General features: G+C 43.9%; 1 protein-coding gene across 1 annotated transcript; it reads left to right on the plus strand.

The window, feature by feature from the left end:
* Positions 1-36,548: 36,548 nt before the first annotated feature.
* GABRG1 (gamma-aminobutyric acid type A receptor subunit gamma1) lies at positions 36,549-106,054 on the plus strand. The gene is made up of 10 exons (XM_056855092.1): positions 36,549-36,612; positions 47,546-47,654; positions 51,550-51,698; positions 61,464-61,531; positions 81,972-82,192; positions 86,141-86,223; positions 92,006-92,143; positions 92,462-92,614; positions 96,173-96,384; positions 105,739-106,054. The coding sequence occupies exons 1-10, from the start codon at positions 36,549-36,551 to the stop codon at positions 106,036-106,038; spliced, it is 1,497 nt and encodes a 498-aa protein (XP_056711070.1). The 3' UTR covers positions 106,039-106,054.
* Positions 106,055-144,179: the final 38,125 nt, after the last annotated feature.

Below are 144,179 nucleotides of genomic sequence, written 5' to 3' on the forward strand. Positions count from 1 at the left end.
GCCAAGTCCCTCTTCGCCACCGGCGGGAGGTTTTTGGGGTGGAGCCTGAGGAGGGTGGGGTTTGGGGAGGGGAGGGACTTCAATGCCATAGAGTGCAATTGCCAAAGCGGACATTTTCTCCAGGTAAACTGATCTCTATTGACTGGAGATCAATTGTAATGGCATTGAGGTTTCGCTACCTGGAGGTTGGCAACCCTATTCATTTATACCTCATCTTTCTTCTAAATGAGGACCCAGGGCAACTTACATTGCATTCCTCTCCTCTGTTTTAAGGTCAACAAGCTTATTGCAGGGGGAAAGCCACTCGGGCAAGCAAAAATTGAAGTCCCAGAGCCAAGCAACAATACGAGAGTGAGGTGTGAGACCTACCCCAAAATGATACAACCTCTGCAAAGCAATATTGGGGGAGGGGGATTCTAACTCAAAAGTTGTTAACAGGATACATTTAACAATTAGGATACAATAATGGCGAAAGAGGATGCAGTGACTCTTCATTGAGCAGAATGGAAAAGAAGCCAGCTCTCAATTGTAAATTAAGGATTATTGCATATGCTTAAAACTCTTCCAAAGGAATCAGTAGGATTTATAAGTGCTTAATTTTGGCTACATTGCTTCCAGTGTTTGTGGTTCTGCCTTCTGTGCATCGTTTGCACAAGATGGTAGCTGTAATATTTTGCATGTATTTATTTATAAAATATTTTGCCCACCTTTCTACCAAGAAAACTGCTCTGAATAATGTAAAACATTACAAGTAATAAGTATATACAATTTGACAGAACCAAAATCAATCTTCCTTATACTGAATCAGAACACAACACATAGTTAAATTGTGGAACTCCCTGCCCCAGAATGTGGTGGTGGCCATCAACTTGGAAGGCTTTAAGAGGGGAGTGGACATGTTCATGGAGGAGAGGGCTATCCATGGCTACTAGTAAAAATGAATACTAGTCATAATGCATACCTATTTTCTACAGTATCAGGGGAGCATGCCTATTATATTAGGTGTGGTGGATCACAGGCAGGATGCTGCTGCAGTCGTCTGGTTTGTGGGCTTCCTAGAGGCACCTGGTTGGCCACGGTGTGAATAGACTGCGGGGCTTGATGGAACTTGGTATGATCCAGCATGGCCTTTCTTATGTTCTTATATCTACATTGTCTACTCTGCCTGGCACCAGCTCTGAAACAGAGGAGTCTTTCATATTATCTACTAACTGAAGATGCTGGGGATTAAACCTGGGACCTTCTGCATAGAAAGCATGTGCTCTAGCACCAGTTAAATGGTTGAAGCATCAACACAAGTCCATAAAACACAGTAAGACAGTGCTGTGGAGATTGAAAAGGTTGGAAAAGCAAATAAGGTTGACTTGACTTTTTGAACCAAATTATCTAATAGTTGCTGTTCTTGGGGAAAGGATTCTCAAATTACAGCACCGCTGTGGATCTGTTCCTCACAATCCTAGGGCCAGCTCATTCAAGATGGTTGCCTCCATTGAATCAACATTGTGGAAAAATATTATAAGCTCTCAATGGAGTCTCCACGTCATTAGAGAACCTCCAGTGATGGTTGCAGCTATCAGTTCTGTCAGATGCTAAAACCACTACCATGAGAGCTCCTTAACATTGCCAGTTCCCACCTACTCATTTATTTATCTACCATCAGACCCTTGCCTCACCTAGTCACATCAGTTGTAGTAAGACAAGAAATTACAAAAATACAACAACTCCTTTATTCTAGCTCACCCACAGGGTAAAGGGTCCAGAGCCAGAGCTAATAGAAGTCTGGAAGGGGGCTACTGTGGATGGCTGTCACAGGTATTAGAACTGATAGCTACCACAGTCAACCAAAGGCTTTCACCATGTAGCACTCCCATGAAAGCCATTAGCTAAGACTATAGAAATGTTAGGGAGCTTTAAGGACTTAACAACATTTTAAAAACTGAAATAGAGTTCACGGGAACAAGGCATAGAATTTAAAATGATGGTGAGTTCAAAAACTGGGTCATATGTTAACGTAACTGGAGATTTACTGAAAACCTTGGGAGTTTATCATAGTTTTTAAAATGCTAAGCATAAACCCTAGCTGGAGTAACATAGGCAAGAGGCTCTGCCTTGCCCAATTTCTGGCTATCAGATAATTAATCATGGCCTTTCAGTGATCGATCACTGTGCATTTAGCCACATAAAGAAACCTGTCATGTTGGCATTTCTCAAAGAAAGGTTACCTTGCCTCAGATTGATCTAATTTACACTATGTGCAGCTACCTGCCAAAGCCACATGTCACAGACCATAGACTATACCCAAACACACACCTTTCCCACCCATTGAAAGAAAATAATTGTTTGATTTTTTTTTTATAGCTAGCAGCCTGTCCTATAACTGGGACCAGAATCTGCCCCCAAATATATTCTTCTGCTGGCTTCACCTTTGGTAGTTGCTACAGAAGCCTCCTGTTGCTGCTGGCATGCCATGCAACTCTGTCTCTCTGCTTGCTTTTGAGTTTAAAAAAGCTCCATTTTCATTCTGCCTCTTGGCTGGTGCGATTTAAATAGTGCTTGAATGCTTGGAGTGAATGGCTAACTTCTACTACTGGGTGTTGTCACTGGATGTTTGATATTATTTTGTCTGTTTGAGATTGCTAATTCTTCAGGTTAGAAATGTCTCCCCTCTATAAGCTTTGTTTCTGGTATTACTATATATTGTTCCTCATTATTCTTTCCATGCTTCTAGAGGTGCTTTGTTACTGAATCACTATTCCAACCAGACAGAAACATGGTAGGGGTTCCAAGAAGCCAATGTGGATGAACAGAGAACTCTATGATGAGCTAAGGACGAAAAAGGAAATGTTCAAGAAATGGAGGTTAGGACGTACCTCTAAATAGAGAGTATCTGAGGGTTGCTAGGCACTGTAGGTCAGCCATCAGAGGCCAAAGCTTGGAGCGAGCTGAGGCTGCCACAGGGGCTTGCTACGACAATAAAAGCTTCTTCAGATATGTGAGGACCAAATACAAGGTAAAAGAGGCAATAGGCCCTCTGTTGGGTGAAAGTGGAGAAACTCTGACAGCACAGAGAGAAAGCAGAAAGGCTCAATGCCTATTTTGCCTCAGTTTTTTCCCTGAAGAAGAGAACAGGCTCATCTGGAGATGGTAGGAGGCAAGGCATGGCATCCAGGCTGCTGGTTGACATGGACAGAGAGGTTGTTGAGAGGCACCTTGCTGCACTGGATGTGTACAAATCCCCTGGGCCAGGTGGTATGCACCTAAGAGTGCTCAAACATCTTTCTAGAGAGCTTGCAGAGCTCTTATCCATCATCTTCAAGACCTCTTGGAGGACAGGAGATGTGCCACAAGACTGGAGGAGCAGAGATGACTACCGTCTCACCTCTGTCCCCACGAAAGATATTGGACCAGATTTTAAAGTGGTCAATCTATGAGCATCTAAAGGACAACTTGTTGATTTGGGGAAGCCTGCATGGATTTGTCCCTTACAGGTCCTGCAAGATCAACCTTGTTTCCTTCTTTGATTGAGTGACAAATTTACTGGATCGTAGGAAAGCTGTCAACGTAGTTTACCTCAATTTCAGTAAAGATTTTGACAAGAGTTCTGATTAAGCTATATAATGACAAAAGGGTGGTTTTAATCTACAAGCAGTGGTTGTGAATACAGGTGGCAGTTATTGGGATGAATAGCAACAGGCTATAAACATGTGACCTCCTGCAAAGGTATGTAGATTTCAGGTGTAAGTGAAATGAAACCTAACTATGTGTCACTGATATATTCATCCCTTTTTACCTATGCCTTTTCTAGTCTCCAGTTTCTATGACCAGAGACCAAGGCTGCAATTCTAAGGATGCTTTCCTTACAGTGCATTCCTAAGGAGAATTACTCCAGTCTAGGAGTGGTTAAGAGCAGTGCACGGTACTCTGGGTTTGATTCCCCCCTCCTCCACGTAAGCGGCAGAAGCTAATCTGGTGAACCGGGTTGGTTTCCCCACTCCTACACACACGAAGCCGGCTGGGTGACCTTGGGCTAGTCACAGCTCTCTTAAAGCTCTCTCAGCCTCACCTACCTCACAGGGTGTCTCTTGTGGGGAGGGGAAGAGAAGAGGATTGTAAGCCAGTATGATTTCTCCTTAAGTGGTAGAGAAAGTCAGCATATAAAAACCAACTCTTCTTCTTCACCCAATAATTCTAGGAAAAGTTGAAGGCAGCAGGAAAAGAGGAAGACCCAACAAGAGATGGATTGATTCTATAAAGGACGCCATGGCCCTCAGTTTGCAAGACCTGAGCAAGGCTGTTAAAGATAGGATGTTTTGGAGGGCATTGATTCATATGGTCGCCATGAGTCGGAAGCAACTTGACAGCACTTAACACGCACACACACTCATTTCAATAGGCTTAGACAGGAGTAACTCTCCTTAGGAATGCACTGTTAGAGTAAGCCCCACTGAAAAGACCTGAGCAAGGTTTTGAGTAGACCTGCTTAGGAAAGGTCCGGGTCACCCAGCTTTCCTGAGGCACAGCATTCCTCTGTTTTGTCATTGAGAGTTTTGTGGGAAAGAGGGGCCCATGGCTCAGTGGTAGAGCATCTGCTCGACATGCAGAAGGTCCCAGGTTCAATCCCCGGCATCTCCAGGACTAGGCAAGTAGGGGATGTGAAGGACCTCTTGCCTGAGACCCTGGGGAGCTGCTGCCGGTCTGAGTAGGCAATACAGACTTGGATGGATCCAGGGTCTGATTCAGTAGAAGGCAGCTTCACGTGTTCATGCAGAAGGTCCCAGGTTCAATCCCCGGCACCTCCAGGACTGGGCAATAGGGGATGTGAAGGACCTCTGCCTGAGACCCTGTAGAGCTGCTGCCGGTCTGAGTAGACAATATTGACTTTGATGGACCGAGGGTCTGGTTACGCATAAGGCAGCTTCATGTGTTCATGCAGAAGGTCCCAGGTTCAACCCCCGGCATCTCCAGTTGAAAGGGACTAGGCAAGTAGGTGATGGGGAAGACCTCTTGCCTGAGACCCTGGAGAGCTGCTGCCGGTCTGAGTAGACAATACTGACTTGGATGGATCCAGGGTCTGATTCAGTAGAAGGCAGCTTCACGTGTTCCTGCAAGCCCCCCAACCTGGAAGCAGCGCCTGCCACTGGCTAGCCCTCACCCACTCGCGCCAAGTTTTTCCCTCCCCCGCCCCCTCGCCGGCGCCGATTGGTCGGCGGGCGAACGGCCGGCGCCGCCCCCCTCCGCCGATTGGCTGGCCCGGCTTCGACGGCGCCGCCGCGACCTGTTTGATGCGGGGGGCTCCCCGCGCTCGTCTCAAGTCCGGCCGCCGCTGCTGGAGGGGCAGGTGGGCGAAGGGGGCGGCGCCGGAGGGCCGGAGGCCGGGAGACCCTCCTCGCCCCCGGCATGGAGTCGCTCCCGCTGCCTCTCTGGAGCCCCCGCCACGGGGTGAAGCTCCTGCTCCTGCTCTTGACGGTGCGCCTGGGGAGCTGGTGAGTGGGGTGGGGTGGGGTAGGGTGGGGTGGGCAGAGGCAATTCCTGGCTGCAGGGCTTGCATGTGGCTCCTTTGCACCCCAGGAGCATAGGAAGCCGCCTGCCATTGAATCAGACGCTCGAGCCATCCAAGACAGTATTGCCTGCTCGGGCCGGCAGCGGCTCTCCAGGGTCTCAGGCGGAAGGTCTTTCACGTTATGGGGCGGGGCTGTGGCTCAGGGGCAGAGCCTCTGCTTGGCGTGCAGAAGGGCCCCCGTTCAATCCCCGGCGTCTCCAGTTAAAGGGACCAGGCAGGTAGGGGATGGGAAAGACCTCCACCTGAGACCCTGGAGAGCCGCTGCTGGTCTGAGTAGGCAATACTGACTTTGATGGACCGAGGGTCTGGTTCGGCATAAGGCAGCTTCATGTGTTCATGCAGAAGGTCCCAGGTTCAATCTCCAGTTAAAGGGACCAGGCAGGTAGGTGATGGGAAAGGCCCCTGCCTGCGACCCTGGAGAGCCGCTGCCGGTCTGAGTAGACAATGCTGACTTAGATGGTCTGACCCAGTAGAAGGCAGCTTGATGTGTTGATCCCTGCTCCCTGATCCTTTCACTGGAGATGCCCGGGATTGAACCTGGGACCTTCTGCGTGCCCAGCAGCGGCTCTGCCCCTGAGCCACCGCCCCTCTCCGCTAGGTCTGCCCCCTGGCCAGCGAAGGCAGGGTCGCTGACTGGTTCGGGGGCTTCTGCTCCGGGGCTCAGCCTGCAGACAGGGAAGGGAGCGTTGCCTCCAGTTGCCTGGGGGGCGGCTGTGCCGCTTCGCCTTCCCGTGCCAACTTTGCGCCTTGTCGGGCGGTCTCCTCGGGAGTAAGCCTTCGCGCGTGCCGCGAAGCGGATCGTGGCCGCGCGTGCCGACCTTCATCCCGCTCGGTCGGAAGTTGCTTCTTCCTAAGAGGCGTGCCCAGGGTTGAAAGTGGGCACCTAAAAAGTTGGTGAGATGGGTTTGCGAAGTGCATCCCACCGATTTCTCGGTTTCGGTCTGCCAGACGCATTTCCCGAAGAGTCAGTTACTTTTGAGTAAAGTTGCTGCCTTCCTACCCGCGTTTGAAAGCAAACCTCTTACTGGATGCCCTGCAACCCTGCCTTAAGCTGCTCGCCTCTTGGGTGCGAAGGAGCTAAACTTTCTCTCTGTATGATGTGGTGAAGAAGCAACAGCAGCAGTTGTAGTACCCATTTGTTGCTCATCGGCCCGTTCCCGGGCATGTTTCCTCCGAGGTAAATCCGAGGGAGCCTGATCCCTGAGTCTGCATTTCTAAGGACATTCGGAGTAAACGTTTACTCGTGCCTGTGGTCTGAGTCAATAGGATTTGTGCCCCCCAAAACATTGGAATGTATTTAGGAGTAATGCAGCTTTAAGATAAAATGATGGGGTTTGACACCTGTATTAGGCAATATGTCGCATTAAATTGAGATATGTGTGCTCTGATCTTTAAGCATATGGAAGGAAAATGCTTAAGTACACTCTACTGGAAGCAACTGAATTGTCTTTTCCAAGTAACTACGTTTAAGACGAGGTAAAGAACTGAGTTATTTCCCCCCTGCTGGAGATGTTCTTATGGGGTTCGTCCTGTGTGAAATAACATGTCTGTCTACCAGAGAGGGTAGTGTCCCATTAGAAATTTCCTTAGGTCTGTTTTTTTAAAGGGGGGGGGGGGGTAACACAAGTAATTTGAAATTCTGTACTCTAGATTTTATGATGTTAGCCTGTGTGCCTGGTTGAGAAGCAGCTATCTTTGTGCGTGTTTGTACAAATGGTCTTAAACCGCTCTCTCAAAGCAAACAACTTGTTGCTCTAAAAGAATACTTGTTTGCAGAACATGTGGCTGAGTAAACCTTAGCTTTCGAAATGGACCAGACACCTGATCCCGACAGCGACCCCTTCCCTGTCTGCCATCCTTTACACAAATAAAGGAACCCCTTACTTGTAGTGAAATTGAATTGACAGCTACTTATGTGTGCTGTCTGTATTTCTCCTCCCACATTTCTTAAATTGTGCTTGTAGCTTAACTCAGCTTTTGAACAAGCACCACTGGAGGTGGGGGGGAAACCTGTACCCCTTGCACACCTGTGGGGAGGTCCTACAGAGGTCTGGAAAGCTGGTGGAACTAGTAGTAGAATGCAGGATCCAAGCTGACCTTGGGGGAAGCTGCTCTTTCCTGATTAGTGTGAATGTGCTGCTTGTAAGTCTCCATAGAAGGTTTCAACGAGAAGGAAATTGAATCAATTATACTTCCCGGTCCCTTTTGTGATGCCTCGGTAATGCACGCTGCTCCCCGAGCTTGTTTTCCATAAAGACATTAAACTGATGTACAAGTCTAATGGTGGAACATGTCTTGTCTTTTAAAACGAGGAAGAGTAAATTATCATTCTGGGGAGGAAAGTGGGCTACAGCAGATGTGTCGCATGCAGGGGGAGGGGGGTAACAAAAATCTATTTAAATATGCCCAATGTATTTGAAGTTCTCAATTCTGGGCTGTCATTATCCATCTGTGTGAAGGGTGCAGATCTTAAGCTTATCTCTCAGCTTTAGAAGGATTCTACAGGAGCCCAGCTAAGAAAATTTTTATTTTCTTAGGTGTGTAGTATACTCTGGATTTTCTTAGAGTGTGTGGGGTGGGGGTATAGAGGGAGCTTTGACAGATTATTGTAACATTTTCTTTTTCAAAGGCATTGACGGAGCTGTTACCAACACGAGCGATGCACTGCTTGTGAATTATTCTTAATGAACACGGTGCACTGTAGGTCTTTTTAAACAAATCAAGCGGGTTGAGTGTGTGTGTGTGGGAAGAATCTGCATGCTCATTTAGCTAGTTGAAAGACTTTGTTGGAAAGGCAAGAACTGGCAAGGAAGTCTCTACTCGAAAATTTGGGTGGGGGGGATAAGCCATTAGTGCAGTATTTAGTGAGGATTTGAAACTGACATATGCTAGAGGAATCGTTTGCAGTTGCAGAAATGTTCGGTTTTGTTCCTTAGATGCAATTATCTTTAAATTAGAAAACAATTAAATGGGGTGGGGGAATAATGTGATGCATAATTTTTTTTTGTTCCAGGGCTGAACTTCTGTAGCTGCCTGTTCAGTATAAACACCTGCACCTGTATCAGTTGGCTAGGCTGAAGGCTGTTTGATTATTCACAGGATAATGAGAAATGGTAGCAAGTTAACTGTGAGCTTGTTCGGGGCTAGCCATGTGATCATGCCTCCCAGAATTCTAATCTCTAAGCCTAGTGTTTGTTCACTGCAACCGATGGCCAGGGAGCAGCGCTCAGGGATATTGAGGTTCACTAATGTAACAGTTCATCAAGCTGAAAGAAGTTTAGAGTAGCTGTCTTCTCTCTTGTGATCTTTCTTTTCTACCGCTTTTCTGTCATGTTCATACACACGATATTTCAGTGTTCCCCAACATCGAATCATAGAGTTGGAAGGGGTCATACAGGCCATCTAGTCCAACCCCCTGCTCAATGCAGGACAAGTGCTTGTCCAGCCTCTGACAAGTGCTTGTCCAGCCTCTGCTTAAAAACGGCCAGTGAGGGGGAGCTCACCACCTCCCTAGGTAGCCAATTCCACTGTTGAACAACTCTTACTGTAAAAAAAACTTATTCCTAATATTCAGCGGTACCTTTCTGCCTGCAATTTAAACCCATTGTTGCGAGTCCTATCCTCTGCTGCCAACAGGAGAAACTCCCTGCCCTCCTCTAAGTGACAGCCCTTCAAATACTTAGAGTCCAATCATGTCCCCCCTCAACCTCCTCTTCTCCAGACTAAACATTCCCAACTCCCTCAGCCTTTTCTCATAGGGCTTGGACTCCAGCCCCCCTGATCATCCTCGTCGCCCTCCTCTGCACCTGCTTCTGTTAAGGTGTTTCCTGGCACCCCTTCCTTTTTCCATACAGCATCTCTTTCCCTAAAGCAAAGAGCCAGTTCTGGCATTCTTCATTAGGGCCCCGGAAGGCATCACTTTTGTATCTGCAGGGGCACCCATCTGGAAACAGCTGCTCTCATCATAGGCTTGGCACCTCCTAACGTTGGGTGAAATTTCCCAACATTTTGTAATTGGGCTTGGGCCCTGTGGTAGCCATTTTGTTGTACCTCTGATACTGTCCACAGGTTCAACAAGGCTGGGGACCATCCGTTGCTATAATTCTTTCAAGGGCTAGAAATGGAGTTTAATGAAGTGGCAAGGAGATAGATAAAGGTAGTCCCCTGTGCAAGCGCTGGGTCATTACTGACCCATGGAGTGACATTACATCATGACATTTACTAGGCAGACGGTGTTTACGGGGTAGTTTTCCATTGCCTTCCCTAGTCATCTAAACTTTATCCTCAGCAAGGTGTGGGTACTCATTTTACCAACCTCAGAAGGATGGAAGGCTGAGTCAACCTTGAAAAGGCTACATGAAACTGACTTCCATTGGGATCGGACTCAAGTCATGAGCAGAACTCATGCACCCTGGGGCTCCTGGCAAGGAGATAAAATCCCCCCAAATTCCTGTCTCAAACAGATGATTCAGAAAACACCGAGTGGTGTTTGCCCTGGGTAAAAATATTAAATTGTATCTATGTGTTTAAAGTGCGCATCTGTCAGTGAAGAGGACTGCATGTATGGGTTTGCAGAAATATTAAAAATGATGAAAGACTTTGTTTTCCTTTAGTTTAGGACATACCTTTTAATTGTGCTTGCCCATAGTGTGATATGTCAGGGTAAACTGTCAGCACCTGGTGTTGGGTTTTTAAAAAAGAATATCCTGTTATCCTTTGTTTTCTGTATGCTTTTGCTTCACACTGTTCAGGGACAACCTATGTTCAAAAACTGGAATTTTCACATTGAAACAGCATGTTCCAATAATTTGGTAATATCCGTATGTTTTATTTAAGATAGCTTAGCAAGAGGGCAGGGACTTTAGCATGATAGTCACATATTTTATTGGCTGATGGAACATTACAAAAGGCGGGTTAGGGGCAGTCCAGATGCATCATGACTAGTCAGTCAGACTTTGCCCGTGAACGCACTAGCAACTTACCTCACAATTTAAACGTGTCCAGTACGCAAGCATCCAACACGACTTAAAATTTCTGTTCTCACCGCGACGCCTTCCTCCGCTGTATTAGATAAAATTCGTATGTTTTTCCCTCGCACTTCCCGATTTAGAGCATATCTTTTGGAAGAGAAACGGGGGCGGCGCTTCCATCGTCACAGTAATGACCGCCGTCAAATTCCCATGCATGCGCGGCAGCATTGAAGCGCCAGTTTGAAGCAGCATTGTGATTGGCTGAGGTGGTAGCCTGTCGCGCATGCCCACTTTAAGGCTCCGGCCGAGGAAAGCATTTCATTTCTATTAATTCGCCGTATAAGCAGATGCTCTTAATGCGGAGAAATTGTGCTCTGGAGATGTTTCCGGAATCCTTTGGTTGAGATGAAGTGCGAACATGCAAGGAAACCCCGCAGAAATCGGAGCTGCAAACGCGCAGTGTGGACACGGCCTTTGTTATGGCTCACGAGTCATACAGAAGCAGAGTAAACAATGTTAATCGATTAGCCTAAAATAATATCTTAACGTATCAATTCTAATGTGTCATACAATGAAAAAAAGGTTAGAGATTATGAAAGGAAATTATACATGAGACGGTATCTCAATTTGTATTTTCATAGCAGAGGACAAAAACTTAGCTGCGGGTATGGTAATTCTTTGGTCAGCTACCTTTAGGCATTCCTAGATGTGTGGCTTTCAGGCCTTACTACCATAAGACTGATCAGGTTTCTGAGACCTTCCCCTTTCTGCAATAGAATAGCCATTCTGATTTAGCTAAGGAACAGTTATGTTTCCATTATCCAAATAATCCGTTTTCAACTCTACCCTAATCTTGGGTTTTGTTCTTCGTTCATTTTGAAAGCTTGAGTGAGTTCCTCATTATTGGGAATGCCTTATCTGCAGTACTGCCTCTCCTCTTATCATCCACCATGAGAACTTTGCTCATGTGAGCAAGGCCCTTTTGAAGGTGCCACCTCGCGAATGAGTGAGATCAACAGTGCTTGTACCTGAGCATCCTCTGTTTTGGCCCCTCGTGGTAGAAAGGTGTGCCTGACAATGTCAGGAAAGTTCCCGCATTAGTATTCTGTAGATTGTGTAAAATGGAACTTTTTAGGAGGTTGTTTCTAAAGTAGGAGACATTGTTGTAGGTAATGGTTATTTAATGATTGTAAATGTTTCATTGTATGTATTTTTTTAATTTCTGTAACCCATCTTGTGTTTTTGTAAGAAAGGTAGATTGTAAATGAAACAATATACTTTACAGCTTTAAGTTTGATCATTTGTATCAGTTTATCAACTTGCTTTATGTAATTGTTATAGGCAATAAAAAACCCTTCTAACAATATAACAGATGCAACATAACACCGCATAAACGTTGTAAGGTATCATTTAATTTCCATGTCTTTTAAAGGGAAACATACCTCAATTGCCCAACTAGCATGGAATTTTAAGAGGTCATATCCTTCATTCACGGCATCCTCCCTGCCAGACTGCAGACAAGCAGTGCCCCTGTTTGAGACAAAATTCTCTTTTATGAAGGAGGAGGAAGAGACGAATTGGTTTTTATATGCCGACTTCCTCTACCACTTAAGGAAGAATCAAACTGGCTTACAATCACCTTCCCTTCCCCACAACAAACATCCTGTGAGGTAGGTGGGGCTGAGAGAGCTCTAAGAGAGCTGTGACTAGCCCAAGGTCACCCAGAAGGCTTCATGTGGAGGAGTGGGGAAACAAATTCAGAATCCACTGTTCCAAACCACCACTCTTAACCACTACACCAGGGGTGGGGAACATCAGGCCCAGGGGCCGTTTAAGGCCTGCGAAGTCATTTGGTCTGGCCCTTCATGGGTCCTGGCAGATCTAAGAAGGATCTAAGACTGGGTGATCTGCCCCCTCCGGCGGACAGGAATAGCCTCTATTCATGGCAGATGTGAGTTTGTTTTGCCGAGAAAAGGAACCCTTTTCCCCCCTTGCAAAAGAGTCGTTAGCTATGGAGCTGCTTGGACCGCCCAAGAAACTGTGTTAACCCTTTCCCACCCAGGCCATGGAGAAACATATTCCCTTTGTACTACAAGAGGGCTGGGGGCGGAAGTGGCAACAATGAAGGGGTTAAAGGAGGCAGGGCCAGAATGTGCGGCGGGGGGGGGGGAGAGTTCTTAGCCAGTGTGTCCTCATTTCACCCCTGCAGGCGGAGGTAGCAGGAGCTGGCTGTAGAATCCGGCCCAGACCATGCGGATCATGTAACACATCAAAAGAGGGAAATAACTATCTGAATGGGAGATTGATTCCAAGCCAGTGGAGAGCCATTATGGTGTAGTGGTTAAGGGATTAGTATCTGGGAGACCTGGGTTTGAATAATCAGTCATGCCATGGAAGATGGCTGGGTGACCTTGTGCCAGTCACACTCTCTCAACCTAATCTACCTCACAGGGTTGTTGTGAGGATAAAATGGGCAAGAGGATAATGATGTAAGCACTTTGGTCCCTATTCATAAGAAAAGGCAGGGTACAAATGAATTAAATACATAAATAAGATAAGCAGTGTAAGTAAGTTTCACCACTGTCACAGAAGAGAGGAGGGAGTGTCGGGGTGGGGAAGAAGGTGAAGAAAGAGTAAGGTCTATATCTGTTGAAGCAGGAGCCCAACAGTGATGAAGAGGTCCAGTTGCCTAGGCAGAAAATAGAAGCTGTGTACCTCTGTTGGTACACTTAAGTGTTGTTCAGGCAAAACCCCAGTTCCTTCCTGAATGGGGAAAAGACTATTCTGCATTAGCAGAATGATTGGCTTCTGTCTTTTAAATGATGGGTAACAATAGCACAGAATGACTAAATGAATAAAGATTTCCAACCTTGCATATCATACTGTCCTCTATTTTCTGTGAAAAGGGATGAGAAAGAAGATGAATTTTAAACAGCAGGTGCTAGCCCATCACTTAATGTATTATTTGGAAGGCACAAAGATAGCAATAAAAATGAAGAACTTGGTGGGGAGGGTCTCGATAGGATTTGATGGAATTGGAAACTGAGAAAAGAGTCTGTTCGGGCTTCTTCCTTGCTCTAAAAACCTGAGCCAGCTTCTTTAACAAAAAAAAAAGAGTTAAAAACTAGTCTTATTAGGAAAGCAATTGGATAGTCAATTCCACTGATTTAGACACAAAGCTTATTTACTAAATGTCCCCCCCCCAAAAAAAAAAAAATGAGATGAAATTTTTAAGGAGCTTTACCCTTTGTGTAATGGAGCCCCCCTGTCAATCTGCAGGAAGGGGAGAAGTTGCCCCCATCCTATCGGACATTAAAATTCTAATTTGTAGAGGAAACATGAAATCAGAAGTCATGAGCCTTGTCTTGCAATACTTGGTCGTCAGGAGAGGGGAGAAGAGTCTGTTCTTAAGCAATTGGAGTACGCAGGTAAGAAGAGCTAAATTCTGCTCCCTCGCATGATCTTGCTTTCAGAATCTTTCTTACAGTCCACCTGTGCTAGGATAAGATATGGGATAGAGCATGATTTAGTTCATCTGACCCACACATTCCAATTTTGTTTAAATATAGCTTACCCATGTTTAGTGTTGCCAGGTCCCTCTTTGCCACCAGAGGGAGGTTTTTGGGGTGAAGGGTGAGGTTTGGGGAGGGAAGGGACTTCAATGCCATAGAGTCCAATTGCCAAAGCGGCCATTTTCTCCAGGTGAACTAATCTCTGTTGGCTGGAGATCAGTTGTAATAGCAGGAGATCTCCTGTCTCACACAACGGTTGAGTCACTTCTGTTCTTGATTTTCCTGCTGTCTGGGGAAACAAAGAAGGAGAACAAGCTTCCAGAATAACTAGAGAGCAAGAAGGCATCCATCTTAGCCGAAATATTAAAAATCCTTTTTTTATATAGCATTAGGCACATGTGCTTCATTTCTTAATGGGCTGTGGTCTGGGTCAGATTACAATTAGGAAAGATGTGACTGCCTATCCCTAATGAAAAAGAGTAATTGATTAAAAACTGTAGATTCAAATCTAGACCATCATTATCCAGACTTTTGCATAGTCTAGATTAGTGTTATTTCCCAGCTTTATATCCCAGCATGGTAGACGGTTTTCACATCCCCTGTTGATCACTGCAACCCTTTACCCTTTCAGGTCTCTCTTTCTTCTCTTGAAGGTGGCTCATGTTCTTCTCTCTCAGGCTGTGCCCTGTATGCCATTGGTTATATAGAAGAAGAAGAGTTGGTTTTTATATGCCAACTTTCTCTACCATGTAAGAATCAGACCAGCTTACAATCACCTTCCATTCCCCACAACAGACGCCCTGTGAGGTACGTGGGGCTGAGAGAGCTCTACGAGAGCTGTGACTAGCCCAAGGTAGTCAGAAACACCTGACCATTAAAGTGAATGTCTGCTCGGAAAATCAAGGTTTTAACGATTGTCTTTATTACAACAAAGGGAGCGAGCCAGGAATGCAAGCTGCTATTTCAGTCTTGCTCCTTCAGATAAGCTCAACGTTGTGGCATACGCAGGTACCTTTTATTCCCTATCATGCCGCCCAGGTCTAGGGTTGCCAGGCCCCTCTTCGCCGGTGGGAGGTTTTGGGGGTGGAGCCTGAGGAAGGCGGGGTTTGGGGAGGGACTTCAATGTCATAGAGTCCAATGGCCAAAACGGCCATTTTCTACAGGTGAACTCATCTCTATCGGCTGGAGATCAGTTATAATAGCGGGAGATCTCCAGCTACTACCTGGAGGTTGGCAACCCTACCCAGGTCCCTTCCCCTTTTTGTCCATTGGCTGGCTACTCAGGAGTTACATTCTTCCCGATATGCCTCCTACATGTTCCCCTTGATATGTCCCCCCTCCAACACACATACATCACATGTTCACGTCTGCATTCATTACCATACTGGTGAGAGGGTAAGTTAATATGCAACAGCCTATTTAAACATGCGTAGTCCTTGTTCACCTCTTGTCCTCTTGCTTGGTCAGCTACTTGTGGTTGCTGAAGCTGAATCAACAGTTTGTTCCCCAAATATCTACACCTCTCTAGACTGTGGTTAGCTGTGTCTCAGTCTAGTTCTGCTTTTAGTCTTTGGCACAGATTGCTTAGCTTGCCCCTAATTACATATCTGCCATAAATCACTCCATCATTTTCCACAAGGTCACCCAGCTGGGTTCATGTGGAGGAGTGGGAAAACCAACCCAGTTCACCAGATTAGTGTCCGCTGCTCATGTGACGGAGTGGGGAATCAAATCCGGTTCTCCAGAGTAGAGCGCACCACTCTTAACCACTACACCACGCCATCCCATCCAAACTTAAGATCCTGTCAAAAGTGATGTCTGTTTTTATTTTGAAAAGCTACAGAAATGCTGCTTTGGTTGAACCTGAAAGTGCTATTTATCTGGACAAATGCCATTGCCTGGTTGAAGGAGTAGAGACTCAAAAAAAAGTAGCGCAGGACATAAACTGTGTTCCTGTCATGTTCTTCTGCTATCACCTACAAAAATCAAAAACATGTATCTTAATTTACAAAGTGTAAATATCCTGTCAATATGTTTGAGCTCCCATATTGTGTGTGGGCTCTTAGATGAATTTCATCTAATCCTGACCAGTAGCCTGAAGGAGAAGAGATCATAAGTGACAGTGTGGATTGTGTTAAAGAACAATTTCCAGTAGCAGGGAATAAGATTGGTCTCACAAATAATGTTGAGGGATCCCACAGAATATTAGAGTAAATAGTAAACTAGATTTGCACTTTTAAAATGCTCAAGGCACAGTGCTAAAATACCTTGACTGACAGGTACACACAACCTGCTATTGCGCACATATTAGATGGACCTCCAATGAAATTATTCAAGTACAAAGAATTCAGAAGCCAAGATGGGCCATGCAGAGGTCCCTTTGAACTAGGACAGAGGTTAGCGATGAGTTGCCAACCTCCAGGTGATGGCTGGAGATCTCCCGCTATTACAACTGATCTCCAGGCGACAGAGATCAATTCCCCTCGAGAAAATGGCCGCTTTGGCAATCGGACTCTATGGCATTGAAGTTCCTCCCGTCCCCCAACCTCACCCTCCTCTGGCTCCAACCCCAAAATCTCCAGGTATTTCCCAACCTGTAGCTTGGCAACCCTGGTTAGCAACCTTTCATAACTAAACAGCAAAAGTTAATCAGAGAGAACCAGTGTGGAAAATGATGCAGAAAGGAGTACATGATATTGTAGGTATAGAAATATTGTGATCTCCATTAATGCACTTGTTAGGAGATAATATCAATCAGATTCCTCCAAATCAGTGGTACATGATGTCACAGCTATGGTTGCTGTTGGAGACCAGATGTTATCAATATGGGACTTGCCTTGTGGTGTTCCATAGCGCTCAGCTTTATCCCCCACACTATCCAACGTCTGTGTAGTGCCTCTGGGGAAATCATTCGTTGTTTTGGAGTGGCCTATCTTCAAAATGCCAATAACAACCTGCTCTATATTTCTTTATCCAGTTGCCAGATGATGCTGTAGAAGTCCTGAGCCTTACTGTTGTGGTTAAATAGCTAGGGGTGAACAAGGTGAAAACGAGTCCTGTCAAAATGGAGGCAACTTTGGTTGGGAAAGCTGAGGCCTTGAAGGACATTGTGCTTCCTACTTTTAATGGGGTCATGCTGACCCTTGCTGATATGAATGTTCTGGAAGCCTTTGCTAGTGAAAAATGTAGCAGCTCATTTGCTTACAGGAATTGGTCATATTGAACACATCCATTGTAAAGTAATTAGGGTTGCCAACCTCCCGCTATTACAACTGATCTCCAGGCGATAGAGATCAGTTCCCCTGGAGAAAATGGCCGCTTTGGCAATTGGACTCTATGGCATTGATGTCCCTTCCCTCTCCAACTCCACCCTTCTAAGACTCCACCCCCCAAAATCACCAGGTATTTCCCAACCCAGAGCTGGCAACCTTAAAAGTAATGGTTTTAGATACTGATCTGCTTCCTGGTTAAATTCAAAGTGCTATTTCTTATCTTTGAAACCTTTCATGATCTTGGGCCTGCATATCAGAATAGGGTTGCCAGGTCCCTCTTCGCCACCGGCGGGAGGTTTTTGGAGTGGAGCCTGAGGAGAATGGGGTCAGGGGAGGGGAGGGACTTCAGTGCCATAGAGTCCAATTGCCAAAGTGCCCATTTTCTCCAGTTGAACTGATCTCCATCAGCTGCAGATCAGTTGTAATTGCAGGAGATCTCCAGGTAGTACCTGGAGGTTACAATCCGAAATGGAGGGCACCTCCGTGCCTATACCAATAAGGTTAGGAAAACAGCACTGGAGATAAAGTGTACAAAGGTAACAAAGTTCTTATATTGTGCTTAATTAACAATAACATACAAAAGTGGAATATGTATTCCACTTTTGTATGTTATTGTTAATTAAGCACAATATAAGAACTTTATTACCTTTGAACACTTTATCTCCAGTACCTGGAGGTTGGCAACCCTATGTCTGAAGGACTGCATTCCTTGGTAGGAACCTGAATATCAGCTTAGAACAAGAGTGGTTGTACATCTTCCATATGAAATTCTGTTTTCCTCTTCACTGCTCCTCCCATGTGAAATATCTTACTGTACAATATATATATATAAGTTCTCCATTGTTTTTTATGGAGGACAAGTAAGACAGTTCTGTTTCAAAGGGCTTATGGGAATTGGTAATTAATATACTGTTGATGTGTTGCTGGTTTTGGATTTACATTTATTTGATTGTTGATGTGTGTATTTTAGGGCAACCTTATTCTTAGGGTTGCCAGGTCCTACCTCTCCTCTGTTGGGAAACCTTTAAGGCACATCTCGGGATTGCGCAGCAACGCGTGGACTCAACGATGCGCGTCACTTCCTGTTTACAACTGGAAGTCCCGCCTCGCGAGAGGCCTTATGCCACTCAAACTCTTAGTTGTAAACCAGAAGTGACCTGCAGCGGTGTGTATGCGCATGCACGTTTGCCCGCTGACCATCAGCTGGTCAGCGGGCAAAGGAGCAAATTGCCGGGAGTTTGCACGCCATCACCGGGCACCCTTGAATCCTACTTATTCTGATTTGTTGCTATTTGAGGATGGTTATGGGCTAAGTTTCATAAGTTGCTGAGCTACTGGGAAAGGCAGAGTATAATTTTTAATTAAATAAAATATTTTGTGACTGGGTTGCTTTTTGGGTTTTTTTTTTTGTATTAGCAATACTACCTGTCTGTAGGATCTAGCATTCAAAAGCTTGCTTTGGGCAAAGACTGTCACCTGCACACTGCATAGACCTGCCAGAGGGCTCTCCATGTATCCCGAATGGTTCCAAAGTGGAAGTAGAACAAATGTGCTCTGGTCAATTAGGCTCCTGTGTTTATATCTCCTACAACTGATTATTAATAGCATCTTTTGTAGCTGTATTTTCTATATGTATAAAATGTTGTTCGGAATGCTTAGTAGATTGACAGGAGCTTATTTACTTTTGTTAAATCTGATTAATTGAGCATGATATGAATTGATGGGTGACTGATTTTGTATTGTTTGGGTTGAAGAACAGTAATTCAGATGTGAGTGGACGATTGACTGATTGTGTTCTGATCTGTATTTGGTTATTTTCAAAAAAGGAAGATGCCAAAATTCTAACTTTTTTTCTGATAAAAGGTCTGCTCATTCTATGCTAATTTTACCTCAAAAGATAACAGATAACAGAAAGCTATGTTTACAGTTACATTGGAAGGCTAACAATGAACAATCTAAAACCGGCAGGTTAAAATTTGATGAAAATATTGAGGTATTAGATAAGAAAGTATAATTAGAAAATAAGCAAGACACTTTAGAAGGTGAGCTTGTTATGATAAGATGCAGAAGGAGCTTGCAGAACACCAAAAAGAAATAGGGTATTTGTTAATTAAACCAGTTAATTGTGTAAGCTGAAAATTGGGAAAATAAAGCCAGGAGAGACAATTTAATGTTGTGTGCCCCTGGAAGGGTTGTGGGTAGGGCTGCCAACCTCGAGGTAGTTACCAAAAAAGCAAAACAAGCACTGATGGCTAACTGGTAAGTATATTATCCACAAAATGGATGAAACAATAAGGCAATAATGTATGCAATTACAAACATGAAACTTGTAAGTCCCGAAATGAAACATCCAGGATTTTTAGTACTGTAGCGTTTTAGGCTATGGTCCTAAAAATCCTGGACGTTTCATTTCGGGACTTACAAGTTTAATGTTTGTAATTGCCTTATTATTGTCTTATTGTTTCATCCATTTTGTGAATAATACTTACCAGTTACCCATCAGTGCTTGTTTTGCTTTTTTTTGGTAACTACTACTTTAGCACAAGATCCGTTTTGATTCCTTAACCTCCAGGTAGTAGTTGGAGATCTCCTGCTATTACAACTCATCTCCAGCCAATAGAGATCAGTTCACCTGGAGAAAATGGCTGCTTTGGCAATTGAACTCAATAGCATTGAAGTCCCTCCCCTCCCCAAACTCCACCCTCCTCAGGCTCCACCCCAAAAACCTCCCACTGATGGTGAAGAGGGACCTGGCAACCCTTGTTGTGGGAGAGAGGTGGAAGTGATTGGCATAGCAGTTTCCTATTTCATGGAAAATTTATATATATATATAACTTGAAGGTAGAAGAAGCTCAAGTAGGTTCAGTGTCTAGACTTAAATGCCATTATACTGACCTGATAAAAGTTCCAGCTATATTTTTTATAAAACACCTCAACAATAGTTTAAAGCAGGCTTCCGGTAGAGACGCTGATCTGAGCGCCACGTTCCTCATTAGCTCCTGAGGGGCCCAAGAAATGTCCGAATTTGGGGTGCAACTCTGCACCCCCCCAGGTTCCTAAGCAGTGGACTGGGAAGCAGGAATACCCCTGCAGCCTTGAAGAGCAGTTTGACCCCCATTTTTTCTGAGAGAACTTCAGGAAGACTCTCGGAAAAATTGGGAGCCCGCCGGCATTGAGGGGAATACAACGCCGTGAACGTTTCCTTGGCATTAGGCTCAGATCTCCTCTATCTATTACCATCTAAGCAACTACATGGAAACAAGAATACCTACTCTTCTAAAATCTGAGTAAGTTACAAAAACTCTTTAGTTTTACCTGGATTTGGAAGCTCTGAAGGATTGTTAAAAACATCTATTGAATCCGCGTCTCACTACCTAATGTATAAATGACTCTTTGAAAACAAGAAAATATCTGATAAACCGGCAGGAGCCTTATCAATTTGATCGGTGGGTAGACATAACAAACAGGATCTTTTGAAAGACGCTACAACTACCAATCAGACACTACAATGCAGAAAGGGGAGGGAGGAGATTCCTCCCCACCCCAGTGGTGACGCCTTTCCGACTTAAGTAGGTCCTCCAGCCACATTTACCCTGGAAGCGACTTATCTTGGAGAACCAGAAGACAGTAAGAAACTCGTTGCTCTCTAAGGCATCTAATACCATCGCAGAATCATCGATCGTGGGACCGGAAGTGTGTCTCCCTTGTGCAACTGGCAAATATTTCCCAAGTTCCTGGATATCAAGAGGAGGTAGTGGAAGGTCCATGATCTTGCAACTTCCTGTGTATATCCTGTTTCCTGCAGTATCTCCGTGCTAGAGCGTCTTCAACTCAATGGTATTTCAATATTAAAGTACTACTCACAATACAAGAACCCTGCCAACTATTTACAAACTCTTTTTTTTTTTTTTGGTGTATCTGTCTGGATTTTACCAACTAAGCTTTAACAGAATTTTTAAAAGTAGCAACCATGGAATGTGTGATCAATCAGCTGGATCAACTATTTGCTATGATAAACTCTCAACAACAATCTATCAACCAAAATTTGGACATCATCTTGGACGAACTTAAAGATATAAATAACCAAGCTACTACAATGAAGCCAGATGTGGGAGTAGTGGACTTTTTAACTGAGAAGACAGCTGAAGAACAGGAAAATCCTATAAAGGAACTGGAAAGCCATGATAAACAACCAGAGGCTGTATACCTTCAAGAAGAGACTGCAATAGATCAGCTGGCCATAAAGGATCTGAATGTGAGAGACTTTGATTTCAGTCTTTGCAATCTGCCTGAAGAACTCTTCAATGCTGGCTTGAAGGACTTGAAGGGAGGAAAGGCTGGAGTTATTGGGATTTCCCTCTATGACTTTGGGATGGAAGGAACTACAATGCAAATTTACTATGAGAACCCTATGTCTGCAGAGGGAATTTTACCAACAATCTCCAAGGATCCTTTTCGACGATTAGTGTTAAAGTTTTATTTTTTCTTCTTTTTTCTTTTTCTTTTTATATTGAATATACTTTCAACAATAATATAACGTGTTCCTTTTTATAATTGTTCTTATTTGTAGAAATGTATATGTTTATTTGATTTAGAAAAACAATAAAAATTATTATTAAAAAAACAATAGTTTAAAGCAGTTATATGGCCTGTAGCATGGTAGAGACCTAACTTGAGACCTAATTCATCAGATACAATTAGACTTTTCACTCAGTTTTACAAAAATGTATGCTGTTAAAATATTGCCCCCCCCCCCGAGGGCATAATATTTACTTTTTGAGAGAAAATAAGAATGATCCCTGGATGACTACATGAAACTTAGCTTGGAGAAATCAGGAACTGTTCTCCCATGGCTTCAGACTTTTTAAGAACATCAGATAGGTATTAGAGAGCTTCACTAGAGGTGAAGCACCCTGGGAACATTGTTGTGACCTACACCAAGGATGTGGTTGTCATGCCAGCCTCCAAATGGGGTCATGAAGTTCTCCTGGAATTACAACTGATCTCCAGCCTGCAAGGACCAGTTCCCCTGAAGAAAATGGCATCTTTTATGGCATCACATCCCCTCTGAGCTCTTTCCCCTTCTCAAACTCCACCCTCCCCAGGTGCTACCCTCAAATCTTCATTAATTTCTCAAGCTGTAGTTGGCAACCATAACTCTTGCCTAAGTTCTTTAATGTTTTTTATAAGACAATTGAATTAGATCATCTATAGCTTTGGGATTGGGTGTCATTCATATGTTGATGATACCCACCTGCTTTTGTCTTTAGCTGCTATTTCTGTTCTGAGCCAGCATCAAGGGAAGGAGAGTGAATAAGCTGACACTGAATCTAGGGGGTTTAACACATTACTTAGTTCACTCTAAATTTCTCCTAGAAGCAAAACAGCCAAGAAATTTTGGAGGAAAGCAAAAAATTGTAATTACTATCAAGACTTCTAAGAAGGGTTCTAAATAGCCTTTGAAGGGGGATTAAAATGAACCTGTTAGCATGGATTTACCAGCATTGGCTTGTGTTTCTTTAACAAAAGTTTTATCTCCCCATAATTAGAATAAACACATTGGAATGAAAAGGTAAAACATAAAGAACTGCCTGGTTTCTACACTATTCTTAAGCCCTGATCTATAATATACATTATGCTACTTAATATATTATGTGTTACAACATATGCTTTTATTGATTACCTACATATTATACATTAGTTATATGTACACTTACAGTAATACTTTGATCAGTGATTTCTAAAGTGCTTGGCTACACCAATCCTTACTTCTGTCTTATTTTTAACAGACTGATGTGTCTGTTACACGAAAATGAGAAGAAAGATTACTTTTAATAGATCGCCTACAGCAGACGTGTTGCCTACAGAAAGAGAACATTAAATGTTTTGGCTGATTAAAAGAATAACTCAGATATCATCTCAAACCATGATTCTATGGAAGTTTAACTAACTTGTCCTATTAGGGCTGAATCTGCTAGCAAGCACAAAGCAGAATGGACAGGTTAGGTTCTGCCTCTCCCTAAGCCCAACTAATGAGAGCTGACAGAATGTTAGCAAGAGAGTTCGAAAACAGCAGAGAAGAGAGCAGGTAGGGAGTTAGAGCGTCGAGAGTACATCTGGCTGAGTGAAGCTGTGGCAAAGAACAGCTTAAATCTAACTGGGAAGAAAAGTCAATTTGTAACAAAATATCCCAAATGCTGGGATAGGGAAACGGTTCAAAAGCTCAGTGGAAAATAAACATTGTAAATGGTAGCTTACCTTCTTTAGTGTTACATTTAAAGCATGAAAAGAGCAAGAGTCCAGTAGCACCTTAAAGACTAACAAAAATATTTTCTGGCAGGGTATGAGCTTTCGTGAGCCACAGCTCACTTCTTCAGATACAGCTAGATACAGCTACAGAATTCTAGCTGTATCTGAAGAAGTGAGCTGGGACTCACGAAAGCTCATACCCTGCCAGAAAATATTTTTGTTAGTCTTTAAGGTGCTACTGGACTCTTGCTCTTTTCTACTACTGCAGACAGACTAACACGGCTACCCACTGTGAATTATCTTCATTAAAGCATGAAGAAAAGTTAATGCCTTGGGCAAAAATGCACGGTTGCTTTAGTCTCCTTTATTCCCTGTTTCAGCCAGGATTTAGCCAGGATGGAACGCATGTTCGGCGAAATGCATGCGTTCGATCCTGGCTGAATCCTGGCTGAAACAAAATAAAGGAGGCTAAAGCAACTGTGCGTTTTCGCCCCTTGTTTGTTTAATCCTGTGAGCTGTTTGTCTCAGGGGAAGAAACACACAAGATAAGATCTCAGTCTATATATGTTTTAGAATCTGAATAAACGGTGACCGTGTGTGAATGGAACAGTGTATGTGTCCCCAATCCCAATAACTCTGTGTGAATGAGAGCCTGTTATTAAAGGAGGCTGGGATACCCTGCCAGCTGATGTCTCTGTGAGTAAGAGAGAGGACCTGAGATGGTCATGGCTCTCTAGATATTTAAAAAGAGACAAGAAGGGTAGTGATGTGTGACCGCCTGACCTACCTGTAACCCTGAACCTGAGAGAGAGAGTTTTACGCCCTCGGTGGGAGTGGAGAAGAAGTGTCATACCATGGTTTGAAGCGAGGCTGTCCTTTGCTCCTCCTAAGCAGAGCAACCCAGCAAGAGCCATACCACAATGATAATTCTGCTGATTGCTTACTTCGGTGGTTAGAATGAAACATTGCCTGAGAGGTCCATAGCCCACTTCCCAGAACAAGAGTTCTCTGAGCAGAGGGGATGGTTGTTGCTGAAGTGTATAGGCACTGTAAGCCATGCTTGGGAATTAAAATGCAGTTATCTTGCTGACTGGATGGGAAATGGATTAGTTAGAGACCTGCAGTAACTGCTATGGCATGATCTGAAGGACTACAACTGCCCCGACCTCCATCAGCAAATGCACCTCCTAATCCCCCCCACAAATTTTATTAAATTTATTGTTAACAAAATTACAATAAACAAAATAAAAAGGAAAAAAGAAATAAAAATACAAACACAGAGACAAAAAGATACTTTTGTTTTCGTTTGTATTGAATATAAATCTAATTAAGAAATTACAACCTGTTCTCTAGATACATATACAACATTATTTTTTAAATTATTCTTACAACTAAAAAATCAAACTTTTCTCTAACATGCTGGGATGGATAAGGGGTTAATCTGCAGCAAGAGCTGACAGACCAAGAGTGGGCGGAGCCAGAGAGCTGACCCCCTGAGCTCTGAGAGACAGAAATGATTCTAAGCTTGGGACCCAGCCTGAGAGAAGGCTGTGATAGATTGGGAGCTTGGGAACCAGCCTGAGAGGAGGCTGTGAAAGGAGTCCTAAGATTGGAACCAGCCAGAGAAGGCTGTGATAGATTCTGAGCTTGGTAGTGAGACTGAACAGAAGCCAGACTGTGCTCTGTGAACCTGAGGGGTTCTGTTAAAGCCGAAGCTGTTGAAACACACAACCTGTGGGAGTGACAGGAGTGAGAATTGGGTTAGAGAGGACCCATTCTCACGTCACAAAGGGAAATTAGTCTCTGAGGTAGAGCTATTCAGGTAGTAGGGAGGTGTGGTGGATTACAGCCACTGAGGTGGGGTAATCAGAGAGGACTGGAAGAGGGATTTTGGATATTTCCCCAAACGTCTGTGAGTTCTCTGAGGAGAGGAAGGAACTCAAACTTCCTTTGCTCCTGTGAGCTAGGCTGGGGATAGAGTCTGAGAATCTGAATCTGAGTAACAGTTATGAGGGACAGAACTAAGCTTGAAACTAAGAACTGAAGGAACTTGATTGAAGAAAACATCTAAACTATCTCTCTGAAGTAATCTTATGTAGATAAATCTGACTTTGAGTTTTCCCTCCAGTTCTGCCTTTTCCTTGAAAATCAATCTCTGTGAGTTCTGTTCAATAAACATCCCTGTTTTGTCTGTTTCAGTTAAAAAGCCTCTTGTGTCATATTTCTTTCTGAGGTAAATACTGGTGTGGGACTGGAGGAGAAGGAAAATGATCTCCTCACAAATACACTCAGGCTAACGCTTTCCCCCCCAGCATATACGGCCGGGCTGAGAGAGTGGGATATTGAAGTGGTTGAAAGGGGGGTGCGTCATACATGCCTACATTCTTATTCTTCTACAAACCCACAAATCATCAATTCATTTTTTCCGTATTATGCAAAAAGTCCACAAATGGTTTCCTAAATTTGAGACAACTTTATAGGGTCCTTTGACGCAGCATCAGGGACACGGGCATGCAGATCCTTGTTTGTGCCTAGTGGAGGTCCCTGCAGTCTATAAATTTCATTTGGGAGGTTCCTCTTCTGTTGATTCAGAGGAATTTTATGGGAAGACAAAAGGGAAGACTAAACGTTCTATACATCTCTGTGCGGTACTGAAAAAAATATGCTGAGATTGCTAAATAGCTAAATGTCTTTACTGGTTTTGCTTGGTTTACAGCAAGCAATTTTAGCCTGATGAAAGTTCTGTACAACTCAAAAATTTGCATAAACCATTCCAATAAAAGAATATTACCTCACCTTTTATTGCCTGGGACAGTTCAACGAAAAACGTGTTTCAACTCTCTCCTAAACTAATTGTCTACTTTGCTCTTATAACTTTGTGGGGGGAAATGTTCTAAGTTTATTCCACGGCAACTAAGCAAGCAGAATTTTTTTCCATGTTGCTGCTCCCCTCCCCTCTTTAGTCTAAGTTATTTATCTGTGGCATATGTTTGGAAATTCTTGAAGTTGTTTCTGAGGAGACTGTACATTATGTGAGCATTTCTGATGTGATGGAAATAATTTCACTGGAGACACAGGAATCCTTCTTTCAAGTGTGACGCTTGCTGGGAACTTAGTTAATTATTTGAGCTTATCATGGGGAGAAGAAAATGTTTAATGTCATTTGGAAATGTACTTCACAGCTGCGCTTAATCGGAAGAGACTTGATCTTCATGGCACCTGCTGCATCCATCAAATATGATGGGTTAGCTGTTAAATAGGAAGAGGAAAAAATGAGACCAGATCTCATATGAATAGAGGGAAGAGCAAAGGGATCTTAGACCCTTGAAGACATTGTTCCCACACCATTATTCCCCTCACTTGTCTTCACTTGTCCTTTGTTTGGAGGAGACCTGGCTCTTCCTTTTCCTTCCAAAAAAGATATGCATACTTTGGGTAAAGCTCATTTGTTTATACGGTTATCAGTCATTCACTTGGTGCAAAGAATGCATGCTTCTACAACCTGTTTCCAATCTATTGTGATCTGGGCAGTTACAGACTAAAATCACATAGATATAATTACACATGAAGCCTGAAGAATTTTCCTCTGCTAATTGGAGAGCAACATACCAAGGCTTAATTCTGTAGCCCTGTCACTCATTTTATTTGCAGTTAAGAATTGATTCATGATCTGAAAGCACTATTCAGAAATTAAGAAGAGGTACTTTCACTGCTAACCAGGTGGGAGCAGGCTGAGAGAGAGTATCTTTAGGTGTAAGCAGCCAGACCCCTCCTCTATTAACGGGATGTCATAAAAGGCACAGGGTTCCGACACTGGCATGAGAGCAAGGTACTGCTCCACGCAAAATGGATGCCTCTTAGAGAAGTTTGAGATCCATCTTGTGTGCTTGACGGAGGCAGGAAGGAGTTGGCAGCTATGCATTTCCCCGTGGCCCAGGGAGTGCCTAGTTGGACAATGGGGCCAGTTAATCTCCATTGTCTCACCCTAAGGTGATTCAATGAGCCTCCTGAGCAGACCACTCATTGCATTATCTATGCCCATCCTGGCAGTCATTCAGTATTCAGGAGAATACTCCAAGCATTCTGTTGCCCTGAAATCTCATCAAGGATTCATACCTGTAACTATCACAACAATCAGTCACAGCTCAAGAGAACATTCAGGTATTCTTGTGCTTACTGAAGAGCCATTAAGTCTCTCCTCTCTCTTTTGTCTGGACCCCGGAAAAGAAATCACTTCTTTGTCCCTGGCTTACATGCCAGTTACCTCATGCCGCCATAGGGGGCCCTTCACCATTCTTAGGTGGTGTGTCCTGGGTCCTCTCACACACTCCACTTGCATGTGGGCCTCCTCCTCTTTCCCTTCTCTACAGCACTGCTTTCAACTGGATGTTGCTATGCAAGGCTGGTAAATATCGCCTTAACCCTCACTCTAGAATCCTGCCCCTCCTCCCTGTTCTTTTCTTAGCTCTTGTGTGAATTGTGTGTGTGTTTTTGCTGTGTGTGATTGAAACTATTTTTACAGTAAAAACTCATTTTATTCAAAAGCCGCTTCTTTATTAAGAGTTTTCCGAAAGGGACATCTCTGTAAATGCTGGCAAAAGATCCTGGTCACCCAATCTCTCACAAAGCTTAAGTCTCCATTACTAATTCCCCCAACTAAAAGGCAGAGACGCTCTAATCAGGGCAAGATAGGTTCCAGTGCAAATCTTCTGGTGGAACTTGTGATGTTTGTCCACGGATGACACCAGAGATGGGATAATAAAAGGGCCAACTTTATTTAATCGTTCAAGAGGGATCTGCAGCGCACAAAACCAAAACATCCCCAATAACTGACTGCAGTGCGGGCCATTGCGGGGATGCTGAAGAGTCAGGCCTCCTCTTGCTTTTGCATCCCCGTTCTAAGGGCGAGACCCACCCTGGCTCTGAGCTCCGAGCCGTCACATGTGGTACGGCTCCTGCTCTTCCTTGCCAAGCCTTTTTAGTGCTCGAGGTGCCGCATCCAATCCACCCTAGCCACGAGGTCTATAGGTAAAAGATAGCGGCACCCCTCAAGGAGTTCCTGTCCCAGGTCCCTGCCAGGCACCGAGGCCCCAGTCCTGCTTTGAGGGTTACTCCTTCATCTTCCCAAGTGATGCCTCAGGGTGCTCACCGGAGTTGTAACATGAACCATGAAGCCACCTTTTTTCCTGCACTGCTCCCGCCACAGGGGGCGGATCAGCCTAATGCTTGGTCCGCCCCCAGCCCCCACTTGCCCTCTAGGCTGCCAGGAGGCCCCGCTGCAGATCCCCCAAGAAGATGTCATAGCCTGCATCTGAAAGGTGGACACCATCTGGTCTGTATAGGTGTGGAAAGCAATGCTTGATTTCTGGATGCGCAATATGCAAGCCATCCCCCGAGACTACCGCATGCCGTATTTCACCATTCACCTTTGCCCAAGCCCTTTCCAAGTGCCCTGGGGCCAATACGCCCTTCCAGACCTGTCTCTGGAGCATGTCTGACCAAATCAACCGTACGGCGGGCACCAGGGCCCTCAGGTGCTCAAAGTCCGCCAGGGCTTGCAAAACAATAGACTTTCCAGGCCGCTTTCCCATGTCATTCTCGCCCAAGTGGATGACGATTACTTGAGGTGAGTGAGACGCCTTCAGGTGGTTGTGGAGGGTTGGCAATAACTGTTCCCACCGCATGCCCCTTCTGCCCAGCCATGCAATCAGCATCGTTTTGCTTAAACCCAGCTGTGTGCCAAAATCCCTTGTGGCTGCCCTGCGGCTAGCCCAAAGGATAATGCTGTGGCCACAGATGAGAACCTGCCTCCTCCTGCGCTGGCAGCCTGTAAAGACAAAATGTCACTGTGCTGCCGCAGAGGATCCCTGCCCCGACCGCACTCCTTGCAGCTGTGCCACCAAAACCAAAGGCCTGACATAAGACCTGAAAGCTGCTGAACGCCACCTGCCGACTGACTTAACCATTTCATCCCCGTGTCCCAAAGTGGCCACTGTGGAGGCAGCCCCAATGCGAAAGGAGTGAGTACCAAAAAGGTGAGCGGGGGGGGGGCTCCTAGACTAGCTAAAACTCTCTTCACCACCGCCCAGAACTGGTACCTAGTAAGTGGCATGCCATCGGCTTGCTGGAAAAAAGGCCCAGTTCCCTGTCCCCGTGTTGCAACATAGCTCTTCATGGCTTGCACGGGGCAAACGGCCACTGATGCACAGGGGTACAATTGAAATACCTCTCCCTTACCCTTCTGATCAGTCTTAGATGCTCGGAGCCTGACTGCTAAACCCGTGGCCGTTACGGAAACATCCCGCATATGCAGTGCTCTTCCTGATTGGTCCCATTTGGATCACACTAACAATTCACTAATCCGCAGGGCCCCAAAGAAGGCTAGGAGGGTAGCTGCATGATACAGTTTGACCTCGAAAGCTGAGGCGCAGTGCGATTCTAAGGCCAGAGACAAACCTGCTAGCAACTCAGGGGACACCGGGGTCCTGGCATCTGGCTTCCTTGGCTCTGCTCTGGCCCACCCCTACAGCATCCTCCTCACCCTAAAGTCGCCTGTCATGTCTGCCCTCCCGGCGGCCTTTGCGTAGAATGCCAAAGCTGACAAGCGGCCAGCTATAGTGGAAACCGTGTACCCTGTGTTGTGCAGCTGGATGCAGTACTGCATGAGATGGTCCACCGGTATAGGCCAAACCGGCTGCAGCTGCTCCTTCCCCCTAAATTCCTCAAAAGCCCGGAAACTCCTGGCATAGCCATTCCGAGTACGCCGAGCCAAAGAGTTGTCTATGGTATGCCAGGCCTCACCCCTCCGAGACTCCACAGTGCCACGGGCATCTCCTCTGGTGATTCCTGGGCTAGAAGGGCCTGAAGCGCTCTATCTGAAAACGGGATAGTGCATCAGCGCAATTATTTGTGATTCCAGGAACATAGCGAGCTGAAAAAAGGATGTTATATTTGAGGCACTGTAGTACAAAAGCCTGCACCAAGGACATGACTCTAGGGGATTGGGAGGACAGTGTGTTAACGATGTGAACCACAGCCTTATTGTCACACCAGAAACGCACTGAATAATTGGCTAGAGCCTCCGGCCAGATGTGAACTGCCACTACCATTGGGAAAAATTCTAGGAAAGTGAAGTCCCTTATAATGTCACTGGCCTTCCATTCTGCTGGCCACCGCTCGGCACACCACCTGCCTCCGAAGTAAACGCCAAACCCGTGGGCCCCAGCTGCATCAGAGTGCACCTGAAGTTCTGCCTCGAGCAAAAGGTCTTCCCTCCAGAAAGATATCCCATTGTAACTTTCCAAAAAACGGGCCCACATGCAAAGGTCCTGCCTCATGGCGCTAGTGACCCGTATCCTGTGGTGGGCGGCCCGCTCACCGGCCATGGCCCGGCAGAGGCGACGCACAAAGGCACGCCCTGGTGTGACTACCCTGCGTGCGAAATTCAAATGTCCCACCAATGATTGGAGCTCACACAGCGTGACTTTCATTGCCCGCAGAGCACCAAGCATGAAGCCCCGGAGCTCAGCAAGCTTTTGGACTGGCAGCCTCGAAAGCTTCCCCACGGTATCCAGTTCAATTCCTAGATAGGTCAGCTTGGTGGATGGGCCCTCGGTCTTTTCATGGGCTAGGGGCACTCCCAGCTCCCTGCACAATGCATGAAATCCCTGCATGAGCTCCAAACACTTATGTGACTCTGGGGGGGGGGCTGCAAAAAGGAAATCATCTAGATAATGTGTTATTCTGGGTTGACCAGAAAGCACCTTATCTGCCCACTCTAGCATGGAACTGAATTTCTCAAATGCTGCGCAAGATATGGAACACCCCATAGGCAATGCCTTGTCAAAATAGAATTTGCCTTGAAATTAGAAACCCAGGAGATCGAAGTCAAGTGGATGGACGGGGAGGAGGCAGAACGCAGACTTAATGTCACACTTTCCCAACAGCGCACCCTCTCCAAAAGTGCGTATCAAACGCACTGCATTATCAAAGGATGAATATTTGACCGAACAAAGCTCCTGGGGAATGGCGTCATTCACCGATCCGTCCTTCGGGAATGATAGATGATGTATCAGCCTAAACTCCCCAAGAGCCTTCTTTGAGACTATACCCAGTGATGAAATATGCAGATTTTTTAGAGGCAAGGCACTGAATGGGCCTTCTACCCTGCCTTCCTTGACTTCCTTATCAATTTTTGTTTTAACTACACCCTTCATCCCAGTTATTGACTTCAGATTCCTGGCCATGCTATGCACCCTAGAGCCCACCGCTGGGATCCGAAAACCATATGTAAAACCGTCAATCAAATACCGCGCGTCCAAATCCTTTGGGTAGGCAGTTAAAAGGTGCCTGAGTTCGGGGACTTTAATTGGACTGGGCGCCTTTTGGAGCAGCACCTGTGGCAGCTCCCCCACCTCCTTTCTGCCCCCAGCCCTGGGGTGGGGTTCCCTACAGATGGGGCATTCGTGCCTGTATCTGCATGGGCGATGATCACAGCAGCCGGTGGAACTGAAATCCCAGCAAAGCAAGCGGGGTTGAACCGCCTGCCCCCCCCGGGGGCCTGAAGCTTGGAGCGTGATTGATGAGGTGTCCACTGTGGGACCTCTCACCCTGCACTGCCCTTGCAGGCATCATGCGCTACATCCACAATTCACCCTGTGGGACGTCCCAAGCAAGGGCCAGGTTACGAGCCGCTCGCAGTCTGAAATTCTTGTCGTATTGGAGCCAAGCTTGACCCATGGACTCGTTATAAGCATGATTAATGATGTCCAGATACTTGACCAAGGCCGAGGCCCTGGATGGCTGTTCGCGTACAATCACCCCCTGATAGATAAGGTAACCTACCAACCAGTTGGGCCAAGTGCGGTCCACTTTCTTCCTTCGCCACTTATCATCATCCCTATGCCCTTCCTTGTCTCTCCCTTTTGGCTCCTCATCCCCGTTCAGCAGTGAAAAGATATCCACATATTCCCCTCTAAGTATTTTGTCTGTGAGAGCCTGGGAAAGGTGGGATCCTAAGGGCAGCCCCATCTCCCTATGTGTTATCAACTGAGGCTGAGGGCCCTGGCCAAGTGTAGCTGTGGCAGTAGGCTGCACAGCCACCGGAGTGGGCCCTGTGGCTACCCCATCCAGCGTCCTCCGGGGGTCAGTGGCTTGCTGTCCTTGCCACACCTGATTGATCACTGACATTTGATCCTTGCCACACCTGATTGACCACTGACATTTGATCCTGGGCAGTGGCTGCAGGCTGACGAGAAGGCCGCCCCCCCAGCCTGGAAGTCCGCTGCCCCCGCCCGGAGAGCTGTGGGGCCCCCAAGACAGGCAGTGCTTCATTTGACTGGTAAGGGGGTGGCAAGTCCATTGCCTGATCGTTAACTAAAGACTCCCCAGTAGATGTTGTGGCCCGTGACTGTGTGTGCACTGGGGACTCACCTGTTTCTGAGAGTCTGGGCGGTGAGCAGCTCTCCCTTGTCAGTGCAGGGGCAGACTCACTGTCCTCCCTGGGTTCCCTGGCATCCCCCTGCTCCAGCGTATCCATACGCCCTGCAATCGCATCCATACGTCCTGCAATCACGGACACAATCTGATAAATGGATTCCAAATCATGAGCCCCCTGCAGTGAGGCCCCACCCCGAGCAGGCGGCCTCCCCTGCCCCACGATTCCTTGCACCCCACCTGCTGCTTGAAAAGCACTGTCCCGCTTCCCTTTCTGGGTGGTCGTGCTTGTGGCTTGGATGTGCCAGGCCGCATGGCCAGCAGCCTGCTCCTCCAGTACTTTTTGGGTGGGCCTCCGTGCCCTCTTGGGCCTTTTGGCCTGTGAGGGCTGTGCGCCTTTCCTTGGTCCCATGGCTGGTGGAAGCAAGAGGTAGAGGCGTCAGAAAAGAAACGAAGGGGTCTTCCGTTCCAGAAACGTGCATGAAGCAGGAGGTAGATGCTGCAGAAAAGAAACATTTCTGTTCCAAAAACGTGCGTGAGAGAGAAACAAAAGCTAGGCCACAAGTCACTGAACAATGGGGGCAGTAGGACCCTGATGCCGGGCAGCCAGTTCACAAACCGGCTTCCTAAGCGCACGCTAACGGAACAAAGGATATGACTCCTGAAAGCGCACGTAGACAAAGGAAACAAAAGGAGCGAAACGGTGCGCGCACACGGCAGGGAACAAAAAGAGGACTGTGTCCAGAGAGGCAGAAAGCAGGAGATGCTGAGACCCTCTGCACACAAGCAGATGCTTGCCCCCCCCACCCTTGGAAGGACTGTACCAAATGGATGGCCCCTGCCCGTCTCCCTCTTCCTAGATACTCAGCCACGTGTCCGAGTGTGAGTTCCTCCGTTCCTCCGTCCACCTGTCTGCTCTGTCCGCTTCAAAAGAGGGAGGAAATCTCCACCCCGGCGCTATTAAGCCCTTTCCCCAGGCCCACCCTCTTCCCACGTCAGGCCAGAAGATGCAAGAGGACTGGCTCTCTTTTTGCGCTACCGCAGCCAAATGCGCTCCTCCCCTCACTTCGTTGAATGTGGGGTGGGGGCGGTCTAAGTGCATGACCAATTCATGCCAGTAGCTGGTGAGTCAAAGAGCTTCCCTGTCCTTTCCCCCCGCCCCAGGGGCTGGCTTTCTCCCACCTTTCCTAGTCCTGAGCCCCAGTAACAGAAATATGTTGTCTTGGCTGTGTACAATAGGCAACAGTCTTGATGCATTCTCCACCAGGTCACATATCACAGCAGCTGAGCAGTCTAGAGATGATTTTATGGCTGGACTAGGATCAGTGTACTGTTACTGTTACAGTTCATCCCTAAGTCAACTGTTAGTGAATTTAAAACCAGCAAGGAAAGACTGGCATCTTCAGAATGCTCCTGCTTCAGAATTGGACTGTGAAGCCCAGCAATCTCACTTTTCTTTGCAGGAATCTACCAGACAACCCTTGAAAGTTCACTCGAGGCAGGGTTGGATTGCAGCTCTACTTTTGGGTCGTTTTTGTCTTCAGCTTGTGGATGGAAATACTGAATGTTTCAGCTGCTCTAGCTCTGCAGTGTGGGTATCAGTTTTATATAGAGTTGGGTTATAAGTATATTCCTGTGGAGCAGAATAATAATTCTTCAGTATGAGAAGCAAGAACTCTTACAACGAGGGCATTCCATAACAGAATTAGCTACAGAATGCTGCTCAATATGGTTTGGTGTATGAAACATCCCAGGCTGTAGAATGAATAAAGCTGGAAATTTTTCTTGGTATTGAAAAGGGAGAATCATGCCTTTATCATAAAAAAGAAAAACTGCAATGAGCCTCCTGTTGTAATGTTAGGCGTAGCATCGTCATACTGAGACTGTGTGCCTAGAACAGTGCATGTTACAAAAATGAGTTGGTAAAAGATGTACGTTACAGTATTATATACTAAATTATGGGTTCCATTTCAAGTTAAATGGTACAACTAAGCAAGGGGGACAACTAGACTGAAACTGGAATTCAGTGTGAACGTGTTGTGTTTTGTGGAGGCATGAAAGCATTCAATACAAAATAAAATGCATAAATTACTTGTGTGGATAGATGGAGATCTGAATTCATATGCCACTCAATGGCAATATGTGTGTTACCATGGTAGCTTGGCAGTTGCCAAAAAGAGGGAAAATGCCTAATAGCATAGGAACAGGGCCTTTTATTGTGATCGTCTCTTTATCAAAGCCCCAGTCAAGGGACGCCTGCTGCGGACGATTCTTTAGACTCCTTTATGTGACTAACTGTGCAGTCTTGAGCAGCACTTGCACCCAAATGAATTGGCAGAAGTAATTCATGGGGAGGAGGTCTATTAATTTTAACCACCAATCACCCAATGCGGAGCAGTACATTTAGGATTCAGGGGACCCCTTTGCCCCCTCTCCCGCAGTTAGCCATGTTACACATTTCTACACTCAAGGTGTAGTTCAGTTTAGGATTGCTCTGTAAACAGACGACCACTTCATTTAAGAGAGCTTTTTTGTTTTTTGGAAGTATTTAGTGATTATATTCTGGTTAGTTTTGTCATGTTTAATCTTGTGTGTGTTTTTCTGTTTGAGTTGGGAGGGGCTACAGTTGTATGATACATTTCGCCATCAGCTGAAACACTTGGCACCTCTCTGCTTGGCTTGTCCACATATGAAAGAATGTTTGTTCTAAGAGGAAAGGTTACAGCATTCAGTCAGCAATGGGGAGGAGAAAGATATTTGGGGAGGAGAAAGATAGTTGAGATCGTATATGTAACTTGAAGACCTACAATTGGCTGATGTGGTGAGTCTACCCCACCGACTGGTTGTGAGGATGTTTGGTATGAGTCTCATAAAACATTGGCTTATCCACACATTAGAGAATGTTTGTTCTATGATGAAGAGGTTACAGCAGGGGTGTCAAACATAAGGCCTGAGGGCCGGATCCGGCCCCTGGAGAGCTCTTATCCAGCCCGCCAGCCAGCTGAGGAAGCCACCCTTCTACACACTCTCGATCTGGACTGGCGAGGCATGGCCCGGCCTGACCAAATGACATTTATATCGTATCCAGCCCTCGTAACAATTGAGTTTGACACCCCTGGGTTACAGCATTCGGTCAGCAATGGGGAGGAGAAAGATATTTGGGGAGGAGAAAGGTAGCTGAGATCGTATATATAACTTGAGGACCTATGTTTGGCTGATGTAGTGAGTCTGCCCCATAGACTTGTTGCGTGGATGTTTGAGTCTCATCAAACATTTTTGTAGTACTGTATAAGCGATAATAGGAAAATGCTAGTTGTGTCTGTAAATTACAGTGACAGCTGCCCAATTAACGGTTTGAAAAGACAAGGACCTCAGCATGCTGCCCTCAGTCCTGCACATTTTATAAGCTCACACTATGTAAAAATCAAATGTCATCTCAGGCGTTTAATTGTTTAGTGAAACTGGGAGGTCACGTCTAGCTAAAGCCTTTACAATTCATGGTCAATAACTTCATTTAGGCACTCACATTTACGCTCCTCGTGTAGCCCTCATGGGTGATGCTGTTGGAACAGCAGCACTGTTCTGTTCTGCTCCGTTTGTGTATGACATGGCAGGTATTTAAGACTAGTGAAATATCAGCTGATCAGTTATCCAGCTTTTGAGAACAGAATAAAGCCTTATGACATTTGAGTCGAAAGATGAATTTGCTTCTGAATAGTGAAAAACAACAATTCAGCCATTAGGCACTTTGTGCCTGGGGGTTTATTAGTCATGAGACATTTTCCAATGAGTTGGAACACAAATTAAGCATAATTAGGCCAGTTCCCCCCCACTCTCAGTAGAAGTGACCATCACATAAATATGCCTGGAATATTGTTTTTCTATTTGCATAAAAAGATTAGCTGGCTCTAGATAGTTTGACTGATGAGAGTCTGCTGGCAAAAATGCACCCTCAGTCTTGTTTTGCCAATCTCCCCTGTAATATCTAGGACTACTTGACCCATGGCATCAGATCATCCCAGTGTAAGATACTACATTCTGCCACAGTGAAGCCAATGAAGGGTAGAGGAGCATGACTGCACCCAGACAAGGTGGACGAAAGAGCTGGCAGGGTAGAGGCTTCACCCATGCCTGAGGCAGGTAAGGTCAGTGAAAGGAATCAAGGTCCCAGGGCAGGCAAGCTGTTGTGGTGACCAGTAGGGATGCAGGTGTCCCGCCGGTGAATCAGTCTTCTGCCCAAGGTTTTGGCCACTCATTGGCATAGCTTGAGAAGAGCCTTGGCCTCAACTTCTCTGAAGCAAGGCATTGCTAGCTCCAAAAATGGCCGCCAAGATGGAGTTGAACACATGAAGCTGCCTTATACTGAATCAGACCCTTGGTCCATCAGAGTCAATACTGTCCACTCAGACAGGCAGTGGCTCTCCAGGGTGTCAGGCAGAGGTCTTTCGCATCACCTACTTGCCTAGTCCCTTTAACTGGAGATACCGGGGATTAAGCCTGAGACCTTCTGCATGCCAAGCAGATGCTCTTCCACTGAGCCACAGCCCCTCCTCAGGGCAGACAGCACGCATCTAGAAAGGGGGTCCTTGGCAACACAGGGAAGAGATGAAAAAGAGACAAGGGATTGCTGTTTGTATAGGCAGCTTTGTGTTGCTTATTTATGTATGTATCCTGCCTTTCCCCAACAGGGCTCAAGGCAGCTCACAAAAGAGAATACCCGATGGTAATAATGCCTGTTTCCAGAATCAGACATTTCTGAACCAATGTGTACTTTTTCTTTGCCATCAAGTCACATCTGACTTATGGCAACCTCTGGTGGGGTTTTCAAGACAAGAGATGCACAGAGGTGGTTTGCCATTGCCTGCCTCTGCTTCTTGACGCTGGTATTCCTTGGAGGTCTCCCATCCAAATATTTGCTGGGGTCGACCCTGCTTAGCTTCTGTGATCAGGCTATCCTGGGTTATCCAGGTCAGGGAATATTTACTAATAAATTAGATTCCAACATGTGCTCTTTTAAATTATAATGAGCAAGTGCTCAAACACAACTGGCCTCTTCTACCTTCCCCTTCATATAGCAGTTCTTTGTGATCCCCCCAAAGGCATTGCCAGGGATTGCGGGGGGGGGGGGGGAGATCCCCTGTGCACAAAGAACCACTGAGCTTGGGGAGGGGGCTGCAGTTAAAACAGGAAATTGGCTGAAATATTTACCTCTGTCTGACGGTGATCTCACTGATCCCTGTTCCTCACTGTTTATGGTAGCATTTTGTCCACAGGGTATCCTACATGAACTCATGAAACTACCTTATACTGAGTCAGACCACTGGTCTATCTAAGTCAATCCAGGCCATTCTGACTGGCAACCCCTCTCCAGGATCGCAGGTTGAGGTTTTTTTGTGTTTGTAGTACTTGATCCTTTTTAAATTATGGGTGCCAAGGATTGAACTTGGGACCTTTTGTCTGCAAGAAGCAGACACCCTGCCATATGTTAAGGATTTAGTCCTTGACAGTGCCTTTGTGGGGGCATTGCAGAGGGCTGCTTTGAGAAGGCTGATTGTTTGCAGGATCCATGAAGCTTCTTTTTACTGTAATATTCTTATTGTATAATGCTTTACATCACACTTGATTTGCTGCACATGGAATAAAGCCATGCATGGCATCGAGTAAAGCCTTTCTTTATTTTATTTTATTAGATCTATACACTGCCCTTTCCCAGCCAGAGCCAGGCTCAGGGCAGCTTAAAACACTGCAATACAATGACATAAAACCATATACAGGATATATTTATAAAAGTATTAAATCTACATTTAGAAGTCCAACTACTAAACTTCATCCAGAATAGGTTCTTGCAATAATAAATGCCACTGATATCACTTGGGAGCAAACTGGGACAAAGATATCTTAGAGGGAAAGATGTGCTGAGTTTCGTGGCTAGGAGCTACAGAGTGAAAGCTGTGTGTTTCTCCAAGGAGAATTATGCGCAGGGAACTCTTGACTTCATGCCATTAATTTTTAAAGATTTAATTACTTCAGATACCTGTGGCGACAGTCAAAACAGCTGGATAACAAGAATATATGTTTACATTAACATAGAAAGTCACACAATGGATTCTAGCAGGAGCAGATGGGAATGTTAAAATGACCTAGGATTCAACTAAGCCACGCAATGGCTGCAGTACTTGCCACTGGTACTGGGCTTGGTTGGGTTTGCTCCTAACTGCCAGTCACCTTCCTGGGAAGCAGCCCAGCAGGAACTTCCTGGTAAGTTAAAGGATCAACTGGCTCCTGAATTCAGATAACAAGGAGTTAGTGAGAATGAAGGTTTGAGTAATGGGTTTGCTGGCACTTGAGTTGGGTCTGACAGAATCCCTCACCCATCTATAGGGTTGCCAGCTCTGGGTTGGGGAATACCAGGAGATTGGGGGGGGGTGGAGCCTGAGGAGGGCATGGTTTGGGGAGGGACTTCAATGGGGTATGATGCCATAGAATCCACCTCCCAAAGGGGCAATTTTTTCCAGGGGAATTGATCTCTGTCTCCTGGAGATCAGTTTTAATAGTGGGAGATGTCCAGCCACCACCTGGAGGTTGGCAACTCTACCCATGGAGCTTGGGCTCCTCAGCAGTGTATGACTTTTGAGCATGAACAACTGGGCTTACTGAGTTGTTTCCTAAAGTGTCTGGATAAGAATCCCATCAAATATTAGCATAACACAGGATTTAGGATAAAAAACTCTGATATAAATTCTCCTCTTCAATCTCACCATGGCTTGCTTCTTTTTCAATTATTAATTCATTCCTTTCCCCACAAATGATTTGCATGCCTTGAATTATTCCAGAGGGAGGGTGGAGAATCTTTGAAAATGTTCTAATTCCTAACCTAATATAATCAGGTGCCTGACTGAAGGAAAACAAAATACAAATTGTTATTTTTATGAAGGGGTGTAACTAGTTTGTAGATTTGGCTGCCATTTGATATAGTGGGTTTGGTTCACATGTTATAGGAGGGTCTGAAAAGTGGATGTGTGGTTCTTTTTTTAGCTGTGATATTAAATTGATCCTACAGATTAATATAATCTGCTAGGAGTCTCAAACTGGAGATCCTGGCAGTAGAGTCTAGGTATCTATTCCCTGTTCCAGTGTGGCAGCTTGAAGGTGGAAAGAATTGTGGCCTGATCTCTACCGCGTTGTAGCTTCATCATCATGGCAGATAGGATTGCCAATTCTGGCTTGGGAAATTCCTGGAGATTTGAGGGCAGTGCCTGAGGAGGGCAGAGTGTGGGGAGGGAGCTTAGCGGGATGGGATGCCATACAGTCTCTTCTCCAAAGCTGCTGTCTCTTCCAGGGGAACTGATCTCTCTAGTCTGGAATTCAGTTGTCATCTTGGGACAACTCCAGGCCCCATTCTGAGGCCTCATTGGTAACCCTTACTGCAGATGACCAGAGACGTAGCACTGCAACTACCAGCCCAGTTGGGATCAGGTGACACAAGTAGCCGGTGGTGTTCCATCTGGTCCTATAAAGCTGCTGACTCTAGTCTGGCTCCTCAGTAGGGTTGCCAGGTCACTCTTCACTACCGGTGGGAGGCTTTTGGAGCGGAGCCTGAGGAGGGTGGGATTTGGGGAGAGGAGGGACTACAATTCCATGGAGTCCAATTGCCAAAGCAGCCATTTTCTCCAGGTGAACTGATCTCTATCAGCTGGAAATCAGTTGTAATAGCAGGAGACCTCCAGCTAGTACCTGGAGGTTGTATTCAAAAAAACGGCTTACAAGTGCTTACAGGAGTATGGAATTCAAAATATGGCACTTAATAGAAATATCCAAATCAGGAAAATCACAATGCAAAACTTGCAGTTAGAGTAATGTATTCAAAATATTATAAACAAAGCCACTTCTAACGCAACAAATATATAACAATAGGTCAAGGTTTCAAAACAAATACAAGTTGTAAATGCTCAGCTCATTTCAGTTCGTTGTCTGTAGAGTACATAACAGTCTCATCATCTAGCAGCGGGAACAAGAAGTAGAATAGCAATGGGAATCCGGTAAAGTTCCATTTCGTATAGACTTTAGATCTAGGTCTAAAGTGACTGGAGGGGGAACTGTTGTTACCAAAAAATATAAGGGCAGGTCTTTTTCCACTGTTGATATTGATCGACTCATGTCCCAACAAGAGTCCCGATTTATATTTATATTTAATTCTCTTATACCCAATGGACTGAATACATTTATGGATTTATCTAGCTATTTATAATAATACCAAACAGCTTTATTACACGTGGCACTTTAAGAGGCTGGGCAACACTTTTAATGGTATTACGGTAATGAGTTCGCTTGCTCTGAGACCCTATTTAATGACGTGGCTTGCTGAATGAATTAGACGCCTTACTTTTGTCGTCCCAAGAAATAGGAAAGATATACTCCTTCAAACTTTGAATGGTATGCTGTTTTAACTATTTAATTATTGATCTATATTTATTCTATTTATCAGCACTTTACAACGGATGGCATGTTACAGAACTATGCATTTTTCCACAGAATTTTGCACGGAACGATTAAAAGGCTTGAGAAAGTCTATACAAAATGGAACTTTACCGGATTTCCATTGCTATTCTACTTCTTGTTCCCGCTGCTAGATGATGAGACTGTTATGTACTCTACAGACAACGAACTGAAATGAGCTGAGCATTTATGCCGGCATACTCTTACAACTTGTATTTGTTTTGAAACCTATTGTTATATATTTGTTGCGTTAGAAGTGGCTTTGTTTATAATATTTTGAATACATTACTCTAACTGCAAGTTTTGCATTGTGATTTTCCTGATTTGGATATTTCTATTAAGTGCCATATTTTGAATTCCAAGTACCTGGAGGTTGGCAACCCTACTCCTCAGATTGAGTGATGTGGTACTAAACTGTGTGTACACTGCATAACCCTGATTAAACTTCCTACCAAACCAACCATGAGCCTTGCCCATATAAAGGCAGCCCATCTCTGGCTACCTGTCTCTGGAAATAAATAGGATATGACTGTTTCCTTCATGCCTTGTCTTGTGAGCATGCAAAGGCATCTCACTGGATTCTGGATTATGCTGACATCAGATCCAGTAAGTCAATTCCTTATTATTAGCCTTCAGGTCTAATGTGTGAAAGGAGGGATTTTCATGTGGCAGAGATGCATCAAGTTCCTTTCTGTTAGACTGAATGTATAAACTGGAGTCTCTTTTCACATCTTTTTGTATTGTACAAAAGTGGCTGTTAAGTAACGGGAGGAAAGTAATGCAAACTTCCCTGGCACTTCTGATTAGTTCTCTCAGATGCTCTTATCTAAGCTCCTGCATAAGCGAGTGGACGGGAGGATCTCCCTCGGGGCTTTGGCTGCCTGGGGAATAAATTCCCTTTGAGTTTCAATTTCTGCATTTTCTTCTTCACTCTCATACTTTATATACAGACTATTCTATAAAGGTAAACCTGCTTGCATTTTCATCAGAGACAACATAAAATTTGCATTCATATGCATTGGTAGGGGGAAGCTACTTGCCAGTTTACAATGGGTTAAGTCTTGTGTGTTTTCCCAGATTTCCATTAGAAGATACAGTTATACATGGGTGGATTCAAGATTATTTCTAGTGAGTTGCCCCCATTATTGTTTTCAGCAGTGGTCTTCAACTCTTCCTGACACCAGAACTGAGCTATGACCTCACCAGAATATGACCTCACCAGAATATGGCCTCACCAGACGGCCAGGTCCCTGAGCAGCAGATCAAAAGAGCTGAGGACAGGAAACACAACCCAAGTGCCAGTATGGAGTGTACCATTGTTAGAAATAAGACAAGGGTCAGAGTCATAGTGGACTCCTCTCCATCACTGAGTAACCTCACCTCACCACCCTAAGCACACAGGTTAAAGGCACTGTTGCTCTCTGTGCCACAGGTCTTTCTGAAAGGGAGCAAAACATGGTGGACCTTTAGAGGTTCACAACCCAGCAGGAGGGCTCTATGATCTACCTAAAGATCCCAATCCATGGGTTGAAGACTTCAGGCTTACAGGATGCAAGAATTATAAAGCATTAACGTGTATGCAAGTATCTTACTCAATATATCCCACCCTGCAAATGGGTAAAACCAAAGATGGCTTCTCTGTATGGCTCCCACCTGGTGGGATGGCCTGTCTGATGTGGTCACGAAGGCTCCCATTCTTACATATGAAGCTTCCTTATACTGAATCTGACCCTTGGCCTACCAAAGTCAGTATTGTCTACTCAGACTGGTAGGGGCTCTCCAAGGTCTCAGGCAGAGGTCTTTCACATCACGTGCTTGTCTAGTCCCTTTAACTGGAGATGCCGGGGATTGAACCTGGGATCTTCTGTATGCCAAGCAGATGCTCTACTACTGAGCCATGACCCCTCTCTGCCCTTAATATTGTTTCACGGAGTATGTAAAGTGGAACTGTTCAGGAGGGCATTGTTGTAAAAGACATACGGATGTGATAAATGGAATTATACAGGAGCACTCATTTTATAAAGGCAATATGGTTGTAATTATAATGCATATGTGAACATTTTAAGCAGTTTCCTTTTTCTTTCCCCTCCTTGCTGCATAATTTACTGGATGTATTAGGCTAGTCTTTATTGCATTGTTTTTAGAATTCTGTAATCTACCTTGAATCTCAACAAGAAAGGCAGGTGACCAATGAAGTAAATAAATAAATGTAACCAGTGTTCTCAGTGACAAAATACACATATGGCATCATCAGTTGAAAATTCCTTATCTGTGTTTTTACACAGCTGGCTCATGATGAACAGGACAGTGGCAGTCAGGAAACACTTTGGGGCAATTCAAAGTGCAGTTCTATGCAGACTTATTGCAATCGAAGCCTGCTGGTTTCAAAAGCAAAGTGCTAGTCACTTGAATGTATGAGCATTGTTCACAATGGATGCATGACAATACCTTACACTGTCAGACACTGGTCTAGCTAGTTTGGTACAGTCTACTGACAGCAGCTCTCTAGGATTTCAGGCAGATAAAGCCCTTTCAGAACACATTGCACCTGAAGTCCCTTTAAAGCTGTGAATCTAGGCTTGAACCTTATGAATGCAAGGTTTGTGGCGAAGTCCTGAGTTACGGTTCTGCCCACAAAGAGCCATAGCGCTGGAATTGTGCCTTTTTGCAGGTAAAAACAGCATACTGTATCCTGTTTGAGAAATGAAAAACAGCCCCTAAGCTCTTACTGGAACTTCCAGGAGAGATGGAAGTAATACAGGAGACGACAAAGATCTGTTTTGAGAGAACTAGTTGGAGAACAATATCCCATTCCCGGTGAAGCAGAAAGCTTCATGCAATCGTGGTAAAAATGACTTGTCTGCATTTGTCATTAATTCCGTCATTAACTCATTTCTTCAAGGGAATAGCAGGCACAATCCCAAAGGCTATGAATCCGCATCCTAGATTACCCTACTTTTCCTTGAGAAGTGCCACAGGCACCCTTCATTTTGACTCCACAGACGAAGTTATTTCCACAGTGGTGTACACCATTTGAGACTCAATTCAGACATGGCACAAAACCGTGGCTTATTTTAACCATGGTCAGCTTGTGAAACCAGGATTCCACTCACAGTTACTCAAATCCTGGTTTGCTTCAACATATGCTGGCTCCATTGCCTTCTCTGTGTAGTTTACGAGGGCAGTGCTGGAGAGCAAACCATGATTAAGCCAGAATGTCCCCAACCATACATGACACAAAATGATAATACCTAGGGCTGTCAAAAAAAAAAATCGGTACAGTTTGGATTCGGCCGAATTTGGCCCTTGTGGGTTCGGTACGTGCCGAAGTCCGAACTCCCCCACTTTGGATCCGTTCAATTCGGCGGGAATTCAAAGTTCGGAAAAAATTCGGCCGAATAAAGCCATTAAAAACACAATCGCGCCTTTCCGCGGCTCTGGGGGGGGGCATTTTTGGGGTTAGAGGTTCCAAACTTTTGGCAGAGCTTCAAAGGACGTTTATTGAAAGACTCCCTAAGTTTTGTAAAGATTGGGTCAGGGGGGGCTGAGATATGGGCCCTGAAAGAGGTCCCCCCACCCTTAATGTGCATCTCTCAGCAGAGCTTGCCGCCCACGCACAAAGCTCCCAGCCCTGACAACAGCTGAGAAATTAGCAAAACAACTGCAAGACAACACAACCTTGTTAAACAACACCTTTGCAACACACAACTGAAACCTCCCCCCTCAAACCAGGGAGCGAGAGACTCGAGGGGGAACACACACCCCAGGCAGAACCGACGAAAGCCCCCTTTGGCTTCCCCCCCACCCACAGAAACTGCTCCCTCCCCACACACACACAGACTCTGCTTTCCCCCCACACACACACACACACAGGAGAAAAATTATAGATTAAAGCCCCCAAAGGGGTCTTACTGTGGCTGTCTTCTGTTCCATCAAGAGGGGCTGAAGAGGACTTGTAATCCAAGATGATTCCAATTAGGCACGGAACGTTTTGCTCTGGAGAAGATGCACAGGATCGGCTGATCCATTCATCCCCGGAAAGGGGAAAGGGGAAAGCCCATATCTCAGGACCCCCTGACCCAATGTTCACAAAACTTGGGGGGTATCTTAAGAACACTGGTCTGAAACTCCGCTCAAAGTTTGGGATCTGCACCCCCAAAAATGCGCCCCCTGCAGCCATGGAAAGAGAAAAGGGGGGGAGGCGATATTTCTGCCCCCACTGAACCCATTTTTACAAAACTTGGGTAGTATCTTAAGAATAATTGACTGAAGCTATGCTAAAAGTTTGGGGGCTATATCCCCAAAAAAGCGCCCCCTGCAGCCACATAAATGGAAAAAGGGGGGAGGGAAAAGGGGGGAGGGAAAAGAGCCCATATCTCGAGACCCCCTGACCCAATGTTTACAAAACTTGGGGGGTATCTTAAGAACACTGGTCTGAAACTCCGCTCAAAGTTTGGGATCTGTACCCCCAAAAATGCACCCCCTGCAGCCATGGAAAGAAAAAGGGGGAGCCCATATCTCGGGACCCCCTGACCCAATGTTTACAAAACTTGGGGGGTACCTTAAGAAGCTTCATCTGAAGCTCCAGTGAAAGTTTTGTGTCTGTACCCCAAAAAATACGCCCCCTGCAGCCACAGAAAGGAGCGAATGTGCACAAGCACCCCCCACACACACACACGAGGATTTCGCTCTCTCTCTCTCTCTCCCTGGCCAGGCCGCACATCAGCTGATTCCTCCAGTACTCAATCCTGATTGATTGGCCAGAAGAAGACCCAGCTTGCCCACCGATTGGCCGGGGGAGGAGAATGCTGCTTACTGACGGTTATGCTGCTTACTGACGGCCGAATTTGCCGAATTTATTCGCGAACTCCCGAACTCGCTGAATTCGGCCCCCCCCCCGGTTGCCCGCCAGTTTTGAGTTCGGTTCCTCCTGAACTAAAAACCACCGAATCAGGGGAAATTTGGCTGATTTTCAGTTCGGACCGAACCGAATTGACAGCCCTAATAATACCAATGGTTATGGTTAATAAACTGAGTTCAGTTTCTGGATTGATTACCGTACCTAACCATAGTTACTGAAGTCACTTGCATATAGAGAATCACAGTAGCCAGAGTGACTGTAATTAAACTATGGCTTTGTGTGATATCTGAACTGAACCAGTGTCTGAGATTTGTCTTTTTAGACCCTAATTGTCCAAGTATGCCCTCACCCTGGTGCAGGTCAAAACTTTTTGAAGAAGGGCTCCCAAGGCTAGGATAGATGGTTCTGAAAACTTGCGAGAGAGTATGTTGGTGTGGTTCTGGGCAAATAAACACTCTTCAGCATTCCTTGTTTAGCTGTGACCTGCTCAATGAAGCTAGAGACAGATGGATAAAGCATTTTACTTGGGAATCTGTTTGTGAATTAGATAATTTGAGGGTTCTTTTAGCAGGGGTGGATTTTAATACTACATTTGGTAGTTGCCAAGTTCCCCCCCCCAATCAATATAAAAAAATACTAATTTTCTTATGAGTCATCTAGATAGTTCTTTTTTTAATTTTTTTTATCTCAGTGTGACATTGTTTAGGGCTGAATTGGCCATATGAACAGTATCATTAAAGTAAAGTAAGGTTCTGAAAACTCAAACTTGCAGAAGAATCTTAACATCAACAGGACTCTAAATAAAATCTGTGATACTACCTCATGAGATCTCTGCCACCATTTTGGGCTGCCTAGGCATCCCAATACTACACTACTGAGGGAGGGCAACTTGGCCATCTTCTGGGCATGGAGTAGGGGGTCACTGGGGGTATGGGGGGAGGTAGTTGTGAATTCCTGAATTGTGCAGGGGGTTGGACTAGATGACCCTGGTGGTCCCTTCCAACTCTATGATTCTATGATTTATGTATTTTCCTTCATTCATACCTTGTCTTTCTTTCCAATGGGGACCGAAAGTGGCTTACATCATTCTTCTCACCTCCATTTTATCCTCATAACAACCCTATGAAATAGGCTGAGCATGTGACTTAAGTGGATATGCTGGGATTGAACCTGGTCCTTTTTGCAAACAGGGACTCTGTTCTTGGCTGTCAGTGTTTGCAACAAAGAATCTGGTCCTTCCATGGTCAGACCTTTTGGCCTGACAATGGACACATGGACTCAGAACCACTCGCAGAGATTGTAAGTGTATTGTCCTCTTCCATGAGCAAGAGAAACTCTCATCTAGCAAAGGACACAGTTGATATATCAGCTTAAGCTAACAGCCAAAAACTACCACCTGAACATCCAAGAACAAAACTGTGTCAAGGAGGACACCCAAGCTGCATGGACTGAGTTCCCAGAAAGAAGGATTATGTTGTAACAGCACCCAAGCTGCACAACCGGGTCTTCAAGCGGAGTGCAACCCTGTGGTGCACAGGTTGTGTACCACCTCTAAGGTATCTACATCCACAACCAACTGTCTTCCTCTTATCCACTCTCATTCAACCCATCTCCAGCTTACCTAGGGATACTATAGCTGTCACTATTGAAAGCCATTGAAATTTCCAGGGGAGTTAATAGTGATACATTCGTCTTGTCTAGTGTAACCTGGCCACTATCAGTGCAGTCCTAAACAGAGTTGCACCTTCCTATATCCATTGTAGTCAATGGTCTTACTCATGTTTTAGGACTGCATGTTGTCAAAGTATAAATATGGGAAGAAGAAGAAGAAGAGTTGGTTTTTATATGCCGACTTTCTCTACCACTTAAGGAAGACTCAAACTGGCTTACAATCACATTCCCTTCCCCTCCCCACAACAGACACCTTGTGGATAACACTGCCGTTAAATATAAGTTTGTCTACGATGAGTAAATGGCAGCGAATTATTAATAAATTTGTGTGGAAAGGTAAAAAACCAAGAATTAGATTTGCGGTCCAACAAGATAAGAAAAGCAGAGGAGGGTTGGCTTTACCAAATTTGAAACTCTATCATCAGGCAGCAACCCTGGTAGCGTTAACAGCATGGATTCTACGTCCTGAAGATCAGAATATTGGACTTGAAAAGGCTGGGTTGGGATAAGGCTTCCACTATTGGTTGGGATCCAGGATGCCAAGGACACTTCCCAAGAGCAAGAATATGGAAAATTTAACAAATTTAACAAAGTGCGGAATTTGTTAAGAGGGATTCTTAGTTCTTCCCCCTCTGGTATGATGTCACCAACAGAGGCATATATGGATTACGCAGGCAGAACCAAAAATGACTACCTAACATATAGTGATTTGGTCAAAAAAGATGGGCAAATTAAATCATTGCAGGAGTTACATGACTGCAATTTTAAGATCTCTTGGTACGCCTATCACCAGATTATACATGGTTTAAGAAGCGATTATCAGCATATAGGGAGAGAGAAAACCAACAGACTTTGAAAAATTGATTACTAAATCTCAAGACCATTTATTATCAAAAATTTATAAGTTGTTATCGACTACAGAAACAGCTTCAGAACAACTGAAGACTTGTATGATCAAGTGGATGCAGAACTTCGGAGAAATGATTCCAATGCATACTTGGGAAAGGATGTGGAAGGTTGAAGTTAAATTTTCCCGGTCACAAGCAGTAAGAGAAAACTGGTACAAAATGTTTTATAGATGGCACTACACACCAAAAGTAGCTGGAGATCTCCTACTATTACAACTGATCTCCAGCTGATAGAGATCAGTTCAACTGGAGAAAATGGCTGCTTTGGCAATTGGATTCTATGGCATTGAAGTCCCTCTCCAAACCCCACCCTCCTCAGGCTCCACCCCAAAAATCTCCAGGTATTTCCCAACCCAGAGCTGGCAACCCTTCTGCGCCCCCCCCCATGTATGCATTGTTATTTGAAGACTGGAACAGAACCTACGCATATACAAATGGATGAAATTATGGCTGTTTCCCCAAAATCCTAACTATATTAGCACTCACTGACTATCAGGTATAATTTAGGGTTTTTCCCCCTCTGTTAACCAGAAATAACTGGCCTTAATATAGCTTTAAAATGGCCTCCTTGCATTCTGTAAGGTTCTACACATCAATTAATGGTTGCCATTGTCTGTCTATCAATGTTACGCACATAACTGCCATGGTTACCACTTTCAATTTTGATCCACTTTGTTTGACTTGAAGCCTCTAGCTATTGCTTGAAAATTTTGCAGGGGTGAATAATGGAGATGGCAAACTTTAGCACTGGAGGAATATTTAAAGTCCACACTCATTTGATTCAAATGGAGAGAAAATTACTTCTAGGCATTCTTTGACCTTTGAGGTGATCATCTGAATGAATTTGCAGACACATTCAAGCCGTTGCTGGGCTTCTGCCCCCCCCCCCACAAGTGTGTGAAAAGCAGCAATTTATACCTAATCCAATTGAATGGTAAGTAATAAAAGGACATGCAATTTTTCCGCCCTGTAGCTCTGTCGCCTTCCATCTTGATAAGTATATCAGATAATAATGTAATGGAACTATGACAAGTTCGGCTATAATGCGTTTGCAAATAACACACTACCTAACCACCCACGTTTTTGAGCAATACAATTATGGCCTGGATCCAAAGAGGTGCTTTGGGTATGCCCAGTGGAATTTTTGATGTTTGCTTTATATGGCAGAATCCCTGCAGCTTCAAAAGCACGTTGTCATATGTAATCGGGATAAGGGGTTGATGTTTCAGAGACAAATCTAAAACCACCATCGATGTATGGAATTAATGGACCCTAGCCTATGAGTCCATTAATAGGCTTCCTTGGAAGTGGGAGAGAGAACACAGAGATGATTTGGGGAGGGGCTGTGGCTCAGTGGTAGAGCCTCTGCTTGGCATACAGAAGGTCCCAGGTTCAATCCCTGGAATCTCCAGTTAAAGGGACTATGCAAATAAGTGATGTCAAAGACCACTGCCTGAGACCCTAGAGAGCCGCTGCTGGTCACAGTAGACAGTACTGACTTTGATGGACCAAGGGTCTGATTCCGTATAAGGCAGCTTCATATGTTCATACGTACAAATGGTGCAGCTGTGTATTTCCATATGGAAGGTTCTGGTTTGATAGCAATTGTTCCCACCAGCCTGGAGAGTCACTCAGGTGATGATTTTGATCTCTGAGGGAAGAATATGAGATCAACCTGCTATCAGGATTGAATGCCCTGGTGCAATCTGAACAAAGTGCTTTGAGTGCTGCAGCCATAGAAATGGAAGGCAGGAAGACAGAGGGATATAATGTAAGGGAAAAAAATTGCTCAGAGTTAAAGGAATATGTTAAAAAAGAAAGAAAACTAAGTTAAAAAGAAAACCTGGCAAGGTTTCATTCTGTGAACAGAAGATTATGGCACCTGTTTTGCTGCTTGGCCACAGGGATATCTTAATAGCAGAAAAAATCGTCATAAATTGTTGTCTGAAAAGGGAAAAAAAATGACAAAGATTTACAGAAAAAAGGATCCCGAGATCCTTTAATCCAGTTTGTAAACAAAGACAGTGGAATTGCTTCTTAGCCGGTAATGTACAAAACTGTTTTTGATTGTCGACATCTTAAAATAATGCTTTGTGTTTATGTGGTTCTTATGGAGTTCAAAGTGATCCACACACATGATCTTGGGGCACTCGTTTTACAGAAGACACCCAGGACAAAGCCAGTAATACTACCCCCATATTGCAATGGAGGGGAAGGGGATGAGGCATAGTAAATTCATGACACAGATGAGACTTGAACTGGAAATATCATGGATCACACCACAGTCTGCTGTCTACTTTGCTACTCTAGTTGTAAATAACAAAATATGTAAATAGGATGTATTGTCAAATATACATTAGTCACATGTACATACACTTTCTTAGGGCCTATTGTATCCCTAGATTAATGAAGTGGTTTTTACAAGAGGATAAAGATCACTATCATAAAAAATTAGCAGTTAATTATACATTTGACATGAGCCTTTCACTTTGCTTGAGTCATAATTCGTGGCACTACAATGCGTTTTTTGTGTGTGCAACACCGAGCTTTTAAAAAATTTCATTTTTCCACACTGTGTAATTAGTTTTGTTCTGTTTCTCCTCTAACACCATTAGCACTGATAAAACTGATGATGAGGATGATGAAGACCTAGCCGGCAACAAGACATGGGTACTGTCCCCAAAGATCCATGAAGGAGACGTCACTCGTATACTGAACTCTTTACTCCAAGGCTATGACAACAAACTTCGGCCAGATATCGGAGGTAGGCAGCGCTACTGTTTCGGGAACTAGAAGATGTGTGGCCCTTGTTTTGATGTTAACAATATGCTGTGATTTTAAGTCCCTTAAGATAATGTTTCCCAGCCTGTGGGTCAGCTATTTTTAGGGTATCTGACGAAGGCAGTTTTGACTCTTGAAAGCTTTTGCCCCAAAATCTTGTTGGTCTCTAAGGAGCGACTGGACTTTAATATACAAGGGTTTGTGTATTTGTTTTGTCAATCAGCCTTCACTGAGGGTTAATTGATTGAGTTGTAAGACTACTAGAATAATTAACAACGGTGTGTAAATACTCTTGAAAGCATTCTGGAGCTTCCTATGCTCTTTAGACAATGTATAGACAATGTGATGGAATGAATTTTTCAGTTGTTGATACCCACGCAAGGAGACATCTCATTAAGATGAAAGCCAGATGACAATTAGATCTCCTGGCCACCACTCTGAAATACTGTCCCCAATCCTACCTTGCTCATTGCTCGGGCTATATCTGTTGCTGTGATACAAATTCCAGATAAGCAATCACCTCATCTTTTGTGATTTATATTCACATTCTCTCTTTGCTGATATCATATATCTCTCCAAACTCTGAGATGTTTTAAATGTTTTAAGTTACACTGGGCAATAGTCCGATTCTATTCTACAACTAGCCATTCCCATGAACATAGATGGCTCATAATGATCCTCTGCAGTCTGACCTTGTACTCCCAAGAATGTTTTTTCTGTCTCAGATCATAAGAGTGGTAAGCTGCAGTACTGCAGACCAAGCTCTGCTCACGACCTGAGTTCGATCCCGATGGAAGTTGGTTTCAGGCAGCTGACTCAAGGTTGACTCAGCCTTCTATTCTTCTGAGGACGGTAACATGAGTACCCAGCTTGCTGGGGGGAAAGTGTAGATGACTGGAGAAGGCAACGGCAAACCACACCAAAAACAAAGTCTGCCTAGTAAACGCCGGGATGTGATGTCACCCCTTGGGTCAGGAATGACCCAGTGCTTGCACAGAGGGACTGTGTGTGTGTTAAGTTCCGTCAAGTCGCTTCCGACTCATGGCGACCCTATGAATGAAAGTCCTCCAAAATGTCCTATCTTTGACAGCCTTGCTCAGATCTTGCAAATTGAAGGCTGTGGCTTCCTTTATTGAGTCAATCCATCTCTTTTTGGGTCTTCCTCTTTTCCTGCTGCCCTCAACTTTTCCTAGCATGACTGTCTTTTCCAGTGACTCTTGTCAAAGGTAGAGGGACTACCTTTACCTTTTTATGTCATTTCCTGCCCCATTTTCCACTTCTCTTTTCATCCAAACCACCCAGCAGTAGGCTTCCTATTTATCTGCCTGGGGCAGGGAATTATCAGCCCTCAGCCCCAATTTCCCAGCCCCCAAGGAACTTTAGAATGGGAACAAAAATGGCCTCCACATTGTGGTTCTCCAGGAATTTCCCCATTTTCTGTGGTAAAAACCATAGACTAGGGAAGTCAGCCTACTGCACCTGCCAGAAGTGACATCATACCCTCCCCGAACTCTGTCTTCCAAGGCACCACCCCTAAAATATCCCAGAATTTGCCAAGGCAAATTTGGGAATCTTCTCCAGTGGTGAGGTGGCAAAGTCTCTCTGCAGGCCTTTGTATGAGGTCTTAGGTTCTTCAGCTTCTGCGGGAGAAAAATAGCTTCCACACTGATGCTCTAAGAATTTCCCTTAGCCTCTATAGTCTTTTCCACAGAGATTAGGGAAAATTCCTAAAGCATCACTTGGAAGTGACATCACATCTTTCCCAAACTCCACCCTTCATAGGCACTACCCCCCAAATCTCCCAAAATTTGCTTAGGCAGTGTTGGGAGCCCTAGTACAACTTTTCAAAACCAATAAGGGGCAAGTGTTGTGTCACGTGCTTTGCATGCAGAAGATACTAAGTTCAGGTCTAAGCCTCTGCATTTAAGGGGTTCCAGGTAGGAAGCTTGTGGAGGGAAACAGCTTGCTGTCCAAGATCTTAGCCTCTGCCAGGTGGACCAATAATCTAACAGTGTAAGGCAAGTCCTAGTTAAGTGATTGGAATTCCATCCAGCTAGGCTCTCTGTCAGTTGCAATCAGCATAAAAGTTACAACAGCACGTCAGGTGCATAGATTTTTGCCAGCCTCGCTGGCTCACTGGCAATCTACATCATCATTGGATGCTGTGGAGAAGAGTTGGCCTTATTCCCTGTCCCCTTACCTTTCTCTTTCAGCTGCATGATAGCTCTATGAGCTGCCTCTGTATCACATCCAATGATGCTGCTGGCAGAGTACCTGCTGCAGCTAGGCAGTGTGCTGAATTAGCTAACAATACTAGAAATCGGGACGCTGTGCTAGTTTGCCAGTCGCTGGCCTTTATCTTGAGATCTGTTTTGCTGATGCAGCAGTTGTAGGCGTGTGACATCTTAGAATTCCTTTTTGGTGTTGTTCGCTGTAGGTGCACCTTCTTGCTCGATAACTTCCAAAGGAAAGAAGAACTTTATTGCAGTATTTTGGATGAAACTCAAACATGCAAAGTTCAAATTTGAAGCATCTGTCCTCTCTTACTTGAAGTTAGAGATGAAATTATTGTAAAGCTTTGGAATATCTCAAGTAGTGAGGTGTCCAAACTCAGAAGGGGGGTATTAAGAACAAGGAACTGAAGGGTTTACCTTGATCTTTTTACAAAATGGATCTCAATGCTACCCAAGTTTGGGCATGTTCATGAAAACCTTGGTTTGCTGGCCAGCATTCTCCAATGCCACAACTGCGTCTTGCTTCCCTTTCTTTTCCCAAACAAGCCTACTTGGTGGTGGTACCACCAGCATTGCAAGAGACTAGTGGTGGGGTTAGGTGTCCCAGTGTCAGAAACCATGAGAACTGTAACTCCTGTGGATCATACACCCCTATTAGGTACATTCTTTGCTGCCAAATGATTTTGCACACTTAATTGTGAGTCAGCACCACCGAACACAGTGGGGTTCACTGCGAGGAAACTGGCATAGATCAGGCTATTAGCTAATGTAAGCTGAAGTAGAATGATTTGTTGGAAATGATCTGTATTAAGGAAGTGAAACGGGTGATACACCATACATTTCAGACAGCAGCTGATTAAGAGCACTTACATTTCTGGCCAGGTTATTGGTTTTATATATAGATTATGTTCTAAACAATTGAATGAATTTATGCAGTACAAATGGTGTGTCAGAGGAAAAATCAATTTCTTAAAAAAAATCTGGCAGTTTTGACCTGTGTTGATGTCAGTGCTGTGGCTGGTATAATGCATAACATAATCATGGCAAATGGTCTTAGAAAATAACACACTAATTTTGTAAACTGCTTGGCCCCCTAAAATGGTGCCCTTGCCTGTATATGGCTATATAAAAATGGTAGAATGTCTTACTCCTGAGCAAGATTCAAGTCCAGTAGCATCTTAAAGACCAACCAAATTTACTGGGTATAAGTTTCCAAGAGTCAAAGCTCCCTTCCAATTGCCAGCTTCTCTAGTTAAAACTATCAGATGAGGTGAATGACATCTACCTGAGAGCTGCTGCCAGTCAGAGTGGACAATACTTGACCTTGATAGACCGATGGTCTGACTCAATACAAGGCAGCTTCATCCGTTCATAACCATACTGGGAGAGAACTCCCAAAAGAGTTCTGGAAATCTGGTTGGTCTTTCATGTGCCACTAGACTCAAATCTTGCTTTTCTGCTGCAGACCAAAAGAGCTACCCTCCTGAAACTTACTCCTACTACGGGGATGCATTTTTAAGTCCCAGGGCTCTCAACTTTGGCAGCCAGATCCAGGCGCTTTACTCGCCATGTCTCTATGGTGGCTTTGCCAAAGGCTGGCAATACTGGCTTTTTCTGTGCTGCTTTTCAGTGCCCCCAACAAAGAAGGAGAAAGCTGTCCTCAAGCTGCCAGTCCAATGGGGGCCAGGTAGTACAAAGGCCCATGGATTTTCCATATGCTTATATCAAGTGGCTGTCGCTGGTTGGATCATCAGTTGAGTAAGAGCAGCTGCTCTTCGGTGGCTTGCCTACTAGCAGCCCATTCCTGAGCTGGCGGCGTACGGGGACGGCGGGGAAGAGGCACAGTGGCTCCTCTTCCTGGGCCGATTCCCGTACGCCATAAAAAAAGGCAGTTTTGTGACTTTTTTGTTTGTTTTATCGGGGCCTTTCACCCCATAGGAAACAGCGAGGCTGCACCTGCTCAAAAGCAGGCGCAGCACCGCCGTTCCTGGCGCTGGTGTAACCAGCCGAACTGGGATAGGGAGCCGCCTAACTGGCGGCTCCTCCTCCCCAGTCCACCCCCGGAACACCCCCTGCACCGGCGCGGCCTGTCTAAACCGTGGCCTGTGCCATGGAGAGGCCGCGCCGGCAGAGGGGCGAGGCGTGGTCCCACAGCGCTCAGCTGCCGGCGGGACTGGCCTCGCCACCAGCGTAAGTGCGTGTAATCTATTTCCTTCATAAACGGTACATGGTCAGGAAGGATTCCACATGCCAAACATGAACATTTATCCTTACCAGTAATGTCTTAGATGTTCACAATTCCAGCAGGGTCCTTGTCATGGTACATTGTACCCACAGTTATGACCCTGACTCTTTCTGTTGACTGATGTTTGAAGATGAAGTGGCAATATTTTCCCCACCTCCCACCCACCCCCTCCTGACACCTGAGGCTTGAAATGAAATTTACTGGTGACAAACTGGACACTCTCAGTCAATCTTTGTTTTATGTCTCAATCAGTTCCTGACTCCTTGATGATAATATGATTTGAGATGCTTGAGGGGCAAATTCTATTATTACAAACTAAGTTGCTTCTACGTTGAAGCAAGTTGCATTTGTCCTTCAGTAGTGTAATAGAACAAAAACAAATCTCTTAGAGGTACTTAAGAACGTAACATAAGAACATAAGAACGGCCACGCGGGGTCGGACCAGGGTCCATCAAGTCCAGCAGTCTGTTCACACAGTGGCCAACCAGGTGCCTCTAGGAAGCCCACAAACAAGACGACTACAGCAGCATTGTCCTGCCTGTGATCCACGGCACCTAATATAATAGGCATACTTTCTACAGTATTTTCTGATACTGTAGAAAATAGGTATGCATCATGACTAGTATTCATTTTTACTAGTAGCCATGCATAGCCCTCTCCTCCATGAACATGTCCACTCCCCTTTTCAAGCCTTCCAAGTTGGCAGCCATCACCACATCCTGGGGCAGAGAGTTCCACAATTTAACTATACTTGTTGCTCTTGGTCTGGTAGCCCCACCTCTTCTTCTCATGCACAGACACCTTCCCCTCAGGTGCTCAGAATAGGGGTGTACCTGGATCTTCCTTCCCCATTTTATCGGTACAACATCTTTGTAAGGTAATCTACACTGAGAGACTGGCACAAGGTTAAGGCGGTGTGGTGATTTGAACTTGGGTCTCTCCATTTCTGGTCTGATACTCTGACGACTGCACCATTTGCCTCTCTTCACATTAACTTCACCCATGTAGCATTACCTGTCCAATCATGGATACAGGAGTGGGTGGGAAAAGAAGTTTTTATTTCACTCAAGGCTCCCTATGTGTTTTGTCAGGGAATCTACAACAACAAAACTCTTTTTAAATTTAATACCAAGCATAAAATTTACAGAAAATTAAGAGCCAAAGACAAGCAATTTCTATAAACATACAAACTGAGCATGGTAAAACTATTTTACAGGAACCATACAAATACTTTTTCTTATCCATAGCTGGAATGGTGAGGTTCTTTTATCTAACAGGCCTCCATATATTTGTACAGAGTTGTTTTTACATACTTGCGAAGTCACAAACTATACATAAGAAGAGCCTCACTGGATCAGACCAGTGGCCCATCCAGCATCCTGTTTCACAGAGCAGCCAACCAGAGGCTAATTTCAGAATTAAAACACTACCCACACCCTTTCTAACAGCCTTCTGAGAGCGCAGCTGGGATTGTGAAACATTTAAAGATTAAGCTGGTTCTCCGAACCTGACTGTACCCATTTTCTTTGAGCTGGCTTTATATGCGAAATCAGAGGCAAAGTTTGCTTTCAAAAGAGAGAGAACCCTGTTTATTTTGGTGCATAGATGGATTCAAGTGAAAGCTGCATAGGACCTTTGTTGGATTTTTTCCCCCCAGTAGCAACATTAAATCCATTTATACCAGAGACATGTTTATGTCTGATCTGTAATGGAATCTGAATTAATGCATTCTGCATTGTGATTCCCTCATTTATTGAGCCTCACAAAGAAGCAATTTCAGTTGCCAATTTATACAAGCCAGAGCTAGCTGGGACTATGGATAGCCATACATGAACCTAGACCTCCAGCTGAAGAGTCCTGCAGGCAGATTCAGATGGTTCAGTTTGAGGAGACCAAATAAAAGCTTGATGAGACCAAGGTGAAAAGCTCAGGTTCTTGTGATTTAATACACACCATGAACCTTTCCCTAACTATCAATTTAAAAAGTAAAGGTAAAGGTCCCCTGTGCAAGCACCGGGTCATTCCTGACCCATGGGGTGACGTCACATCCCAACGTTTCCTAGGCAGACTTTGTTTACGGGTGGTTCGCAAGTGCTTTCCCCAGTCATCTTCCCTTTACCCCAGCAAGCTGGGTGCTCATTTTACCGACCTCGGAAGGATGGAAGGCTGAATCGACCTTGAGCCGGCTACCTGAAACTGACTTCCGGCGGGATCGAACTCAGGTCGTGGGCAGAGGTTGGACTGCAGTACTGCAGCTTACCACTCTGCGCCACAGGGCTCCTAACTATCAATTACAAGGTTGGATATTGCACATCTGTACTTCATTCTGTACAGAAGGGTGTACAGGGCTCTGAGGCTGGAGTATACACAGTCTTGTGTGGTAAATTAGAAGGCCAAATCGTAGACTTAGGTTCCTGATTCAAGCCTTGGAGTTCCTGATGCTTTAGTTGCCTTAAGAGACATTATATTAGGCATACTTGGTTGGATCAAGCCAGCTTTTCCCTTAGTGAAAAAGGGAGGAGAGGGTCCTCTTTGACTACCCAAAAGGCTATGGTGGTGATCATGGGACCCGCATGTACAAAAGCCATGTGGAATGGGGGGTGGTAGTAAGGAAGGGAATTGTGTAAGATTGAGGGGGAAAGGCAGCTGCATCCAACGCACTGCGCGGAATATCTTTTCCGGTTTGTCGCTCCCCTCCCTGTTCCTTGAAATTTGAATAAGGAGTTCGGCCCTGCATTCCACTGTTTGCCCAGATAAAATAAGAGAGGGATGAGAGTTGTATTTCCTTCCATCACTGTACTTCCACTGTAGAGCACTTTCTCAATTGAGATTAGCCTGGTGATATCCCAGGTACAGCTAGCCAGTAAAAAACTTGCCAGTTTTGAAGAACCTTTGCTGACGGCTGATTGGAAATTCTGTTGATGGCTGGTCATTAAGATTCTTACTTGGGAAGCGCTCTCGCATTGCTACTTTCACCATTGATTTTTAATTGATTTTTCTTCCTAGATTCTGTTGGGTCGTATTTGATAGTGGTAGAATGTGTATTGCATTTTTAAAGTTCGTACCTTGCCTTGGGGGCCTCCCAGCTGAGCACGAGATAGAAAAATTAACAATAAATAAAGGATTCTCAGTGGAAGGGGACATGGGGTGGTGGACCTGATTAAAATGTTGAGAGTACAAATCAATTGGGATGAAGGATGTGTTTCAACATGTTTTCTAGTGTAGCTTCAAAACAAATAAAATATTTAACTTTGGAATCTCTGTTCATTATTTATTTTATACTCAAAAATGGTGTATTGATTAAAATCTCATCAGCTGGAGATGTTAATAAATCTGACATTTTTTGACTTCAATGTGATTAGGTGGGGTTGAAGAAGCCAATGTCTTTCCCCTACATAACTTCACTAAGAATATATCAAGAGGAGAAAAATCAGTTTTGTATTTAACTATGATAAATCGTTGGCTGCACAACTGGTGGTGCATTTGATTAGTTTCTCATTTGTTATTTCTGGACTTGAATCAGTGTTTGTTTGCAGTAGGAATTCCTGTCCTGTGCTCCACTCCTCCTGTTTCTAAAGTATTTTTTTACTTTTACCCTATCTTTTCATCCATGCTTAATCCATGTTTCAATTTGGTCTATGTTGATAAATAACATGTTATGTAAAATAAAAGTAGCCAGGTTTGTTCTAGATTAGAGACACCACCAAAATTTAATCATACCGTCATTACAAACATTTCTTCTTACTAAATTAAAAAATGTTGGCAGGGATCTGGCCCTCTCCCTCTGGGATGGAGCTGTGGGTTTCCCAGTGGCAGTACATGGACCCCTCTTTTATTGCCCAATCTAAGTGGGTCTTCTTCTACTGTTCCAGGTACACCACACATGCCTGGGTATTTTTGAAAATGGGTGGCCCTGCATGTTTCACAGGCACACTTCAGTCCCACGGTATCCAAATTCCTTATGTTCCATTTATACAGTGATCCCCAGCATGTCACCCATAAGAATGAAGGGTCCTCCTGGATAAGACCAGTGGTCTAGTCCAGCATCCTGTCTTACACAGTGGCCAACCAGTTCCTCTGGAGGGCCAACAACAGGGTGTAGAGGCTGAGGCATTTCCTTGATGCTGCCTCCTGGCACTGGGATTCAGAGATTGACTGCCTTCAAACATGGAGGTTCCCATTAATCACCATGGCTAGTAACCACTGATAGACCTGTCCTCCATGAATCAATCTAATCCTCTTTTAAAGCTGTTTCTGCCTGTGGCCATCACTACATCCACTGGCAGCTCTAGTCCCCTGATCTTTTTGGTTGCTCTTTTCTGCACCTTCTCAAGCTCTGCAGTATCCTTTTTTAGGTGTGATGACCAGAACTGTACACAGTATTTCAAGTGTGGTCTCACCATACATTTGTACAAGGGAAGTACGATAGCAGCAGTTTTATCCTGTATTCCTCGTCTAATTATGGCCAGCGTAGAATTATCCGTTTTCACAGCAGCCACACACTGGGTTGATACCTTCATCAAGCAATCCATTACCACCCCAAGATCCCTTTCTTGGTCTGTTGCTGCCAGCACAGATTCCATCAGTGCATATGTGAAGTCCCTGAAAGTCCAATCCACAAACCTTTCTCTCTGTCTCTGCTTTTCCAGGTTGGCAACCCTAGCCTCAAGGCAACAAACCTGCTCCCTGAGAGCCAAGACAGCTAGTTGTGCATCGAGCACACACCCATGATTGCTGCCGAGTGGGTAGATAATCATAAATGTGGCACTCCCTGTAAAACACTGGATAGGCCCCACTCCCCTGCTGGCCTTTACCTTCATAACTGCTTATGGGCCCAGTGTTGCTTATGGATATGTTTCCTTGTTCCCACTTCCTTCTTCCCCAAACCAAGAGCCAATCTTGACTTTCCTCTGTCTGACTAGAACAGGAAGTGTTTCAGAACAGCACAGGAGATGTCACCTTGGGGGGGTCTGTAGGAACCATCCATCGGGGAAAGCAAAATGGTAGATGAGGTGTGAAGGGGCTACTCCTTATTGAAAATGGCCAGCTGTATTAGGGTCAGCACACTCAGCTGAGAGGTAAACAGAACCACACAGAATGGTTATGGCGACTTCATGGCAAGGCAACGTGTACTCATTGGAATATACAGAAAAGGGGGATTGATTGTGCCATTCAACTTTTATTGATTCACCAAACTTATATTAATAGGCAATGTAGGAATCACTGAACTATACACTGAAAATGATTATGGTTATTGTGTTTTGTTTAGTGACAACCACAATAATTGAAACAGATGTCTATGTTAACAGCATTGGTCCTGTTGATCCAATTAATATGGTAAGTTAGGATTCTAATACAACCTCAAGGTAAGATTTGTTTGGGTTTATGTATACTGACTTGGAGTGTGACATTGGCATCAAACAATAGCGTAACCTTACACTTAAAACAATAGCTTTACTTTGAATGAGGTAGCTGAATCGTCAAGTATTCTATTACAAAGTCGTCTGTTATCAAGAAAGATCTAACAAAAATAGAGGAGTAAAACATGAACTACAATTTTGAAAGAAACCTACATCATTCAAAGTGCTTTCAATTTTTTTATCCTCTTTACAATCTGGAGAGAACTGCTTGGCAGATCAAAACCCTACTCAAACTGAATGTGATCCAGAAAGTACATTTTAAATCTAATTAAGTAACTAAGGGTTGGATCCAGCTAGCTTTTCAACTCAATCTCTCCTAATCCCCCTCCTTACTATAGCCCCTGTCTCACATATATTTTGTCCACACAGGTTCCATCAGCTCTAGCACGGCCTTTCTGAGGGTCAAAGGGGACCCTCTCCTCCCTTTTTCACCAGCCAAAATGCTAGTTGAGTTCAGCCCTAAGATTCCTAAATAACTTTATGCTGTTTAAAATATAGAGTGGGGGCAAAGTACATAGGACCAATGGCTTAGTAAGGGAAAGGTTCTTGCCCTACAATTCAGGATCACCAGACAAGGTCCCACCTCTGTTTTTCTCAACTTTTGGTCATCTGTGTACCTGAGTTCTCCCTTATCTAATCAGTAATTCTTCTAAAGCTACAACAGCATGGCCAAGGAGCCATAGCTTATGAGGAGAGCACCCATGCTTTGCACAAGATTCCAGATTCAGTCCCTAACACCTCCACTTAAAAAGATTATCTGGCAGCAGAGCTCAAAAGGAGTCCTACTGAGAATTTTGAGAGCTGCTGTCATTCTCGCTAGAATATACAGGGCTCGGTGGACCAATTGGTACCCCTTGGTAATAGGATTTCCATACCAACCACAAGAGTGGAGCCAGGAGTTCTCCCAGAATTACAAATGGTCTTCGTGAATTCCTTTAAAGCTTGGGAGAAGTTGAGGGCTGGCGGACGGAAGGCAGACTTTCTCTGGGGATCCTTCTCCTTCGCGCATCGCTCAGCAGTTCATTTGTGCAGGAAAACTTCCTGGCCAATCATATTTCTAATTTCTCCAGTCTCTTGATCATGTGATTGCACAGACACTGTAGGAATGGGAACGGGGAATGCTGTGGGTAAGGAGGAATGCCCTTGATCCCATCGGATGTAGTTAGCTGCTTTTCTAGCCAGCCAGCCAGCATGGTGAATGAATGAATGAATGAATGAATGAATGAATGAATGAATGAATGAATGGTGTAGTAGTTAAGAGCAGTGGACTCTGATCTGGAGAACCGGGTTTGGTTCCCCACTCCTCCACATGAGTGGCGGAGGCTAATCTGGGGGACTGGATTTGTTTCCCCACTCCTACACATGAAGCCAGCTGGGGGACCTTGGGCTAGTCACACCCTATCAGTCCCACGTACCTCACAGGATGTCTGTTGTGGAGAGGGGAAGGGAAGGTAATTGTAAGCCGATTTGATTCTTCCTTAAGTGGTAGAGGAAGTCAGCATATAAAACCCTCCTCCTCCTCTTCTCCTTCTTCTTCTCCTCCACCCCCCCCCCCACAGAAGACCCCCATTAGTGGGCAGCGTCCATGTAAGTCTCCTCAGAAAGATCCGTTTGCACTGCAAGGAGAGTTAGCAATTTAAAAATCAATAAAATCGATACAGGTCAGAAAAGTATGGGATTGATTTGAGCAATGAGTTCAGCTTCTCTCTCTTGTCTTTCCCCTGCTCATCTATATGCGGGGAATGTTTTGTGAATATTCATTGAGTATGTTTTCACATCCTGACCTGCATAATTATTTATCAAAGTGGTTGTGTTAGTGTTCAGAGACTTATGTCAAGCAACACAGTTCACAGCTTACATTTTTTGAAACATTCCAAACAGATTATAATTTCCAGGTAAGAGTCTTGTTTATTTAAATATTTTGATAATTTTGCATAACACTTTTGACATAAGTGGAATACATAGTGCTGAAAGATTCATTGCTTCAAAAATTACCAGAAAAGCAAGACTTAATTAAATATTCATTGTGGGATTTTTGCCCATTCATGCTATTACCTTTCATACTTATCACCCCTGTAGCTTTAAATCTGCTTAGCACACTTTCTTTTACACTTTCTCTTCCTACCCAAATGCCCTTATATTGTTCTGCTTCCAACACTACTTAATATATTTCCCCACTCTGCACTGTATTTTAAAAACATTGGTTATGTGGTTTGTGGTTGTGTAGTGCTTAAGAGCAGTGGTGTAGGGGTTAAGATCGGTGGTATGGAGCGGTGGACTCTGATCTGTAGAACCAGGTTTGATTCCCCACTCCTCCACATGAGCTGCAGACACTAATCTGGTAAACCAGGTTGTTTTCCCCACTCCTCCACATAAAGCCAGCTGGATGACCTTGGGCTAGTCACACTCTCTCAGCCACACCTACCTCACAGGGTGTCTGTTGTGGAGAGGGGAAGGGAAGGTGATTATAAGCTGGTTTGATTCTTCCTTAAGTGGTAGAGAAAGTTGGCATATAAAAAACCAACTCCTCTTCTCTTCTTTTCCTTCTTGTTGGTGCCACACTGGCCTTATTTGTAGATCTTCACATTAGGGTTGCCAGGTCCCTCTTCACTACCAGCGGGAGGTTTTTGGAATGGAGCGTGAGGAAGGTGGGGTTTGGGGAGGGGAGGGACTTCCATGCCATAGAGTCCAATTGCAAAAGCAGCCATTTTCTTCAGGTGAACTGATCTCTGTCAGCAGGATATCACTTGTGATAGCAGGAGATCTCCAGCTAGTACCTGGAGGTTGGCAACCCTACTTCACACACAAGAACTTCTCATTCCTTCAAAAGGAATGGGCAGGGCAGAAACTCTCCCTTGCTGGACAAAGTGACCAGACCTGAGACGAGAGCTGTCATCTCAAAATGTTTTGAGGTGAATTTGGAGGCTTGGGCAAAAACAGTTTCAAGATGAGAGTTTGATTGATATTTGCCAAACGTCTTGTGGGTGCCCCTTCTGTCTTGTATTCCAGTTTCTATTCAGCAGCCTGTTCAGAGGGACTGGCATCCTCTCTCTTTTTCTTTTGCACTCCAGGTGCCTGGATCGCAGCAGGGGTCTGTTGTCATTGAATTCAACAGCTTTATCTCAGATGCTTTTCAAAGTCTTTGATGTTACAAGCAGTGTAGCAGCAGGTGAAAAAAATGAAATACCTGGAATTCTGCAGATGTTCTTTTTATGTTAGATTTTTATTTTATGCACGGGGCTTCAAGTATTGCTAGCAGTATCTGATAAACTTATTTTAGAGGCATTCTGCTTACTTATACCCTGCTTTGCTCCGCAGTGAGGCCTGAAGCAGATAACAAAATTCTCCCCTCCTGCATTTTATCCTCATAATAACCCTGTGAGGTAGATTAGACTGAGAGAGTGACTGGACCAAGGTCTCCCAGTGAGCTTCCATGACAGAATTCAAACATGGATCTCCCAGAGTCTGACACTAGCCAGTGTGGTGTTGTGGTTAAGAGTGGTGGTTTGGAGTGGTGAACTCTAATCTGGAGAACTGGGTTTGTTTCCCCACTCCTCCACATGAAGCCAGCTGGGTGACCTTGGGCTAGTCACAATTCTCTCCGAACTCTCTCAGCCTCACAGGATGTCTGTTGTGGGGAGGGGAAGGGAAGGTGATTGTAAGCCGGTTTGATTTTTCCTTAAGTGGTAGAGAAAGTCAGCATATAAAAACCAACTCTTCTTCTTCTCCTTCTCCTTCCACACTAGCATCATTGCTACTGTAAAATGTGTGTGCATTTCTTCTTCATGCACCCAAAGTTCCCCCTATGTTCTCCTTTTACACATCACCTAATTAAGGCATAATTATTGGGGATATTTATGACATCTTCCTATGACAAATGTCTATCTATATTTTGGGATTCTGTATTACTGGAAATACTGAACTCATAATGCCAGTATCTGAAGTTCTTTTGCAATTGTTTTAATTTTTAACTTTTATAAAGCTTGTATGTTAACATTATAGGAAAACTGGGGTGGGGAGGGGGGAGTAAAACCAGCACATTTCCAAGCAACAAAAGGAAGAATATACAGATATGCTCTCCACGAGAAGAAGGTCTACTTACTTTATCTGCTCCATGCGGGCTAAAGCTTGCATCCAAATGACATCAATATTTGCAAATTCTTGGATTTTTTGCTAAAGCTGATAATTTTGAACATAAATAAAAGTCTTGGATTTTCTCCAGAAAAGCTTTATGCATCAGAATTATTTTTTTGTTTCCGAAGTTTGGCGAACACTAATCCAGTGACCAATATAACTTCCAAAGAACATATACTACACTTCTTTGGAATAGGAGCTATGTAATTCAGCATAAACAGTTCAAGCATGTCTATAATACTATGCTTTATACCTTATGTTAACATCATTGAAACAATTTTTGAATACTTTATAGCTCTGAAACATCCCCACCTTATATGGGTTGTTTTGTATTGAATGCATGCAATGAAAGTGGTACAAATCTCAGAGGAATAACAAATTTTGTACAGGCAGAAATGTGATCCATTTCCCATAATTTCCTTTTCTTGCCTAACACATCAGAACTGATCCCAAGGCATAGGGTAACCACAAAATAATAGTAGAATAGTACTAAAAGAATCTGCTCAATCATATTATGTAAGAATACTCCACAATAAAGTTTGTCGCCATCCTGAACAATGCGCTAGGCTCCTTTGTAATGACCAATAGGCAGGATCAGTGTCTCTTGAGTAATGGCGAATTATTCTTAAAGCCTCAGGCATGGAGACATGTGCAGAACGTTTAATGAGTTTAATGAGTTAATCATAGTTCCATTCGTACTTCTGTTGCACAAGAAGAAGCGCTTGCCACACTGGTATTGTTTGCGCAAGCGTTGATGCTCTGTCACTGGACATTTCAGGAATGAATTCATGAAGAAATGACCATTAGCCTGTGTTCTATTCCATCTCCAGTATCTGCAAAAAAAAAAAAAAAAACCCTCACCATTGGGACCAGGCCAAAATTGCTACTGTAACATTTGTACATAACGTTTATACATACAGGTGGCCCTGGGCTCTCTTCCCTATTCCCACTTTGAATTGCCTCACTGGTACCCTGTGTGCTATTGTCAACTCATGCAGCATACCATAAATGCAGGTATCAATGACTGTTGCTAAGCAGCATGAGAATCAGTTGTCATCAGTGGGACCACTGCTGGCCTTGCAAGTTGTCACCCTTAAGGTTGGTTCAAGGGCAGAGCTTCCACTTGCAGATTTGGTTCTGTGAACATAACAATCTCTCAGAACACAAGCTCCGCTCAGACTCTTGCATAGTTTCAAAAATAAAGTTCCTCTTGTGCCATGGCAGAAGCACAAGGGGATTGCTGTGAGTTGGGCTGTGGCTCAATGGAAGGACCTCTGCTTAGCATGCAGAGGGTCCCAGGTTCAATCCCTAGCATCTCCAGTTCGAAGGACCAGGCAGTAGGTGATGTGAAAGACCACCTCCCAAGACCCTGGAGAGCTACTGACCTTGATGAACCAAGGGTCTGTTTCAGTATAAGGCAGCTTCGTGTGTGTGTGTGTGTGTGTGTACAAGTGGAATAATACCGCAGGATCCAAGTTTCGGTTTCCCTGAGCTGATCCTTTGTATATCACATGACAAATAAATCCAGGTGGCAATGAAGCTAACCATTAGAGTAACATACATACTCTGGTTGGTCACACTGGCTCCCTAATTGATCTCCACCATTGGGGCATGTCCATCAATTGCTTACAAGATCTTTAGACTTAGGAGAAAACATTTTGTTTTAAAAAAATCTTGTTAAGCAAAGTTCAAATGAACTCCATTAATAAATTTGACCGGAATGTAGAATGTCCTTATTCAGTAGGTGGCTGTGGTACAACTGAAGGTCACTGTAATTTATGTCTAATGAGGCCTGTGTATGATAATCACAACATGAGGTACTTGTAGATCTCAGTTACTTATCACTTCCTAAATTAGACATCTCTTTTATAGCATTAACCCTAAATTGAACCTAGCATAAAATCATATTACATCACTGGTAGGTATCACAAATTGTTTGTAACAGCTAACAAACAGTGAGCTTTAGGATTTTGTGGGGGCCTTGTGGGAAGTTTCCTGTGGTGGTAAGCACTCTTAACCTAGAAGAAGCAGATCATGCAAGCAGAGAATTTGCTCAACTTGCTTCTGGCTAACCTGTGTTCAGTTCTATATGGGACTGCCTATGCCATTAAGGTATTAGGTTTCTGGCTAGTATTAAGGCCTTGACAAATGCCTGACTTCCCTACCCTTTGGGACCACTCCCACATAGATTGGAACAATTAATGATTTCCATAAACCCAGTGGTACAATGGGCATCACAGGTACAAGTTTCTGCCATGGGGATAGGGAATTTGCTCAGCTGACCCAGGTCTCAGGCTGCTAGATCCCAAGAAGGTGTTTCCACATCTCCAGCAAGATCAGGCTAGCCTGGGCTATTCAGGTCAGGGCATGAAAAGTATAGCGTGGATCAATTCTAGCTTGTGATGTTTGCTTATTTTTACTAGTACAATGGCCATGTGTGTTGTGTTAAGTGCTGTCAAGTCACTTCCGACTCATGGCGACCCTATAAATCAATGTTCTCCTAAACGTCCTATCTTTAACCACCTTGCTCAGGTCTTGCAAATTGAGGGCCGTGGCTTCCTCTGTAGAGTCAATCCATTTCTTGTTGGGTCTTCCTCTTTTCCTGCTGCCTTCAACTTTTCCTAACATTATTGTCTTTTCCGGTGACTCTTGTCTTCTCATAATGTGACCAAAGTACGACAGCCTCAGTTTAGTCATTTTACCTTCTAGGGTCAGTTCAGGCTTGATTTGTTTTTGTCCATCCACGGTATCCATAACACTCTCCTCCAACACCACATTTCAAATGAATCTACTTTATTCCTATCAACTTTCTTCATTGTCCAGCTTTCACACCCATACATAGTAATAGGAAGTACGATGGCATGAATTAACTTGATCTTGGTTGCCAGAGACACATCCTTACACTTAAGAATCTTTTCTAGCTCCTTCATGGCTATTATGGGGGTTGCAGTTTCCTTGGCCTCTTTGCATAGATCCACATTCTGCTGCTCTGCAGGCTGACTGTCCATGAGGACTGGCCCATCCACCATCAATGGGGGAGAGTAGGTTTTTACCTTCATCACAAGGCTCCAGGTTCAGCACTAGGGCTGTTGATTCGGTAAAAACCGAACCGGAAAAATACCAAATAAATGCAAATTCAGTAAATTTTTGGTTCAGGTTTACCGATTGAATGGAGGAGGATGGGGGTGACCCCCTCCAGACCCCATAACTCCAGGCCCCCTGACCCAATCTTTACCAAACTTTGGTGTTCTTGCAAAGAGAGTCCCTTCTAGCTACCCTGAAAATTTGGGACCTCTACCTGCAAAAACGCCCCACAGGAGCCACAAAAAAGCCGCAAAATGCATTTAATGTGTTTAAATAGCCAAATTATTAGGGAATCCCGAATTTAAAGCCGAATTCCCACCTATACCGGTATAGGGGAATTTGGCATTCGGGTTTTTCCCGAATAAAAAAGGGCCATTTAAACCCAAAACCAAATTAAACCAAAAGATTTTTTGTTTTCAACAGCCCTATTCAGCACAGATTTGTCTTTTTGGCTGTCCGCAGTATCCCTAAAACTCTCCTCCGACACCACATTTCTAACGAATCACCTTTCTTCCTGTCAGATTTCTTCACTGTCCAACTTTCACACCCATGCATATAATACATCTAAATAATTTAAGGTGGATGCGATCAGAGCATGAGTAACTGTCACCCGATCTTACTTTTTTCCCAAGGAAATGCTGTGGCTAAAGTGCTCCAACTCAAGTTTGTTAAATGCTCAACAGATCATGTGGTATGTCAGCATTATAATGCTGGCAGCTTTGCTTTCATTCCCTTTCCTAGCAATCCCCAGCATGAACTTTCTCTTTTTAACCACCAGTGCACATTCACTTGACATTTTCGTTGAGCTATTCATCACAATTCCACTTAGCTTTATGAACTATGTAAAATCATAACCCAAGCTGGGTAATTATGGGTCTCAGTGACCTCACTATTTCAGTCACCATCTTCTTTGTGAGGCAGGAGCTCCAATGCCCCTGAATTTACCAGCAGACTGGGGGAGGAGCACGAGCAGGTGGGCCGACTCGGTACCATTTTCTGCCCTTGATTGTGGGGTGCAGAGCAGGCCAAGAGGGTGCATATTGTCCCAATATGTATCAACCGATACCTAGCGATCTCGACAGCCAAATTTCAGTATAATGAACTGAATAATGAATTGAATCCAGCCAGCTTTTTTTTTGCCCATTTGCAGCCAGTTCCATTCTTTATTACAGTCCTCATGCCCTGTATCACACAGATGTTGCCCATGAAGGTCCCATGATCTCCAGCAAAGCCTTTTGTGTGGTCAAAGAAGAAGAGTTGGTTTTTATATGCCAATTTTCTCTACCATTTAAGGAAGAATCAAACCAGCTTACAATCACCTTCCCCTTCCCCTCCCCACAACAGACACCCTGTGAGGTAGGTGGAGCTGAGAGAGCTCTAAGAGAGCTGTGACTAGCCCAAGGTCACCCAGCTGGCTTCATGTGGAGGAATGGGGAAACCAACCCGGTTCACCCGATTAGCATCCACCTCTCATGTGGAGGAGTGGAGAATCAAACCCGGTTCTCCAGATTATAGTCCACCTCTCCAACACACCGCTCTAAACCACTATATCATGCTGGCTCTGTTCACCAGTGGGAAAACTGGTTGAATCTGACTCAGTTATATGGGGCTCCTTTTGCAATTCTTTTGCCCATTTATGTGAAGCATAGGTCGTCATGTTTATCTATGGGCTCACTGCCTGCTTCATACATAGTATTGGGAATATTATTCCCCATTAGCCACACAAAAATCACTGTTAATTCTTTTACAAAGAAGTATTTATCCCTTTGATTATATATCTTTGAACTGAAGACACAAAAATAACGTTACCCTACCCAGCCAATTCTATCTATAGTTACATGGATTCCTCGGGTCCCTATTAATACCTTTTTAGCTTTATTCTGTCACCAAACATAATCATTACTTTCAGTTTAAAATGCTTTATCCAGTAATAAACATTGCAGCCCTTCCTGCTTTGCATGCAATTTCTGGGCTCCCACCAACTGTCTTCCACTAGGAAACTTGATGGAGAAAGTTTTCTGTTTGGGCCAGAAAGAGGTGGGTTGATTTTGTACAGTTAGCGCTCTTTACCATTCTCCATGCATTGAGGTTCCCATGAACCCCAGAATTGGGTTGCATGGGTCTTAGGGGGCTAATGGGGCAGGGAAAGAGCCACCTTTGTGAATGGCTTCTGCTTGCTGCCCACAGGATCCAATCCATTGTCTTCATGTTCTTGGCAGTAGGCTTCTCAAATTCTTTATCTTTTGATTGCCTCATTGTTGACTTAACAGTGCTTTCAGAGCTTGTGTTCCTTTTAACGTTTTTCTCATCTGACCAAGGCCTCCATTTTTTAAAAGAAATCTTTTGTGCTTTTTGTAGTCGCTTGACTCTGCTTGTTAACCGCAACAGCATCGTCTTGTTCGTACTTTTCCTGGCCTGTAATAAGCATTCTGCCTGAGCTTCTATTATCTTGGCTTTAAGCATCAAGCATCTTGGGATGGGGGGTGAACTTCTCAGCTATCACTTTGAATTAGTTTTTTTTACCAATTCCTTCATTTTTGATAAAGTTCCTCATTAAAAGTGACCTCGTTGGACTTCTTAGGGCACTTTTCAGTTACATACAATTGAGAAGAGAATGAAAGAGTTGCTTAGCTATTCTACTTACTATGGTGGGAATACATCCACATAGGAAGCTTATCATCTGTGGTATCTACTTTTGTGGTGAAGACAATTTTATAAGGCTTTCCCTGGAGTTCTCGTTGAGTGTCGATCTGCGTTTGACTTCTTTTTTCTATGTCAGTGGGCACTATAGATGAAGTGTTTCCACATTGACGGGATGGAAAGGTAAAGGTCCCCTGTGCAAGCACCGGGTCATTCCTGACCCATGGGGTGACGTCACAACCCGACGTTTCCAAGGCAGACTTTGTTTGTGGGGTGGTTTGCCAGTGCCTTCCCCAGTCATCTTCCCTTTACCCCCAGCAAGCCGGGTCCTCATTTTACCGACCTCGGAAGGATGGAAGGCTGAGTCAACCTTGAGCCGGCTACCTGAAACCAACTTCCGTCGGGATCGAACTCAGGTCGTGAGCAGAGCTTTCGACTGCAGTACTGCAGCTTAACACTCTGCGCCACGGGGCTCCACGGGATGACCATGAGGTAAATCTTCACCTATATTTTCCCATTTATCTATATATCTAATTCTGAAACCATCCAGCTTCAGATAAACCGCTCAGGCTCTGTTCAGTTACACAGAGACAAAGCTATCAAATTAAAGCACAGTCAATGCAAATTTGCTCTGACCTCAAAAATGATTTTCAAATCTACCCACTGAAAATCAAACAACGTTAATGGGAAAAAATCTCGAGGAAAACATTGGCTTTTGACTGAATAGTTCTAACTTTAGTTGGCCTTTCTTAGCCATTGATTCTGCTGCCTAGGTGCTGGGGAATGATTCATGAATGATTCATATATTGCTCAGAAGTTTTTGTTTTGTTTAAATCAGTGTACCAGTCGAGAGAAAATCTGTTTATTATTTATTGTTGTTACAGCCAATGGCCAGCATAAAATTACAAAACAATGCAGGTACATATATGCCGTTAAGTGAAGAGAATAAAATAAAATATCCTAAAATAGACAAGTTAAAATACATTTATCAACATATTGGAAAAAAGAAGAAGAAGAAGAAGAAGAAGAAGAAGAAGAAAAACCTTAGTTCATCCATCGCTCATCATCCACTGCATCACAAATAATATAACCCCTTCTGTTTTGAGCATTCCTTTTAAGCTTTCCAACAAAATTTGGCTACATCATAGGATAAAGCAGGATTTTTATCCTCGAGCAGAAATTGAATAATTAAACTCTCTTTGGTTATGGATTGATGTATAGGGCCAAATCGTTGTAACCAGGGTTCAATTGTGGATCTTCTAAATTCCAAATAAAATTCACAATGTAATAAAATGTGTGACAGGGACTCTTCTGCTCCCGCTGTACATAAGCATTTTCTCAGCTCTCTGGGTTGATTTAAAAATCTACCCAGGAGAACAGCCGAGGGGAGAGCATCAAGTCGTGCTCGAGAGAACGCCCATCAGTTGAGAGAAAAAGCATTATCAGTTGTCTATTGATCGCCTGAGAATGGTACTTGGATAGTAAGTGTGTAGAGAGTGAAACATAGAAACATAGAGGGGGAAGGGACCTCAAGGATCATCTAGTCCAATCCCCTGCATAATGCAGAAAATTTGCAAGGGGGAGGGAATGTAAGACGCAGGGTCTGTAAGACAGAGCTATTCCCCCAGGCTTATGGTTAAGGCCCGCAACGGTTCTCCCTATATATACTGGCCTCTCTAGTCCTTCTCTCCTTCCCCGTTTTGAGCCCTTTCCCCCCCATCTAATATGGTTTGGGCTATTTTAAATGTATTAGATTTTAAGGTTTTATTGATTTTATTATTATTCTGAACTTGTAAACCGCCCTGAGCCTGGCTTTTGGGTCAGGGAGGATGGGTCAAAAGTATAATAAAATAAATAAATAAATAAATAAATAAATTTATGCGGCCCTAAATATGGGTGTGGACATAATGCCATTCTTTTTTTTAAAATGCACATTTTCCTGAGTCTTCTCTTATTTTATAAATACGTACCTCCTCACTACATTTGAGGTGACTGTTATTAATAAACCAATAAAATAATATTGTTCATATATGTTTTTGGTGGTTCAAACACACTGCAGGGCCTGATCAAGTAATACTGGATACATTATCCACATGTGGAGAATTCTCACTGAGCTGAATAAATGTGCCTTCTAATGTTCTCCCTCTCCCTGCCTATTCCCATGTGCAGGTAGCTGAGGAACATATCTCAATTCAGCCTTCTCTTCCTGTGGCAGTCCCTTATGTTCCAGAGCATGAGTAACCTGCATGGCTCATAGGCATGGAGAGCTGGGAGGGACTGTGGCTCAGTGGCAGAGCATCTGCCTTGACGCTGAGAAGGTCCCAGGTTTGACCCCCAGCATCTCCAGTTAAAAGGATCACATAAAAGTTGATGTGGAAGACCACTGCCTGGGAGAGCCACGGCCAGTTGGGGTAGGCAGTATTGATGTTGATAGACTAATGGTCTGACTCAGTATAAGGCAGCTTTGTGAGTTCATGTGGTGGGCTGGAGGAAGATATGGAAGATACTCATGGACCTGTTGTTCCCTGAAATGGGCCTTCGCGCTGTGGATTGGATCCAGTCATTCCCTTCTGTTGCGCATGGAGTCTTCCTCTGATGGAATACAAGAGTTATTGGATCGAGCCCTCTGTATGTGGTTGTTTATGAGGAAAAGGAATGAATAAGAGAAACTAGGTTCAACTGAACCCTGTGGGAATTTGAGTAAGGAAGCTGTACTTGCCGTCACACTAGACTGTACCCATAGTACCTTTGGTCTGATGTCACTACTAAAATAAGAGTTGCTTTGTATTCGTATAGTATCAGAATATTATATCGTTTATCAAAGTCATCGTAAAAGGCTGCTGCTGTGTTTATTTATTCTGGACAACATACTAATTTATTTAGCTGAATAAATCTCCTTTGTCATTAATTAATAGAAACTCAATTACTGAACAGTGGAGTCTCCCCCTCACCCAAGATGAAGCGACCAATTTGTAAAGTTTAATGGCCCATTAAGGAATAAAGAAAACTGTAGACACACACACAAACACAAATCTTGGTCAACTGGAGAATTTTCCCCTTGTGACAAGCAATGCGATCTTTTTAATGTTGTTTGGAAAAGAACAGAATAAACAGGGCCGTCTGATTGTCTCCTTATAGCTTGAGCAATAGAAGAAAAAACAATGGTCAGGGAACAGATCTAAAGAGAAAATCTTCAGTGTTTTTTTCCCTTAAGTATATAAATGAATCACTACCTGCTCTTACCATTATGTACAGCTGCAGTAGAACATAGACCATTTACCCTGATGTATCTCCAGCAACCAAGCCATCCTGCTCCGATCTTTGTCAATTGCAATCCCATTATGATTGATTCCTGCCACAGAATGTGCACACATAACCATTTACAAAGTGGTCATTTACTGTGGTGTGCCGTCATGATGTCCATTTATTTTAAATAAATATTAGTAACTGGCAGACTGTGAGGTGTATGTAAGCCAGCAGTTGGTAAATGGCCAACTGTATTTACCCTGGTGATAACTGCACAGTAATGAAATAGTTGTTATTTTCTGCTGGTACTGTTTTTTCTTGTTGAGCTCCCCCGCAGCAGAAATTAAATACCTGTTGTCTGAGCTGTACTTAACCAGAAGTACCATTTTTGTCACCCAAATATAATCCTTCCATGTGTATCTTGGTGCCCCATCCAGCAAATGGTAGGTGGAGTTGAGGTTCTTCCTCTTCCTTTCCTCCACTCTTGCTCAGGTGTAGGGCGTGAGCTGATCCCGCTGTTACGTGGTTGTGTGCCAAACCACTGGGAACTGAAAAGGAAGCCTGTGATCCAATCCAAATCATTTCTTCTGCCTTCATACATGAGAAATCGCCCATCATCCTTATTCTTTAGGATATTAGTTAGGTATATCCGCCTGTATGACCTAGCCACCCATTTCAGTATCAAGAGCTTTGCAAAATGCCATTGTGTGGATGCAGTGATGGTAAATTTGCAAGTGTTTATAGTATTGATCCAACCTGTTGCATCAGAGAGATGTTCATGGTGGCGCTTAAAGGCAGAAAAGAGTGCGTGCTCTTGACATTAGCTCGCATCCCATCACAATAACAGGTGCTTGTTGTGCAGGCTCATAAAGGAAATGTTCAGTTTGTTTGGATAGTCTGAATAGCCTTCATCTTTGTGACTAAAGTTCTTTTTAAAAAAAACCTTTCATGCTATAAGTAGGGTGGGATGTGGGGCGGGTGTCATGCTATTATACTTTTAACCCACTTATTATTATTATTATTATTATTATTATTATTATTATTATTATTATTATTATTATTATTATTATTATTATGCTTTAAATCCAGAGGGCATATATAGCTGCTCCAAATTATTCTCAGAACAACCCTATGGCGAGGTGGAGGTGGGGGGCTCAAGGTGACTCAATGAGCTTCATGGGTGAGGATTTGAACCCAGGTCTCCTTAATCTTAGCTTGACCCTCTAACCACTGTACCATACTAGCCTTTTCTCTTTGGTGTGCAGATGGGGGTTAAAAACCATCTTCTAATATTGCTCCATAGCTTTAAGTACATCACAGTAGTGGTTAAGAGCGGTGGTTTGGAGCGGTGGACTGTGCTGTGGAGAACCGGGTTTGATTCCCCACTCCTCCACATGAGTGGCGGAGGCTAATCTGGAGAACCGGGTTGGTTTCCCCACTCCTCCACATGAAGCCAGTTGAGTGACCTTGGGCTAGTCATAGCTGTCTTAGAGTTCTCTCAGCCCCACCTACCTCACAGGGTGTCTGTTGTGGGGAGGGGAAGGTGATTGTAAGCTGGTTTGATTCTTCCTTAAGTGGTAGAGAAAGTCGGCATATAAAAACCAACTCTTCCTTTTCATTTTTCACAGTGTTCATGCTGGGGATTAATGCAACTTCTCTCATAGTGCAGCGGTCTGAAAAACACTAGTCAACCCTGCAGTCTCTCTTGGGTGAGCAGCCTTTCTTCATGCTGTGCACTCACACAAGGCTGCCTTTTTAATGAAGTTAACAAACTTATCTCTACGTCGCAGATCACTGTCTGCAATTTAATTGAATGCATCAGACATGACTACCCCTAGCTCATAGCTATCGGCATAACACTTGGGATCTTTGTCTAATGTTGTTATCCATCTAGGTATCCATCCTCATTCCCAATATTCTAGCGCAACTGGGAAATGGTCTCTAGATGGGACTAAAATCCTACTGGGGCGGGGGGTGGGGTCACTGGGCATGGAGTGGTTTTTCCTCCCAATGTAACAGGATCCCCAAATGTGCCCCTTTAGTGTTTTTTCCCCATGTCAGTGGATGCTTACCTTTTACTCAATCAATCAATCAGTCAATCAACCTTTATTGACATATACCCAGAAACATAGCATTAACAGTGCACAAAATTCTCTGTCCATTCATTTGCAGTTAAAATACAGTTTAAACTTTGGTCCTAGTTTTGACAACTTCCCTCAGAAATTCCACCACCTTTGAAGTGGCTTCAGGAATAGAATCATTCAATAAAAATCGGCATACAGAGGATTCTTGGCTAGATTTCATTTTATCAATCAAGGGAAGAATTATTTCTTACGGGGACCATTTACTCTGAGGGAGAAAAGTAGCACGACATGCATGGGTGTACCATTGCAACGAGGGCAAAAGCTGTCCTGGCATTTTGTGGACTGGTGCTGAAAGAGATTGCGTGTCTCTCTGAGAGACACTTGCTCTTCCAATACAATCCTTCCCATCATAATGGCATTTTGCTAGTCATTATTACTCAGATGTGTGGCATTTTTAGATAATATATTTCCCCACATAGTGCAATTGGGGTTAAACTCAGTCCTCACCCCTCCTTTTATTACCATGGATTCTCCCAGTCGCTATAATATGCCTGGGATAAGCTCAGCATTGTGCTTGTCAATCAGCTGGCAGATGCCTATTTTTTTCTCCGTCCCATTCAAGCTCCTTTGAATTTTAAAGTGCTTCTTATCGTTATTTAAATTATTGTTCAATCTAATGCAAACCACGGCTCTGGTAAGGGCGGGATTGAGGGGGGACAGCTGCCCCGGGCGGTGGTCAGAGACAGGGTGGAGTGTAGGGGTAATGTGTGTTTAAAAGAAAACCTCTCTATGATTACTCCAGGGGGTTTACTTCCCACTGTGTGTGGCTTACTCTCTCAGGGATAAAAGCACAGAGGGGCTACAGATAGCACTGCCCACTCGCTTGCTCGTGTCTGCGTTAGGAAAGCTCACAATCCTATTCGAAAGACAATTGGCAGTTGTCCCCACTCATGCCACCATCATGTAAAGCTGTAATTATTAACAATTCATAGAGGTCAACACCATTTATTCTATTGTTTACAAGAGTTGTTGATTATATATGTATATATAAAGAAAAATGTATATAATACATGAGGGTGTCGTTTTGTACTTTTTGCCCCCCCCTTAAAAAATTTTTAGATCCAGCACTGGTTCTAGTGCACCAGGGCGGGGTTTCTGAAGAAGAACCTCCTGAAGAATCCTGCCCTGGTGTTTCATTTGGGGACAAAAAGGGTTGCAATAAACCAGTCAGCATCAAAGGCCATTCTGGCATAATGCCGAATTGGGGAGTGTCTTGGAGCTGGCTTCTTACTGCATCCCCCCAACCCTGGCCATTCCTGGCATGCAATAACCCACATGATCCTAATGCTTTGATGACCTTAGCATACAATTAAACACAGGGAGACAGTAGCTGGAATGGAAATGGCCACAACTTTATTGGTTACAGCATCAGGCATTGGCGTTGCATAGGGGCTGGGTTTAAGGCATCGGCCCAACCTGCCTGCCGGCTGATGCATCCTACTCCCAGCCCAACTGCTGGGAGTAGCCTGAGGTGACAGTATGTAGGACCTGCTTGGACTGCAGCCTGCTGTGTGGGTCCCCTGCCACTTGGCGGGAGGCCAACACCCGGACAGCCCCTGCCTGGGCATGTCCAATCCTGACAGCCCCCGACTGGGCATATCCCATCTTGACAGCCCTATCCCTTTCAAAGATGGGTCTTAAACGTTTATTAGCTTCTTTTATCCTACTCTGTAAACGGAATTCTCTATCTATTAATTTTGATAAGACCAAGATCCTGATCTTTTCTAAGACTTGGAAGCAATCAGTTTGGAAAATTGAGGGAAGAGAAATCGAACAAGTGAAAACATTTAAATATTTGGTGGTCTCTTTTCATTATAATTTAAAATGGATTGCACACCGTAATCAGTCCCTAACCTTGGCAAAAAATAAGATGGCCGCAATAACTCGTTTTTACTATAAGAAGGGTAACCATTTTGTTCCGGCCGCCTTACAGATTTTCCAAGCCACTGTGATCCCGCAACTTTTGTATGGAATCCCAGTTTGGATCCAGGGTTTTAATAAAGAAGTGGAGCGTCTCAGGGCAGTTTTTTTGAGACGCATCCTTGGCGTCACAAACTCTGTTTGTTATTTCTCTCTGTGCGCTGAGCTGGGACTGCACACGATAGAATCTGGTGCTTGGATCACTACAATCAAATACTGGTTACGCTCTCATTTTCGATCCCCCCCAAGTAGTTTATTGGCAGCTTTACATACTGACTCAACTGTTTCTAGATGGTCTCGGCTTATCTTAAATAGGATCAGATCACTCAGGATTGATCTTGATTCCTTGTCCAATTCCAGTGAATTATATATTTTTAGGACAATCCAAAAAAGGATATGGGACAGTGATTCCCAAATAATTAAAGCCGGTGCTGAAGGTATCTGCTCCCCTCGTTTTTTAGGCCTTTCTTTTCAAACAAATTCTATGGCCCAGTATTTTTTTAACTTAACTATACCCTCTCACCGTAGAGCATTTTTGTTGGCCAGATTTAATATATTCCCTTCAGCTGCTGTTAGTGGTAGATACAAGGGAATACCATGTGAAGCAAGATGTTGTAGGTGTCAATGCAAAGAACCTGACACAATACAACACATTCTCTTGTACTGTCCACTTTTCACACAGCTTCGATGCAGCTTAATTAGCTCCCTTGCTCAATTTACTATTGCAATGACTACTGGAAACATAGCCCATTTATTGGATGACAAAAGCTTTGAAGTTACCACTCAAGTAGCCGAGTTCCTGGCCAAGGTCCTAAAGGAGGGAGAAAGAAGGAGGGGAACCCTTATTTAATTGTTTATTATAATATTTGCCGATGAACTGTGTATTCATTCTTTTTGGATCCATGTCTAGCTGCTTTGCATGTTTGTTTTGTTACTGTTAATGCCAATAAAGGTTCTGTTTTCTGTTTTCTGTTTTCTGTTTTCTGATCAAGACAGCCCCCCAACTGGGCACGTCCAATCCTGACAGCCCCCTGACTGGGCATGTCCCTGTTCCAGGCTTCCCCAAAAACCCCTTATTAGGGTCCCCTTAATGGGGAAAGAGGGCACGCAGGCCTCCTTTCCCCCCCCAAAAATGGATCCAGCCCTATGCCAAAACTGCCAAGAGTTGTGATGAATTGACATGAAATTGACCTAAAAACCAAACAGCCCAAGTATAGGGAGGGCGGGCGGGACAAATTAGGCAGCAGACTCAGCTGGGCAAGGGGACAGCTTCTCAACTGCCTACCTGGAGAAGCCGAGTGCAAAAGCTCAGGCCTGAACCTGCCTGCTGGCCCCGCCCCTATTGACCCAGGGCCCGATTGGTCATTTGCCATGTAGGCGGGCCAGGAAGGTATGCAGCAGGGCGGGAAAGGGCAGTATGCAGGCTGCCCAGCTGAGACCAACCGACAAGCCCCTGACCTTGTGCCAGCTCCCAACCCCTCCCCCAGCATATGCCGGAAACTGGGCTTGTGGTAAAGCTAAGCCTTGTCTTACAAACATGTCAACCATACCACAAATACATAATAAAGGGGTCTGTGTCGTGCGATGGTAGCTGCGTTCTCCCCCAGGAGGCTTGGGGTTAGTGATGCGACTCCAGTGTAGTTTTCACATGATCAAGGTGACCTGTTCATGACTGGGGAAAGTGCTTGAATGTATCAGGCTGGCGCATGAGTCTCACTAGTGCAAAGGTTGAGAACCTTTGAGTGTTTCGCACATTTCATTTTCAAGTACTAAGCTTGTCACTCGACGTGTCGCTGAGCCCACCCTATGAAGCTGCCGTTTCCTTCAGGGGAACGATCTCTGCAGTCGGGCAATGGGCATTAATTCTGGGAGAATACCTGGGCCCACCTTGAGGTTGGTAAACCTGGTGGAAAAGCTCAAATGATCTAACCCAGTGCTTAATAAGCATAGTGAACTGGCTCCATTACTCAAATATCCCAATTCCACTCATTTTGCCCTAGGTTTGCCAGGTTGGGAAACACCTGGAGATTTTGGGGGTGGAGCCTGAGGAGGGCAGGGTTTGGGGGAGTGGAGGGACTTCAGGGGGGTATAATACCATAGAGTCTACCTTCCAAAGCAGCCATTTTCTCCAGGTGAACTGATCTGTGTTGCCTGGAGATCAGCTGCAATAGCAGGTGATCTCCAGCCACCACCTGGAGGCTGCAACCCTATTTTGCCCCCTTTCTGGGTATTGTAAGTGTTCTGGGTGCAGGTTTCATTCCCCCCAGGAGGCTTCCCACTCAGAATAGAAAAGATGCATTCTCTTCCTGCACTGGTCCCCAGTAATGTCTAAGCCAGAGAGGAGCAGTTTAAGTCAGCACAACATTCCACTCACAGCTACAAAGATTGAAACAGCTCCAGATGCACAAAGTTTGGCAAGCTTAGGCATATCTTTCACCCTGGCCATTTATGCTTGATAATTAGCAGCGCGTTCCAGGTTGAAGTGCCCCACATATATTTTTTTTTAGTTTTTCATTTTGAACTGTCATTCAGGAAGTGACTGAGAAGCCGGCACATACCTGCTTCGCATTTCTGAAGAGCCCCTTTAACACGACCTTTTGTGTTTGCTCCCCCCCGCCTCGAAGAATCCCCTCAAGGAAGCATGCAAAATCATAGCCATGCGTTAGCTATGCAAACAACAGTTGCTAATGGAAGGAACTATGGAGCAGGCGAGTGGGGGGGGTGGAATTTCTCCTTTTGCATTGGGACCGTGAATAAGCATTTTAAAGGTCACATTTAACAAAAGAGTGAGCGAGCATCAAAATTGACCCTGCATAAATGGCCCCTGTTTGGACCCAGGATCTGACTTACAATGCAGAACCCACGTTTGGATTTTGTCTCACATTATTTGTACCGTTGCTATATCTACCTAGATGTGTTCTTATTTCTTTCCCTCTCTTCCCCCTGCCAGTGCCCCAAAATATAACCTTTGCACTTAATGACTGTAGAGTACGTTCTTTTTGCGTTCACTGTAGGCATCAAGCATCTTTTATTCTGGTATCACACAAAGGTGTTCGTTGAAACATAATTGGTTAAGATATATTTCAGAATATGTGCATTCCAGTATTTTATTAACCTGGTAGTAGTTATTTTTTATGTTTTTTGTGCTATGATATTTTATGCTGCTGTGATCTTTTTTTCTCTCTTTAGGAGTACACCATAGACATAATTTTTGCCCAGACTTGGTACGACAGCCGCCTGAAATTCAATAGCACCATGAAAGTACTCATGCTAAATAGCAATATGGTTGGGAAAATCTGGATTCCAGATACTTTCTTCCGAAACTCAAGGAAATCTGATGCCCACTGGATCACGACTCCAAACCGCTTGCTACGAATTAGAAGTGATGGACGAGTATTATATACTCTCAGGTAGAAGTTGCTCCAAACAGCTGGAGAAAGAAACTGAATCTTTTATATTATATTTACTGTTTTTTTGCTGTTAATGGTCAATTTAGCATGCTTCTTTTAAACTTCAAGTGACTGGATGTTCAGCACAATCCTATGCATGGTTTACCCTAAAGTAAGTCTGATTATAGTTCAATGACATGTACTTCCAATTAAGTGAATAGAGGAAGCAGTGTAAATAAATTAGTATCACCATGCAAAACTTTCTGTCTAAAACTCAAAGAAATGCAGCAGAGCTCAATTTGCAAAGTTGTTTTGGGTCCATTATATGGAAACTAGCAAAATAAGCTATCACCCTACTCTTACGCAGGTTTACTTAGAAGTCAGACTCTCTGAGTACAATGAGACTTATTCTCAAGGAAATGTGCATATGATCAATCTATTGCTCTTGCTTCAAACATTCCTTTTTCTGCATCGAGCATCAAATTAAGCACCACAGTGGTAGAGCAAATATCTTATGTTTGCTTTGAGTTCAACAACAAGAAAAATTGGGGCTCTTTCTCCTCTTCAGAAATGCCTTCCAGATCACAAAAGCTATCATCTCCTATCTTCATTTCACCTTTCATATTCCAAATTATTTCCTTTCATTTATCTTTCTCTTTCATTTACCATCCAATGTTGCAATATAAGTAAGGTTGTGCATTTGGATATTAAGTATCAAAGAACTAAATGGAAACCTTTTTTTTGTTAATGTTTGTTCTACTCAAAATAATCAGTATAATAACATTCAGGGTAATATTTAGAAATACTCAGATTTTTCAGTAATTCTAGTACCTGGCTGTGATTTAGAGTTAGTAACTATCAAAGTGAGGATTTTTAAGGAAGAATCAAACCAGTTTACAATCACCTTCCCTTCCCCACAGCAGACACCCTGTGAGGTAGGTGGGGCTGAGAGAGCTCTAAGAGAGCTGTGACTAGCCCAAGGTCACCCAGCTGGCTTCATGTGTAGGAGTGTGGAAACCAACCCGGTTCACCAGATTAGCCTCCACTGCTCATGTGGAGGAGTGCGGAATCCAGATTAGGGTCTGCTTCTCCAAACCACCGCTCTTAACCACTACACTACACTGGCTCTCTAAAATGATTAAACTGAAGTTATCATACCTTGGTCACATTATGAGAAGACGACAGCCACTGGAAAAGACAACAATGCTAAGAAAAGTTGAACGTGGCAGGAAAAGAGGAAGACCCAACATGAGGTGAATTCACTCTATAAAGGAAGCCATGGCCCTCAGTCTGCAATACCTGAGCAAGGCTGTTAACAATAGGACATTGTGGAGGACATTAATTGATAGGGGCGACTTGACGGGCACTTAACACAGAGAAAATTAGTAGGGATTATTGGAAGGTTGCAATGGGAACGAATAGGAAGGGCAGACCACCAGCCTGAGGTTACCCCTCTACAAATTAGCATATGCATGTAGACTCATTAAGCTACAGGATGAGATGGAAAGTTCAGCTTGTCTCCCTTGCACATTTGTGCATAAGGAGAAAAAAACCCGGCTGGGATTTGACCAAGTTGAGAACATTCGGGAAAACAAAAGCAAAAGTTGAAACGGTGGTGACTGAAACAGCAGTAATAGGATGTGACAACACTTCTGGCTATTTGGCTCCCCACAACTCTCTGATGGCCTCCCTTCCTCCCTGTCACTCTCTTTCCAGGGGAGGCCGAAAGGAGGAGAAGAGCTGGCAATTCTCCACCTTCTCCTCCTCCTGGTTGCTCTGTCTGTCTGCACTGCCAAACTTAAAAAATATGTCCTAACTCGAGTAGGTCATTAGTCAAGGAGTGTACTTTGCAAATGACATATTAAGAAGAGTTGTGTTCTATTTGCTAAAGGGCTGCTACACATAAAGGCTCACTTGCAGGTTGAGGGAGGACATTTTTACCTAGGTGGCATGGTTACCTCTGTTTCCTTCCCTCGCACCCATAAAATTCCACATTCTGTGTCGGTGTAATTGAGAGTTTTTCTCTCTCGTTTAAATAATGTTTTATTTTTAAACACAAACAAACATGTAAACATAAACATGTAAACATAAACAATATGGTTGTTTAATTATAGCAGAGTCTACTTTGAATTTAAAGGTAAAGGTCCCCTGTGCAAGCACCGAGTCATCCCTGACCCATGGGGTGACGTCACATCCCAACGTTTCCTAGGCAGACTTTTGTTTACGGGGTGGTTTGCCAGTGCCTTCCCCAGTCATCTTCCCTTTACCCCCAGCAAGCTGGGTACTCATTTTACTGACCTCGGAAGGATGGAAGGCTGAGTCAACCTTGAGCCGGCTACCTGAAACCGACTTCTGTCGGGATCGAACTCAGGTCGTGAGCAGAGCTCGGACTTCAGTACTGCAGCTTACCACTCTGCACCACGGGGCTCCTACTTTGAAATTACATTTCAGTTATTAACTTCTTTAACTTGTACTTCTCTACGTTCTGATTATATTTTCGTATCTGAGAATACATTTATTCTTAATCATTTATTACCAAGACTTTTATACTCTATTTCTATTCTTAATTTTTGATTATATAATTTAATAATACATTCAATTTTTCATGAAATTCAGAAGCTGATCTGTTACGAATTAAAGATGTTTGTTTTGCCAGTGCTGCATATTCTGTTAGCTTCTTCATCCGTTTCAAACTCCATTGAAGCCAGTGAAAAGCAGAGTCCAACCCATGCTTCCTTGGCTACAGCCCTCACTGAGTTCAGCACATAAGTCTTGTGGCCTCAAAGTCTTAAGTATTCATTTCAGCCTCATTAACTTCAACCGGACTGATGGGCATACACCATTTCAGATTGACTTCATCTAGGGAAAGGGGGAGGGGAGGTAGGCAGGCAAACTCTTAAAATGTGCATATTTACATGTATGAACACTTGTGCACAGAGGGTAACAGCTTTGTGGTTAAAGTAAGGACCAGAGAGCCTCTGCTATGCTCCCTTAGGGCACAGATGAGAGGAACTCTGCTAGTCTTCCAAGTGTCTACTTTCATCATTCATCAGGTGAGACACTTTTTTTTTTTTGCAGACACATGGATGCTTTCTGCCTCAGAAGTAAAACTGAATGACATTATCATTCAGTGACATGGCTGCCCTTTGTAAGATTTTTGCAGATGATGTGCATTTTTCTACCCCCTTGTCTCAAACAGGGACAAAAATCAGTGGGCTTTACTGGATAGTCATTTGACCAAATTCAAAGGAATTGCCAAAATAACCCCACCCTTACATGTGTGTGTGTGTGTGGGGGGGGGGGGAAATCACCATAAGAAGAGCTCTGCTGTATCAGACCAGTGGTCTATCCAGTCCAGCATCCTGTCCCACACAGTGGCCACCAGTTAATCTGTAGGGCCAACAGGGCTTAGAGGCCCAGGCCTTCCCCCAATGTTGCCTCCTAGCACTGGTACTCAAAGCTTTTCTGTCTCTGAATGTGGAGGTACCCTCTAGTCACCATGGCTAGTAGCCGCTAATGGACCTCTCCTATCCATGAATTTGTGCTGGGACTGAACTCTGTGAATATCATTGGTTCTTGTAGGTTATCCGGGCTGTGTAACCATGGTCTTGGTATTTTCTTTCCTGACGTTTCGCCAGCAGCTGTGGCAGGCATCTTCAGAGTACTAACACTGAAGGACAGTCCTCTGAAGATGCCTGCCAAAGCTGCTGGCAAAACATCAGGAAGGAAAATACCAAGACCACGGTTACACAGCCCGGATAACCTACAAGAACCAATGAATTCTGACTGTGAAAGCCTTCAACAATATTCTGTGAATATCCACAAATTGCTGGAATAGCTTTTTTTGGATCTTGGCTCTTCTTTGACAAAAGTGACTTCTCTGTCTGTCTTGAAATCTTACTGGACATTTCTGATAGCTTGATCATCGTTTAAAGCTTTACGCATAATGTTTTCTTTTCTTTTACTTAGGTTGACGATTAATGCTGAGTGCTACCTTAAGCTTCACAACTTTCCTATGGATGCACATTCCTGTCCGCTGGAGTTTTCAAGCTGTAGGTGGCAAAATACCTTCTATATTTTTCTCTCTCCCCCACCTCTCTCTCTAAACCTGAGTTTCTTAATTAAGAAGTTGCAGAGCTATTGCATTTTTCATTTAAATGTCCAGTATTTTCTCAATTTGTTTATTGAACAGGAAGGCAAACCACTGGACTGTTCAGTTCAAAACTGGACACCTGGCAACCCTACTTAGGAGCCTTCCCTTCTCTTTTAGGAAGGGAAAATGCACTATGTCCAAACAGGTGTTTGCAGCTGTATATGCTGTTACCCTTCTCGTCCAAGAGAAAAATAAGCCCCTTTGAGTATGGCCCTCAGCACATTTGTTCAGAGCCAGACTGACAAAAGCCTGCAGAAATCAACTTTTTGCTAGCTTAGTGGATGGGAGTCTCACAAAAAAGGAAAAGGACAATCCCTGCACAAATTGGTCTCCAGTGGGACAGACCATTGGTAGGTTGTAGCAAAAACAAAAGGGGTCTCATGGCAAACACTGTACTAAGGATTTGACAGATTCATTGTAGCATAAGATTTCATGAACAAGAACCCATTTTACCAGATGCCTTTAGCCTCTCCAAAAGGTTATGCAACAATAAATCTATTACTACTACTACTACTACTACTAGTAGTAGTAGTAGTACTAGTACTAGTACTACTACTACTGTATTTCTACCCCATCCTCCCAAGCCTAGGCTGGGCTCAGGCTGGCTTTAACATCCCCATCTTGTGAGCTCACACAAGGCACCAGGCTAAAATAAATTGGTGGCCTCACTTCAAAAAGGATGTGGACAGAATCAAGCGGGTGCAGGAGAGCGATGAAGATGATCAGGGGCCTGGACACCAAGCCCGACGAGGAAAGGCTGAGGGAGTTGGGAATGTTTCGTCTGGAGGAGAGGAGGTTGAGGGGGGACATGATTGCTCTCTTTAAGTATTTGAAGGGCTGTCACTTAGAGGAGGGCAGGGAGCTGTTCCTGTTGGCAGCAGAGGATAGGACACACAGTAATGGGTTTAAATTGTGAGTGGAAAGGTACCAGCTGGATATTAGGAAAAACCTTTTTACAGTAAGAGTTGTTTGACAGTGGAATCAGCTACCTCGGGAGGTGGTGAGCTCCCCCTCACTGGCAGTCTTTAAGCAGAGGCTGGACAAGCACTTGTCAGGGATGCTCTAGGCTGACCCTGCATTAAGCAGGGGGTTGGACTAGATGGCCTGTATGGCCTCTTCCAGCTCTATGATTCTACATCTCTTTTTTTGTTATTTGGTTTCAAGCCAGTTTAAAGCTTCTATGATTCTACAACTCTTTTTTGTTATTTGGTTTCAAGCCAGTTTAAAGTGTGCCCATGCTACACACTTGTAGCCCAGTGCTATCTCTGTTTCCTTTATTCTGTGTGACGCTCTCCAACTAAGTGTGTACAGGACTGTAGTCTCAAACTGGTTCTCTTCCCAGGGTGAGGGGGCTAGGAGCTGAGAATGTTCATTGCTTCACCAAATTATCATGTGGTCCTGAAGGATCCTCTCCTCCCATATTATCCAGGCTGCCAGTTAAGATCTGCCTCTCAAGCTCTGTTGTCTATGCCCCCATTTTCAGAGGTGAGGCAAGTAGCATCTAGAGACAGGGTGGAACCACGCCTTTGGAACACCCTCCCCTTCCAGACTCGCCTGGCACCTAAAAGGTTAAGGTAAAGGTCCCCTGTGCAAGCATTGGGTCATTCCTGACCCATGGGATGACGTCATATCCCGACATTTCCTAGGCAGACTTTTTTTATGGGGTGGTTTGCCAGTGACCTCCCAAGTCATCTTTCCTTTACCCCCAGCAAGCTGGGTACTCATTTTACTGACCTCAGAAGGATGGAAGGCTGAGTCAACCTTGAGCCGGCTACCTGAAACCGACTTCCGTCGGGATCGAACTCAGATGGTGAACAGAGCTTGGACTGCAGTACTGCAGCTTACCACTCTGTGCCACAGGGCCTGGCACCTACTTTGCCTGTTTTTAAGGTGCCAGGCTGAAATACATTGTTTTCCCCCCAGGCTTTCAATTGGGGTTTTTATTTTATCAGCTTTTTAATAGTCTGCTCCTGTTTTATGGATAGTTTTTATGCTGCTTATGTCTAATGGCGTTTTTTTTAGTGGCTAGTTTTTAATGGGGAATGGGGAATGGTATAGTATAACCCGATTGCGTCAGATCTCGAAAGCTAAGCAGGGTCAGTACTTGGACGGGAGACCTCCAGAGAAGACTTTGCAGAGGAAGACATTGGCAAACCACCTCTGCTTAATCACTTGCCCTATGGGGTTAGCATAAGTTGTCTGTGACTTGATGGCATTTTATACACACAAACACAGAGTTTTTAATGAGTCGTTTGTATGGGTGGGTTTTTGTTTTGTTTTTTGGAACTGTAAGCCACTTCAAGGAGGATTCTGAAAAGTTAGCATGGAAATATTCTAAACAAATAAATATAATGTGCAGGCTACTTCTAGGAAAAATCATGACAGTTGAAGTAGTATAAAACCAGTATAAAGTTTGTAGTTTGGATAGTATTTTAGTGCAGGGGATATCAAACTGACCCAGGTACTTTCTGCCTTCACCCAGGCAGCTTGCAAGCCTGATCTTGCTGTTTGACAGCAACTCTAGTGCAGATGGATAATGTATTGCATGTTTAAAGCCCAGCAGTACTGGAGACCTGAGAACCCAATACGATCTCATCTGGACTTTTACAGCTAATCTCCTGCTTTCTGTCTACCAGCCTTGATTAGGGATGCCAACCTCCAGGTAGTAGCTGGAGATCTCCTGTTTAGAACTGATCTGCAGCCGATAGAGATCAGTTCACCTGGAGAAAATGGCCGCTTTGGCAATTGGACTCTATGGCATTGAAGCCCCTCCCCTCCCCAAACCCTGCCCTTCTAAAGCTCCGCCCCAGAAATCTCCAGGTGTTTCCCAACCCAGAGCTGGCAACACTAACCTTGATGTTTATACTGAAATAGACTTAAAATTGAATTATTTAGGTTAAGATTGGTTGTGGATCAGTCTGGGAAAAGCTGCATTAAGCTTTTTAAGAGAAGAATTTGAGCCAAATCAATCAGCAACTATGCAAAATTATCCACTTTGGAATTTGACACGAGATCTACATGGATACGTTCATACAAAGATAATTGTCAATAGACTGATCCCTTGGAAATAGCATCATACCAGTCTCTGTTAATATTACTCTGTTAATATTAATATTATCTATGAATAACCAGTTCCACAGGCTTTCAGTGTTATAAACTGTAATAAGCATATAAAATTAATTTGCTTACAAGGACATTACACTGTCATGGGCAGAATGAAATACTGAGTGCATCTAAACAGTTCATATCTAGATATTAAACTTAATAGGGGATGAAATTTAACTAAAGAGAATCTTTTGAAAATGTAATTTATTGCTTAATCCCTTCAGTATTTAGATGAAAGTCTTACAGATTCCAATCTTTCCAAAGCTGTTTTGTGTGATGGCTCTTTTCATCATGAGGAAGCTTTCCCCCTTGGTGATAACCGAGCTGGAAATTCATTAGGCCTTTTAAAAATGGGGGTTCCCTTCCATTTCTAGACAGGACATATTTTGGTTGGATTCACAAGTGACATACATGATACACACGTGAATTTAACTGCAAAAATGTAATCAGAAATGAAATAAGAATGTCTCAAAATCAGTCTATTAATTTTGGCAATCTAACAGCACACAGAGACTCTGCGATACTTAAACTGTCATGTTTAATGCCCACTGGAAGTAATAGTAGTGATATGTCAGTTGCTGCTAAGTTGCTCCATTTCAATCGAATTAAGCCATGACTTACATTATTGGATCAGGATCTTAAACTTCAAGGGATCCACTAAAATAGTTTCTCCTTCCATCTCTTTCTCATTCTGCTGTAACATATCACCTTTTTAGAAGGTGCTGCTGCTGGCAGTAGTAATAATTTTATTGGAACAAACGAAAATGCTCAATTTAGAAGAAGCTAATAGATTGTGTTAGGGTATACATTTGCTTCAATGGCAAAATGATAGTTGAGAAAACCTATGGGTTTATGAAAATCTAATACAATCTGCAGAATTCATTAGATAATGTACCTTCCAGTTCTAGCATCCCTTGCTCTTAAATTCAGCTTCCAGTGGCCCTTTAGAATAAATAACTTTGCTATCAAATGGTTTACATTAATGATGTCACCAATATTTATAATTATCTGATTTGGACTGTGAATATCTCCAGTTTGCAAGGATAATGCTGAGCTAAATCAGAGGGCTGCATTCTGCTAATCATTTGGAGGCAGCTTTAAAAAGGGGGGAAGTATTGGTATACATTCTTGCCCCCTTCAGGCAGCGTGCACAAGTCCTGCTCAAAACAAATGCCACTGTGACTTTCAAAGCCCTATATGGCTTGGGACCAACATATCTTAAGGACCACATACTCCCATATGAACCTAACCTTCAGGAGCTTTTCTTTGAGTCCCTCTGCCATCTGAGGCTAGATGGGTGGCAACCCAAGAATAGGGTTGCCAGGTCCCTCTTCGCCACCAGCGGGAGGTTTTTGTGGCAGAGCCTGAGGAGGATGGTGTTTGGGGAGGGGAGGGACTTCAATGCCATAGAGTCCAATTGCCAAAGTGGCCATTTTCTCCAGGTGATCTCTGTCGGCTGGAGATCAGTAGTAATAGCACGAGATCTCCAGCTAGTACTTGGAGGTTGGCTACCTTACCCAAGAAAGAGAAATTATTAAATTCTCTCCCCAGGGAGATCCATCTGTCCCTCTCTATCAATATCATCCACTAGCTGGTGAAGACTAACAGCGCATTCCTGTACTCTAAGGGTGAAAGCCCTTAGGAGGCCAAGAAGGCACGGCGCCAGTGTTCAGGCCCCCCATGCTGGCGTCCGGGCGACTTACACCAGTATAAGTGGCCTGAATGCCGGCGGGAAGGCCCAGATGCTAGGCACCGGGCGCTGCCGTGGCAATGGCACTCCAGGAAGCCAACGGGCCCTTCTGCCAGCATCCCACTGCCGTCAAAGCCCGCGCCGGCATCCTGGGAGGTATTCTCAGGGCATTCTGGCATCCTGGGAGGCATTCCCTGGGCGTGCCAGCACATTCCAGCACCGGGCTGGGGGAGGAGCCATCTTTAGGCGGCCTCCAAAGCCCTTTCAGGCTGGGATCATCCCCCTTTTTGGGGGTGAGATACGCCCCCTTTTTTGCGAGATACGCCTATGAAGGGTTGCACAGATTTTTAACAGCGGGGCCGAAACCTCCTTTGGAGGCAGCGCAGCTGCGCAGCTGTGCTGCCTCCTATGACTGGCGCATTCCTCTCAGGAATGCACTGTTAATCTGTTTTGTCTGGCATGTTCTCACTGGCCCTCCTTTGTGTGTACATGTTTCGACTGTGTATGTGTTTTGTTTAATTGTTGTTTTTCATTGGTTTTATCCTATGTATTTTAACGCTTGTTTTAACATTTTGGATTGTTTGCTGTCTAAGGGACCCTAAGCTAGGTGAGAAGGGAGCATTAAAATGTTTTAAATAAATAATATAAATAGGGGCTGTATTCCGACTAACACTACACTTAGGAGCATCAGAAATTACCCTTAGGTTACCTTACTTTGTTTGCAGTAAAACTGCTTACCCAGCAGTTATGTGCCTAATTCTGTATGGGTCCTTCTGCAATCATACATATATAATTGCTTGAATACTGCCAAAGCATTCTATATGGACAGTATTACCGTAGCCTTCTATCGCGATAGAGTAATTGATATTGTGCTTCTGTTTTCTAGATGGATACCCCAAGAATGAAATTGTGTATAAATGGAAGAAATCTTCTGTTGAAGTGGCAGATCCAGAATACTGGAGATTGTATCAATTTGCATTTGTAGGTTTAAGAAATACAACTGATATCTCTCGTACTCAGTCTGGTGAGGAATAACCTGGAGTTTCCTTACATCTATTTAAGATGGATGATCTTTGTTATGCATACTTCTGAACTCAAACCACAGAATATTTTAGTGCGTTTGAAACTGTGTAATGAAAATGCAGTCGCAGTGGTTTTATTTTTTAGAAATAGAATGTGTGCACATTTAATAATTTCTTTGCTTCCATTTTATCAGAGGACATTTTCCCAGTAGCAATTTCCATCCACAGTAAGGTATCATTTGGGGAGGAAAGGCAAAATGAAATGTGTAGCGGAAAATTACTTGCATGGTATAATTGATTGTGAAATTCTTTTCTTGTAGGGGATTATGTTGTCATGACGATCTTCTTTGATCTGAGCAGACGCATGGGGTATTTTACGATTCAAACATACATTCCTTGCATACTGACTGTTGTTCTTTCCTGGGTCTCGTTCTGGATTAATAAAGATGCAGTGCCTGCAAGGACATCCTTAGGTACCTGTGCTCTTCCAACTCAACCTGTACTTCAGTGATCGCACACACGTAGACATGAGCGCCAGAAAGTAAATAAACCAGTGGTGCCTACGCTAAGCAGCGCTATCCACCCTTCTAAGCCTGTTGATATCGATAGGCTTAGAAGGTTGTAACTCTGCTTAGGATTGCACTAGAAAGGTCTCAGCAGCTAAACCCCCCCAGACTATGTTAATGGTACAGCTCCTTCAAGCAGTATGAAAATGGCAGTAGTATGGGACACACCCGAGCGAACGTGAATCCACAATGTGCAGGCCTTCACCACAACGGTGTGAAATTATTTCTCAGTATGTTGATTTATGGATGTTGTTCCAATTCAGCAATCCTCCCCTCCCCCAGTCCAAAGTCCATGATAACAGACGCAAAAGCATCTATTTCAACTGGTCCCCTTGGTTGGCTGTGGCCAAATATGTTCAGCAGCAGAATGAGCGCTGTTTGAAAGATGAAACCCTGTGAGCACTGTTCCATCTAGGATGTCATGTACATGTAGGTTGTTTATGCATGGGGGTTTTACCTGAGTTTCGTTGCTCCCTGGACCCACTCTTTCCTGTTGGGAGTCTATGCACCAGCAGTCTCCAAGCTCAAGTCTAGTCCCGCCCCCTTTAAATCCTGCTTTGTAATTGGCTTACTTTGTAGAGCTTACTGTGAGAAAAAATCCCCCCAAACCCAATTGCTGCATAAAAAAGCATTTTAAGAATAAAATACAAAAAATGGAGCAATCTGAAAGGGGGGGAGACAAATCCAAGCCTCAGTTTTAAAAAGCCTTTCTTCTGCTCAGAAAGTGTTCCCAGGAAGCATTTGAATACCCGCCTCTTTACACACTGCTTTGTAATTGTAATTGGCTGTGAGATAAACCAATTGGCTGTGAGATAAACTTGCATGTCCTGTTCTTTGCCTTATGCACGGGGATTTCACCCTGGCCGAGCTCAGGGAAGAGGGAAGAATCAGGTTAACAGAGGGATGGGAAGTCCCAGGATTTGTGAGGGCTGGCAGCGAGGTCATCTCTAATGGATGGAAAACTCACGCATAACTCCAAGGAACAACCGAGACAGACCAGGGGCAAACATGAGTGAAAGTACCCATGCATAAATGACCAAAGTATTGCCTCAGGCAGCAAAGCTGCTTTTCAGGCATACCAATGTAACCCACTGGGGGGTGCACAGGAGAGGTCTGGGAGGACACTGGTATGATTGTGAAATCTGTAGAAAGCATGGAGTAACTTCACACATATAGTTTCCTGCAGAGACCATTATTTATGTGGTTTCATTTTCAGACAACCACCACACTGAACACAAGAGTTAGGCATAACTCAGGCTATTTAATTATCACTGTTTTCATGCACTGACTCCTGTGTTCCTCCCATTTCAATTTATTTCAGACTTCTGGATTTCATTGTTGAAAATAGTCATAAGTTAAAAATAGTGATATGTGAACAAGCTCATCAAACATTTGTGCACTTCACTCCCTCACTGCCTCCAGGAACACCCTGGGCATGCCCCCCACGCCAGCACGGGCTTTCCCTTCCAGGAATTCCCTGCCAACGTAGCTGCGCTGGTGGCAGGGGGCGATGCAGCTGGCGGCAGGGGGTGACGCAGCTCCCCTATGCCAGCATGTTTGCCCCCAGGACAGCGTAAGTGCCCCTTATCCCAGGTTAAAGGAGCTTCCCCTTCAGGATTGCAGCCTAAATAATGATCTAAATAATGAAACATGGACTTCAGTGGATTTAGAAAGGTGCCATGAAAACCCCCAAAAGGGGTCACCATAAGTTGGCTTCGACTTGACGGCACTTCACACACACACACACAACTCTGCTTAGGATGGCACTGTAGATCTGCCGACTTACTTACTATAGCATTTAGCATTTTCATTGCTGAGTCTTATGTATTCATTGTTTTTATTCATTCATTCAACTTCCTTTATCATTCACCTTTCTCACTGAGACTCAAGGCAAATTCCAAAATTATAATACAGTATAATTTCAGCCTCAAGACTCTAAAAAGTGAGTTTGTAACAAAAGCACTGTAAACTATAATTCAATAATAATAAAATAATTCCTAAATTCAAAGTATAAAATGCAAATAACATACAGATTATTTTCATATTAATCTGAAGACTTGCTGGAATGGAAGCATCTTGCTATAAGTGACTACATAAATACAGTACATAAATAATATATAGTATAAATACAACATTGCCTTTGAATAGGCTTGACACTTACCGGTACATTCAAAATATATTTTAACATTTAAAAAATCAACTACAGTTATAAATAACATAAACCAAATGTGTTGAGGCATGAGGCCTTTCTCACAAGTGGTTTGAATTTGTACAATACACCATACAGCGTTTTTGTTAAAATGTCATGCCTGACCAAAGCTTTAACAACTAGGTATCATTTTTTGGGTATCTCTTTGTTATTAAATAACATTGGAGATAGCTTTCCAGATGATAGTTGTTAGTGGTCCAAATTTCTCTTTAGGCCAGGTCAGGATAAAGCATTGCCCAATGGTGTACATAGCCACATTCAGGAAAGCAAATGCATGGCTATACACACCATTGGACAATGCTTTATCCTGACCTGGCTTATAGAGAAATTTGGACCACTAACATCAACCATCTACAAAGTTAGCTCTGTTTCCAATCGATGTGGCTCCCCGGGCCGCATCGGGGAGGACTGTCAGTGGGCCGGCCCTGAAATCCATTCAGGCGGAGCGGCGCCTCCCCTCCCGCGTGGCCTGACAACGTTTTAAAAAAAATAGAAAGCTAGCTCTGATGGTCCTAATTAACAACAAAGACAGATATCTAGTCCATGTAAAAAAAAAATCATCTGAATTTTTAGTGCATTGGTCAGACATGTTGTAATTTTTAACAAAAACATTGTATGGTGTGTATATACAAATTTAAACCACTGAGGAAGGTCTCATGACCAAAACACATTTGGTTTGGTTTACAGGTGTTTTATGTTATTTATAATTGTACCTGGTCATAAGAAAAATGCTTGTAAGTGTGTGACATCCCCATGTGTTCAAGTGCAATTTTACACTAGGGGAAGGTACCTATATATGTAACCAAAAATTGATGGATTTTGATGCACACTTGTAAATATTTATAATTTGATTAAAGGTTTTGGAATATAATTGCAGCTTTTTTATATTTGACATTTATATTTCCATATAAAGGTTTCTTTCTTTCAACCTTTTTGGTTACCTAGACTTTAATTTCTTTCCATCCACCCATATCAGTCAGCAGAGTCCCAAAGGATCTGACAAAAATAACCCAATTAAAATACCACAAAACATGGTTAAAACAATAATGCATGTATGTTTGTGGTTTATGCAGCCATGCCACCATTGTCTGTGGTAGTGTGTCCCTTGTAGATCTGTAGAAATGGCTTTTTTTTGCCTTGATACCTAAATATTCCTAAATACTTGATACCTAAACATTCCTGAAAATCTTGATGCCTAAATATTCCTGCAGTTTCTTGCGATGAGAAAAATACCCTTTTCTGTTATTTCTGAACAGGCATCACCACTGTCTTGACGATGACCACGCTGAGTACAATTGCAAGGAAGTCTCTTCCCAAGGTTTCTTACGTAACCGCAATGGACCTTTTTGTCTCGGTGTGTTTCATTTTTGTGTTTGCTGCCTTGATGGAGTATGGCACCTTGCATTATTTCACCAGCAACAAAAAAGAAGCCAAGAAGAATGACAAGAGAGTAAACAAGAAACCTTTGGTAAGTGTAAAAACTGAGAGAAATGTTTGGAGGAGCAAGACTGTAGAGAGAGTGTTTTAGCAAACACTGCTGCATGGGTGAGCTTTTCCAAACCCTACCCCAAGGAAGTCTGGAAATAGTTAATAGATGGTGCTACAGAAACTCAGGAGTCCAGCCTAGATTTAGTAGGGAGCTTCTTTATCTGAATAATGGCCAAATAGTATAATGGGCAGAGCTAGGGTTGCCAACCTCCAGGTGGTAAAGGCAAGTTGACCAAATGTCAACTGTCCTATGCAGAAATCCGATGACATCAGCTGACAACCGGACTGAAGAGGATCTTGTCACCGCGGGTAGATGAAAGTATCAATGAGCAGGGTGCGGGAGAAACGATCCGGGAACGTGTGATCGAGATATTCTCAACACGTTTCGTGTAAGGCTTCGTCAGCCATTAATCTAAATAATTTATCTTCACAACTATAGAATTACAAGATTAGTAAAGTGGCCCCATCGGGTTCCTCTCTGGTTCTTTGAATCATGAGGTTGCTTTATTATTCACTAAATATGCTAACTTAGCCATAGTTGCATATTCTGCAATCTTATTTGTCCATTCAGTTACATTTGAGTAGTCTTCTGCTTTCCACTTTCTTGCATACTGTACTCTTGCCACTGGTACCATATACTTAAATAACTCATTATCTATTTTTGGCATATTGTCTGACAAAATATTTAACAACGTACTTTTTGGATCTAACACAAATTTGATTCTCAATATTCTTTGCATTTCAATCATGTATCATTTTCCAATATTTTCTTGCTTTTTTGCAAGACCACCACATATGATAAAATGTTGCACCTATGCTTTGACGTTTCCAACAGGATTCTGTTGTGCTCTATGGGGATATTCCGCATGCAAGATCTGTACCCATGACCAACTGAATAGAAGCTCTTATGCTTTTTGTTTGTTTGCATTGTCAAGGGATACTGATTCCCCCCAAAAAAAATTGCCATCACGTTGCAGCTGACTTATGGCAACAGAGGTGGTTTGTCATTGTCTGCCTTTATGTGGCAACCCTAGACTCCCTTGGTGGTTTCCCATCCAAGTGCTAATCAGAGATGACCCTGCTTAGCTTTCAAGATCTAACAAGATTGAGCTAGCCTGGCCCATTCCAGTCAGGGTTTCAAAAAAGTAATGTTTTCCGTGTTAATGTGAATTGTTGGGAAAAGGTAAAATAGTACTGTAAGAAATAAATAAATCTTGGATCTTCTGAGATTCTTTTTGACTGTACCTTCTCTTTAAGTTATGAAATCTGCTGTGGCTTCAAAGTAATCCTTTTTGGCTGTAGCACAGACCCTCTGAAACAACTTCCCAGGAGAAGATAGCAGGAGTCCTATGCTGGGCTGACTTCAGAAGCACTGAAAAACCATTTTTGTTTAAAAGGATGTTTTATAGAGAATCCCCCACCCCCGCTGCTAGCAGCAATCGGGGGAATTGTATTTGGGGCAAGTTGTCTGCATTTGAATTTTTATCATTTTCTTATATTTTGTTCTTGGTTAGCACTGGTTTTGCAAGATTCCTTTTGCCACTGTGGATAGTAGGCAGGATTGGGGGGTCGGGCAGCCCATTCCTGAGCCAAAAGGATGAAAGTCCTTAGGAGGCCAGGAAAGGACTGTGCTGGCATTTGGGCCCCATGCACCGACGCCTGGTCGCTTACGTTGGCCAGGTTGGCATGGACACCGGCGGGGGGCAGGGGCAGGATCCTCCCGTCGCTGCTATGGCAGCACTGCCCAGGGACACCGGCTTGGCCTCCCACCGGCTTCAGAACAGCATACTTCCATGCGGTGTCCTCCCGGGGGCATTCCCGGGGCGTTCCAGGGGGCGGAGCTGCCAGTAGGGCCAGGAACGCCCCCCTCCAAAACAGCACTGCTATGCCAGCTTTTTGCTGGCACAGCCTCGCTGTTTTCAATGGGGCATTTTGCCCCATTTTCAAGAAAAATATTTTTAAAGGCTTTTTTTTAGCCTTGAAGTGCCCGGGGACCGGCTTTGGAGGCACCACGGCTACGCCGTCCCTGGCCGCTGCAAAGCTCAGGAATGAGCTGTAAGTTTTTTTAACGAATTAATCCATGCAGCATCACACCATTATTCCAGACAGCAATGACAAAGACCCCCTCCCTCCCTCCATCTCTCAGGTTTGTGTTTTGTTAGGGAAGCAATACCCTCTGCTCATGCAAACGGCAAACCAAACATATCTACGAATCAGAATTCTGCTTTGTGCCAAATCTGGTACTAGTAGGCAAGACAACGCTGACATTTATAAATCATGTATGCATTTCTAACTATTTGTGACATTGCGAGAAAGGCCAAGACAAATGGGAAATATATTTTATTAATAAAATGCAGTCCTGTTCTTTCACTCGGATTTCATGTACAATGGCATGTTAGCTGGTTTGTCACCTGGCAAAATGCACTCTCTCTTTGGCAGCCGAGCAGAGAAATGATGGCTTATTCAGCTTCATGGCTTGGCCCTTAAGGGAACGGCAGTGCTTGCTCAAGCCGAGCTCCAGGCTGGCCAAGGCCATTCCTGCTCTCACGCAGCCCTTTCCCATCCTGGAAAAGCCATGTTGGGAAAGAGCCACCCTACCTACACACCACTGCTGATGTTTTCTGCGGTGCCAGTGCAGCCGCTGCCCCATAGCCAGACCTGCCTGGTCTTCCTGTGAGCCCTGCAGGGTGGTTCATAAGGTCCAGCTACACAGCACATTTTCCCCATTCCTCCACATGAAGCCTGCTGGGTGACCTTGGGCTAGTTACAGTTCTCTCCCAACTCTCAGCCCCACCTACCTCACAAAGGTGTCTGTTGTAGAGACAGGAAGGGAAGGAAACTGCAAGCTGGTATGATCTCCTTAAAAGGGAGAGAAAGTTGGCAAAGAAAAACCAAATCATAATCATCATCACCACGACCTCCTCCTCCTCCCCCCACCAAGGAGCTTAGGTTGCTTATATGGCTCTCCCTTCCCCTCTTCAGTTTATCTTCACAACAGTCCTGTGAGGTATGTGACTTTAAGCAATGATTTGAACCTGGTCTCCCTAGCTCTAATCAATCACTCTAATCATGACACCATACTGGCTAGCATTGTTGCCTTTTGAAATGAAACATTCTGGTGTGTAGGCCAGTTTGGGGGGGGGTGCCCTCAGGTTCAGTACAGATGGGGACCCAGGGGGCAGTGCCTGGCATTTAGGGGACAAGGCAAGTGTGGAGCCCAGTAGATTTTGGAGGGTTTAGGGGCAGAGCCAAGGGGCTTTTACAAAAAAGATGCATGTGTAAAACCCAGTTGCAAAGCCCATACGTTTGATCCCATAAGTTTCACTGCTGAAAACTGGTAGGGGCAATTCTGGAATCAGCTTGTTTGCTCCTTCCTCCCCGGTTTTTACAATGTGGGAAAATACTGACCTGTAGTTGAACCCCTGTGAGAGTCAGCATGGTGTAGTGATTAAGGTCTCAGACTAGGATGTGGGAAACCCAGGTTCGAATCTCCACTCTGCCATGGAAACTTGCTGGGTGACCATGGGCCAGTCACACCCTCTCAGCCTCGAACCTGGCAAGTATTTGGATGGGAGATCTCCAAGGATGCCAGGGGCATGATGCAGAGGCAGGAAATGGCAAACCACCTCTGAAGTCTCTTGCCTTGAAAACCCTATGGGGTCGCCATAAGTCAGCAGATCTTAACTGGAATTATTATTATTATTAACAACAACAACAACAACATAATTTATATCCCACCATGCTGCCCTTATAAGTGTTGCGAAGGAAGCTAACAGTTTAAAACATACAAGATTAAATTACATTACAAAATAATTAAAATCACCCCCTCCCAAATATACAATTTTTTAAAAGAGTTAAAACACATACAAACCAGTTAACATAAAATCATTGGTTAGGAAGAAGGGATCATTGAGGGAATGCCAAACAAAACAAAAAAGTCTTCACCTGCTGGTAGTATTCAACAACAGAAGGGGGCAGACCAATCTCCCTGGGGAGACAATTACAAAGCTTTGGTGCCATGACCAAGCAGGCCCTCTCCCAGGTTGTCACCCACCTGAGCTCAGAAGGCAAGGACACCTGAAATAGGGCCTCCAGAGATGACCAAAATGGCTGGGCAGGTTCATAATAGAGTGGTGGTCATTCAGATATGTTGGTCCCAAACGATATATGGTTTTGAAAGTCAAGTCCAGCATCTTTAATTGTGCCCAGAAACAAATTGGGAGCCAGTGTAGATAGGCCAGGACTGGAGTGGTCTGGTCCCTACAACCCACTCCAGTCAACATCCTGGCTGCAACGTTCTGGACCAATTGACGTTTCTGAACACTTTTCAAGTTTTGAATGGTTTTATTAGTTGTAAGCCACTTTGAGCAGGTTTTTGGAGAGGTGGCATATAAATTTTCTAAATAAATAAGTGTTCCTGGAGACCCATTGCAATTTCATCACTTTGTTTTTATCCTTCTGCTCATAGCCTTTATTCTCAGTATCCCTACCAGCTTGGGCTGTGTTGGTTGAAATTGCCCTTATTGTGGACAGGAAGTTTTGGAGAAGTCACTTCTCTTCCTTGCTAAGAAGGTGGCCAGAAATCATTGCTGGTTTCTGATGCTGCAGAAGTTCAGTATAGTAGGTAAGGTAAAGGTAAAGGTCCCCTGTGCAAGCACTGGGTCATTCCTGACCCATGGGGTGACATCACATCCCGACGTTTCCTAGCCAGACTTTGTTTGCGGGGTGGTTTGCCAGTGGCTTCCCCAGTCATCCTCCCTTTACCCCCAGCAAGCTGGGTCCTCATTTGACCGACCTCGGAAGGATGGAAGGCTGAGTCAACCTTGAGCCGGCTACCTGAAACTGACTTCCGTCGGGATCGAACTCAGGTCGTGACCAGAGCTTGGACTGCAGTACTGCAGCTTACCACTCTGTGCCATGGGGCTCTTGATATCAGCATAGCATAGCATAGCATAGCATAGCATAGCATGGCATAGTATAGTATAGTATAGTATAGTATAGTAGGCTTTAATTTTTTGTATGCTTATTGGAACAAGAATCTTAACAAAAACCCCACCCAATTATTAAAAAATTAATAATTATACACTAGAACTAAAGACTTGATGCCAAGATACAGTTTTTTTTTTAAATCTGCCAATCTTCCCTTTTTTTTAGCTATATATTAGTGAACACAGTTACTTTGTCTATCACTCTGGTCTTTTTGTCATTACAGACAGATTTTTACATGTCATAAGGTATCAGGCTGCTGAACTGCAATAATTTTCTTTCTCTTTGGTGACAGCGACTTGTCTACGCTGATGTCTGAGCCGCTAACAGCTGCTTTCTCACTTCTGTGAGTTTACGCTTCCAAAAAGATGTGCACACCAGGAACATAATAAACATTTCATCATCCCCAAAGGGTAAACATACTAAAATATTAACGTGCAGCGTATCATTCGAAAACAGATAAATTTAGCCACCTCCTATAAATAAATGAAATGTGACTCCTCATTTCTACGAGGTGGAGATTTTTAAGAAGTTCCTGAGCATGATAGCAGAATGAGGGAATTCTTAAACGGGACTGCAAAGAGAATTTTCAAACAAAAGGGTGCTAAGAAGCAAAGGATTAGAATAGAACAACATCTGAGATTTAATTCACTGTACATTGTATCCCCCACCCCGTGCTGAACCAAACATTTAAAACAAACAATTCACCAAATTTGCAATTTCCAGATTATTTGCTGCCAGAGTTAAAAATAATGGATCGTATCCTACCACTCTGTTCAGCTAAGGGTAGACCCTTTCTCCAGCAGAAGGAGTCTTCTGCAGAAGGAAGGCTTCATGCTAGCTGAGTGGAGTAGTAGATTATACCCCAATGGCTTATTATGATTGCCACCATGAAGCAGTGAGAGGAGGGAGTCATTCAACATTGTGTACCTGATAGGGATATTGTCCAACCAGAAGAGTTCACCAGAGTTCCTGCCAAACGTGATGTTCTGAATGGGAGTTTTTGCATATAATTCCCATTTTACACTTATTATTATACCATATCAGGTTTAGGCAGGGGTTTCTGATTCTATAGGATCATAGATCCTGTTTATAGGATGTATTTTATTCTCTAGTGCTGGTCTGTACCTTCTTGCTAAGCAGCTATGCTTATCCTCCAATTGTCTTGGGGAAAACAACCTAATTTTTAAAAAGCAACAATGAATAATGAAGGTGAGGGTATTCCTTGCTTAGGGTGAAAAAATGCTTTCAACTGGCCTTACATATAGACAGCTGGCAAAATAAAACATAAGAGAATTAAGTATTTAGAATAGCCATAAAACCAGGTAGAAAAATCTTTAACTATGATTGGCATGAGAGAATGGTACTGACTTTACCGGGTACCATGTGAGTTTGTTGTCATAGTGGGTTGGATCCTAGACTTTTCTGCTCAGTCTCTTCCAATTCCTCTCCTCGCAGTAGCCATGTGGCTTTTGTCTACATGGATCCCACAATCCCACAATTTTGTCTACATGGATCCCACAATCCCCAGCAGAGCAGGGGTTTCCTCCTCCCTCTTTAGAAAATCTGCAGGATTCAGCTCAGTGTTTGTTTGAATCCACAAAAGGAAATTGACTATAAATGGCTGTCAGGAAAAGGTATTGTGGAACCTGGAGAAGGGGGTAAAAAAGCTTATGTTGGTCAAATTAGTTTTCTTTAGAGTGTCTGTTTGGTTAACAGAGCAGACTAACAGATACATGCCTGGTAGTAGCGACTTCAATTGCTTAAAGACATAGATAGATTGTATAGATAGGAATGTTATAGTTTATTGTTATTGGCTGTTAAGGTATTCTTTTTGTCTTTGATCCCAAATCTTTTCTGTACTGCTTACAATTCAATTAAAGGAATTAGATTCTTTCAGCCAACAAGATATAATTGTTTAGTAACGAAATGTCAAAAACAGGCCCTATCAGGAACTTTTATTTCTTTACATGATGAGCAATTATCTGCCTGCTCTATTATAATGTGTCTAAGTGTTGCATTTTAACAACATTGCTGATGGTAATTGGCTCAATTAGATCCTAAATCTTACCAAGAATGCTGAAAAAGCAGCTTGTGCTGTAATACCTATTTAAAATTTAATCATACAATTTCAGCAACTTTTGTTGAAGCTTTTGAGCTATTCCATGGGCTGCTGGGTACTATATCGTTTCAGCTCCATTACAGGAACTCTAGCAGGCTACACAGACGTTGATTTGATGCCAGCCACCATGTTGGGAAAATCAAAGGTCCATCCATTGGCCAAAGTAGATTCTTGGATCTAATAACATGACACCTTGAAAGTATGTGGGTCTGCATGCTTGTTCTTTGCATTTTTACGACAGCATGTTGACCGATTCTGATATGTTCTGGAGTTCACTCCAAACCTTTCCAAAATGTGATCTTGCATTATGTGTATTGGTGAGATTTTAACCAGGTTTTATGTTCTAGCCTAAAGTGGTGTACGTAATTGTGCTTGATGTAATGAAACTGGACTATTTGGTACACCTAGCGACTGAAACTAAGTTTTTGTGATCAAGATCCTTGTTCATCTCCCACCATGGGTCTCTGTTCCCACTTTCTATCAACCTCTACTAGAACGACACATATAAAAGTCAAATATTTAAATTTAGGAACCATATCACCATCACAAAGAATCCTGAACCATTGCATGATCCACATTAAGAGGACACTCAGGACAGCACTGCTGATTGAGTGTAAAAAAAATGGGGACATTATGGTGAAGAAGCAGATGTTTGCAAAAACAAATTGGATTTGGAATCAGATTTTTGAGTCAACTTCTTTAACAGCTCAGTTAAATCTAGTTTCCTGAATCAATACAATAGACATTTCCGTTGGTTTCAGTGAGAGATACATTTCCACAGGAGTAACTTCCCATATCTATTTAAGATGGAATTTTCAGTGATTGCACCCCTCACCCAAGGGATCCTTTCTACTAGTTTTCCTGTTTGAGAGACAATTTAATTTTTCCTTATAGAATGGTCACCAGAAGATGTGAGAGCAAGTGATGTATGAGTGAGTTAGTTTCTTCATCCTTGCCTGGATGCTAAGGTGATATTTGGGGAGGGTCTCTTTTTTGTTGCTGTTGATTCCCCCCCCTCATTGGCCATTGGTACAGGAGTACACATGTTCATGACCCTGCAACCTGACCTGCCTGCCTGCCTTTGAGGAGTGAGTGCAAGCAACACATGTGCCTCCCTCACCTGCAGGGACATGGCCCTGTCACAGAGTGGGGGACATAGTGCGGCTTGCCTCTGTCTCCCTCTGGTTGCACCTGCCATCCAGTATAAGCAAAGCGAAAACAACAACAGCACTGTTGCCAAACCAAATTCAACACAGGTAATATATAAATCCTCTATAGTAATACCATAAAGACTCTTAAGAACTCAAATGTTAAATGTAATATAAATTGAACACACTCATGTGATATATCACACTCCTAAGGAACAACCAGATCTCAAGGCATGAAATAACATAATATAAAGAATACCACCAATATCTGGTGATGGATGTACACAATAAACCAGCAAGGAAACCAATAATGATCAATTCCAGCACTCATTACTGAATTCCAAAATCTGGGGAGAAAGCCAAAGCCAAATTGGCCATTCCTGAAAAAACGGGTAATTATCCTGCTTTTTGGGATTCTCCTCAGGCTTTGTGAAGCTCCTGGGGGGCATTTTTTGAGGTAGAGCCCCCAAACTTTCAGGGTAGCTTGCAGGGACTCTCCTTGCAAGAAGCCCCACGTTTGTGAAGATTGGGTTGGGGGTCCAAAGTTATGTGGTGTGGAAGAGGTCGCCCCCTCCCTCCTCCATACACAAGTATTGAAAGGTAAGAGATTCTCTGATCGCTAATCGGCTAATGTTTGTCTATGGAGGAGGGAGGGGTGTCCTCTCCAGAGCCCATAACACCGGACCCTCTGACCCAATCTTCACCAAACTTTGGGGGCGTGCAAGGAGAGTCCCTGAAAGCTACCCTGAAAATTTGGGATGTCTGCCCCAAAAATGCCCCCACAGGAGCTTTGCAAAACAAACAACAACAACAACAAAAACCTTTGTTTTCTATTGTGGGAATTTCCATTAGCCGACTTCCGCAGGATTGCGTCTATGTAGTGCAAATCTGAAAAATACCAATTTTTTTGCAGATCCCTAAAGCTTACTCCCAGGTAAGTGTTTGTAGGACTGCAGCTAGGAGTAGTATGTGCAAGTGATGAGTATGATTGCAGAAAGTTGTGGAACTCTTAATATCTTTCCCTTGCACCCATCAAACTTGAACAAAATCTACTTCCTTATTTTTTGTTTGTGTTCAGAATCCACCTGCTCTTGCTGTCCGCCCTGGCTCAACGTTAATTCCAATGAACAATATCCATCACCTTCAAGAGCGTGGTGACCATTACGGCTATGAGTGCCTTGAAGGTAAGGACTGCACCAGCTTCTTTTGTTGCTTTGATGACTGCCGCACAGGATCGTGGCGAGAAGGAAGAATACACATCCGGGTGGCCAAAATTGACTCCTACTCTCGGATCTTCTTTCCCACAGCCTTCACCCTGTTCAACCTAGTTTACTGGATTAGTTACCTTTACATGCAACCAACATACTACATCAAGTGATGGTTATTTCTGAGCTCCTCCTTGTCCTATATGTTACACATGTTATGTGTTTTAAAGTTTTGTTCAAATTGTAATTAATCTACTATCAACTGCCATTCAAATTGGAAGATAATAGTCTGCAAAACATATGCATTCCCAATTATCTACAGGATAAACTGAAGTTCAGTAGAACTGTGTTCAGGCCAAGTTCTTATGTTCCTAAAGCTGACCAGTTTATCTCTACTGTTTGGTCATTTCCTGTGCTACATTGGAGCTGAAGAGATCTCAGGGGATGGAAGAAACTATGACATCATCAAATAGCTCCATTGCTGGTCCTTTCCAATTGATCTCATCAGACAATACCGAAGTGACAACATTTAGATGGCATATGAATCAACTTTATTTATACTTTCTGATGAACTGGCCATGGTGTAGGATGTGTATACACCTCTTCAATATTTACTTATTCAAAGTATTTGCATCCCACTTTTTGATCAGGGATCACCAAAGCAGCTAATACCGTTTTTAAGACCGTATTTTTAAAAAAATAAAGTATCAAAATAAAAATTAACCAAAAAAAGTGCAACGACATTGAACCAAATCACCAAAGGGAGACACCTGTTAGCAGAAGAGAAGAAGAATCAGTTCACGCAGGATTTGAAACCCTTCTTTAAAAGTCACATTGTCACGACTTGTTGAAAGGTGAAAAGTGCAGGGGATAAACAGATTTCTTCAGTAACAGCATTCCATGGCACTGGGGCCACCACCCAAAGGCCCTAAAATACATCCCAGTAAGATGGATCTTACCCTGGATGGCCCAGGCTAGCCTGATCTCGTCAGATCTCAGAAGCTAAGCAGGGTCAGTCCTGGTTAGTATTTGGATGGGAGACCACCAAGGAAGTCCAGGGTTGCTGTGCAGAGGAAGGCACTGGCAAACCGCCTCTGTTAGTCTCTTGCCTTGAAAACCCCATAAGGGGTCGCCATAAGTCGGTTGCGACTTGACGGCACTTTACACACACACAAGATGGATCTTAGGGATACATAAAAAGGCCCCAGATGTCGATTTGAGAGGTCAGACAGGAGTATATGATAGAAGTATTATTTATTATGAAGGATTCTGTATCATATAATATTATGTTTGGAAGTTACTAGAAAATCATCTTACAGCAATTACAACTGAGAATTCTTTCTATAAGATAGAATAGTGTACCAAAATTCTACTGAGGTATATACTGGTGTTACTGAGAGAATCTTGATATCCGATGATCTAGTTCTGAAAACTGAATGGGCACTTTAAAGAGACAGTCATAATTTTCCCCAGTTCCCACTTACTCTGCAGCCCTCCTGATCCCCAGGGTTGCCAACCTCCAGGTGGTAACTGAAGATCTCCGGTGATTACAACTGAACTCCAGGAGACAGAGATCAGTTCACCTGGAGAAAATGGCCGCTTTGGAAGGTCAGTTTTATATCATTATACCCCACTGAAGTCCTTCCCCGCTCCAAATCCCACCCTCCTCTGACTCCACCCCCAAATACTCTATGTATTTCCCAACCCAGAGCTGGCAACCCTATTTATCCCATATACCTGGGGTGTTGAACTCATTTGTTACGATGGCCAGATATAACATAAATATCACATGGTCGGGCTGGGCCATGCCTTGCCAGCCCAGATTGGGACTAGGGGGGTGGCTGCCTCAGCAGGCTAGTGGGCTGGAAAAGAGCTCTCAAAGTGCCGGATTTGGCTCCCGGGCCGTGTATTTGACACCCCTGCCTTATACTGTTCCTAATGATCCACTGATCCCCAGGAAAAAAAATGTTCAGGGGGCTCAGTCAGCTGCAATGGGAGAGGGGAGCAGGAAATTCCTATATCATGAGCAAATCTCATTGGAAACAAACTGGTGTGTTTGATAAGTTGCATTGGCCAAATCATTTTATGGAAACAGGAAACACCAGTCCCTGGAGGCTTTAAGATCCTGTGCTTTAGAATGTTTCCCTCAGAGAGAAAGAAACAGGAAAGGACTGTCACTACTGAGGCCCTCGGCAATCCCGAACCTGAAGGCTGCCTGTTGGGGTTTGGCCTGTGCATGACCACTCAGATCTTGCTAGACAAGGGAACTCAGGAAGATGAGCCAGATGAGCAAGAAATCTTAAAAGCAATAGGCCAAGCCAGGTAAGACTCCCTGAACTGAGCAACTTGGGAACTGTATTCCTGCCACTGCCTGCTGATCTTCTTGTGCCTTTCCAGCCTTTTGTCTTTTGGGTCTTCTGGCCTCCCCACCTTGCTTTGCCAACATGGCAAAGAGTGATGGTTTGAAATGGTGGACTCTGATATGGAGAACCGGGTTTGATTCCCCACTCCTCCACATGACTGGTGGAGGCTAATCTGGTGAACCAGGCTGGTTTCCCCACTCCTAATGAAACCAGCTGGGTGACCTTGGGCTAGTCACACTCTCTCAGCCCCACCTACCTCACAGGGTGCCTGTTGTAGGGAGGGGAAGGGAAGGTGATTGTAAGCTGGTTTGATTCTTCCGTAAGTGGTAGAGAAAATCAGCATATAAAAACCAACTCTCTTCCTCCTTCTTCATCTCAGCCTCTATGTTTTTATCATGTTGGTAATAAGTCAATTTAATCAAGACATAGGTCTCTTTCACTTTATCAAACCAACTAATTAAATCTGGTGAATTTTTTCCTTTCCAAAATCTAGCAAAATTTACCCTTGCTATGAAGAACATTGGTATTTTTATGGCTGCAAAAAATGCAAAGTTTAAAGGGAGACCTCCATCTGTAATCTCAGGCACACAAGGAATGCGCAAAGAACTGTGATGTCAAGGACACATGTCCATGTCATGTTTGAGGATGTACCATTTGCCCTTGCCATTTACGTCTACTGAACAGACACTGGTAGAATGGAATTTGACAAACCTTCATAGAAGGCAAGGTTGGAAGAGAACAATTACAGTGTGCCATATGCTTCTTGAGTCCTTTTTTTAAAATAATTTCATGGTTTTAATGTTTTGTATAAAACTGTCTGATGTACTAAGTGTTTTGTGGTTTGGCCACTATCTGTCTGAAGTGATGGAAATATTGTTGTTCAAATTTCTAGCTGTATACAGGTAGAGCACTGTCTGGTTTCCTCTTCTGCCTGATGGAGAGTTCCATGAACTTAGCCAACAGAAAATTGGTCCCAATAAAACCTGCCAATTTACCTATTCTGATTTGCAATCTATATTGTAATGTTGTGTCGCTGGCATCCAAGGTCAAGTTAGTTCATGCCATCACATTCCCGATTACTATGTATGGGTGTAAAAGCTGGACAATGAAGAAAGCTGACAGGAAGAAAGTAGATTCCTTTGAAATGTGGTGTTGGAGGAGAGTGTAATGGATACCGTGGACGGACAAAAAAAAATCAAGCCTGAACTGACCCTAGAAGGTAAAATGACTAAACTGAGGCTGTTGTACTTTGGTCACATTATGAGAAGACAAGAGTCACTGGAAAAGACAATCATGCTAGGAAAAGTTGAAGGCAGCAGGAAAAGAGGAAGACCCAACAAGAAATGGATTGACTCTACAGAGGAAGCCACGGCCCTCAATTTGCAAGACCTGAGCAAGGCGGTTAAAGATAGGATGTTTTGGAGGACATTGATTCATAGGGTCGCCATGAGTCAGAAGCGACTTGATAGCACTTAACACACACACACATTGTAATGTACTGTAATAATTTCTAAGAGGAGTTGGTGGTAACTTCTGGACTAGCTGATCTGACAATAACATAGAGGGTTTAATACATATAAGATTTTTTTTTTGGGGGGGTGGGGTTAGTCAAAGCCACTGACATCCTAGAGAGGGAAAGGACAGACAAGGACCTAAGAAAGAAGGGATACAAGGGCCTAAGAAAGAAGCAGATAGGTACCCAAGTAGCAAACAACAATCCCATGGAATACATCCATGGTGGAAGAACCTCAGAAGGGACAGCCACCTGAGAGATGAGAGGTGTTGCATGATCTTTGTTTGGCTGGGATCACCTGTGTAAAACATCCAGGGAGCGTTGCCTTCACTCTCCAATGCCTTTGTTTGCCTTTAGCGATAGTCAAATCTAATTGGATAAGCAGCATCACAGTATCATCCTGTTCACTGATTCTGATTAACACGGGATGAAGAAATTTGGGGGGGGGGGGGGTGACAAAGCCAAAGAAACAGCTGGTACAGATATCAAACAAGGTTGTGGGTGAAAGACAGATATTTTAACAAAGTGGTCTTTAGGCAATGCCCCCCCCCCAACCACCAAATGGCTAGCTGTGGTCCCCAAAGATCAAAATGTAAGGGCATTTGATACAGCCTTGCTTAAATCCGGTTGTAGTCTTCATACAAACTACAAACTGAATGAAAGGACTAGGATGCACCCTCTGTTTCCACCTCATCGTTTATTTTATTGAGAGAATTCATCTGCTGCCTCTGCAGAGATCTATCTCATATAAGCCACATCACTAATGACCCAGGCTACACTAAAAGGCATTCTTGGGGTCATGTGTGAAAATGTTCACCATTGGAGCAGTGATGGTCAGAACTAAATTATGCCTGGTAAGAAAAAAATTATTATGGAAATTACTTTGTTTCTTTAAGTGGTTTCTTCATTGCACAAGTACACGGAGAAGGATTCCCACAGAGGTTGTGAAAATTGCTCAAGATCTGAATCTCAAATACCTGGCAGTGCATAGTGAAGTACAACTGGAGGTGGAAACAATCGTCCTATTCCCAGAAATGCTCCAGTGTGCTGCATTTGCAAGTGGGAAAAGGGGAGAAAGCCAGCCTCAGTTGCACCCTATGGGATGTAGCACTATTCAAGAGGTCAGTGGTAGAGCCTCTGCTTGGCATGCAGAAGGTCCCAGGTTCAATCCCTGGCATCTCCAGTTAAAGCGACTAGGCGAGTAGGCCTGAGAACCTGGAGACCCACTGCCAGTCTGAGTAGACAATACTGACTTTGATGGACCAAGGGTTTGATTCAGTATAAGGCAGCTTCCTGTGTCCATGTGTTCAAGAGGAAGCAATATGCCAGTTATTTGTTTGTAGATTTTAGTGACTTAAATATATTGAATTGTGCACATAAATCCATTCGATAAAGCAATAGTAAAACAACAAATAAAAACAGGCATCAGTTGAGATCTCTCTTTGTCTAAGAACCATGCAGTTCTTTCTTTATGTTTATATTTATTTTCTATGCTTTACCAAAATTCAGAGTGAATTCAAGTATATCCGTACCTCCTGTGTCTTCCCAACAGGGTAGGTTTGGCTCCTATGAGGTTAAATACATCCAGAACTTCAGTGAGGGTCCTTTGGCTCTGCCTCTTGTGGTGAGATTCTTGAAGCTGCAGAGTGGAGAAAGAAGTGGCAGTCAATCTTCCCAGCTCTTAGTATATATTCAAGGAAAATGGATCATTTTGATACAAAGGACAAAGTTGCTTGTCTCACAGCTCTCATGCAATGAATGCTGCTTTAAAGGTTCTAAAGAAGTCACCCTTAACACTTTAGGATTTTCTCTTTCTTCCCATTTATCTTTTTCCAGCTGTCAAAATTAGATGATAAAGCTTGCATAGAAAGGGCTTGTCTTTCTCACTTCTGGTTCTCTGAAAGCTCTATTACCATAATACATTTATTTTAACAAGAGATTGATTGGCATTTCTTCACCCTGTGTTTCCAGGTCTTGTCCAAAGGAGTGCATTCAGTAGCCTTGCTGAGAAAGTGCTCCTCTTTTGATGGGGGAGAGGCGTATCATTGCTTATGCCCATTATTTCCCCACTGATAACACCTGCGGCTGTCCTCAGTTATAGGCCTGGTGAAATAGCTCTGTCTTACAGGCCCTGCAGAACTCTTTAAGGTATATCATGCAGATTCTGATCTCATTTAAGCCAAGATAATATAAAGGACCTCAACCTGTCTTTGGAAGTGGTGAGGCAATGAAGAGCACTTCATCTTCCTTCAGTCCTTCTTCTGGGTTCATTTCTGTTCGCTGCGAGTCTCTGGTGGCTCAGAAGAACATCCTGACCTGGCAGAAGCAGGTCTTTCGTCTCTACATTCTGTGAAACAATGTAATGGTCTTGAGTATTAAAGCTATTTATTGGCATGGCTGTTTGGCTCATAAATACACTTTGCTTCAGTCTGTTTTCTAGGTACCTCATTTGTTGTCTGGAGAAATCATTTCAGCTTTCTCCTAGTACCCTGAGTGTAAACACAAATAGGAATGCAGCGAACCATATCTTGGCGTGTAACAAATGTATTACTTTAGCCTGGGAGTATTTCCTTTTTAATCTGCCTTCAAACCTTCTTCCTGGATATGCAGAACTCTCATTGTAACCTCACTGAGGTGGAAACCGTGGATAGTTTAAACAATGTGGTTTGAAGACTGGCTGCCCTAGCGAATTGATGTTCTGGTAATGGGGGGAGCCTTTGGCCCCACCGGTGAAATTTTGTACAGGTATGGGGAAATTTTTCAGGTAATTGGGTTGTTTTGCTCTCTGCCTCCTTGCCTCTGAGTGTTTGGGGATTTCAGCATTCTTTGGTCGTTTATGCATGGGTACTTTCACTCAAGTTTGCCCCCGTCTGTCTTGGTTGTTCCTTGGAGTTATGCATGAGTTTTCCCTCCATTAGAGATGACCTCATGGCCTGCCCTCACAAATCCCAGGACTTCCTGTTCCTCTGTTAACCCAATTCTTCAGCCTGGGTGAAAGGCAAAGCGCGGGACACAGAAGCTTGGTTTCTCTCACCACAAGCAGTATAGCCAATTACAAAGCAGAGTGTCAAGGGGCAGGAATTCAAATGCTTCTTGCTTCCTTGGAGTTCTTTCTGAGCAGAAGAAAGGCTTTTAAAAACAAGGGTTGGGTTTCTCCCCCCACCCCGTTCCTTTCAGATAGCTCAATTTTTTGTTTTTGTTCTTAACATGCTTTTTAATGCAGCAATTGGGTTTCCGGGCGGGGGGACTTTTCTCTCACTACAGCCAATTACAAAGCAGCATTTCAAGGGTCGGGGACTCAAATAATTCTTGATTTGAGCTTGGAGACTGCTGGTGCATAGATTCCCAACAGGAAAGTGTAGGCCCAGCGAGCAACGTACCTCAGGTAAAACTCCCATGCATAAACGACCATAGTGATCCCAGGAGTGGATCTCCCACATGTCTCCTATACAGCATAACACTAGATTCTAGTAGGATCCTCAGGGTCCCGCCTCCTTAGAATATTTCAGTGTTGTCAGTTTCAACATTTTAACCACATTCCCACAATCATATCAGCCCTTCTGTGTGTTTTTTCCATGCAATATGTCAAGATTTCCAATGATGTGCAAGTACTATTCTTGCCACAGTTAACAAATTTAATACCATATCCTAGCATGAAGTATGAATCATTTTAATGCGACTCAGAAGAAAAACTTCAGCTCTAAAAAGCTGATCAATATTGAATGCATTCTGTGGGGGGGAGCAAGGCTTTCTTCTGGCACAACTTCAAGACTCAATTGAATGAAATCATGTGAACCATCTGTTGTGCTTCCCATTGTTCCATATGCACATTGTTATCTTGTTAAACATTATATTAAAGCATGGTGTGTTGTTGCAGCCACTACGCTACTGCTGGCACAAGTGGAAATGCGCCAAGGACATTTTTCTTTCTCATCGTGCATTGGTGCATCCAAGCAAATGCCTGTAAACTTCATGGATTAGAAACACGTGGAACGCTGCCTGCATACAGGGATAGGCAGACATCCGTATTTTGTTCCTTTTTATACTAGTTTACATTTTTAATTTTTTTTGTTTTCAATTTACAAACTAAAAATTATAAACACAACATAAAACATTACATTGAGAAAACCCATAACATATACAACATCACACTTTACCAAATGTGCCTTCTTAGGCCTAAATTGACTAATTAATTATGACTAATTGACTAATTAATTTCTACCATCTCTTCAACCCTGTTTTTTTGTTGTCTCCAAGTAATTTATTTGAGATTAGCCTCTAAATTTATATTTAATCTGCATTTTAATATGGAAAACTTTTTATTATTACATATCTTTATGTCTTATATATCTACTATCTCATATTTCATATATCTATATTAAACTATTAGTATTATTTTAACAAATTATTCATCTGTTTATTTTATCTTATAATGTTGCTTGGTTGATTTAAACTTTACTTTTTAGCCTATCAATTTTTTCACACACTGAGTATAACTCCACTTAAATCATTATCATACTTTCTAAAAATTACACATTTACGTATTTATAATAAGGTTTCCATTTTAATAGTTTACATTTTTGTGAATACTTTTGATTCTCCCTCTTTTTGTTGTTGGCTGTGTAGACTTGTTTGGGTTGTGTACCCCTATTGTTGTTGTGGTGTTTTTTTTTTTTGTATTCTTTCATTTTGTATTCTTTCATTTTGTATTTGATTTATTTTATATTTTTTATTTTCGCAACATGTAGTATTTATATGCGCAATGGACGTCATTTCTTCATGTAATATTAATTTAATGTTGATTTGTTGATGAATAAATAGTGTTGAAAAAGTATCTGTGTTTTACAGGAAAAGTTCCGTGAAAGGAAATGGAAAGTGATACAGATATAAAGAGTCACATAAAGGCCAAGCAGAGATGCTCAGTGCCATAAAGTCCAATTGCCAAAGCAATTGCCAAAGCAATTGCTTTTCTCCAGGTGAACTGATCTCTATCGGCTGGAGATCAGTTGTAAAAGCAGGAGATCTCCAGCTAGTACCTGGAGGTTGGCAACCCTATCCATTACACCCAGTCATTTACACTTTCCCCCCAGCAAGCTGGGTACTCATTTTACTAACCTTGGAAGGATGGAAGGCTGAGTCAACCTTGAACCGGCTACCTGAAACCAACTTCCATCAGGATCGAACTCAGGTGATGAGCAGAGCTTTTGGCTGCAGTACTTCAGCTTACCACTCTGTGGTAAGTTTGTCATTATAATTAATAATGATAATTATTATAATTAAAACATCTTTATGAAATTGTTACTTTATGGAATAGGCTACCTTTGAGAATCTTCGTTGTGTCTCACAGCATTTCAACCATTGCTTTATGGCAGTGCCTGCAACACTGTGGCTCACTCGAGGCAGACTGCTTTCAGGCTCAGCCCATTTGCTGCAATTGTCTAACAGTATTTAGGAGTGTGTTCGGACCTTAATCAATCTGGACAGAAGACAACAAATGTTCAAGTTTCTTTCACGTTGTAAAAATTTGTCTGGATCTTGGATGTAGATAGCTTGTTTGGTTAAGAAACGTTTTATAGTTAAGCATGGACGTGTTGGTTAGTTGCGCTACAAAAGGCATTTCCCACTTCTTTCTTCTTTTCTCAAAGCATTCAGCAAACATTCAAATTTGAATATGCAACTGTACTACACTGAACCCTCGCTTACCCCTCCCCCAAAATAAATCAATGCTGGAATGCAGTTCAGGTGGCAGAATTTCAGGAGCTTTTAAACTAATGCAACCTACCTCCCAATATCCCACATAAATCACTTTCCTGCACTCAGATATAGGGAGGAACTGGGGGATGGAGTTTCAAATGGGGAAGAAACGTAATTCCCCCATCCTTGGTCATCTACAGCTTGGTGTGTGTTGCAAAACTGATTTTTGTCTACAGAGCAGCAAAATAGCTTGAGCCAGCCCTGCTGGCAAAATCTGAACCCTTTTGTTCTGCGTAGCAAGAAATATGTGAATTCAGTTTATTGGACTCCACATGATGCCCGTCAATGATTTTCACGGGGTTGAGCTTTGTTTTGCCTTGTGACGTGGACCCATGTCTTGAAAACTGCCACATCTTAAAAGCATACAGTGCTATTTTTTTCTTTTGTCTCTTTGATTTATATAAAAGTCTGAAAGATGTTTGATAACCTGATTACAAAAATAGGAATGCAGTTGTACAAAATGAAGTTTCGGTTATGTTTGCAACATTAAGCATTCCTTGAATATTGTTATTATCGCGTACCCGCCACATATAACCAAATTCAATCTAAGCTGGTCACATTCTTCAACGAAACGTTTTTATTTTCCACACGGCTGTGGTTTCATAATACATAATGAGTTGGATCCAGCCAGCTTTTAGATTGGTGGAAAAGTGAAGAGGGAGATCATGGGACCCTCGTCGAAAAAGGCCATGTGGGATGAGGTCTGTAGTAAGGAGAACTGGCTGAGATTGAGCTTAATAGCTGCATATAACCAACCCAGTGTCTTGTTGCTAATTGTGAGCAATGCAATGTACAATCACTCTGGTATGTATGCATGACAATATTACCATTGATAGATTAAAATCAGCTATGTTATTGAAGTTGCTAACTATTATCCAGTAGAAAACAGTCGTGAATATCTGGAGACACAGGGAACATAGGAAGACCAAATGCCTTACACTTCCTTTTCCTGCTCATCTCAAACAGCTCAAGGAGGACATTTCTTGCTATGCTTGGCCGTGGTAGGATGCAAAAGCTCTGCTTCAGACAGGGTTCTCAGCTCTCCAGAACTGGCAGGATTGAGACATCCTACTGGAATTAGTATTGATCTCCCAGAAGCTATGGAGAGCAATATAGGAGATGGCCTCTCAATGATAGGCAGCAGCAATATCCAAACTGCCTTGAATATAAATGTGCAGAAGTGATTTGGGGCTATCCATGCTCAAGCCAGAAGTAGGGCTGTGATAAAAATATATATATATCTGGTAAATTTTGGATTCGGGTTTATAGGACCTGATTTTTTTTCAGGAAACCCGAAAAAAGCCGAATTCCCAGAACTGGTAAATATGAGAATTCGTTTTTTTTCCAGGTTTCCCCCCCCAAATCGGGTCCAATAAAGCCTATGAGGCTTTCCGCAGCTCCCGGGGGGCATTTTTGCAGGTAGAACCCCCAAATTTACAGTGTAGCTGCAAGGCACACTACTTGCAAGAACCCCCAGGTTTGGTGAAGATTGGGTCAGGGGGTCCAATTTTATGGGGTCTGGAAGGGGTCAACCCCATCCTCCTCCATAGAAAATAGTGAAGTGGCTGACTGTTCAGATTCTGTAGAGGGAACTTCACTATGGGGTATTCTTCACAGAGATTTGCTGCTGTTTCGATGCTGATTTGCGTCGGAGGCAAAGTTTGGTTATTCACTGCAGATCCGTGTCCCCCCCACCCCTGAGCAAAATAAGCCGGGTTAAAAGAGAGGCAATCCAAACCACTTTTGAGACGATCTTTCCTGTGGACGGGTGTTTTGTTGCACGGATGCCCATGAAAAAATGTTTGCTTCGCTCCCCGGGACGTCTCCTTTCTCCTCCCCCAAGAACGGTGATTGGCTGGGGGAGTTTTGCGCTCGGGCAAGAATACCGCCCCTTTGGCTGCCTGCCTAGAATCCTGGCACTTCTCTCCCTCTGTCCCTGCATGCCTTCCCCGCCCCTCGCCCGGGATGGGCCTTGGAGCTGGGCCCACACCTCCAAGCCCAGGGGGACGTCGGACAGATGGCTCCAGGGGGAGACCGGCGGGGCCACGCCATGTGCTCCTCGCACGCTGGGGGTGGTGGTGGTGGCAGCTCAGTCTAGGGCAGCTGGACCCGTGGAGGGGGATGTTCAAGGAAAGGGGCTGTTGGCTTCTAGCATTTCCAACCATTAGTTGGTTTCTAGCATTTCCAGCTCTGGGTGGACATCCATTCGTTGTTTTTTTCTGCATCCCGTATGCTGAAGACATTCAATTTGCTGTAGCCAAAAATAGAAATGTCATTCCATATATGAGGATCTGACCACTGTCACAGATAATCTTCTCACTCTAAAGCAGGCCAGAACAATTTGTGGCTCACAAAGCCACCCATTGCTCAGCAGCCCTCGATGGCGGCCCACCACTCACTCACTAAGCCTCCTGGTTTTGCTGGGGAGAACAAAAACTAGGCTGGTCAAGCATTTGGCCAGGCCAAAGTACTGGCCTGGTGAGTGGCACTGAGCATGGTGAATCACATAGCACACGAGCTGCTGCTGACAGAGAAAAGCTCCTGTAGGTCAGCGCTGAGTCTAAAAACAGATGCAAATTAGATCAGCCAAGGGAAAACTTGTCTGGCTCGTTTCAAACGATGATCCATGGTTACTTTATTTCCCATAAGAAGCTTGGCAGCCCATGCTGTGTCCAAGCTGATTAGGTCTTTGTATGCTCGCGTACTTTGGGGGAGAGACAGGGATGTGTGGAATTGTGATAATGGTCTTATGGCTATGTTTATTTTCTTGAAATTCCAAGGACAGCCCTTGTGCCCAAGACTTCCAAATTTACTTGAAAATTTCACAGTATTGGATAGCCTCCCTGACCCTTTGTCTGTACAGATTTGACCACCGCACATACCACTTATTCCACCCTTGAATGCCAAAAGGGCAGCCAATGCTAGTGAAAGGCAGATTGTAACACCCACAGGATAATCTTGACCTCAGAATCTGCATTGATTTTTTTGTGGGTTCCAGATTTATGCGCCTTGATTTATGCAAGAAGTGAACTATAGCCAATGTGGATGTTCAAAAACCAGTGTTATATACCCCCTGTAATGTACACTGACAAACACCCTCGATGCGGCATTTTGCACCAACTGAAGCTTCCAAACAGTCTTTAAAGGCTTCCAAAAAATCTCTAAAGCCTCAAGCTGCACAAATCAGACTGGTTTATTAAGCACAATAGTAGAGCATCGCAATTACAGCAATAAACCATTCTAGCAACATACCAATAATGATTGCCTTGGTACCCCCAAAAGTCTACTTAGTGCAATTTCATTGGCACAGAACAAAGCCAGTTTGGGTATCCTCAGGATTAGCAAGGATGAAGCTGAACTCATGAGTATGTCTTGCTTTGTCCCCTTAGCATTGGATAGCATTGCTTCAGGAACCCCTAGTTGCCCCTGAACTACTAATGATGATTTATCTCTGAGTTTGCCCTCCCTGTTGCTCTGACAGAAGAAGAGTTGGTTTTTACACCCCAAGTTTCTCTTCATTTAAGGAGTCTCATACAATTGCCTTCCCTTCCTCTCCCCACAACAGATACCTTGTGAGGTAGATGGGGCTGAGAGAGTTCTGAGAGAACTGTGACTGTCCCAAGGCACCCAATAGGCTTCATGTGTAGGAGTGGGGAAACCAACCCGGTTCTCCAGATTAGAGTCCGCCGCTCTTAACCACTACACCACACTGGCACACAGGAGCACACATGGGGTCCCAGCTCTTACAAGGAATATATCCTATTCATTTCAGAGTAAATGTGTCATCTAGCCATGGAACAACAAATGGTCAATGAAGGCTTAAGCAATGTCATTGTTCCTCATGGCTGTCCTCCATAAATTTGCCTAATCCTGTTTTTAAACTAGTGGCCATCAACATAGGGCACTATGATGCATAAAATCCCAACTTCACATATACACTGATGGGATCTGTGCTGGCAGCAACAGACCAAGAAAGGGATCTTGGGGTGGTAGTGGATAGCTCAATTAAGATGTCAACCCAGTGTGCTGCTGCTGTAAAAAAAGCCAAATTCCATGCTGGCCATAATTAGACAAGGAATAGAGAATAAAACTGCTGATATGATACTGCCCTTGTACAAATCTACAGTGAGACCCTACTTGGAATACTGTGTCCAGTTCTGGTCACCACACCTAAAAAAGGATATTACAGAGCTTGAGAAGGTGCAGGAAAGAGCAACCAAAATGATTAGGGGACTAGAGCAACTGTCCTATGGGGAGCGGTTAAGATGCTTAGGGCTGTTTAGCTTGGAAAGAAGGCGGCTAAGGGGAGACATGATAGAGGTCTATAAAATTATGCATGGTTTTGAGAGAGTGGACAAGGAGAAGTTTTCTCCCTCTCCCATAATACTAGAACGCGGGGTCATCTGCTGAAGCTGGAGGGTGAGAGATTCAAAACAGATTAAAGGAAGTATTTTTTCACACAACGCATAGTTAAATTGTGGAACTCCCTGCCCCCGGATGTGGTGATGGCTGCCAGCTTGGAGGGCTTTAAGAGGGGAGTAGACATATTCATGGAGGAGAGGGGTATTCATGGCTGTTAGTTAGAATGGATACTAGTCATGCTGCATACCTATTCTCTCTAGTATCAGAGGAGCATGCCTATTATTTTGGGTGCTGTGGAACACAGGCAGGACAATGCTGCTGCAGTCGTCTTGTTTGTGGCTTCCTGGAGGCACCTGGTTGGCCTCTGTGTGAACAGACTGCTGGACTTGATGGGCCTTGGTCTGATCCAGCAGGGCTTTTCTTATGTTCTTATGCAGCCCATTCCTGAGCCTTCGGCAGCCACGGTGCTTCAAAAACTGTTCCCCAGCCCCTGAAAAGCTTTAAAAAGCCTTGTGAAGGGTTTAAAAAAACAAACAGTGAGGCTGCAACAACAAAAAGCTGGTGCAGCAACGCTGTTCTTCCCATCGATATAACTGGGGCGATAGGGGTCAAGAAACTGCTTACTGGCAGCTCCACACACCCCCAGCATGCCCCGGGAATCCCCCCCGGGATGCTGGCTTGGCAGAAGGCCCAGCCAGTGTCCCTGGGTGCTGCTGCTGCAGCAGCGCTGAGAGGATGGCATCCAGGTCCCCCTGCTGGCGTCCGTGCCACCCTAGATGTCGTAAGTGGCATGGGTGCCGGCGCAGGGGGGTGGCTCAGCCTTTTCCTGGCCCCCTAAGGACTTTTGTCCTTTTGGGTTAGGAATGGGCTGTGAATGTCATAAGTTGGTTACATATTGTGTGATCAAGTATCTTCCTTTGTGCTGTATCTAGTGCCCTCAATTTTATTGTGACCTTAGAACCATTGTTATCAGAGAGGTGAAAAAGTTCTCTCTATCCACTTTCTCTAGGAAATATAAACCACTATTTTGTCCTACCCCCCCCCCAGTTGCTTTATAAGAGAATGGAAATAGGTAACCACTTTCCAAATGAGAAAACAGGCTAGGAATATTGGTTCTTGTAGGTTATCCGGGCTGTGTAACTGTGGTCTTGGAATTTTCTTTCCTGACGTTTCGCCAGCAACTGTGGCAGGCATCTTCAGAGGAGTAACACTGAAGGACAGGCTAGGAATACTTTTGTGTGGTTTAACTGCTGTCACTGGGAGGAGTAATAGGTCAAGGGATTTTGGCCAGTCTTCAGTCTTAGGCCCATCATCTTTTGAAGATACCCCAAGTATCAACAATTACCTTCTCCTAGCTAGTAAATGTGTGGAAATATGTGGAAGATGCAATAGCTAAATTGACTCGAATTTTTACAGACCCACATGATCAACCCACATAAACACATTCACATACTGCTAAACTAATGATGCCAATGTGTTAAAATAGTCTAGTGTAATGTAGATATATTCATATGGGTTAATTACAGCTCTCCATCACTCCTATCATTGACAACAACTCTAGCCAGTACATTACCCTGAATCAGTGGAATAAAATGCCAGTAAGGCAAAGTGAAGATATTTTCTGGAGAATGTATATCTAACTTTAGTTTACACACCATCATCCCTTCCTATTAAACTCTCATTTACAGCTGATATGAAACTAAACCTGTGACCTTACTCAGTGTTGCTTGCAGGAAAATAAATATAAGCACACCATGACATATCTGTAAAAATAATAACATCAAAAATCAAGACACCCTGCAATCTCCAGGAAGTAATAATCAGTTAGAATACACTGGGGATGATTAATTCTCACTTGGCCATTAATTTGTACGAGCAGTCCTACTGGAAGGCTATTATCACTAATAGGTGTCCTAATCAAAGAGAAGGGAGTTGTCTGAAGCTGTCTGCAATTTTCGAACTGCAATTCTCAGGAACAGGGAGGGGCTGGTTTGGATTGAGACTGTGGCACATAGGGAGAAGGGGCTTAAGCATCCCCCCCATTTTGTTTTCCCTGAGGAGTTGCTATCTGCTTCACTGGGAGAATGTATATAACTGGTGGGCCTCACACAGGTTTCCACAATGGGACAATTAGCAGTTCCCTGGGACTGCTTCATGTTGGGAAAATATGGGCAGGAGGCTTAAGAGGGGTGGTCTAGAGAGCCAGCATGGTGCAGTGGTTAAGAGCGGTGTTGTGGTTAAGAGCGGTGGTTTGGAGCTGTGGACTCTAATCTGGAGAACTGGGTTTGTTCCCCACTCCTCCACATGAGCAGCGGATGCTAATTTGGTGAACCGGGTTAGTTTCCCCACTCATACACACAAAGCTAGCTGGATGACCTTGGGCTAGTTAGAGCTCTCTCAGCCCCACCTATCTCACAGGGTGCCTGTTGTGGAGAGGGGAAGGGAAGGTGATTGTAAGCCGGTTTGATTCTTCCTTAAGTGATAGAAAAGGTTTGATTCTTCCTTAAGTGATAGAAAAGGTAGCCAACTCTTTTCTTTTCTTCTTTCTTTCTTCTTCTTCTTCTTCTTCCAGGTCCCCCGACGCCACCAGCGGGAGCTTCATTGGGTCGGGGCTGGAGGGCAAATATCCATGTGTGCGATGTGGTGGTGTCACTTCCAGGATGCTCTAGCACATTCCTCCAAAAACTCTATGGAAACCATTGAGGGAGAGTGCTATAGCATTGCTGGTACTTCTGGGGTAAACTCGGAAGGGATGGCATGTGTATGTGGATCGCCACCCACCCTCAGCTGGCCTACTTCCACCCACTGGCCAGCTAAGGGGCGGCAGGCAGCCCAGTGAGTTGGCGGGCAGTTGCCCACCACCACCAGGCAGTGGGGAACCCTACTCCCCACACACCATGACCCTAATCTAAATTGGGCCCCCTCATGGCTGAGAATTAAATTTCAAAAATCATCAGGAAGTCGGAGCACAAAACACCCAAGTACATGTTCGGTTTGACTGGGCCCTGGGGTGGATCCAGAATCAAAGTGATGTATGGTCAGGCCATACATATTATGCACTGTTTTGTCAACAGGGAAATTGCAGCAACCACAATGCAGTAGGAACGTAGTAACAGGCTCTGGTTCCCTTTAGGATTATAGCCTTCATCAACAAAGAAAAACAAAATTGGTGCTAGCTCCTCCTCACACCGATATACACAAAATACACCGACTGTGTATATGAAGCCAGACTGTTTGCGAGCATTCACACAGAAGACCTAGATAAGGTTTTCCAAGCAGTAAAGCCATTTCTAAAAGCCAGAGATGAACCAAGCTATTAGTAGTGTGTCCTTTTAAAAAAGGAAACTGATAAGACCGCTTTGTGATGCGGCAGACAGTAATGCGATAAGAACTGAGTGCAGTTAAACACCATATTTTGTGAAGCTCTCGTAATGCTTTCATTTTCCCCTGGTGTCTTGCTGTGCAGTTGATTGGTCATCCTATGATAAATGAAGCAGCAGCTAGATAACTGTTCTTTTTGTTGCAGTTGTTGTGTGTTTGTATATACATGTTTAATCTTAACCTCTGCTTAATCACTTGCCTTGAAAACCCTATGGGGTTGCCATAAGTTGGCTGCAACTTGATGGCACTTTACACACAGACACACATAAATGGATAAGGCAGAGTCTTTTATAATACTGAGCATATTCTTTTCTAGACACCGTGTTGGTAAAAAGAGGGGGGAACTATGGTAATGGTCAATTTCTTGCTATAGGAGATTAAAAAAATACATGCAGATGAGAGCTTATATCTATAGGTTTGGATGTGTCAAGAGTCCAAAATTCAACGTAGGCCGAGGAGCATTTTTGATAGAGTGATTCTGGAGAGGAGTAATATACAAATTTCTCAGGGTTTGAACTACTGGAATAATTTGTGTTTGGAGGCAAAATGAATATCATCCAATTATTTAATGTGATCTAGTGGTTAGAGTGTCGTAATGTGGAACGTGTGGGTTCAAATTCCCATGCAGCCATGATGCTAGCGGGTGGCATTGTGCAACAACAACAAAATTGGTAAATTTTGGGTTTGGGTTTATTGGGCTCGATTTTTTCTGGTAAACCCGGAATAAGCCGAATGCCCATACCGGTAAACATCGGTATTCGGCTTATTTCTTCTGCTGTGAATTGCAGCCTTTATGGCTGTATTTTGTTTCGTTGTTTTAAAATTTGGAGGGAAATCATGACAAAATAGTGTGGCCCTGAATTGCACTAACTGCCCTTCTCTTCGTGATAGCACTTTGCTCTAGTGAACAGACTGTTCGATTGCACATTTGTGAGATGGTGGTTAAAACCCCTACATCATTACTGAAGTGAAAAAGAAGATTGTTTTACAGACAACCTTCACATTTCCCAGCAGACAGAAGGAAGATGAATGTGAATGGGCTGTCATCCCACCATTCCAAACAGACATTAGGGGAAAATAATAAATCCAAAATAATTGTCCTTAAGACCACTTAGGGCAGTAATTTATAAAGGGGCCATGTTTTAAAATGTGGGGATACTGGATAAAGAGACGTTTATAATAGGTTTGATATTACTCTCTGCCTTGGAATTGCTATCCACTTGGAAGAAGTTTGAGGTAGGTGAAAGGTGCGAAAAGAAAAGTTATGAGGCGGGCTGAGGGCCTACAAAATTGGAGGTTCAATTTCAAGGCAATGAAGCTGAAACCAATTTGCTGTCAAATACGTTCTTTTTCAGTGCCATCCTACATATATATATATATATATATATATATATATATATATATATATATATATATATATATATATATATATATACTCAGAAGTAAATCCCATTGGGTTACATCCAGATTAAATTTTCCAGTGGGCTAATGGATAGGGTTTCCAACCTCCAGGTACTAGCTGGCGATCTCCTGCTATTACCACTGATCTCCAGCTGACAGAGATCAGTTCACCTGGAGAAAATGGCAGCTTTGGCAATTGGACTCTATGACATTGAAGTCCCTCCCCTCCTCAAACCCCGCCCTCCTCAGGCTCTGCCCCAAAAACCTCCCACCGGTGGTGAAGAGGGACCTGGCAACCCTCTGCCTCCCCTTCCCACTGCAGCCCACCAATCTTCACAAAACGCTGCTCCTGGGGGGCAGGAGAACCTGAGGAATGACAGGAAAGGGGTCTGCAGCAGGAAGAGGGAATCAGCAGAATTGGCCAATTTAGGGTAGATGCAACCCATTAACAGCGCATTCCTGAAAGGAATGCCTGCGCCGGGCTTAGGAAGCAACCCAGCTGGTTGCACGAGTGTTACGCCACCTAAAAGGTGGCGAATCTGTACAATAACAAGGGGCGTTCCTGAGCCGAAACGGCTCAGGAGGCCAACTAACGTCGGCCCCGGCCCCCACCCGGTGCCAGAATGCCCCGGGAATGCCTCCCGGGAGGCTGGAATGCCTCCTGTAGCACCGCCGCGGCCTGTGCCGGCGTTGTCGTCCAGGCCCAGCGCTGCCATACATAGGCCATACACCAAAAGAAGTGAAGACATAGAAATAACAGCAAAACTGAATTAAGCCACGTCAACTGTGCAATTTTTGCTTTAGCTGCTTAAAAATAACCTTAGTTTGAGGTAGCTGAGTACTGTAGTAGCTGCTTTGCAAGAAATATCCCCTTGGCTGCGTAGAAAAAGACGTGTAATGATGAATCAGCCCCCAGTACGGAACAGTCGCAGCTATGCTGTTCTGGAGGTGTCTTAAGGAAACGACCTTTCATTTCAGTTGTAGGCAATGCATTGCAGCATGCTGTCATGTATGACCACTTCAGTTTGGGAACCATCTGCATACAAAACTAGAGTTCAAAATCAGCTGGGTATTTGATTTATGAGGGGAACATTTCCTTCCAGCGCCTTTAAACAAAAGGTCCCAGTCCTGTCTCGATAATTAGCACTCTTTTTCTCTCTGTTAAAGGGTTCAAAGGCCTCATTGGGCTCAGCTTAGGGTTGCCAGGTCCCTCTTCGCCACTGGCGGGAGATTTTAGGGGTGGAGCCTGAGGAGGGTGGGGTTTGAGTTGGGGAGGGACTTCAATGCCATAGAGTCCAATTGCCAAAGCGGCCATTTTCAGTTGTAATAGCAGGAGATCTCCAGCGAATATCTGGAGGTTGGCAACCCTAGCTCAGCTAAGTAATTTTGTAATCCCCATCTCTGTTCCACAAGGACCAACAGTGTCCGTGGGCTGCCGGTTGAGTGAATACCGGAAGATCTTTGGCACTGGGCAGCCTAAACTTGTAGTTAATAATGGCTTTCCATATCAGTAGGGTTGCCAGCTCCAGGTTGGGAAATACCTGGAGATTTTGGGGGTGGAGCCTGAGGAGGGACCTCAATGCCAGAGAGCCCAATTGCCAAAGCAGCCATTTTCTCCAGAGGAACTGGTCTTTGTTGCCAGGAGGTCAGTTGTAATAGTGGGAGAACTCCGGCCATCACCTGAAGTTTATCTCCCACCCAAGTATGTACGTTTTGTGCAGGTGGGCTGGTTTTGTAGTTTCTGTGATTGGAATGAGCCATCCACATTACGATTTGATATAGAAATGAGTCTGCTAGAAAATTTACTGTGCTGATACATTTTAGAAAACTGTGACCCGGACTCCTGGACCTAAAACAACAAACGTTGTGCTCAGTCAGGACAGAATGATGAATATGAAGCCAAAGAAATAAGATGTAGCATAGGAATCCTGTTGTCATTTTATTGTGTATATAGATATATTATATTCTAAATCATGAAGATCACCTTTTTTCTGCTTCTTTTAGTTGTTATTGTTTATTGTTATTGTTGTTTTCCAATAAAATAAAAATAAAAACCCTAAGAAAGAAAGCACATTTACCAGATTTTTTTTTTAAAAAGTATGCAATTACCATTCACCTTTTCTAAAGGCATGTAAGAAGGGGGGAAATTGTGGTCATTTAGGGTATCCCTTTAGTGTTAATGTTTGTTCTTGTCGAAAGCCTATTTATTTTCATCTCCCCCCTCCCAACTTGGATAAAATGTATTTGGATTATTAAAAGATGTAAAGAAAATGAATTTCTGGTGCTTGAAATAACTCTGAAAGGAAGGACAGACTCGTTTATTAACCTTATGGCAGGAACGTGTTCAGAGAAGAACGTTTGTTTACCAGTGCCTACCGAAACTGCTTGTTTTTAATGACATTTCTTTAAATTGCTAATGCAATATGACACGAACGTCACATTGCATCAGAGTACATTCTTACCTAGAAATTATATCCAGGTAGGCCTGACCTACAGAAACACCCATTTGGAGCTGGCTTGGTTTTTTGTTTCGTTTTTTAATGACTTTTGAGGTCTAACCCAGCTGCAGGGAGAATAAAACGGACTGAGGCTATACAGACTCAAAAGTCGTATTTTGAGAAAGGCCCAACGCATCCACCAGAAATGTTCACCCTGATTAAACTCACCTGACATTGGGCGAAAACGCATGGTCGCTTTGGCCTCCTTTATTCCCTGTTTCAGCCAGGATTCAGCCAGGATCGAATGCATGCGTTTCACCTGATGTGCGTTCGATCCTGGCTAAAACAGGGATTAAAGGAGGGTAAAGCGACCATGCGTTTTCGCCCATTATTTGCCTGGACTTAACTATGGTTAAATCTTTAATCTGCATGCTAGAACAGAAAGAATTAGCTTTAAAATATATTTATGAAGTTGATTAATTTAGAGTTACTCAGTTATTTTGCTCAAGGTCCTCTGGACTACTGTTTTGTTACTCTACAGCAGTGATCCCCCCAGCATGGTGCCTGTACATTTTATCATCATATCAATTGTATGAGGTAAATTAGGGTGAGAGAGAGTAACTGGCTCTAAGTCACACCATGAGGGTCATGACTAGGGTTGCCAGGTCCATCTTCACCACGGGTAGGAGGTTTTTGGGATGGAGCCTGAGGAGGGCAGGGTTTGGGAGGGGAGGGACTTAGAGTCCATAGACTTAGGGCGCCATAGAGTCCAATTGCCAAAGTGGCCATTTTCTCCAGGTGACCTGATCAATATCGGCTGGAGATCAGTTGTAATAGCAGGAGATCTTCAGCTAGTCCCTGCAGGTTGGCAGCCCTAGTCATGACTGAGTGGGGATTGAACACCATTCTCAGTGGTCAGAGTCTGATGCTCTAACCACTACACAACACTCAGTTTCATGAGGTGAGTAGAATGCTGGACACAGGGATTTGTGTAGGATTGTGGCTCCTCCGATCTATTTCTTTCAATTTCAACAATTTTACAGTACTCTTGTGCCAAAAGGAGATGGTAAAAATTGAGTTTCTCATTCTGGAGTTTGCCATACTACATGTAAGCATATGCACAGAACTCTCTGTGTTTTCAGTTTTACCTTCAAAAACATGATTCAGATTATTTATGGTAAAGATTCAAAGTACCAGTTTTGTTATTAAATTCAATGTTTTCATTGGTTTAAATGAGAAAAACACTTCCAGCTGGGTTTTTGGGGAATTTGCACCCATCTGAAATGATATTATTGGGGCAGTAGCCCTCACACAAGACATCTTCCCTGCCAAATAGCCATTTTGTAGGCAATCACAATTCTCATTTGCACAACAATCACAGGAAAGCAAGACAACATTGGCTTGTGAGTTTGTACTATTTTCTGAGGAACCTCACATTGGTGGGTACGGTCTGTTTTCAAACCAAAATGGTGCACATGGGTGAGGGAAGATCAGCCTTTCCCTTCTCTACTTGACCTCACTACACTCAGTTGACTTCAGCATTCTTTTTTCCTGGGTTGGCTGATTTCCAGCATCACAGCCAGGCCTAGGAGGGGAAGAAATGCTTCAAATGCTGGAGAGAAAAACGGGGAAGGGAAAAAAATGCTTCAAACATCAACAAAAGGCATGGGAGGAAGTGGAATTTAACTTCTCTCAGCCATGCACCCCACTTTTTGTAAACCGTAGACTTTCCACACCCCGCTTCTTTCAAGAGAATGGGAGTTTTCATGTTTCTTTTCTCTACTGGTACTACTAGGGCTTTTTTTAAATGATGGTACTCACTGCTACTGCGTACCAGCACCTTTTGGGAGGCTTTCTTCCTATCTGGGAACCGACACAGCAGCTTTTAAATGAAATCGAAGACATCAAAATATCTCAGAAATTTGATCCTGGCTGATTTCTTAAAGGGAGGGGGGTGGTTGGCAAGTTAGGGCTGGCAGCTGGCAGGAGATCATGGGGCGTCTGAAGTACCTGTCATAAGTAGGGTTGTCAGGTCCCTCTTCACCACTGGCGGGAGGTTTTTGGGGTGGAGCCTGAGGAGGGGGGAGTTTGGGGAAGGGAGGGACTTCAATGCCATAGAGTCCAATTGCCAAAGCGGCCATTTTCTCCAGGTGAACTGATCTCTAGCGGCTGGAGATCAGTTGTAATAGCGGGAGATCTCCAGCTACTACTTGGAGGTTGGCAACCCTTGTCATCAGAGAGTGTGAAGCAAAGTGTTTGCTCCTAATAGGCAGGTAAGTGCAGAACCAGAGCAGAGTAGAGAATGAATTTGCACACACAAAAAACACCATGGCCCTCTGTTCATACAGAATATAAAAGCCCTCTCCAAGTCCATTGGGAACAGATCACTAATTGGTGGAAAGTAAAACCTCTCTGTGCACAGAAGCTCTTCTTCAGTGGGAACATGTGCTAACTCTTCTGGTTGGAGTATACCTCTATCACTTGGACTATTTGCTGAGACTCTCTCTTTCCTGTCGCTAAATAATTGAGTCTACTATAAAATGTAGTAGCACTAAAGAAAATGTGCAACAGGAATAATAAAGATGAATTAAATTACGTATAAATTAAAAATTAAAATGTCCATTTAACTGCCCTCAGCAAACCCACATGACTGGGTTATTCCTAAGCGAAACAGAGAAGCTGCTTAATTCAGAAGGGTACATTCATACCCTTTACATGCTGCCCATTGCATGAAATTCCAAATTAAAGTTTTATCTAGAAATGTTAGGCTGATTTAAGTCAGCTTGGATACAGCCAGTAGTATATATGCAAGTCTCTAGATAAAACCGGGGGGGAGGGTACCATGACGAATTCACATCCCGTTTTGCAATATTAAACTGCTCTGCGAATCAAACACTCTAAGATAAAACCCACAAGACTGGCATCCGTAATATGCCATGTTTAATATTACTTTAAAAGACTTATTTACAGTTGGGTTTTTCAGGATTTTGCTTGTTCTGTTCAGTATGTACATACGTATATGCCGTCAAGACACAGCTGCAACTGTATGGTTTCTTAATAGTAGCCACTGGTGACCATTAGGATGTGATATGAAGTCTGGTTGCTGATGTAAATCTCAAGACTCAATCCCTAGGAATGCTATTAATTTCTCATCCCTGCTGGCTCAGCCCCCCCACCCCATTAAATGCATTAGTATTAATGGGGATATTTTAGTGTAAGAACAAAGAGGTGCTAAAATGAAAAATTCCAGGCTCAGTTTGCACAAGGGAGAAGCTAAACTGAAACAGGGATTTTCAAACTGAAGAAGCCAGGAGAAGCCAGATTTGATACCATCTCACAGACTGTATACCATCTCACTGGAAAAGACAATAAGGCTAGGAAAAGTTGAAGGCAGCAGGAAAAGAGGGAGACCCAATATGAGATGAACTGGCTCAATAAAGGAAGCCCCGCCCTCAGTTTGTAAGGCTCAATGACAGGATGTTTTGGAGGTCATTAATTCATAGGGTTGCCTTGGAAGGGCAACTTGGAAGTGACTTGACAGCACTTAAAACACACACACACATATTTTGGGTTCCTTTCTCTTTCTGTGCAAGAAATTTTCACTCTGTTGGTTGTTCTTGGTTTGTTTATTTATTTGTTTGCTTGTTTGTTTAGACATTCATGCCCCCTTTTATCTCCAGCGGAGACCCAAACCAGCTTACAACATCATTTTCACCTGCTCTCTTTTATCCTTACAACAGCCACCTTGTGTGGTAGGTTAGGCTGAGAGAGAGTGTGACTGGCCCATGGTCACCCAGTGAGCTTCCATGGCAGAGGATGGATCTGCACCTGAGTCTCCTGGATCATAGTTGGGCACACTAACCACTACATCATGATGGTTCTGTGTTATTGTCCCCTCAAGTAGGATGGCCCTGCCCTACAGATGCCATGTATGTGTGTGGGTGCAACATGCACAGAGGGACACCATACCCTCCCTAATAACCTATCATTGGATATATCGCTATTGTTGCCCTATAGTAAGGGTCTTCAATCTCATTGAGTTTGTGGGCCTTTTTGGAATTCTGCGAATGGGGAGTGGGCACCAATTCAAAAAGGGCTGCTATGGGAAGCAATCACAAAATGGTGGCCATGGGGTGCTGGAACTGGTCACAAAATGTTGGCAGGTTGCTTTGGTCAGTTGTTCAGATATATCAAAACATACACAACTTAGAATTAACAGAAGCTTTCACTATAACAAAAAAAGCATATCAAAGAGGCCGATTATGATAGCACATCTTTCCGTGCTTGTCGCGTTTGCTCATCTCAGTTTTTCAGAATACCACCACCACATGGCATGCCTGCCTATACTTATTATTTGACAATCCCTCGTCTCTCTAGAGCCTTCTTTCTAGCCAGATCAAATGCTAACTTTTCTATGGTAATGCAAGGCAGAATTTTGAATTTACTATACTCTGAAAGGACTTGTCCCTGTGCTTCTGGCTCTATCGACTCATTAGCTCATGTGCTCTTGGAATGTTGTTTCTATGAGGATCTTAGATCACGATATATTTATCCTCTTTTAATACATAAATCCAATGCTTCTGTGTCTGATATAATGCCTTTTTATTAAGTGATAGGGATCCCAAGGCTACATTGGCAGTGGCAAGATTTACTTCAGCCCTTATATCCTTCAAATATTAGATTTAAAACTAAGCTGCTCAAGGAGCTTCTAAGGGATAAAGGAAAGGAAATAACTTAGAATTTGTTGTAGTATTTTGAGGTAAATGTGAAAATGACTTCTGTGTAATTTGAAGTACAATTCTAAGCAGGGTCACGTTCCCAAGATCAACAACGCAAATAGAACGAATCCAGAGTAAAGGGAACTTTCCTAGTTCCAAAAATGTGTGATTTACATTTGATGAGTGTAAGGTTATTAGTTAAGTCATCCAAACTTATGCATTCTCTTCCCTATACATCTGTTATTTTAGAGAATATTCTAAGTTTACAGTGTATTCTTTCAGACTTGTGCTTTTCAGTAGCACATATAGCTGTGTGGATTTTCCCTAACATGATTTCCTACCTAATTTTATAGATTTATCAATGGCACTACCACTATCAAACTAAGTCGTTGAATCTACAAGGCTGGAATCCTACCAGATTGCTAGATATGTAATCTACTTCTTGACAATGGATCTAAGCATGTGTTTTAAACCTTTGGCTTGTTTTGCTCTTCTATTACTCACTTGGACACAGCTGTAAGATGGATTTTTTTCTTGAAAAGTCTAAGACAAGCTGCCAGACCCCTATGAAAGAGCCAACATAAATTTCAAGAACATTCTCCTGGAAATAACGTATTAAATAGCAACATCAATACAAGGAGAGGGTCAACCATCTTCACACCTATACGGTACCTTGACACGTCCAAGGCAAACAACATTACTTGTGCTCATGATTCATAAGTCCTCGGTTATACACCTTTATTTTTCTTCTTGGCTTAGCGGCTCTATCTTTTTTTTGGTCTTTTTTCTGCATTACCAAATGAAATGTGGCACAAAAGCAATCCCTCTATATCCAGTTGCTGTCATCTTTAAAACCGTCATTGGATGTAGGATAAGCTCCTAAAAAAACTGGAGTTGCAGCATCCTTGGACAAGACAGAGGAGAGAATGATTATGGATCTTGATTTATCTTTAAATGGCAAAATGGTAAATGAAAATGTGCCCTCTCCCAGTTTAGATCAGGTCCTCAAGGGGAAGGAAGATCAGGGCCTTCACACCCCATAAGGATTTTCTCTTTGAAACAAGGCCCCACACAGGGTGAAGACTGGGCCTTTTTAAAAAAACTGTTTCTCCCCTTGAAACAGTTGCAGTTGGCACTCAGTTTTAATTAGTGAAACCATGTGTGTGGCGGGGGGTAGGGTTGCCAACCTCCAGGTACTAGCAGGATATCTCCTGCTATTACATCTCATCTCCAGCCGATAGAGATCAGTTCCCCTGGGGAAAATGGCCACTTTGGCAATTGGACTCTATGGCATTGAAGCCCCTCCCTGAAAAATCTCCAGGTATTTTCCAACACGGAGCTGGCAACCCTAGTTGGGGGCGGGGGAAGGTTGGAGACACACATACTACCTTGGAAATCTATCAATAGTTCCCCCCCACACTTGGTGTCCTAAATTCTTTTTGAGGCCTCAGGGGTTGTGATCCCTGAAAATTTGTGCCCAGGAGAGACACTTCTAGTTTTCAGCCAAGTGGCTGGTAGGGCAACCCTCATCACTTGTCAATGTCTTTATTTATGCTCCTCCTGTGCATCCCTCACCAGTGTCTCTCCATTGAGGCTGGCACTGCCTCTTTCCTCTGCTGCCTGAGATGAGTGTGGGGTCCCATCCCCCTATAAGCAACCTGCTAAGCATAAACCCCACAGGCTGGAGAGTTAGGCTGTCTGGGACCCAACCTCCCTGTTTGCTGCTGTTTCCTTGGGCAGCTTTCTCTCCTTGCACCTTATGTGAGAGCTAGATCTGTTACCTTCTAGTGGTGCTGACTCCCTGTCACTTCCAGCACACACCATGTTTATTTTTGGGTGCGCCATCGATGCTGGGCAGCTGGTTCTCCTTGACTGGCACCTCAACACAGGTGATATGTAAACACATTCAATAGATAATTGTGGGTATAAGACTTCCTGAAGAGGTCAACTGGAATGGGAATAGCAAGTTACCCTGACTGAAAATGAAGCAACTAGACTACTGAAGGATTCTTGGTGTGTCGCCATGTCTCTCAAGTAGGGTTGCCAACCTCCAGGTGGTGGATGGAGACCTCCTGCTGTTACATCTGATCCCAGGTGATCATTTCACCTGGAGAAAGTGGCTGCTTTGGAAGATGGGCTCAATGGCATTAGAGCCAGTGTGGTGTAGTGGTTAAGAGCGGTGGTTAGGAGCAGTGGACTCTAATCTGGAGAACTAGGTTTGATTCCCCACTCCTCCACATGAGCGGCAGACTCTAATCTGTGAACCAGGTTGGTTTCCCCACTGCTACACATGAAGCCAGCTGGGAGATCCCCAGGTTATGGCATTCAGGTTTATTGATATGCACAACCCTACCTGTGATCGAACAAGTCAATCACAAATAATCAGTTACATATGACAGCCAACCATGAACTTGGTAAGCCAGAACCTGCAGCTCCCTTGCCTCATTGTACAGAAATAGTGTTGGATGGGAAGCATGTGCCGTGCCACAATTAGTAGCTAGTGGGTTGCATGCTGCATGGTGGAAGCTGTACTATTCTAATCAAAACTAACCAAGTATCACTGCCTCACACCAAATAAATATTACAATGGGCACCTGCAGGGAAATATGACAGGCGAGACAGGTGTCAATTGACTTTCATTCCTTATTTTAATTGCAAGTCGCTGTGAAGAACCGCACCTGGACCATCAGCTCACTGAGAGCAAATCCCAGGGAAAGCAACTCAATCTCCATCTCAAGAAAGATCCAAGTGAGCAAAGGCTGGTGTTTGGCTGCAAGCAACTCGGCAAGAACTGCTGATTTACAATTTATGAGGCTCAGAAGGAGCCGGTTGTTCAGAACGTAGAACTCAGGGATGCCATCAGAGCCCTCTTGTGGGCTCTGTGCAATTCAAATCAAGTCACAGCTGAAGTAGAAGCAAGTGATGCTCATGAAACTGTCAAGACTGAAGAGGCAGAATCCTTTCAGAGCAGCAAAGAATAACTCTGCACTTTATCTGCCATAGGCACAATGGGCCCTTGAATCATACAACTTACCAATGGAATCTAAAAGGTAAAAGGTAATGGTCCCCTGTGCAAACACCGGGTCATTCCTGACCCATGGGGTGACATCACATCCCGACTTTTACTAGGCAGACGTTGTTTACGGGGTGGTTTGCCATTGCCTTCCCCAGTCATCTTCCCTTTACCCCCAGCAAGCTGGGTACTCATTTTACCGACCTCAGAAGGATGGAATGCTGAGTCAACCTCGAGCCGGTTACCTGAAACCAACTTCTGTCAGGATCGAACTCAGGTCGTGAGTGGAGCTTGGACTGCAGTACTGCAACTTACCACTCTGTGCCACTAAGCTTCTCTTTATGTAATGTATTTTAAGGCTAAGGATACTACTTTTGGCTGATTGTAGAACTCCCTGCCCCAGGATGTGGCTGCCAACTTGGAAGGCTTCAAGAGGGGAGTGGACATGTTCATGGAGGAGAGGGCTATTCATGGCTATTAGTAAAAATGGATGCTAGTCATGATGCATACCTATTCTCTCCAGGATCAAAGGAGCATGCCTATTATATATGGGATAATGCTGTTGCAGTTGTCTTGTAGGCTTCCTAGAGGCACCTGGTTGGCCACTCTGTGAACAGACTGCTGGACTCGATGGACCTTGGTCTGATCCAGCATGGCCTTTCTTATGTTCTTACGTTGATTGGGAAGACAATCACAATGTTCTCCACATTCCTGAATGTCTACACAAGGGGTCCTCAAATTTGCTGATACTGTGGGCACTTCTGGAATTTTGATAAAAGTCAGGGCTCCCCCACAAAATGGTGGTTATGAGAGGGCACAGCCATGGACTCCTATGCTAGATGCATACTTGGGCTCAAAGTAAGCTGGCTAGGAAAACCGCTATGAAAGACTCTATTAGGGGTTGTGTTCTTTTCTTTGTTCATCGTGAATAAAGTTTTAACATGCTTATTTAAGAAAACCCTCTGTAGCATCTTACAACTACTTCCATTTCCCAAGAGTGTTTCCTGACTTGTCTGCCACTTGACAGAAACTGATGGACAGGCTTACCAAACCCCCCGCTTAGACAGCCGGCGGGGGCATTTACCAGCAGCTGGGACCCTTGCCAGTGATGTAATGACATCGCCAGCAATGCACTGACATCACTTCCCGTGTGCCAGGAAGTGACATCAGCACATTGCTGGGCATGCTCTGGCATTTGGCCAAAACTCTATGGTTAAACCATAGAGTTTTGCCCAAATACCACAGCATCTCAGTTGATGCCCTGACGTCACTTCCAGGTGTCATTATTTTGCCGGTGAGCTGCTGTATACTGAATCAGACCTTTGGACCTTCGAGATCAGTATTGTCTACCCAGACTGGCAGAAACTCTCCAGAGTCTCCGACAGAGGTCTTTTAAATCACCTACTACCTGGTCCTTTGAACTGGAGATGGCAGGGATTGAACTGGGACCTTCTGGATGTCAAGCACATGCTCTACCACTAGGATTGCCAGCTCTGGGTTGGGAAATACTTGAAGATTTTGGGGGTGGACTGTATATGAATATTATGCCAATTTTCAAATTTCCATTGACTCCCAGTGGGAAAGTACAAGCATTATCATTCCTGTCATACAGAATATTGGATTTTCTGTCTATTAGACATTGAAGGAAATCTCAATAGATTGCCAAAGCGGCCATTTTCTCCAGGTGAACTGATCTCTGTCACCTGGAGATCAGTTGTAATAACGGGAGATCTCCAGCCACCACCTGGAGGCTGGCAACCCTATCTACCACTGAGCCATCGCCCCTCCCGAAGTAAGTCTCCCATTGGTTGCCAGGGGGGAACTGGTTTCCATAGATAACAGCTTAAAGGTCAGCTGACTTCCCAGGGGAGGAAGCCCCAGTTACCCTTTTACATTAGTAGTTCTCATATATACATTGATGCAATGCAGCAAAAGATCTTGATGTGATGGTACACACACTTGGATGATCCTTATTGTGTGATGTTTTATCAATGCATAGGAGTGCCTCTTTAAATAACTGCAAAAAGCTTACCCAAACTGGCAATCACATAAGACTGGCAAATGTCGTAAGCCCTGCCTAGAAAATGTGTTTATTTATAAAGAAGGGAGGGGGGATGCAAACAAATTAAAGAAACTGAAGTGACAGCAAATGGCGAATGCTCACGTTCTGGAATTAACTTTTTAAAAATTCTCCAAACAATTCAGGAGCCATGAAAGAGAGCCCCAAGCAAACCTATGGAACAGTAAGGGATTGTAATAGAGGGAAGGGGAGAATCTGCTCATCCTTGATTGAAGCATTTTCTATAGAAATAAAATGCAGCTGGTTAAAACCAATCCTCTTTTTATAGCACTTGAGATTTCCTTCATTCCCCTGTAAAATCTTTGATCCAACTTTACCACCCCAACAGCCTCTGCCCCCAAAGTAAGCAAAATGTGCACAATGCTCACGCAGAGGCAAAAAGGGTAACTTGTCATCCAGTCCTTATAAAAAGCCCTCAGACTCTAGATGCATGTCAGCTGATAACAGAAAGGACATCTCTGGAAAGGAGGAATCGTTTGCAGCAGGAGGCAGCCCCTGATGGTTTCTCTGACCTGTTAGGCTTCTCTTCAGCTTTCCACAGGCACCTGTTATCAAAAAAGCTTTTGGGAATGGTAAAAGGGCCATTCCTGCTTGAAGCAGCCGCACGCTGCCAGATTTATGTATTTAAATATTCATATCTGTCTCTTCTCCCCAGCGGGGACCCAAAGCAGTTTACATTGTTCTCCCTCCTCCATTTTATTCTCACCACAACATTCTTTGCGGTAGGCGATGGTGAGAGTGCAACTGACCCAAAGGTCCTCCAGCAAATGTCCCTGGCAGAGGCACGGGGGGGGGGGGGGAGGATGTAGTACACAAGAACACATGAAGCTGCCTTATACTGAATCAGACCCTTGGTCCATCAAAGCCAGTCTACTCAGACCGGCAGTGGCTCTCCAGCAGTTTCAGGCAGAGATCTTTGACATTACCTACTTGCCTTGTCCCTTTAACTGGAGATGCCTGGGATTGATCTGGGACCTTCTGCGGGCCAAGCAGGTGCTCTACCACTGAGCCACAGCCCCTCCCCTAATATTGACTGCTCAGACCGGCAGTGGCTCTCCAGGGTCTCAGGAGGAAGTACTTAGACATCTGTCTGAAGAAAGGAAGAAAATCACTGTAATGGTGAGCAGGGTGGGTATGCAAGTGACCGTGTTAGGAAGAATGTTAATTTATCATGATAGTCTGGAGGGAAATTTTCTTGCTCTCTCAGGTATGCAGTGCATTTGTACAAGGGTTGCCAGGTCTCCCTGGCCACCAGTGGGGGCTGGGGGTAGGGTTGCCAGCTCCAGGCTGGAGATTTGGGGGTGGAGACTGGGGAGGACAAGGACTGGGGAGGACAAGGACAGGATGGTGCTTCTGCAGTCATCTTGTTTGTGGCTTCCTAGAGGCACCTGGTTGGCCACTGTGTGAACAGCCTGCTGGACGTGATAGGCCTTGGTCTGATCCAGCAGGGCCTTTCTTATGTTCTTATAACCTCAGTGGGGTAATTCCTGGGGATCCCCAGGCCCCACCTGGAGGCTGGCATCCCTAATTTGTGCTCAGTCAAAGAACTCTGTGATTGCATTTTTTAAAAGCCTCAGACGTGGTTATGGGCAGTGCACTGCTGAAAATCACGTGGGCTGTGGGAGCACTCAAACTAGAGTTGCCACCAGGCCATGCTTGGCAACCAGGAACATAGGATATGTGTGCCATGATGTCACTTAGAGTTTCCAGTGATTCCTTGAACTACCTGATGTCACTTCTGGGTTTTCCCTGGAATGACTTCAAAATACTGATGGTTAAAAAAAAATGCTTCAAGCCTGGCAACCTTAAGCCAAAGAAGGTATAGAAAAGGTCCCTGTAATGTCCTTGGACCCTTGGGACTGCATAGTGTTGCTTGGTTTTTGTTTGGTTTTTATCTCCAAGGCATAGGGTTGCCAACCTCCAGGTACTGGAAAAGATCCACAACAGCACTTACAACTATAATAATAAAGTAAAGATTTTTATAAAGTGAAAAAGGTGCAAAAAAAGTGAATATGTATACATGAATACAATAGGGTACAATAAGATACAAATTATCCAAAAAAAAAATTCAGCACAGATGGAAATTCAATTGAAGGATATAAGCATCCTGTAAGGTAGGTAAGTCAATATATATTGTCCACAATATGTTGTTATTTCTTCTCTGTATATGACAAGCTGGACGGTAAACAGCGATGGCGAAGCCACAACGAAGAAGTATCAGGACGTGTCGTCTAGATCAAAAGCACGTTTCGCACTTGGCTTCATCAGCTACATATATCTAAGATAATTCATAATAGTCATAATAAATAAAGTCTCAAACAGGACCAAAGTCTTTCTTGTGTAGGTCTCTTAAGGGCTAGAATATCACTTTTCTAGCCCTTGAGAGGCCTACACAAGGAAGACTTTGGTCCTGTTTGAGACTATTCATTATAACTATTATGAATTCTCTTAGATACATGTAGCTGATGAAGCCAAGTGCGAAACGTGCTTTTGATCTAGACGACACGTCCTGATACTTCCTCGTTGTGGCTTCGCCATCGCTGTTTACCGTCCAGCTTGTCATATACAGAGAAGAAATAACAACATATTGTGGACAATATATATTGACTTACCTGCCTTACAGGATGCTTATATCCTTCAATTGAATTTCCATCTGTGCTGGATTCTTTTGATAATTTGTATCTTATTGTACCCTATTGTATTCATGTATATATATTCATTTTTTTGCACCTTTTTCACTTTATAAAAATCCTTACTTTATTATTATAGTTGTAAGTGCTGTTGTGGATCTTTTCCATTACCATTGCAGCACTGAGCCTTGTTTGTCTCCAACCTCCAGGTACTAGCTGGAGATCTGCTATTACAACTGATCTCCAGCTGATAGAGATCCGTTCATCTGGAGAAAATGGCCACTTTGGCAATTGGACTCTATGGCATTGAAGTCCCTCTCTTCCCCAAACCCTGCCCTCCTTAGGCTCCACCCCAAAAACCTCCCACCAGTGGCGAATAGGAACCTGGCAACCCTACCAAAGCAGGGGAGCTTCCTCAGCACCCTGTCAGGTTGCCAACTTCCAGGTGGTGGCCAGAGATTTCCCACTATTACAACAGGTGATAGAAATCAGGTCCCCTGGAGAAAACGGCTGCTTTGGCAATGGGACTCTATGGCACTGAAGTCCCTCGCCTCTCCAAACCCTGCCCTCCTCAGGCTCCACCCCAAGAATCTCCAGGTATTTCCCAACCCAGAGCTGGCAACCCTAGCGCCCTGCAATGTCAGGCTCTGCTTAAAGCGTGTATCTATCTCTCTTATTTTTTTATTTTGCCAATCTTCCAAGGTGCATGGGGTCACACCTTGAGTAATTTCCTCCTTTTCCTGAGACCTGAGATGAAGAGCTGTTTTCTGGTGCTTGGGCATGCTGATCTATCCACCAGAAAACCAACTTTCTGGTGTATTATGGAGAACTCCATGGTAACCTTTGTTTAAATCTTAGCGTGCTTAAGGGGTTGAAATCATGATGCCTTGATCTTAGCACAATTCCACTTACAGCGCCTGTTATGCATGCTGCCCACCACCCGGACAAACATGACCCTTAAAAAAGTAAACATAAATCTTGTTGTCTTTTTTGTCCCATGGGTGGTGGTGGGGGGCTAGTATTCATCACAGTTCTGGTAGACTGGCTGCCACCGAAACATTTTGAACCCTCGCATTAAAATGCTAAATTTTTAATGCAGCGTATTAGTCACCTACTCGCTTATCATCTTGCGTTAATTTGCCAGGATGGATAACTAGAAGTAAGAGGCTATAATACTCGACTGTGCTTATATTGCAGTATCACTTATCTAAGCAGGAGGAGACTGAAGTGTAACGCTGAACCAAATGGAAACATTGCCACAGTATTAGCCTTGGTAGCATTAACGGGGGTTGCCATAGTAATCGTTCAGGCTCTGCATTTCTTTATTTGGTACCGATATCAACACAATTCAACAGGGACACCTTAAGGCTCTGGAGGTTTGTTTGTTTAAAGAATTAGTCAGGGAGAGCATAGCTGTACAGAATCTGCCATGAGAGATTCTTAGCCCTCCTTGTTGAAACTACAATCCCCAGATTTCCCTCAGGAGAGGGACTGCTATGAAGCCCATTGAAATCTGTGGTGTGGCGTGCCTTGAGTGTCAGTTAATATTTCTGTACATGGTTGCTTACCTGAGGACATGACCATATAGAGGACATGACCACAAGAAGCTGTCTTATCCTGAGTATCATGTCACGTTATTTCATATCATTTATTTAGATATTTATACCCCACTTTTCTAGCCAATGGAGACCTAAAGCGGGTCACAACATTGTTCCCTCTCCACCATTTTAGCCTCAAAACAACAACCAGATGAGATAGGTTAGGCCAGGTTAGGCCAGGTGTTGAAGTCATTTGTTACGAGGGCTGGATAAGATATAAATGTTATTTGGTCAGCCCGAGCCATGTGTACCAGCCCGGATGGGCAATGTGTACCAGCCCGCAGTGGGCTCGCCAGCCAGACCGGGACTGGGGGGGGGGGGGTTGGCTGCCTCAGCTGGTAAGTCCACTGTGTGCTCGCCAGCCCAGATAGGGACCAGGGAGTGGCTGCCTTGGCTGGCGAGCCCAGCATATACATTGCCCTCCCCAACAGCCCCTGACTTCAGGGCGGTGGGGAAGGACGATCTATGCACTGGGTTGGAGCCCCCACCTTCTAATCCCCACTTCCTGTGGGCTCGGACCACCACACAGAGGTCCCAGCTGGCAAGTGGCTTGGATTGGAAGGCCCCCACAGCCCAGAATCGAGAGTAGGGGAGCGGGGGGGTGGCTTCCTCGGCTTGGCTCATGGGCAGGATCCGGCCCGTGGGTCTTACCTTTGACACCCTTGAGTTAGGCTGAGTGAGAGGGACTGACCAAGGTCAGCCAGTGAACGTCCATGGCAGAGTGGGAATTAAAACCTGGGTCTCCCAGCTTCTAGTTCAATACTCTATCCACTACTGGCTCTCTTGGAAATCAATTCTAAATGCTTAATCCTCTGGGCAACTATACCTTGAGGCTTTTTCTTTACATTAGGAAGAATAAAACCCAAAGCCCTCCATAAGGGACTTATGAGCAAGAGCTGATACGCCAACCATCTCCTCATTAGAACAGATGCAGTGGAGAAGACTTGAGGGTTGCATTGCAGTAATGAAAAGTTGTAGTTTGTCCATTGCCATCTGTCATTTTTTCAGCTAGCCTACTCCATTGGACGCCTAATTTCCTGTGAATATGCGTTTCTAAAAATACAAGATCTGCATAAAATAAAAAACCACCCTGGCATAGCTGTAATACAAAACTAACAGTGTTCATTTTCCACCCTCAACAGACTTCATATTCTCTCCAGGAAACCATACTTCATGTATCCTCAGTGCAGATGTAAGCCCTCTGGTGTCACAGAACATCGAAGGAAAAGATCAGGATAAACTTTCAACCCTAAACATCTTTTATTCTCTAACCATTAGAATATGCTTCTGCACCATAATGAGCTAATTGTATTTTTAGTGCAATGCAGTGTAATTCACTGTCACAAAATATTCTCTGAATCCCCCAAAACCAATGCCAGTGCAAGACACAGACATGATCAAAAGAAAGGGAGGGCCCATGGCTCAGTGGTAGAGTACCTGCTTGGCATGCAGAAGGCCGCAGGTTCAATACCTGGCATCTCCATTAAAAAAAAAAAAAAGATCAGGTAGGAGGTGATGTGAAAGGCCTCTGCTTGGAGAGCCAATGCCAATCAGAGTAGACAATATTGACCTTGTTAGACCAAAGGTCTGATTCAGTATAAGGCAGCTTCAGATTAATATATCCTTCCCACACATGTGAGAGTGTCTTCCCTTCATGTGAATGTATGGGATACGTGGGTGAGGATACCACACTCATATGGATAGAGCAAATCTTGTTTATTTTTGATAAACCCAGCCATTGCCATGCTGGGCAATGACCAACCCCTGTACTCTAGCTCCCACCTTCTCTCTATGAATCGGCAGAAAAGGTGGGGAATGTCAGCATGATCACTTTGACTTCACTTCCAGTTGAGCAGTGGTCACAGCATCCCCACTACTGTGGCTTTCCCCTTCCCCATAATCTGCGCAAACTCCCAGGGACTGCCAGTGGAGGGCTGGAAACCCTGCCATCAAGGATGATGGTCCTTTCGCAGCTTCTCAATAAACTACACATTCTAGAATCCCAAGGGACACACAGTGGCTTCATATCTTATAGATGAGGGTTGTGCAAGGCGAAGAAGAAGAGTTGGTTTTTATATGCCAACTTTCTCTACCACTTAAGGAAGACTCAAACCGGCTTACAATCACCTTCCCTTCCCCTCCCCACAACAGACACCCCATGAGGTACCGGTAAGTGGGGCTGAGAGAGCTCTAAGAGAGTTGTAACTTGCCCAAGGTCACCCAGCTGGCTTCGTGTGTAGGAGTGGGAAAACAAATCCAGTTCACCAGATTAGCCTCCGCCGCTCATATGGAGGAGTGGGGAATCAAATCAGGTTCTCCAGATCAGAGTCCACTGCTCCAATCACCGCTCTTAACCACTATACCACGCTGGCACTTTATACCACATACAAAGCCCTTCATGGGCTCGGACCCTCATTTCTGCAAGAGTTAGGGTTGCCAGGTCCCTCTTCGCCACTCGCGGGGTTTTTTTGGGACAGAGCCTGAGGAGGGCGGGGTTTGGGGAGGGACTTCAATGCCATAGAGTCCAATTGCCAAAGCAGCCATTTTCTCCAGGGGAACTGATCTCTGTTGGCAGGAGATCAGTTGTAATAGCAGGAGATCTCCAGCTAATACCTGGAGGTTGGCAACCCTAGCAAGACTGCTTCTCCCCCCTATGCACCGCCGTGACAGCTTTGCTCATCTGAGCAAAGTCGTCTGCAGGTACCAACATGCCAATGGGCAAAACCAACAACTGCTGGTAAACATGCCTTCTCCGTTGTGGCCCCCACCTTACGGCATGGCTTGCTTGAGGAGGTCAGGAAGGCTCTCACTCTTCTGGCTTTCTGCAAACTATGCAAAACTGAATTATTCAAGAGAGCTTTTGTATGCAGGCAAAAAAGTTGCACTGTACTAAATGTTTCACAAAGTTACTTAGATAAATTAATAGGGACTGTGTTCTATACTACTGTGTTTAGCTTACTGAAACTAGGATCCTACTATATAATTTTGGAATAATCTAATGTGTCATGTTAAGACTTTGCTTTGGTTCTGTTTTTAGATTTATGATTGATTCTACAACCCAAA

Source organism: Euleptes europaea, chromosome 9 (assembly GCF_029931775.1).
Source record: "Euleptes europaea isolate rEulEur1 chromosome 9, rEulEur1.hap1, whole genome shotgun sequence".
Classification (NCBI taxonomy): Eukaryota; Metazoa; Chordata; class Lepidosauria; order Squamata; family Sphaerodactylidae; genus Euleptes; species Euleptes europaea.

Bases quoted from the DNA above. Each gene is read 5' to 3' on its own strand.
- GABRG1 (XM_056855092.1), top strand. From the start codon at position 36,549: ATGGGTGATGCTGTTGGAACAGCAGCACTGTTCTGTTCTGCTCCGTTT. The intron at 51,699-61,463 runs GTAGGCAGCGCT...TGTTTTGTTTAG, and splicing joins ACTTCGGCCAGATATCGGAG to TGACAACCACAATAATTGAA. The intron at 96,385-105,738 runs GTAAGTGTAAAA...GTTTGTGTTCAG, and splicing joins GAGTAAACAAGAAACCTTTG to AATCCACCTGCTCTTGCTGT.